Source organism: Cydia pomonella, chromosome 1 (genome assembly GCF_033807575.1).
Source record: "Cydia pomonella isolate Wapato2018A chromosome 1, ilCydPomo1, whole genome shotgun sequence".
Classification (NCBI taxonomy): domain Eukaryota; kingdom Metazoa; phylum Arthropoda; class Insecta; order Lepidoptera; family Tortricidae; genus Cydia; species Cydia pomonella.
In genome coordinates, this window is record NC_084703.1 from 15,590,796 (window position 1) to 15,711,002 (window position 120,207).

General features: G+C 35.7%; 1 protein-coding gene across 1 annotated transcript; it reads right to left on the bottom strand.

Annotated features, from left to right (window-relative positions):
- Positions 1-396: 396 nt before the first annotated feature.
- LOC133516531 (dendritic arbor reduction protein 1) lies at positions 397-96,370 on the bottom strand. Its single transcript, XM_061849523.1, has 8 exons — positions 95,047-96,370; positions 89,919-89,996; positions 15,703-16,149; positions 15,117-15,224; positions 14,481-14,649; positions 12,964-13,023; positions 11,686-11,924; positions 397-11,008 (listed from the first exon to the last, which is right to left on the bottom strand). Exons 1-7 carry the CDS (start codon positions 95,095-95,097, stop codon positions 11,734-11,736), a joined length of 1,104 nt encoding a protein of 367 aa, XP_061705507.1. The 5' UTR covers positions 95,098-96,370; the 3' UTR covers positions 397-11,008; positions 11,686-11,733.
- Between the last annotated feature and the right edge of the window lie 23,837 nt (positions 96,371-120,207).

Consider the following 120,207-nt stretch of genomic DNA (forward strand, 5'->3'; position numbering starts at 1 on the left):
CGCTTTGAATACATCCTTTCAAATCCAATAAGGTATCACACGTATATTTAGGAGTAGTATCTATCTCTATTTGTCAGCATTATAAACTTATCGAGTAAAATTGTCTTTTATCTCTGCGCCTTCAACAACACTAGGAGCAGAACACGTGTGAAGGGATCCACGTCTGATTAAATACTGGTAGTTGAATTATTTACTTTAAGCCGGACGCGGCATCGCACGCGGCGCCGCACACCGCTGGGCGGCGCCGTCGAGCGGCACCGCTAAATTTTACGGTGCGGCGGGCGGCGCCGCAAATTCCTGTGATGCCGCACTGCTTTGCGGCGGCGGCGCCGCACCGCTGACATGTGGCCGGACCCTTAGGGAAGCGATGGAAAAGGTGTCGATATAAATACAAAATTAAATGTGACTAAATTTAATTTGTTTTGAAATGTGAAAATTACAATAATATACTTATTAACATCTATTGGCTGCAATACTTTGTTTTATGTTAGTTTCGAGGGCTTTGATCGCCAATCAAATAAGCGTTTTAGGTTTGTAACGCAACGACGTTTCTGATATCTGTTAATATGTATATCTACCTAAGCAGTCATAAATGTTGTTTAGCCAAATAGTAAAGCGAGCCAATTCGTAGTATTTTCGATTCCATTTATACTCGAGGGAAGTTAATTTTATGTAGGTAATCGGATGTTAAAAAACTTTCGTAATATGTCTGCCTCATCAGTATTCAATATTTCATCAATTAAGTACTCGGTCGTTAAGTTTTCTATAAAAGGTATCGCAAATACTACAAATCTGCTTGACCATACCTCGTCTTAAGAAAAGCTCATGTTATGTACATATAGGTATACCTATGTAAAAAATTACAGCTCAACGTCATTGTGAATAAAAATAACTTTATTTAAATTATCTCAAACTTTACTTGTAATTCAACAGATTTCAGAAAACATCACAGGGTTTCACACATTCCGAGATAGAACTTAGGTACCTACCTATATCGTTTACTAAGGTGAAATATAAGTCTAGATGCTCCTTCACATGGGTCAATTTAAGACACTCTTAAAGGCAAGATTTTTGTTTTCCTATTACCTATGTATAATGGAAACGCCTGGTGTATTTATTATTATTATTAATCTTTTACTTAAGCATACTGATGATTTCTAATTCGATTAACGAAAGTGTAATACTTAACTTCATTTGATCTAAAAAAGTGTGAGGTGGAGTAGGTACATATGTTTACAATTAGTTATAAGTTATAATGTACGTAAGTATTTATGACATTTTCATTATTGGATAAGTTTTTATGACATTTTAATTCACAAATTTCTTCAGATTCTGTGCATTGGGATAAATTAGATAAAGAGTTGAATCGGAATGTGATGAACTTGTTATGAAAAATTCAAATTATTTCTTAAATTAAACTCTAATGGCGTCAGCAGCTTAAGTTTAAGAAATAGCTGGTTCATATCCAGTTAAGGCTGGCACATGATTTTGTCGTTTTTCTCTAGTATATATTAAGCACCTATTTATATATTTTTTTGAATTTATCCCTTTAAATTCCAACGCACTTAAATGGACAAAATTTATTTATTATTATTTATCATATCCGTGCTTTTAATTTAACTCATCGTACATACACAGGTACCTACGCAACGACACACGATATGTGAATACCTATCCGTCAGTATTGCTACATAGGTTTGTACATGTTTCGTAATTTACCACGGTCTAGTATGTACTTATGTAAGCACAAGAGAGAAAATGTATCTTCACCACACCTCTTTATGCTTCAAAAACTGATGAGAAAGTTGCTGATGAATCCTGTACGCATTTTAGGCAGGTAATTATATCTATTTCTAAAAGTGTTATGTTATTCCTTCGTTATGTCTCGGGCGCACTCTAGTTCTATGATAACGCAAGTAACGTAGGGTAACATCCAATAAAATAAAGTGTTATGGCACAGTGATTTAACAAGTATATGTTAGAAGATTACAATTTGTTAGACATATTTAGGTATGTTCATTTGTCATGATTATATACATCTTCGGTGGCGGTATTAAACTTGAATATAGTACTAATTATGTGTGATATAATATACGGTTTTTATTTTTATTGGTGGAGCACATCTTAGCTCATAATTAGACATATACGTAATAATTATGAAATGAGACACGCAATATTATTGAGATTTGTATGTACGTTAAACAATATATGCATCGTTAAAAAATTTTTTTATCGCGTTAGGCAATCAAACATCTGGAGACTTTATATTTATACAAAAAATACATCAAATCCATAGTTATCTCATCAAAATATATATATCAACTTTTTACACTTAACAATTAAAATAAAAAAGAGTTCAAAAACATGTCATTGGTAATAAATTATCTTGTGACTTAGTCAATATTCTTAACTAACTATTCATTACAAACGAAAATACATTTATTTATTACTGAAGTGTAATGAAACCTATATAATTAAACAAAGGCATAGAAATAAGTTAGAACGGAAAACAGTGAGGTACAATATTGGTTTAAGAGAAATAAAACTTATTCGGCTAAGGTCATAATATGTACTACCTAATGTTATTTATATATGTGTTCATATAAAATATGGCATCTATAGTCACGTGTATGGCAATAAATCAATATTATATTAGACACACAACAGCTACGTCCTAAAAAATAAAAGAATAACTTCACGTTAGGTAGATAAATTATTATAGCCACGTTGAGCCGCGACTCGCTTTTATGTTTCCCATTTTAGTACCAGCCAAATCATCGGTAATAATACTAATAAAGGTTGAGTACGAGCTTTTAGCATTTTGAACCGGCCAAAGTGCAGAACTCTAATTGTAAATATACCTATCCTTTATCAATATTTAAAGTAAATTCACAAATGTGTAATTTCAAAATATATCGTATAGTCATCAGGAGTGTGGCGAAAACAGATTATCTGACAGAAATCGTGAGAGTCAGAATCGCGGGTGTACCTAAATAAAATTAAATGAAAACCATACCATATTTTTGTACCTAATTTGTACTATTTAGTACCTCGTTTAAAAAAAATTGTACCTCACGGTACGTAAAGTTATCATCAAAAAACAGGTCACCCGCCATCCTGACAGTCAGAATGGCGGGTGTACTTTATTACGCTATGTTCCCGTGGTTATTGATAAATTCTATAAAAGCCAAATTTTTGTACCTTTTTTGTACCTTCATATTCAATTATAATATGAGTCATTTTATTTGTGCTTTCCCAGTTTTACTCATTTTATTTTTTGCTTGCTATTACAATTTTGCAGGCGTTATAATTTTTCAAGTTATCGATTTAATTTTTAAGAAAAAACGCTAAGGTACAATTATTTTTATTACACCAGGATTTAGTACCTTTAATGTTTAATCTGTTAAGTTCAAATAACTCAGTAAATCATGTCTTAAAAAAGGCTAGGCGCCAATTCAAAGAAATCTTCCTAAGAAAAATCATTTTTAATACATGATTTTCTGATCTATTAGAACTTAACAGATTAAACATTAAAGGTACTAAATCCTGGCGTAATAAAAATAATTGTACCTTAGCGTTAAAAAAGGCTAGGCGCCAATTCAAAGATATCTTCCTAAGAATAATCATTTTTAAGACATGATTTTCTGAGTTATTTGAACTTAACAGATTAAACATTAAAGGTACTAAATCCTGGCGTAATAAAAATAATTGTACCTTAGCGTTTTTTCTTAAAAATTAAATCAATAACTTGAAAAATTATAACGCCTGCAAAATTGTAATAGCAAGCAAAATATAAAATGAGTAAAACTTGGAAACCACAAATAAAATGACTCATATTATAATTGAATGTGAAGGTACAAAAAAGGTACAAAAATTTGGCTTTTATAGAATTTATCAATAACCACGGGAACATAGCGTAATAAAGTACACCCGCCATTCTGACTGTCAGGATGGCGGGTGACCTGTTTTTTTATGATAACTTTACGTACCGTGAGGTACAAATTTTTTTAAACGAGGTACTAAATAGTACAAATTAGGTACAAAAATATGGTATGCTTTTCATTTGATTTTATTTAGGTAACCCGCCATTCTGACTCTCACCAGAAATCAATGATAAGTAAGTTAGGAGTGCACCTACTCTTAAATTATGCTTAAAATTGTTTGACCCAGGAATGAATATGTTGGTCTCTGTTAAAATCGGTTTATCTTAGTCACTTTTGTTGTTAAGAATATAAATAAACTAACGGTTAAAATTAGTGACCGTTGAATGCACGTATAATTTTTACAACTTTACTTTTATTGATAACAATTTGAAAATACGTTCTGCAAATATTTGCAATATAATTTGTAGATACAACTGGTAGTAAATTATCTTGTGATTAAAAACAAAGTTTTTATTTGTAACTTAACATATTAAATATAATTTAGATTAATCAATCGAAGATCTGGCGTTAACCGTCATTTAAACTATTGAAAGTCTAAAAATGCTGTAGGTATCTTCTATTGTTTAGAGATTTAATAAACAAATAAGAAAACTTCTTTTGACTATCAGTGCCCGCACAACATATTTTTGAGATCATATCAATCTGTATTATTCTGCGTGTAAAGACTATTCTACAAATAAGTGCATCTTTTCGTTTTCATAATGCATGTAGGTATATTAGCTTATTCTTTTTAGTCAGTACTCAACAAAACAAGATCGAGTAGGTATTTAAATTAGATTAATCTACCTACTCTATGTTTATTTCTAAGGTCTTTAATAAATATTGAAAGAGTATTTTAGTGATAAAAAATTCCTAATATATTTATAAGATTTGTATCAGAGACTAGTAGTGTTATTGCGAATTAAGTTTCAGTTTCGGTTTTGGCAATAAAATCATGTTTTGACCGAAAGATCGGTTTCAGTCAAAAGACTGCCGAACTTTACCTGCCACTATACTTTCGGATCAGGTTCGGTTAGTTTTTTAATAACGATAAGTGAATTTTATTATGTCGTTCTTAATTAGAATAGACGAGGCGACACGCACTTGGCCGGTTATTTATACCACTTGCACGAGTTATAGGTGTTTCATTGTTCATATGTCAAAAAATTTAGCTAACTACATTTTTAGCAACGATTTTAATACGTTTAGAATAGTCAGCCGAGACTGAATTAAAGCCGAGCCTGTGGTTTCAATTTCGGCAAAAATTTCGGTATCGATCGGACACTAGAGACTAGTGAATATTTAATACGGACAACCTCCATACAACACCACGTTCGTCGTGTGCCTTTTTACTATTTTTCCATGTTAGACACGTATAATCTGTCTCTTACTACTATATCTATATTTTTTCGTGAAATTCGATTTACGCTGTCATATGTCAAAATACAATTAAAGCATAATAAAAGCATCTTAGGTATTTTATTATTTAAAGACGCCATCTCGCCATCGCCAGCAAGTTTTAATATTATTAATCTTTTTCTAAGGGATTGAAATATTATTGAAATGCTTTATTTATCGTTTGATACTACTTTTGTGACTATTTGACTATAACTGCGATCAGTCAAGTCTATTGAAATTATAAAGAGCAATAGGGTGGCATAGTATTCATACGCAAATAACTGAAATATAAAAATGATATTTAATGCCGACTACAACATTGATGATTCTCGCGGCGATGTATGGGGGTGGTTAGTCTTATTTAATTACTAGACTCTGTATGTATAGATATTTGTATAGAATCTTAAAAAAATTGCTCGTCACGAGCTTAGTAATATGTTTTCATTTGTTTGTAATTCTGTATATGGAAACGAATCATGTAATAATAGTGATGGAACGAATAGTACTTTTACGAATACGAATAGCAGTTTCTGAATTTAATGAATATGAATTACATAGTGGCTGTGAATAAGGTACAAACTTGTAGTTGTCACCATACGCCGACATGGCTACCAACTATAAAATAAGTGACCAACCGTACTTCTCTAATTTAATATTTTTAAGTCAACGGGAAGCTCGCAATAGATTTTTAAATGTTGTTTTTGTATGAAAGTTTGTGTCTTTGTCTAAGAAATTTAAATTGTTACCAGCTTCAAGGGGTTTAACTTGATAGGTATGTTCATGCGTAGGTACTAGACAAGTATATTCACCACTAGCACGAAAAGGCTGTCTTTATTGTGAATTTATTTAATTTCACACTCAGTGGCACTGGCAGTTACATACCACGCAAATCTAGAGTTGTTTCCACTTTAGCCGGTAGATTCATTTTGAATTAAATAATTAAAATATGCCACGGGAGATAGGTATATCGCTTGGATTATTAAAGGTTTTCTTAAGAGGGGGCTTTGGATTGACAAATGCAATACAAAAAAATAACATGGAAACTAGACTATACTTCCGTGGGCAGACTTCACGAAATACCTTAAAATGTTGAAGTTAGCTTGATAGAAATAAATCACGAAAACGTGTAATTGTCAATTATTACCAATTGTATAGCGTTGTCTTGCATGTGATAACAGAATAATTTTAGCATAAAGTAGCTAATGATATAGCCGACGGATTTGACCAACAATTTTTTAAACAAAATTATACTTTCAGAGATAGTGTGGAAAAATGTTAAAACCTGCGCGATCGCCAAATCTTTCTTCGCAAGTTTGACGCGGCGCGCCTGATCTTTTATTTCTTTCTGATTTCCTGGCTTTAAGTCCTCTCTGAAATATTTTACTTAATTTTCTTTAATATATTATTTACGTTAAATTTTTTCACAGTGGCGTCGCTCGGTATCTGGTGTTGTGGTACAGGGTAACGATATACAACAGAAATTTAGAGAAAATTAGACACGTGTTGATGATTTTTTACATTTTAAACCATTAAAACTCGGAACTATACGATTTTCCGTGTTTAACTAAATGAAACATATTAATGGAATTAAAATGGGTAAGAAATAAGAATACCTATTTAATATTCGGTGACTAAAAATATTCGTAAAAATGTTGATATACGGCGAATACGAATACCTATTCTTATTCGTTGCATCACTACTAATAAGTAAATATAAATGATAATTGCTACTCGGTAACACACACGGCCCGATTCGAAGAATGATTAAGACACGTTTAAGATCTTTGAAAGATCTGCAAAAGATCGATAACAAAACGACATGTCAAAAATGACGTTTATTTCGATTCCGCTGTGATCCCAATAAGATCTATCTACGATATTTCTATAGTCAAAGTGACATTGGTTGCCCGAATCGAGCTGCTTCTGTCAATTATACGACATACAAACGATATCTAAATGATAACTTGTCTAAACCAGAACTTATCGTTATCGTATCTTATTTTTCGAATCGGGCCGTCCATCTTAGAACAGTGCATATCTAGACGAGAAAAAGTGTAAATAATGACAATTTGACAGGTGGCAGCGGGATATTACAGAGTAGCACAAAAATACGTTAACAATTATTTTACAGCGCTATATTGTTGATCATTTTAACAAAACTTGGGGTTTGTTCATCAAAGCTAATATTTGAGGATAATACGCGTTGTTATAGTTTAATGATTCTAGTTTTTATTTTTAACTACACTGTAAAAGATGTGTAGGCAAGTAACAAGAAAAGGTTCCTATTATTTTTTGTCAACGTATTTTTGGGCTACCTTGTATGATTATGATTAAATTAAATGGGTAGGAATAATATAGCAATCGTGATTGCATCGACCGATGGTTGAACAAGAACAGAGCTTTCTTCTATACAAAGTAGTAAACATATATATTTTAATATAGGTATTACTAATCGAACCTAGTTATATGTATTATTAAGAGTTAGAAAGAAATAAGTTCTACTTCGTATTGTACATTATAGGCAAGATATTAAGGAACGACTTTTTATATAAATGTCACTGTGTATGTATAAATATGTCATTCCATCGTAGGTTTCTACTTTTAAGTTTTAAATGCTCATTGTGAAGTTTTCGCCAAATACCTGGTATTTTGTTTTAAATATATTGGCTACCTAATTTGAAAGTGCGCCTGGGCTAAAATATAGGTACAGAGATATTGTTAACAATAGTAAGTATTTCTTAGATTAGATGATACAAATTCTAGTGACTATTAATTATGGCATTTTGAGTTTTTGGGCTATAACTGCTAGTTACAACCTTGTCGCTAAATTATTCCAAAACTGAGAGCCACAGAGAACTGTCTTACATACGAAAGATTAAATTTCTAATACCTATTAGGTACTTAGGTAAGTGTTGCATCATTTTTCTCATCGAGTATCTTATTCGAATATGCACAGATCACTTATTGATATGTTATTTGGGTTATCTTTCGAGTTACGAGGTTTATGAGATAGGTACCTGAATAACTTAAGGAAGATGTTGGAGTCGCTTACTTTTGAAACTTAAAAATCGAAATCTGGCTCTCCATAATTGATAGTTTCTATATTCCCTAAAGAATCCTTATGGTTTCGCCATGTCCATGTGTCCGTCTGCTCGTCTGTCTGTCTGCGATTTAACACAGTGCCCTACTAGAAAGCTGTAATTTAGCAATAACAAAGTGATACAGTTTTAGAATAGTTAGGTATCACTCCTCACCTACTCACACGTAAAATGTGGATGAAAGTCTTTGTGTTTATACCTATACTGTATTAGAAGCGGCTACGGAATCCTACACTAAGCGTAGCCCAATATGGTCTTGACTGGTTTTTATCAAGAAAAAAAATACTGTTTTAACTTTAGGTAAAAAAATCCGTGGAGTAACTACTTTAAAAATGGCCTGAGTTTAATAGTAGAAACTTAGGGCGGTCAGTAAAGTAGTCTCGCGGTGGTTTTCTTGGACAGGTATGGCTTAACGCATATTTCAGAACATTATTTAATGTTTAGATATTTAATTGGACGGAAGCAATAAGGCTCATAATTTACATTGTTATCTACATTATTGGACCTTAAGTTATTTCGCTCCATATAATTATAATTAGGTACATACAAAAGTGCATCATTATGACTTCATGTGCATTTTTGTGTCTGTAATTGTGTGTGTAAAACATGTTAGTTGTACGGATAAGACGTGATATGTTACGTCAGACGTACCGAGATGTATACTTTTGATAAAATTGTCTTTAATAAATCGAGACTAGAAAGTGTAAAACTGCGTGTACGAATGTAACGACCTGGACGTAGGCAATAAATAACGTTTTTTGGGGCAGTATTTTGTGGCATGACTTTGTCGACTGTCGTCCATCTTTGGATGAAAAAAGGAAAGTCAGAGTCCGTCCGCGTTATCTTGTACAGAATGCTGCTGTTACTATAGTTTCGGGCAAATACATACATGGTTAGTCTAGTCAAAAGAGTATTAAGAGCTCGTATATTTTAACATTGGCATTATGCTTAGATGTACATGTATAATACAAGTTATTTTGCTTGGGTTTCAAATGCTAATATTTAGTATTTTTTGACTTTTGAATGTATACTAATAAAGAACTGAAACTTGAGTTACATAGAAACACGCCTCAAGTTTTTTTAACGGTATGTGTGTATGGTGATCAGGTTTAGGCAGCAAAGTTTGTTCACATCTCGTGCCTTGAACCCTCGCAATGCTCAAAATTCCATATTAACACGAGAGGTAAATAACAAATAACTATTATTACATTTTAACATTTTTAAGTCAAAAAACATCAAACAGGAAGTGTGGACTCACAGATATATTTATTACTAACAATAATAAGAGCTACACTGCAGTAATAAACTTGTAGTTTATTTTTATTAAGAAGCCATGTTTACTTAATGCTTTTGGCATACCCGATCGGCGGCTTGGTACGAGTGTCAGACGACTTAATATTACGTGACGTCTCTCTTAATCTAATGGTAATGCATGTCCTCACTATTTACATAAGCTTGGAGTGAAGTAAGATTTTTTTAAAGACGTATTAAAGCCCAATGCACTATCTCAGGTCGTTACATTCAGATACGCGACTATGTATTCTACGCTTATAACTATTACCTACGAACTATACGACCTCTGATAATAATATAAAGATAACTGTAATATCTTGGATATTCCTTGCTCTCTTAGTCAATAACTTATTATAATTTAACTAATCAATAATCATAATAATATCTAAAGAATACTTAGAGCTTTTACGTTTCGAAGCTTCAACAGCGACTTCATTGCTATTGCAGTGAGCAACATTTCTATACAAACAAGTACACCCTACTCGTAGGCGCATCCAAGTAGGTACATAAATTAATGGTAAATTAAATTCATATACAATTCAAATCTAGCAATTAGCTTCGTTCAACATGGTTTCGGTGTTGCTTTTTAAAATAAATCCTTCAATTACCTTCTCGACTCGATCAAATCAGAAGGCCTAAATGAAAGGTAATTTAATATGAATCCTCGATTACATTGAACGAGCAGTTTTCATATTATAAAATAGTAAGAAATATTTAGGAGTATTACCTATTTACTATTCTCTTTCATTAAAAACGACACGCTTAATGTAAAGTATAAACCCCAATTGGAAAATTAGATGCTTATTTTCACTTAAGTAACTATTTATGTAGTACTTAAAATTCAGCTACCTATACAATATTCGCTTTTTAAATAATGTTTGAAAAATATGTCTTTATAAAATCATAATGATAATTAACATTTTTTTTAATAAATTATGATTGTGATTGCATTTCATTATCTCTTGTCTAGGTAACTATCATACATTTGATTAATGCATGACTTTGTGTTTAAAGCAGTTTTCTTGGTAATTATGTTGAATAAAGATTTTTTTGTATATTTACAAGAATATTAGAATTCCCAAGTGGCGTCTAGTAATTACTTTAAGGTATCGATACAGCAGCGTACGTATTTAGTCAATTTATTATTGAAATCCTAGTTTTCAGCAGGGCAGTCGCGTTTGAATCCGCGGCTGTTCAGCTGCGCGCGCACTCAGCGCGTCACAGCGCACCGTAGAACGTCTCCATCAGGCTTGTGTCGAGGTCGCACTCCAAGAAGATGGTGTCACTGCATTCCTCCTGCAACAATATTATTCCACTTAGGTATTTTTATGAACAAACAGATAAAACAACGTTTAAGCTTTTATGATTTGTACGGAATGTGGCCGGCTTTCCAGTCGGTATTTATTTGAACGCGTACGATTTGATTTGTACCGTTTCCCTTTCTTACTTCCAGTAGCATTACTACTACCTACTGCCTTAGCAGTGCCAAACGGATATATTTGCTAACGCCTGCGTTACTTTCTCGCTCGTACTCGCATATTAGTGCGAGCGAGATGTATAGAAATAAGTTACGCACACACTAAACGCTAGCGAACATGTCAGTGTCAAACTGGTGGTAGCCGTACAGTTCCATTAGCCGTACAGTAAAAAAGTTCAAATTCGGTTAGGACGTTCAATGGTAAATATTAAATATAAAAAAAAAAACAAATAAGACTCAAACTAAGGGGCATGGTTAATATATAATGAATTGTGTAAAAATATTTTCCATAATGTCCAATATCCAGGAGGGAGGAAAAGGGGACTACGTTTGTATGAAGAACGGTCTACTATGGGTGTCTACTATCCTTGAGAAAATGATGCATATTAGCGCCACTTTTAAAATGGTGGTTAACGACGCTCCCTCAACAAACGATTATTTACAAATTTAAAAAAGGTGTAGGTATAGCAGGATTATGATTGTTAGAACTGTTTACCGCTGTAGATTGGGGCGCGGGAGGTTGATCCCCGCCCCTTCGCGCGTGTCATTTGGAGGTCTTGGGCAGGTGGCGCTTCATATGCAGCGCGAGGTGGTCGGACCTGGCGAACGAGCGCTCGCAGACCGCGCATTTGAAGGGCTTTGCGCCCGTGTGCTTGCGGTAGTGCCGCGTCAGCTCGTCTGACCGCGCGAACCTCCACTCGCACTCCGGCCATTGGCAAGTGTAAGGTTTCTCTCCTAAGTCAACACAATAAAAATATCACATTAAACTCTACTACCCCCTATCACTGTTTTAGTAACCCTACTTAAAACTAAAACAGTGATAGCGTAATTTCAGGGCTAATATGCTAATACCTCGCGGGGTTAAGCAAGCGCATGTTAGATACCAGCCCGCGTAGCCAACGTGCCTATCGTTCACGCTCCGTGGCGAATGAAACGCAACTGTTACAATCGCACTAATATGGAAGAGTGATAGAGAGAGATGACTACGATACGCGACGGAACGTTAACGCTTCTAACATTGGCTACGCGGCCAGTACCCCTAGTGTAAATAAATTCGATTTCCAAACGTGACGTACGCGTTTGCGTTTAGTCTCATTTTGTATTGGATTTCGAAAGAGCGCGCCAAGCGGGACGTTTTGGAAACTCAAAATCCTATACAAAATGAGACTTAACGCAAACGCGTTCGTCACGTTATGATGTCGATCAAAGTTACACTAGGGGTACAGTTCTCTTGCTGAAGGATACGAAACGAATTTGTGTATTATCAGTTTAAAGGTACAAATAGCTAATAAAAGGTGATCGAAGTATAGATGCCTATACCAACTTTGAACTTTAAGCGGCAACTCGCTTTGCTACAATAAGTATGTAATAGCTGAATATTATCTGGAAGAATATTTTCATGTCTATCTAGATATACATTCTGGTACATAATATATTATATTGTCTGCTATTTAGAACTTATAGTAGTATCTAAAGTTTAAGCACTTGCGAATACTTTTATATATATATTGAAAATTAAATTAGAATTATATATATATATATAATTCTAATTTAATTTTCATTAGACCTCCTTCATATGATATAAATAACTTTCGTTGTCTACGTAGCTACTACGAGTATAGCCACCCACATTTAACTAAAATGCTTTGCCTGCTTACATCCCCGTGATTTGTTTTATTTTAAATTACAATATTATAGCAAATTATACTTTCGCATGACGCTTTGTTCGCAGACGCAAATTATAAAATGTAGCTAGTATTTAGGAAAAACATACCTGTATGTATCCTCTGATGTGCTTTCAGGTGAGAGCTTTTCGTGTATACCTTCGTGCAACCTGAAATAATACATTTACAAATGGGAAAAAAAAAACATAACGGCTAAATACATTTTAAGTATTGGTATTATTTTTCTGTTACTTTTACCATACTCGTATATAGGGAGTGTGATTTTGTTAAAATATACAACCAACTAATGGTCTCTCAACTGCCACGTAGTCTATAATTCTAAGTTTAGTTACAAGAGTGAAGGCAGACATTATTAAAGGTCTAGTGAGTTCATGTTCTTCTCCGAGCGCAGCTCGCTAAGGACTGAGTTTGGATATCATCGTTAATTAATTATATTTTTAGTCAGTTTAAAAAAAAAATTAAGTGATCAATGAGTTAGATCAAAAATAAAAAAAATTAAGATGCAATTTTCAAGCCTTTGTGCGTGTTGATAGTTAAACATTTTTTATGGTGCGTTTGAGACCTATGTTCGCTCTTTTTTTCTATTGAGCGAAAGTTGTTTACCTAATTCGAATCGATGAAGGTACTAAATAAAGCCTTCAAAATTGCTATTAATATTTTTGGCAACCGTATTGTGATCTAAATAACGGTCATAAATATTTTTGACACACACTTTTATTGCCGACTGCACTTTCTCTTTTTATTACACACTTTTTTACACACTTTTATTTAGCTTCACCGCGTATCTTCTTTGTATACATCTACATACGAGTATATATATTCAAATCTTGTAACTTAAATTTGAACCACTTCCTGGTGTCTGTTTGAGCTGAAATTTGGTATACTTCTGTATTTCCGATGACAATGCAATAGTATACTAAAATGGAACTGATCTGATGATGCAGTCGGAAGGTAGCCAAAGGAACTCTACGATGGGAAAACATAAACACATTGAGTTTAGGCTCATTTGAAAGGTCTCGAGAAGTACTTGATAGACATACAAAAAAGAGAAAGTCCAGTCGGCAATAAAAGTGTGTGACAAAAATATTTTTGACAGTTATTTAGAACACAATATGGTTGCCAAAAATATTAATAGCAATTTTGAAGGCTTTATCTAGTACTTTCATCGATTCGAATCAATCTACACATACACATATGTAATTTCACTTAATATACGATATTTATTGCCACAAATCTTTTTTTGATTTACCTACTTTTGTAGATGAACGCTACGCAACCTACGCATAATTAGTTCAAAGCAGTCCCCGAAGAAATTTACCAAGGAGGAGTGAAATTTTTATCCGCTTTGTTTACTTACACTTTTATCTGGTATTTTATTGCTTATATTTGTTAATGCCGATGACCTACCTACCTGTGTGATGTACCTACATTTTGCGGTCTTATTTTTGAATTTTAGACTTATTTTTTAAGACGCTACACGTTTTGCTGGCTGATATTCCGTTTAATAACATTATCCTTTTGGAAACTATCGAGCTTGTTTCAACAGACCCTTGTCACCTCTAACATTTCGCAACAGTTGAGGTGTTGTATGTGTCAACCAACTCACCCATGAAGTCGCAGTGGTGTACTCTTCTTTTTTCTAATTCAGGGTTGTTCCGCCGGTTGTACTTGACAGAGGCGGGGCCCAGCCTCGAGTGCAGCATCGGAGCGTGGTGCGGCGCGTGGTGCTGCTGCGCCGGCGCTGGCAGCTGTGCGCCCATTGGCGGCATTGCTTGCTGTCCAACACAATGCTCAACGTTTAGCTCCATATTATAATATTACGCAAGCAGATCCATACCTACTTCAAACAACTAATAAAGAAATTAGGATACCGTTTTGTTGACCATCCGATGATCATTTATAAATGTATTTTTTGTCTAAACGATAGAAATGCGAGTATTTAGATATATATTAGCCCATTGGTTTCCAAGCATTTCTACATTCCTTTTCAGGCTTCCGTGCGCGACAATAATTATGACATAAGGGGCGTAATGTTTTAATTTAAGTGATACAAGTTATACATACGAGACGATACTCATTACTGTGAGCAATCTATATCTAAATACTCCCATTTCTATCGTTTAACAAAAATACGTTATTAAATGATAATCGAATGGTCAAACGGTACGGTACAAAACGGTTTCCTGATTAATTTATTACTTCTTTGAAGTATGTTTAGAAAATATTATAGTGTGAGGTTTACCTGTTGGTGATGGTGTTGGGGATGGTGCGGGAGGGGCGGAGGCGGGTGCGGCGCGCGCAACAGAGGCGGCGGGTGGTACGGCGGCGGCGGCGTCCGGCGTCCCGCGGCCTGCAACAATAACGTTTCTTGCTTCTACTCTTTACTTCAATATTTGTTCTATTTTCTCTTTGTGAATAGAAAGAATACTTTAACATATCCAGGTAGTGTCATATGAATTAAATGACAACAACTTTGACTGTGGGTATTAGGTAGATACGATACGATTTCTTTGTGAAGCGTTCAAGTAATCGATCACTATAATTGCCTATATTTATGTCTATAGTTGCAGAGGCCAGATAAAACAATACGATCGCAATGGCACAAGCAGACACGGTACCATTATCCGTCGCATGGCAAGCTATCGCAAAGCATTATACGAAATTGATAAGATGATATGTAAAGCAGTTTCATCTCGAAAAGCCAGCTAAATATCGACCCCAGTCACCATTACCAAAATTCTGAATCGGTTGTAACGGGTATTAGGTGGTGGTGAATGGTTGTTCTGTCCCTGGCGTTCTAAGATGAAAAGATTATATGAGAGTTTTACCTGCATCGAATTGCCTGGACTGCCCTGGTCAGAACCGGGCGGGGTCAGCGGAGACATGTACACCAGGCGTGCTGGCGGATACTTTGCAAACGAGCTGACCGGTTGCGGCAGCGGCTGCGGCATGTGCTGCGGCGGCTGCGGCTGCGCATACGTCGGCGGTCCGCACAGTCTTTCCGTCTTGATCTCGAGAGGACTGAGTAGCGGCGTAGCGCATTCTTCAAGCAGTGGATCATCCGCTTCCAATTTAACGTGGGTCGCTCCGAGTGGAGCGAGCATATTTGCATTTTCGGGATCGATGTTCCTGATCGAGGAGGCGATGTCCTCCCAGAGAGCGGGCCGCAGGAACGCATCGTCGCGAGAAGAAGTGCCGCCATCAAAAAGGTCCATGTGGGCGGGCGCTAGCGAGGCGCCCTCCTGCTTGCAAAGCAGCGACTCGAAGTCAGATGTCTGAAATGATTATCACATTACAAATTAAAATGCATGGTGTTTGAGTGCTTGTGATGCCGGTTTTAAGCCGGCCGCGTGAACGATATTTATATTTATGGGTTTTGTCTTTCTCTTTTTTTAATGAGATATCCCCTTTCCTCTTAAAACCAATCTTACATTGCATCTCGCCGTATAGTTATCGCTCTCCGGACATAAAAACAGGACCTCTTTACACTTAAATTTCAGGATTATTCTCGAGATTAGAAAGTGTGACTGAAAATACCTAACTCGTTATTTTTTATATGTTAATAATGATCAGATTGATATTTCAATGTATGATTATATTACTAGTTTTTTGACATTAGATTTTTGATCTAGCAACTTTCTAGACTAATATTATTAATATTTTTTTATTTTCTATAATTAAGTTTGACATATCTATACCTAAATATCTATATGACATTCAATATTTTTAAGAACACGAATAATTGCATCAGCAAATTGCTCTGACAATTAGACTATGATGATATTTGTATAATACGATATTCAAAGTACTTGTTACTAGGCTTAATTGAATAAATAATATTCTGACTTTGACTTTGGTTTTCAACCCTTGTCCTAGTTCAATTGTATTATTATTATTTATTAATTTTTAAACGATTTTATTCAATTGATATATGCAAGGTAAGTATTTTTTATAATTTCTTCTCTTGCAGCACGCGCAGGTAATATTTTGCTTAGTATCCCATTAGTCCAGGACGCATACAATAAGGCGTATGTGTAATAAAGCTACAGTTACACTGAAGTCGTTTTTGCCAGTAAATCGGATTAGCATACAATAGCGCCCACGCGCCACGCCGCGCAGGTGACAGCGCGAGTACTCTCCACTCGATAGATGTACTTATGTAAAAATCGCTCCAGGAATGGATTTAGCCAGCTTTAAAATTAGACTGATAACCAATCCCTATCAATAAAAAATAGCCATAGCTTTTCCTTTAAAATCAAATATACATGGTGAGCAATTCAAATCGGGCTGTGAGGGTCAAATCTAAGTATTGATCTATTAGCTTGATAACGGGTGTAAGCAAACTGACTTTTTTGAAATTCGAATCCGGTCAAATCTGTTTCAAAAACCTGCAAATAAAATTAAGTGATGTGTCGTGCTTTCGAAGTGTTATTTACCTATCTCATAGTTTATGTTTTTTCTTACCCCATTCCATTAGAATCTGACAAATTATACCTATGCTTAACACTTTATATCCATATGCCCATCCATATAGTCCTTGTATACACATACTTACAAGTGTAGACCTAAAATCGGCAAGTAAAGAAATACATAAAAAACTTATTGAACAATTAAATATTTTATAACTAAGTACTACATATTCTGATGGACATCCTACAGTGGTAAACCAGCCGGGCATAGCGAGTTACTAGTTTTATCTCTCATAAAAAACATACTTTTTATTACCTAGTGTAAAAATTGTTGATCAATGCTACCCCAGAAATCTAATTAACCCCAGCCTATGGTACCTACTATAAAAAGATTTTGTCACATTTCTTTTAGCGTTGTTTACATGAAACGCTTACATTGCTACCCAACTACTATAACTACTTATAGTGCATACGTAGATAACGTAATTTTTTAATATATAATATAATTAGGTAGGTACTATCAAGTGATAAGGATTTCGCTGCTAGGTGTCAATGTTGAATAATTGTATGTAAATAAATGTAGATAAAGATATGTATTACTAATCTTTTAGTACCAAGCTTAATCGCTGTTTACTTTTCTATTGTTTATCAGAGGTAAGTGGGTGGGACCGTAACACACTTTTCTTATCGAGTGCTTTAGTTATCATAGGTAGGTACATATGTGCATAATCAGTGCTCACTTAAGTAGGTAGAGTTAGACCAAGCTAAGTTGGCAGCGATTTTGATAGCCCAGACTGTGCAAGTGTTATTTTAACGTCATAATTTCATAGACGTTTGACGTGAGATAACACTTTCCTGTGCAAGTCTGGGCTATCAAAATCGCTGCCAACTAAGCTTGGTCTAACTCTACCTACCAATTGGTCCTGGAAAAAAGCTGTACGTTGATTTATGATTTCTAAACGTCATCGGTATTTTTCAAATAAGTATGTTATTTCATGTAATCTAGTAGGTATAATGAGATCTAGCTGAAAGCATCTGATGTAGTTATGAAAAAGTCAATTTAACTAAGTGCTAGTGCTTACATTCATAAAATACTACTTATTATGTATTCTCTTTAGAAAATATATGACCATTGTTATAATAATGGCTGTTGACAGAAATATGCTAAAATGTAGGCAGTTTCCGGTTTATCACTATAATAAAGTTTTTTTTATATATATACCTGGGTTGGAAATGTTCAGGAATACGTTTTCCTGAAAGTTGATTCCATATGAAACTTAAAATATTGTACCTAAACAAAACACCACCTGACTCAGTCTTTCGGCGAACTACATAATTCCATAGATACAAAACATGTGTTTTGTATCTATGGAATTATGTAGTTGTTTAAAAAACTCTACAATACCTATGTATATGGGGATTATGGGGTACCGGATTAAAATGAACTATTGTAAATTATGCCTAAGCAACACGATTCCCGTTATCAAACGCTTCATTCGAGGAAGGTTGTCGCTAGCTATTCTTAACGGGTCCAAATAAGTAGATTATTAAAAGGTATTCAAAATCAGACACAACCGATTCCGTAGTCGAGCAGAGTCAGCGCCGCGACCCTTCATGAAATCGTTTCGCCATTATATGCCCTGGTCGCTGCACTGAGTGGAAACTGTGGAACAGTGTGCCGTGTCGCAAGAACGCCGGACCGCGAGAATTCCTTCCATGACCTTTGCGGATCGAACGATTGCGCAAGCGGCTCCTCCAGCGCGGCTAGACGAGCTTAAGCAACTAGCGCACAGATTAACTGCCGTAGATCGGCCACACTTCAGGCTACTCAGAATATCTACATGATAATTATTCATCATTGATGAAATGTTTACAAATTGCGTGATAAATTAATATGCAAACTTATAATACTCATGTCATAAAATACATAGGGAACTAGAAGATAGTGATTAAGAGACTGAAAATATCTAAATTTATTGTATTGTAATCGAGCGGAAGCTGCTCAATAACAGTTAAGTAGGTATACTTTACGGCTACCAACAGTTTGACACTGACATATACTGACTATTTGTGGATCTCGCTCGTATACGCATATTAGTGCGAGCAAGATGTATAGAAAGTAAGTTTCGCAGACTTTAGCGAATATGTCAGTTTCACACAGCAAAGGCGGTCGTAGTAAGGCTACTAATAACTAAATGGTTTATGTACGTCACGGTTCAACTGTTCGCTCAGTGCAAGTACATTAAGATACATTCGGGACTCCTGATATCCAACCGCTATGTGGCATGAGGTACTTAAGCGTTACGGAGTGTGTTAGTAGTCTATGCCAAAGGCGACTTGTTAGGTGCTTTATTTCGCTTCAGTTCGACTCATTCACGAGCCAGCTAAATCAGTCGGCTTATGCCGACCGACAGCTATTGTGAAATGTAGAACCTCCCGCAGATTTGTACCTGCGAGTGAAGAAAGACGGACTTACACTTATAGATTTTATCTTAAATTTAAAGTAGGTAACTTATTACACCGCTCCAACCAAAGGTAAGTCGGTTAGTCGTTGTTGCTATATTTTATTTTTATCTAGTAGAGAATAAAACGAATGCCATACCAACCATCGATCTGATTTGGGTATTGTATTGCAACGTTTTGTTTATAATGTAGGTAAGTAAATACATTTTTGGAACTTTAAAATTGAATAAAGTAAGTTATGAGTAAGTAACTCGTGAGTATAGTCAGTAATGTTGAGTTAGATTACGATGTGATCTTAAATGGTAAAATGGTAGTATGTACTCGTATTCCTCACTCCGATTTAATACTTCTTAGTCGAGATTCCTTAGTTGTTTTATCGTGATTTTTAGGGTTCTGTAGCCAAATGGCAAAAAACGGAACCCTTATAGATTCGTCATGTCCGTCTGTCTGTCCGATTATGTCACAGCCACTTTTTTCCGAAACTATAAGAGCTATACTGTTCAAACTTGGTAAGTAGATATATTCTATGAACCGCATTAAGATTTTTACACAAAAATAGAACAAAAAAAACAATCAATTTTGGGGGTTCCCCATACTTAGAACTGAAACTCAAAAAATCTTTTTTCATCAAACCCATACGTGTGGGGTATCTATGGATAGGTCTTCAAAAATGATATTTAGGTTTTTAATATCATTTTTTTCTAAACTGAATAGTTTGCGCGAGAGACACTTCCAAAGTGAAAAAATGTGTCCCCCCCCCCTGTAACTTCTAAAATAACAGAATGAAAAATCTAAAATAAATATATGATATACATTACCATGCAAACTTCCACCAAAAATTGGTTTGAACGAGATCTAGTAAGTAGTTTTTTTAATACGTCATAATTGGTACGGAACCCTTCATGGGCGAGTCCGACTCGCACTTGGCCGCTTTTTTTGTAACTAAAGTTGTCATAATTATATACCGGTCAAAAGTTTAAAGTTCTCCCTTTGTTTTCGGTACAAATGAGTACTTATAAAATCAGTCGGACACAATTTACGTACATTTCTAAACAGCTGATTTCATAAAATCTTATAGATATGACGGCAAATTCTGACCATCTGGCCATCACTTTAAACGTACAATCCTAAGATTTTTTCCTTTGTTGGTTATCTTCTGAAACACAACTTTAGATAATATAAAGTCATACTTACTCACGTCGGACATGTTGGGTGTCCCTACCGATGCAATTCGATGTGATTCTAATTCTAACCTGGCAGGCCTATAAGATTTTAACGATGTTTGTGTATAAGATTTTAACGAATGAGAAATGTACGTAAATAGTTTCTGACTGATTTAATTTCGGCAAACTTCCTAGCTGCAAAAATTTGGTTCGAAATTGGCACAGTTGCAACAATTATATCGGCACACACTTGAAATTGAAATGTCAAAATACTATAAATACAGTAAGTATTTAGGTAATAACAAATATCCTATAGCAGGCATTACTAAACTCCAAGAAAATAATATATTTTGAAAACTGTCGAGATTCGTAAACTATAATTGGTGACCACACCTAGCTAGCTTTATAAGCTAGCTAAAGTCAAACGGGGTCACAGTTCATGTTTGTACTTACACCGCCCGAGGGACTGTGTACTAATTAGGTTTTAGGGGGGTGCTTCAATTTAATATATCATATGCAAAATATTACCCGTACTAATGTTTAATTATTTTTAGGCTCAAATACCGAAAATATATATGTGAAACCAATGAAGTTCTTTGAATAACTACTTAAAACGTATTTGAAATGATACCCGTTCGAAAATTACTGGGAATGTAGGGATGGCTTGGAAAATCTCTGCCGATGATGCATTTCCACAAAAAGTGTTTTTAGATTAATGAGAGGTTATTATTTTTATTAGAGCTTTGTAAATATTTGTATGGATTTTTAGTAATAATAATAATAATAAATAATAATTCAGCCTATATACGTCCCACTGCTGAGCACAGGCCTCCTTTCATGTGCAAGAGGGCTCGGGCTATAGTCTCTACGTTAGCCCAATGCGGATTGGGGACTTCACATACACCTTTGAGTTCGCAGATGTGTGCAGGTTTCCTCACGATGTTTTCCTCCACCGAAAAGCTAGTGGTAAATATCAAATGACATTTCGAACATAAGTTCCGAAAAACTCATTGGTACGAGCCAGGATTTGAACCCGCGACCCCCGGATTGAAAGTCGGACGTCACATCCACTCGGCTAACACCGCTTATGTATGGATTTTTACTTTTACTATAATCAAAAACATATTTATCATAATGTCAATATCCGGGGAGGAAAATGGGGACTACATTTTTATGGAGATGTGGTCGTCCACTATCGTCTTAAGATACTGCAATATGATCGAGGAAATGTATCTTCTACAATATGATATTGACAAACACGCATGTTTACGTATACGAGTATCTACTTTAAATGATAGTGATATTTATTAGGTATGCCATTTTTTTTATTTCTTGTACCCATGGGTTTGTACCTAATAGTAGCAATAGTGTCGCTAGTTTCAAATAGTGGCAATAATAACCAATAGCAATAACATTTTATAGGCAGTGAACACACATTGGAATCGATGTGTTAGATATGACAAGTGCGGGGGGCGGCGCTGGGCGGGCGGGCGGCGGGTCGATAATAGAACGCCGCCCACGACCGGGGGCGGGGGTCATTCGTGCCTGATGATAATATGTTTTTTAATTCAAACCAACAGATTATTTATAGTTGAGTACATGTATGCAATTAAACTGTAAGATTTAAAGTGTCTCCTATCGACCTACCTAGGATAGAAACAAATAAAAAAGAAACGTAGGTTAAGTAGATAAGACTATATAATTGTTTCTATAATGTTTAGGTTTAGTTACATACAAATGACAATGAGACATTAAATTTGAATGTAAGCGAAGAATATTTATATTACGAGTTTGTGAATATACAAACATTATAGCCAACGTTCCAAAAGGCGAGGGCTGCTACTTATGTATGTATGGACCCAAAAAATAACAAACAGCTATAGCTATTTATACATGGTTTTATTGCCTTTATATTTGATGAGCAAGATAAATGATGCACTTTTGCATATGTTAAAAACCACTTTTCATAGCACTTATTCCATTCAGATCTTTGTACCTATACAAAACGTGCGTTATGTACGCAGAAACGGCTTTTTCGCGAGTTTTTTTTTTCTTAACCAAATGTTCATGTAATCTTGCAAGTCCTCGTCATGCTATTGCCAAGAGACGCCTTTATTTTGCAACATGTACTATGACCATCTTGAATTATGAGTTCGCGCACAGCATCTATATTTTGTGGGATAACAGCCAATATTTTATTTTATTTCGTCCGTAAGCATACGACGACCACAATTTAACTCACTAAAACATTGATACACATTCACCTTCGATAAGACTTACTCTCCAAAAGTAAAAAAATCCATGCACTATTCTTGAGTTTACCCACGTCGAAAATCGTAAAAAAATTATCGCACGAAAATTTTCACAAGTAAATCCGTTGAAGGTGAAACAAGGAATTATTTTAATAATGCTACAATGTAATACCAATTGATAGACATAATTATGAAACAAACTTATTCTGCTTCCAAAGAGTTCATATATATATATATACATCATTGGCAGCCCTCGTAGTACATTACTACTATACAAGTGCAAAAAATAGGAAATTCGAACGAAACGAGTGGCGATAAATTAAAACACGCGAGTTGCGAATTCCTATTCGCACATGTTATCGTATAATGTTTTACAATACTTAGACCCTATTTAAAATTTTCGATATAGTTATGTCATGCGCTAGTTATCGCACTAGTGCGGTAACTATCACTATACGTGCGTATGTTGAAAATTTAAAGGGCCATATGTACTGTAAAACTTTTTTATAATACACACGATATTTGGGGGATTAGGTAAATCGCAACTGTCGTTAATTTATTGCCACTTGTTGCGGCTTTCCTGCTTTTGTATCGTAATGTACTGTACAAAATTTTTAACCATAATTATGCATAACTTCCAATACATTTGTTACGTCTACTGTTCGCTGACATTTATTGTTCAAAATCGGTTATATGTGAATCTGAAAAGTTATTTTTACTTCAATTTCTTAAAGATCAAATTAAAATCTTAGGGGCACGTGGTATAACTACTTGGATGCTGAGATGTTATTTCTAGTCTGACCACCTGGATGAACGTACGCAAATATTCCGTGAACTTATAATTCCAAGTTCCCCATGGCTGGAAGTGTGTGTACACATTGAGGTCATTACGGCGCCATCACTAGTCCCATGGCGGGTAAAATGAAAAAATAAAGACATTGTAATTCGAGTTCTGTTTGCGTTTCCCATAATTTTCCGTAAACGACGAACCGATGCTGAGGGGTGGGGTGTGGAGTGTGGAGGAACCGCGAGTTAGCGTGAACAATTTATGGATGAAAACACAATTAATAAAGTGACGTGTGTCAATTTATTTATCAGCGACATTTCTTCATCTAAATATTCTAAAAGGTACACGTATAAAAATCTAACCTTAAACAGTTTTCCTATAAAAAAATCTGTTAACGTTAAAAGCAATCCCAAATTGTATAACCGTTTTAATTATAGGCGGTAATGGCCTATAGGTATATTATTTATAAATTGATGGCAACGCTATCTTTTTAGCAATCGTTTCCCGTATTGAAGTAGGTAGGAATGGAGCCGCGATAGCAGCTAAAGATAACTCAACGCATTAGATCCACCATAGAGTTGACATTACTAGTGGCGGACGTCTTTTCCTCTACATTACTCACGTTAGGAGCTTTCAAGAAATTACGTGATACGCGAAGGCTCACTAACATATAAAGAAACGGAAGTAATGTGCACTTAGTCACATCACAGCACCGCGCCGCGCCGTAACGTGTTCGTGACTTGTGACATACTTTTCGTTCAGTTTGCGGTTAGGTTCTTTTCTTATAATCTGGGGGATGGGTACTACATTTTTATATATAAAAAAATGGTACGAGTGTGCCATTAAGCCATTATAAAGCATTATGTTTGGCTTAAAGTCCTGAAAAGGCCACCTATTGGGAACTAGATTTACCTGCCACAATTATAAATAGGGAGTGTGAATTGTAGGCAGTGTTGTCACATCTACCAACTTTTGGGTAGATCTACCTATTTTGCCTGCGTTCTACCTATCTACCTCCCTCGGCCTGAAATCTACCTATTTTTTAAAATAGTACAATTGTAAGTAATTCTCAATACATGTGACGGAACATTACTTAATTTCTACCGAATTTAGATTCAATGTAATGAATACTTGCCAAAGAAACAGATTATACAAGCAGATTCATTACCTACAAACAATGGAAATCCTTATTTTTCTTTCAATTTCTTTAATAAATACGTGTACTAACATCACAATATTAAAGACTAATAAATAATTTGAAAAATATTATACACAATTTTAATCATAAAAACGTACTTGCTATTGAGTGGTAGGTACATCTACCTGTTTTTCATTTTAAAACCACCCATTTCTACCTATTTTTGCACCCTGTTCTACCACTTCGGCAAAATTGTATGTGACAACACTGATTGTAGGTACTTACTGTACCTTTTTGAATAGAATTGTAAATAACAAGTTTACGTTTCCGGTGTAGGCCATAAGATGGTAGACCCTACTACGCTAAGGGTGAATTGTAAACTACTACACGAGCGTCTTGGCGTGAAATATCACCAAAAAAAGGTAATGAGCGGAAACTAAGGCAACGGACTGAACTGACCGGAGTAAAATGGTGGTGCATGTCAACCAATAAAGAGTTGGGAAATGAGAGTGTGAAGTCAGCTCAAAATTTGCGTGAGAAGTCATGACACAGCGGTCTCATTTTTACTCGCTCCGTCCGCTCCGCTGCTGACTCGACCGCGGTGCAAGTCTTCGTATTAAAATCAGCGACCAAATTTGAAACTCTTTTAACTCATTTAATTCGCGTAACTCACTCTTATTACGTGGAAGCACTTCTATCCATTTCACCATCGCGAGTTAGCGTTCTCCGAATGTCGACCGTTTTACTAGCGGTTTGGCATAAGTTTTTTATATTTTGGCCGCGTACATAGTACCTGGTATGCAAATTTATTTCCGACAGATGGTGACTCGTCCTCACAAGATAATCCTTCACAAAAAGCGATAGATATCTGGGATGACTTAAGGGCAACACCGGTGTGAGGGCTGAGGGTAGATGTCACTTTAAACATATAGCCAACTCGCCTGTAAACATATAGCCTGATGTAATTGTTACCATATTAGGTATTATTTCTGTTATCATGTTCTGGCAATAAATTACTTTAAAGAAGTTTGAACCATGAATGTACAGTCGGAGCCTTTTCTTAAGCAAAAACGTTCCTTGTAATCTTGATGTACTATTTTTTTAATTTTCGCATCATATTCGCAAATTCGGACCGAAAGAATTATTAGAAAGTACTTTCCGCCCTACAATTTTTTTTCAAGCTCCTTGTTGGCAAGGTATTTAGACAGTTGCCTTCCCTGGCTATTACATTTTTACAATAATAAATAAAAATTGCCACATATATCCTATAGATCTCTGGGCTACAATGTTTAGAGCTATAAACAAATCACCGCATACATATTCATGGGTCATCCCCCTGACACGAGGGGATGAGCGATACGTACAGTTTTAATAATAAAAACATATTAGCCGCATCGCATGTCTGTCTTTCCGTGACCGGGCAGTTTTACACCTGGCAGATGGGGAGATAGGGGGCAGGAGGATGAGGGGGAGGCCAAGGGGCTTTATAGGGATAACGGGGCAAAGAGGAGCCGCGGGGGGCAAAGACACCGTTTGTCAGCGGTCAGCTATTTATTAATGAATGCGCCCATAATGTTTATTGTGCCCGCTGAGCACTTTTTAGGTAATGCTTCTAACTCATCATTATATAAATTAACCGCCTGTTAGTTTATCAGTTTTACGATTTTGGGTTTCCTGTTATTACACAAGCATAGAACTTACAGTTTGACTTTATTTTAATCCAATACCTGTCCATGTTACATTACCTATTTTATTTTACGAACCAACGAACGGCTCGCGCAAACCAAAAAATTACAAACAAATAATAGGTAAGTACTATTTTAAGTTGTACACCCGCTCAACTAAATGAAAGATGAATAAGCACCTCGTCACTCTTTTGTTAATAAGGCTAAATGTTGTCTGATAGGGGTCGAATTGACACGACACGAGCTGGGGCCATCGTTTACACGTTTGACTCCATTTTATTATAATGAAATTACCGCATAGGTGCACAGCCGTGTGGCGCGCGTGCGGCGCACGCGACGCTATTATCCCATTAGACGACCATCGGCTCGAGGGGAGAGTTTAACTTTTTAATTTGACAGTCGCGACGAAAAGCAGGGGTGTGATTTGACATTGTTTAAATGAGGATTGCGTATTTATCGTAGGGTGCTATTGCATAATCATGCATAATTACGACATTATTATGATAGGTTTTTTCCTTGGTTATATTATGTATGGCCTACGGCACGACAAACACTTCAACACGCCATTTTCACAATTTTATTCAGTTTTGCGTTAAGTTACTGTTGATAGAATAAGACTTCTCGGCTTACTTATACCAAGCTAATCTAGCTAATCTTTCTTACTCCAGAAGGTAACTAAATAAAACTATTTAATAAACAAATAGTCATTCAATAGAATTGGTCCTAAATAAATATACACCGTGGGCTGGTAAAACCCGACAAATTTTAAAGGTGTATTCTTGACCGCATTTAGATACTAAAATGAAGTAAAATGTGATACAAAGTTTTTGGCTTCGACTTTCCCACTATATGACTTCGTTTAGATATATCTACTGACAAATATTAAAGTTTTAAAGGCAAACTCTCAAATTTTATCTGCAATTAAAACTTTACTTATATAGGTACCTTATATACCTTAATAATACCTAATATTTTGTTATTCGTTTACAAAATAGTTGTAGATAAAGGATTGTTTTAAAAGGTTTCTCAATTGACGCCTTAATGTTTCGTCACATAGCTTATTTCTTAAATGGCTAGGAAGGCGCTTGAAATATGTGTTAAGTTCCGATGATTCCTTCTTCAAAGTGCCATGCGACGTAAAACTGTTCTAAGTCGTCCCGTTTACATGTAAAAAGTGGAACATATTGTATAATAAATACAGCTATTGGAAAAAGTTATTAGCCATTTTACAGTGCGAAAAACCAAGTAATTATTAGTATTAAGGTATACATGACTAGAGGTGGGTAGTGAGTAAATACTCAGTTGTCCAGTTTTTACACGTTTATACCCAAATTGGTGGGCCGAAATAATGTTTAGGTATACCTTTTTAACTTCCAAACCAAAGTTTAAAAAATATCGGGAGATTAGCCGTAGAATATAGTACTAAAAAAATACTTTGAACATGATCGGTTAAGACATTTTTGAGTTTCCTTTAAAAATTCCCTTAATAAAAGGTCGTAAGTGTAGCGTAAACACGCACTTTTTCGCGACATGCAGTATCTAGAACATCGATAGAACTTAAGTCCCATGTTTTTTAAATAAATACCTTCTTATTAAAAATAAAATTGTTAACTTGGCATTATCACAAATTACCTCTTATTGATGCTTACCCTTCTTTTTGTAAACAAGGGGGGGGGGGGGGGGGTGTGTATTTGGACATAAATTGTCAATACATGCATGCTCCCGTTGCTGCTGGACAACGTTTATTAAACCCAACGCGAAAAAATAAGCGCGGTGAAGATACCTGTCCTAAATTATCATCAAAATCAATTAGCAAGCAAAGACAGCTCGGCAACAATCTGGCCAAGAAAGGGGTCGTGGCGACTGGTAGGTAATTAGCTAATGGAAGCACCCCCGCCGCCGGCGCCGCCGGGTTGGTAATGGATTGTGGCACGCTCGTCGACCACATCTCGGATTTCGCTGCCCTTCCAACCATCAAAATAAGGTGCTTGTGAATTAGCACTCTTTAATTCCTTTTACCTGTAACCGCATTGCCAAATGACATACTTACTTTTAAATGTTATCCTCGTAGGTACAAACGTAAGAAATGTACAAATACGTTTCCTTCTAGCCCGGTAATAAAAGTGATTAGTTGGCTATAAGGCGAACAATAATCGTCAATTTTACTGCGGTAATGCCATCATTCACTCGTATTGTCGCCGCCGAGATGGAATATGGTCAATTAAATGAATTGCCTTGCTCTGTTAATTGGTTTACTGGTTAATCTTTGGAAAATATGATAAGCAAAAGTAGGTAAGTAATTATTTAGCAACAACCAAACAATCAGGTAAAAGTAAACCGAAAAACATTTTCATTTCTACCATCATCAGTGCTTCCCTCTCCAATCCTTAAGACGACAAATGTTGAGGAATGCTAATTTTCACCTCAGCAGCTCGAACAAGGGTACTTTGCTACTTAAAAACAGTAAGCATGATTGCATTTTGCTCACTGAGTAAGACAATATGATATTCGAGTGACCTTTATAGTCTAATGTCATTTCAACGTGCGGGGTTTAATACAAGTTTTAAATACTTAGATTCCCTATGTTATACAGTCAGCATCAAAAGTACCGAATCAAATAACGCTTCATAAGTATCAACCATTCTATAACCGCTTAATAAAAACTGATGTCCTTAATATAGAACAACTGAGACTGTAAAAGATATACTTTGGAACATTATCTATATTTGGAAAAGTTATCTGAGATGTCAGATACTTTTGGCGCGTTGTTTCATCCGCTACTATTGATGCTGACTGTACTATATACCCTCTGTCCCTTTCACGTCATCAGTAAACAGAGAGAGACAAAAAAGTTCAAACGATATTCAACGATATATTGATGGTTTATATTATAATAGACCCCCGAAAAACGCAAGAACGCATCGTTCCAAAACACCTACGAGTATGAATTCGTAATATGTAATTAATTAACGAAAAAAAGTTTAAAATTGTATAAAAACACTATATTTTACTTATTTTATTGTACAATTAAAATAATGAACTTAAAAAAATGCAAAGATTATCACGCGAAACAAATAATTCTACTTTTAACAATGTTTACTACAGTTGAAAAATACGAGTAGTAGGTATCCGCAATTCGAACTGTATTCCTATTACAATATTTTATTATAAAAAAAAAGTTATCTTGTCGATTGAACTGTCAATTTATTACACACACACACACACATTTGTGATGAAGAAGGATTACATTATTCAGGTTGTACTTTTCCTTTTGATATGTTCTCACTGATGAGACGAAAAGTTGTATGTACTACACGAGTTGAAGTTATTTACATCTCGTGCGCTTTTCCATTCGCGTGCGAGTCCCTTGCTATGCTCAAGTTTCTAAATCAGACTTAATATAAAATCATTCGCTTGCATGGGACTCAGAATAAGGCACTTAAATAAATATCAATCTTTGCTCTCTTGTTGTACAAATAACTGTTGTGCTGGCCTTAAATAATTTGTCATTAATAATTAATAATTAGTTTTTAAGATTAACTAACAAGATTGTATGGGCTCTGTCTGAAATAAATGTTTTTATTGTTATTATAACGAACGAGATTTAAAAAAAAGAATTATAATAAGTAAGGAATAAAGCTTTCAATTTTCTAAGGTAATTAATTCTTTATTTGTGAATTCTGATTAATGTTTGTGTGCTCAATAGCTACCGGTATCTGAAATAAATGGCTAATCGTGTACATTTAATATTATTATGACTTTTTTATATCTCCTGAAGTAATAAGGTATTCTTTAAACATCGAGTATTATTCAAGATAATTGTCCATCGCGACCCAGCCGTCACTTTTATAGTTGAGGACAATAAAAAACGCATAACTTCTCACCCGCCGCAAATTGAATGAAGTCGGGAAGGTAAAAGTTGGACACAACATATAGTGGCATTAATAAACCCTAGGCAAACTACTGAAGGTTCAAAATCGCTCTCACGGTGGACTGTTCCACTTGTAGTGTTCCACGGGGTAGTGGAATAACTGTAGCTAGCAAATGGAGGCGAACGTTACGCTGCCGTAATGGTTCCAACCTACTGTTGATATCCTGGTTTTGTATACTAACGAAAATAAATTACGGAGGTGTATTTTACTTTATATGACTGTGAAGTAAAGTAAGCCAAATAATTAATTCGGTAGTTGTAGCAACTTATGATCTACATCTACATACCAACCCAATACATATTTTATATTTTATTCTGATAAATACAATACAATTCCTTTTCGATTGATAATAATGTGTAACTCTTTGTGAAGGGAGCGAGGGTGCAGATAACGATTAAATTAACATTATTAAATTTCGAAAATATTTTAGCGATTGCTAGATTTAACCCCACTTGGGTTTAATGAGCTCTAACAATCTCATGACATATTATAAATATGTATCGAATTTATTATAATCTGGGCTTCCTCCGCCCATCCATATCAACTGCAGCACTGTATCCAGTCTTTTTCATAGTCTAAACATAATACGGGCTGCTTCAACCAATGGTTGCTGTTTTTCCTATTTTATTATCTTCGCTTTTCACTTGTTTATTTAGTTTCCTCACAACTTCACCCTTTTCTTAACTTTTTATATCGTTAGCTTGCTTTTCTTTCTATATCAGATTTTCAATTCTTTCACACCCTCTTTTCCGAACTTTTTTTTCTTCTCTACCATTTTTCCTTGCTTCTTGAGACACATCGTAAGTACAAATAAATACATTAGAAGAAAAAAACCTTCACTGTCAAATAGTTATTGTGTACTTTTTCAATTACGTAAAAAATCTTTTGTAGGCTACTAAATTTCAGAGATTAGTGAGTTTATTAAAAATAAGACCGAAAGTGATCTGAAGCAGCGCCATCCCTTAAAAACACTAAAAAAACGCTCCCACAGCCGCTGCGCGCGTCACAAGCAATGCGCATCCCGTTTCTCGACATTGGTACGTCCCTCTGCGCCACTTTTACTTATCCTTGAATTTCTCGCGTTGCTAGTTGCCCAGATAGTAGGTGTGTCTGGCACTATGTGCCGTCCGTGGTTACGGGACTTCCCCCTATATTAATTAATTCAAATTACTTAAACTCAGAAATTATATTCAACATTATCTTATAAAATAAAATAAAAATACAAACATTTCAAATATAGAAAAAAGCGTAATAATAAATGATTTCTATTCTATTGTACATTACAATAATATTTAAAATAACTATTATATACTGGTCCAGGCCGTGTAGAGCCTACCTACCGGTTACCGCCCAACTCTGAAAACAGATTCTCGTCCGCTGATGGCTCTCAAGAACATGGTAATTCCAATCAACTACCACCTTATTTGCCTGACCTCTGCTACTAAATTGCAACCCTGCACTCAGCTCAGCACCTTTCTTTAGAATATTTAAGAAATTGGCCAATTATTCACTTACATCTGTCAAATTATACGTTTCATTTATCCATCCCTCGCATTCGTAATTTTCATGTTCCATTTTCTACTTAAACATAACATAGCATATTTATTTATTGGATCAAAGTTAATTACGTGTTCCCTACAGCACATACTTTCTCTACGGTAATACAGTAGCGTTGCGGGGGAATTGAGCACGGGCTACCAATCCTATGTTGCTTTTAACTATAATTGGAAAAATATCTGACCATAATTCAATTCAATTCATTTTAATAATTCAAACTGTTATAGATTTAATTGTTGCCCATCCCGCTATCGTTACTAAACCAGATCTATTTACCGGAATCTAGATTGCCGCTACAGTATGCCTAGGCTACCATAGGGTCGTCCGGGAAGAATACCTAGCGACTTGTCCACCGAAGTCTGCAATTCAATCGAAGTCCTTATTTGTGCTTCAGTAAAATACAAAACTCTTTTATATTCTGTAACGAACGTTTAACGGATTTACAATTAGGCTGTTCACCTGACGCTTTAGGGTTCCGTAGTCAGCTAGAAAATATACCCTTATCGTTGCGCCATATCCGTCTGTCGGTCCGCAGCTTAGCTCTCTGAGTGAGAGATGGTGTCGTTTGACAGGTCTTTTAAAATTAATAGGGGTTTCAAAATCCTAATTTATAAATAAGTGTTTTTATTTTCTGAAAATAACCACTTGATAGACAAACTTTTCTAACTTTTGAACCACGAGTCCAAAAATATGAAACAACCATGAAAGCAAAGCCTAATAAAGACTTTCAAATAAAACTAAAAAATAAAATAATATCCCTAGCAACTAATCTCTTCGAAGTAGGTGCCAAGCCAAATCTTAATTTTTTTTTTTATAGAAATTTTATGTTATCCCACGTTGATATTGCAAATGATATGTAGAGTTAGCTTGGTCCGTCTCAATAACCACTCCAACAGTTTCATATTTTGAGTATGTAGTCTTGAAATTTTACCGCTAAGTGGTATTTAATGTATTGTTTTTGTTTCTACACTACTACTATATTTGAAGATTTGATAGATACCATTACAATATCGTACGCGTTTAAATTTGATTCGTGTCGTTTCGTGTAATACCGTTCTAATGAATTCACAGCCACTGAGCGAATGCTCATTACCCATTTACATTTTTTACAGATGCACCGAGCTATTCAGGTGGCAAATGAAAAAATGCTATTATTAGTTTTTCATTATTGTTAGGATGTCATCATCCCATTGCCCGAACGATTGCCCGTAGATATATTGATGGTCTCTGGAGGTGCATAAATGCAATTATTGTTATCCTTCCGCTCGTTCCGTATTGGTTTGTGTCTATTGGCTGTTGGGAAATTGAAAATAAATCGTTACCTACGTTAGTCGACCGTAAGAGTATCTTCAACGTTTATAATAATATTTGGGGACATTCTTACACACATCAACCTAGCCCCAAACTAAACAAAGCTTGTACTATGGGTACTAGGCGATGATATACATATTTATATGTATAGACAGATACATACATACTTACGAGATACATAGATAACATCCATAACTCGGGAACAACTATTCGTGATGGACACACTAATACATTGCCCTTATGGATTCTAACCCGGAACCTCCCGCTTCGAAGACTAGGGCTACTAAGTCGTCACAATTTCCACTGCTTCTGAGGACTGGCAAGATATGACGAAACAAGAAAAACATTTCAATCTAATGATTTTTAGCTATAGTAGTTATTGCATTTTTGTTTGATTTTTCTGGGTTTTTAGGGTTCCGTAGCCAAATGGCATAAAACGGAACCCTTATAGTTTCGCCATGTCCGTCTGTGTCTGTCTGTCTGTCTGTCTGTCCGAGGCTTTGCTCCGTGGTCGTTAGTGCTAGAAAGCTGAAATTTGTCATGGATATATAAACCAATAAAGCCGACAAAGTCGTACAATAAAATCTAAAAATTTAATTTTTTTTAGGGTACCTCCCCCTACACGTAAAGTGGGGGTGAATTTTTTTTTTCGCTTCAACCCTAGAGTGTGGGGTATCGTTGGAAAGGTCTTTCAAAACTAATAGGGGTTTTCAAAAAACATTTTTTGATAAAGTGAATATATTCGGAGATAATCGCTCCGAAAGAAAAAAAAAATGTGTCCCCCCCTCTCTAACTTTTGAACCATAGGTCCAAAAAATATGAAAAAAATCGTGGAAGTAGAGCTTAAGAAAGACATTAAATGAAAACTATAGCGGACATGACCAGTTTAGCTGTTTTTGAGTTATCGCAAAAAGTTTTCCCTTCATAGTAAAAAGACTTACTTTAATTAGGTACTGATTATGCAAATTTGCCTATTTGTTTAACTCGGGTGAAAGGTACCGTGTCATCCCTTGGTTAACAATTTACTATACTTTAAGCTCCAGTTTAGCTTATTGTGACGGAAGAGTAACTACGGAACCCTACACTGAGCGTGGCCCGACATGCTCTTGGCCGGTTATTAAGTTTATTAATGCCTACAGGCAAGATATATCAAAAACAGTTATCGTGTACATTATTTTTAAGGCCCCATGGGTAGATCTTCTTCACTCTAACTGAGCGTAAGCATGAGCGGGTCGCGGAAATCGTGTTTTAAATTTAAATTTTTTGTAAGTATCTACAAATAAAAGTTATCTATGAGTTCGATCAAAAATTAAATTGCGCATTTATACTTACAAGCAATTTTCATATTTTTCCTTCTTATGCAAAAAATATTTCAATTTTTTAAGTTGCGTTTTAGAGCTATGTTCGTGATTTTTTTCTATAGAGCGAAAGTCAAGAAATAAGGTTTTGAATCCTTCAAGTTAGTAGAGAAACGCCTCAAGATTGCTAATTATTTTTTTGGTAGCCGTACTGTGATCGAAAAAATATTATATTACAATTCTTATGTTCATTTACCGAATTGTTATATTTTTGTACCTAATCTTTAAAGAGGGAAGCATACCATGTGATAGTACATACAAAAAGAAAAGACGTTTTTTCACTTCTAAATAATTCCATGATGTTTGAGTATGTTATTGGCACAATGAAAAAGTAGGTTTATACGTTTTCCTTTCTATTCAAATATTTAAAAAAATATATTTTTTTAAATAAAAATAAAGCGAAACCTATATACCTATATTATATTATGTTGAAGCGATCGACATTAAAATCAAAGTGATTTGTTAAGATTAAGTTAGTGGAAAACGTTTTCTCCCGAAATGGAATTTCATAGGAAAAATACCGTTATTTCGCTAGGATCGCAAAGATATTCTTCCCTCTTAAGTCAAGTGTTTCCCTTGCAGGTAGTTTAATTTGACCCACTTCCCGGTTTTCGATGAAGCTGAAAATTTCCGAATATATTTAAATTGGGTGACAATGCAATACGAGTACTATGGTACCATATAGATGATGGAGACAGGAGGTGGCCATGAAAACTTTGAGATAAAACCACGTAACGTAACCTAATTGTGTTTCGATTTTTTGGAATTGTCTCCACTAGTATTAGTTGCCTGTTGAAAGAAAAAAAATACAGTCGATGATAAAAGCTTGTATCGAAAATAATTTGTTTGACACAAAACTTTTATTATATTAAGCGGATTTATTAACAAAATAGTTTCAGAAAAAAAGGAAGTCCTTCATATGAACGGAGCCTATTTGTTCATTGGGAAAGTTTTTTTATGAAGTATACTTGTACATTTCTTTTAATTTATTTTATGACAGTAGCAATAAGTAATAGAAACAAATATGCAGTCAACCCTATGAACAGTGTCCTGCGGTCACAATGCGCGCGCAAGTATCGAGCGCGCCCGCCCCTCGCACTGATTGGGCCGGCTCGGGAAAATGGTGAAAAATGAATGCGCTCGTGAATAATTTACCCTACTATGTATTACCTAAGTTCCTCAGTTACCGCAGTCCCCCATCCGTTAACATTTCTCGAATTGGACAGATTAGATTTCTGTGTATTTCGCGTTTCTATCCATGGCGTTAATCACTGTATGATTTTCATAATAGTAATAAACCAGTTAACACACGCTTTAAGCAATGTTTTGGTGACACGTTTTGCCAAAACGTCATTGTTATTGGCGCTATTCAAATAAAGCATTTAGAGTAAACTTTATTTGTAATAACTTACTGTTTAAAAGACGCTGCCTATTTGATTACTTTTTCATGTGGATGACCCGTTTTTGAGTTTCCATGTATCATCCTTTCTTTGTAAAAAACGTATTTAAGTAGTAGCAAAGAAGTCCGTGTATGTAGAAATGACTTCGTTTAACTCCGGTTATTGTGACAAAAAGCAACTAAGGAACCTATATTTTGACGACCGGTTTGGCCTAGTCGGTAGTGACCCTGCCTACGAAGCTCATGGTCCCGGGTTCAAATCCTGGTAAGGGCATTTATTCGTGTGATGAGCATGGATATTTGTTCCTGAGTCATGGGTGTTTTCTATGTATTTAAGTATTTATAAATATAAATATATATATATATATTATATATATCGTTGTCTAAGTACCCTCAACACAAGCCTTATTGAGCTTACTGTGGGACTTAGTCAATTTGTGTAATAATGTCCTAATATTTATTTATTTATACTGAGTATGGCCCGACGTGCTTTTGGACATTTTTTATTGACGCTTATTCACTTTACAGTTTTTCTAAAATTTGTGGGTACAGCTTTATTCTTCGTAAGTAGAAAACCGAAAGGATGCAGATTAGTATAGTGCGCAAATACGACAAGTATTTATTGTAATTGGAACTTAAGAGTAAAATTACTATTTTAGCGCGACAAACCCGAGAAAGAAAAATCTTAAGACAAAAAGACCGTCGGTTATGCGGGCGTGTATATGTATGAGTATGAATGAGTACGCGCTGGAATGCGGCGCACGCGCCTCGCACACACGTGTTGTGTGTGTACGCAGATTGACACGGACATTGACAGCCAAACAAGTTATTTTGAGCACACATACAGATACATTACTACTCTATGTGGGCTCTCATACACATACACTTTTTAGTACTATCACTACCTTAAGTAGTAATGTAGGTATACACCTTAAGTTCGTTAGGTTTCTTTAGGTTTAGACGAGATTTTTTACTTGAATACTTTATGAAACTTCATTGTTTTTCCTATCTACCCAAACTCCTTTCATAATCTAAATGTTGATATTTTTTTAAACGCCTAATGGTGAAGGTAGAATAGTTAACGTTTTAACCTCCTGAGTTCCAAAACTAAATGTTCTGTTTTTGTACTCGTAGCCTTGTTTAAAAAATAATAAATAAAATGTTGAATAAGTAGGTATGTTCAATATAATGTACACAGAGCGTCATACACTTAAAATGATCACTTCACCTCCGTTTAAATACCATTACCAAGCAAAATAAGAAAATTGGCTAACAGGATTTATAAAGAGAGTAATACTTACCCAAATGTTTAATTTAATTATGCACATAATATAAATTCATATAGATTAACATATGAATAATTTATACTGCAATTTATCGTTATGAAAATAAATATCAAATCATGTTTTGTACAAGGGCGAAACGGTGTATAATTTTTTCATTTGTTACATTTTTGACTTCAGTGTTCGATTGTACTCAGCCGCTTGAACGGTGTCGTTGAGACGCGGGCATACTATTTGCCCGTTACTTCTCTCAATGAATGGTGCCTCTTTCAATTATGCCCAAAAGCCTTAAATATTGTTCTTATAGCACAAATTTATACTTACTTTTGTGAGACATTAGGTTTAAATTTAAAAGTCAGTACGAGGCGTCATGTTTATAGATTAAAGATTATGACCCCATGTCAAGAGGAAGTGAGGTGGTTGAGAGTGTGCGAAGTTATCTTTCAAACCGTTTAAGACCGGGAAACGAACTCGCGCCGCCCACGCGCTGCCGGAAATATCGTCACTCACGATCCTATCGTCGCAGAGTAGGTATACTGCTCACGATTCCGTCATTAGTAAGGATTGCGCATTTTTTGGATTTCAAGAAAGGAAGTTGAATTATGATAAGGTCTAAACTAAACAAGAAAGACATTCACCCACCTGGTAAATGTTTAAAACGGAAAAATAATTTAAACATTTTGGACGGACGCGGTGGTCTTTTAGAAAGGTTTTCGAATTTTGAAATACCTAGGTACCTAATAGTTAAAACGGGAAAATTGAAGAATGTGAACGTTAGAATTATGATTGGTATAGTTGTCCCCCAATATATATTAAATATATATACATATAAATGTATATACGAGTATATACGATTCAGGAGACGTGAGCAGGATCAAGCTTGAGCATTCAGTAAGTTATAAGCAACTGTTTCGTACCAGTATTTGTGAGATTAACGTTCTTTTATTTTTTACTGTTAAAAAAATTTTTTTTTTAATTTATTTACACCATTTATGGTCACCCTCTTTGTTTTATCCATAACAAGTGACAAATTGAATGTCTGGTTACTTTTGAAAAATCGTATCTCACTCAAGTGTGACATTTTGTTTTCTTCATAATCAAACTGCTGTCATAACGGTTAAAGAGGTTTTATCTTTCTTAATTAAGTGTTGTAGGGTGTCCATGATTGTAGATTATCAAATTTGTCCTTCCCAAAAAGTTAAATAACAGAAATAAAGCGAGATTGTTTTACTTAAATATGATGATGAACGGTTCATTAACATTTACTGATTGTGTAGGCTTAGTCCTGCTCACGAGAAATGAGATCACCCTGTATAACTCCGTACGGGTGAGGATTTTTATCGGTTACCTTCTTTATGCGATACCCTTAATAATGAAATAATCTCAATACTTAAGCGCGTTTAGTACTACCTATTTCCAAAAAATTAAGACACGTGTTTTCTCGGAAGAATTCGTATTTGTCGTGCTACTTCAGTCACTGAAAGTCAGACTCAGACTGACTGAAGTAGCATGCGTATTGTACTCGTCCGTGCGTATCCGTGAAAATACGATGGTAAAAGATTATACACTACATCTGTACCCCTAGTGTAAATTTATTCGATAGCGAAACGTGACGTTTAGTGTGTGTGTGTTTTAAGTGTTGTGTGTGTTTGTGTGTTGTAGTTTATTTTGTTTAATTGTTGACCAATTTGGATTTTTTATTTATATAAAAATATATACTTCAAAATTTTTGTCTAAATCTAGTTCTGCTGATGGGATCCACGAGGAATCAAGGGGATTTTTCAAATATTATTGGCACAAACTTATGTATAGGTATAAAGCGAGTTTTATGTTTTCAAAAACAAATCAAGCATTCGATGAAACGGAACTGCTTATGAAGACCAGAACGAAACTATTTAACGACACGTATTTCATGTTGGGCCATTTGTCACGTCATGCTCTCGTGCAACCCCACATTGCATTTTGGCATTTATTATTACGTGAGGATTTAGTACACAATAAAATTGGTATTTCATTTGTACTTAGTTGAAAAAATGTGAACCTCTTAGTTTGGAAGTACAAATCAAATGAAGCTGGGGTTGCTGTAGAGCATCTTTCCAGCAACCCCTACCGAATTCCAGGATAAGTACCTACTTTTTCAGCTAACGAGAGGCTGGAAAAAATAGTATTCAAGATATTATTCTCAAATCTATAAAATATATCTAGTTTAAGATGTCTAGTAGTTGCCACGAAACTCTAAAATTACGCCAACTCTCGAACCAGAATTAAATTGGCTGTATCTTGGTACCAAGACGCGAAATATCCATATAGTTATATGATACGAATGCTCGTGAAATGTACTTAAAATGAATACTTAAAATTATGTCCACCCTTGTAACTTTTTTTAAATTGTAAAATCATGAAAATAAAGCGTAGTAAAGACTTTCAATAAAAACTATAGCGAACATGATCGGAAAAGCCGTTTAGAAGTTTTCGCAAATGTCTTCCTTTTTTTGTAAAAAGACATACAGATGCTTCAATGGTGCTGTTGTTTGGTTATGCACACGCACTAATACCCTATAGGTTCTGTAGTTAGAACCCTAGGGGTTAAGCAAAGAACTACGGAACAGTGTATACACTGAGCATGCTCTTAGCCGGTTTTCTTTACATCGACTCACCCTTGACTAGATTTAATGTTTTTATTAGTTTTTGTTGTTAGGTATGTATGTAAATGCGTCCTTTATTATCGCACTGAGTTTGAGGTTTATATGTTTGGCTGTTATAGAAATACAGCAATACCTACATAGTATTTAATATACACGCTCATTGCATGCCTTTCTTCTCTTAAGTTTTGACATTTTTATTATTGGTTGGAATTCGTCTGTGATATGATTGAACTTAGTCAACTATATAATCTATACATAATATCAGCTTCATATTCATCTTAATCTAAACAATAGTCGACATTCTTACAACAGGGAACAGAAATATAATTAACATAAAATTAAAACGCGTCAGGAGCATGTTCGCCTGTCTGTCACTTTATAGTAAAATCGCTGTATCACGACCAGCTTTCGGTATGTTAATTCACAGTTAAATGTTGTCTGAGAATTCCATTCTTAGGTGTACCTAAAATATATGGCTTAAATGCTGTAATATAACTAATGTACTGTAATGTACCTATAGCCATGTATTTGAATGTACCTGACAAAACAATTTTTTATATTCTTAGGTATTAGGTTCTAATCTAAGTTATATTTATATGCATGTAAGTAGTACGATATTTTTATAGCTATAAATTAAATGTAAGATATTAAGTATTACCCATCGGCTCTGCATTGGGTCAAGGATCAAGATGTGTTAAATGAAGTTACACTCGTTGAATAGCTTTTCTACCTATAGGAGAGCAGAATCTATTCCATTTGAGTTTGGGAGGTGTTAACGTTGAATGTAGACGAGCGAAAAATGAAATGAAAGAATTTTTGGAATAATTCAAAAACAGCTGAACCTATCATGTTTGCTATAGTTTTCATTAAAAGTTTTTGTTTAAAGATTTGTTTATTTATTTCTGGGGCCCATGGTTCAAAAGTTACAGGATGAGGAAGGGAGGGGGGGGGGGGAATTATTTTTCTTTCGGAGCGATTATTTCCGAAAATATCAACTTCATCAAAATATGTTTTTTGGAGACTCTTATTGGTTTTGAAATACCCATCCAACGATACCCCACACTATTTGATCAAAGCAAAAAAAGCTAAACATTTTGCATGGGACCCTAAAAAGCCAAAAAAAAAAATTGTTTGTAGTTTATATTTTGCCGTTCTGGAGAAATGTCGCGGACGGATAGACGGACATGGCGAACCTACATATAAGAGATTCTACTTCAAGGTAGTCACGAAACCCTAAAAAAGAAAATAATGCAAACTGTCGCATTGCAGCTAGTTAAGTTACATATTATTTTTTCCTAATACAGAGAAGTTTAATGAATGGAGCAGAATCGATGTCAGTATGTAACGGTACCTTTCGCTATTGATACCCCATTAGCATCAGATCATAAATACGCGGCCAGCATCTAAATTCGGAGGCTTTATAGCTGCCGTCCAATGCATAGCGGATTAAGATGACTACCATTGAGTTCCTAAGTATGTACTGTTTACCTATTTTTCGTCTAAAATTGAAGATTTTCGTTTCTTCTCCGTTAGGACTCGGGCAAACTGCTTTCGTATGTCCGGACGTTCTCCCCTACAGGTCGCAATTTTCAACCGATTCTCGTGAAATTTTGTGAGCAGGTTCAATAGTTACATAGAAGTCTTCTGTCGTTTTGTTTTTTGGAATATGTTGAAAATAGTGGGAATTGCCATAAAGGAGTAACATTAGGGTCTACGGCACTTCAAACCATTGTGAGTACGCTGTGATAATGACAACGAAGTAAGTTTTTTTTGCATTTTAAAAGCTAATCAAGTTATCAATCTTATCGCAAGGTCTACAGCTCACAGAGTATTTAATTAAGAAAAGCAGATAGATAAAGTTTTTATTTGCACTACTTCAAGCAGAGTTAGTGAATTTTCTTGCTCTAATTACAGTTTTACAGGACTCTACAAACCTGCATAGGTAGGTTTAAGTTTGCAATGTTGATTTTATGAGAATACATATTGTATTTTGTTAACTTATGCGTCTGGTATCGAGTTCAGAAATTAAGATGGCTTCGCGATGATGTCACCGTGTGAGTTAACGGACAATGCGGTATTTTCTATTCCACAGTCCCGCTTTTTACGGCCAAGTATTTGTCAGCTGAGCCGAATTGCCGCAGGTGTTAAATTAACCAAAAGCAAGCAACGACGCTTTCGGTAGGTACATCCTTAGTGGATTTTGAACGGCTATTTCCCTATTGCAAAGTAGTGTCCTTATTTCTCCCTGAATAATAATATCGTGAATAATATTTATATTAATTCCATTTTCATTTCTTTTTGTTTTCTTTCTATACCCTTTCGTTTTCGTTGTATTATTATGATTAAGTATTCAGAATAAAAGCTCCGAAACATGCGGTAATTAACTAATGCCACAAGCAGCATCAAAAGTAACGTGGCTGTGACCACGAACGTAATGTCACATTCGAAATGTCAGGTCAAATAATAAAAGTGCACGCGATTTCGTCCCGTTTTAGTTTTCAAATTATGAAGTAAATAGAGCCTAGTTACGATCGTAAAAATTATGGAACATTATTATTTATTGGCATCTCACATTGGTTACGGGAGTTCACAGCTCTCTCTGTTGATGTATTAATATATTAAGAGCGTTAAAAACAGTCCTGTCGCGTATTTAAATGAGGATAACATTAATATGTAAGTGGTAAGTCGCATATTGACATAACTGTCAGTTTGCGCGCGGGACATGGGAATCGGCAGCGGCAGGCCGCCCACGCGGTGCGCGGCCCTTGCGTCGGCGACACCTTGCACTTGACATCGCACCTACTGATTGGCGAGCATAAGCTAGCTACGTTCTAAGCTACAGATTATTTACTACCTTACCGTTACATCCGAAGACAATATACGTGTAAGAAGAACACTTGTAAGAAAACATATTCTTTTGTGGCGAAAACATCCTGCCTGTGAGATCAAAAATCATTGTATTCCTACAATCCTAACGTAGCCTGTTCCTAAACAGGGGAATATTTTTATGCACTTACACGTTTTCCTAATCCTGGCCTTAAAACAATAACAACACAATTATTTCACGGAACATCTTACTTGCTTACAATATTCAAAGTTTTATAGGTGTGCTAAATGCTAACTAATCTCAGATTTATACCGTCGTAATGAATTTTAAAAAAGATTTCTCAGTAATTAACAATATAAGTACTTAACAATGGTGAAATGTTTAGGGTGGTTTGTTTTGATTGCGACAATTGTTACATTCGTTATTTCTAATTTATGTAAATACTTTTTAATTAACGAAGTAGTGGTTTCGTGTGTCAAGTTATTGCAACTTGCAGCATGATAACAAGTTAATAAAACTTCTCTCGTCGTGACGACGGCAACAACACAGTAATAATGTGGAGACCAGTAGCGCAAACGTCACCTGTAGTACTTTTACCGCTGTTGGTCAAACCATTCCTTATTAAGACCCAAGTAAATCCTTTTCGGTCACATTTAATGACGTACCGACTCTGTCTTACCATATAGTCAGTTTGATGGGAGTAACTTGATGTTTTGTGCAGTAGATCGCTTGAGAACTAATCACTTGTACGAGAAAACTGGAGATCTGACTATTAGTTAATGGCTGATTTAAAGCAGTGGGACAGTAATCGCGCACCGCTGTGCAGCGGAATGTGCCCAGTGCTATTTGAACGAGTGCTTTGATTTAAGCGTTTCAAACATTCGATTACTACTATTACATTTTCCGTAATCGGCTGATTTTAATTCTAGTGACGTGTAGGTATCTAACAGTCATTTTAATTCGGATGCCTACGATAAAGAAACAAAGAGATACTTATGTACCTACATATATGCGCGTATCTATACTGATTTCCTTCTAGCTTTAGCGTGGTGTGTAGGTATGTTTTGGCGTGTGTTCTACCGCGACAAGCCGATTTTAGGTTGAAAGAATTTTCTAGGGATATCCTAGCATTTTACTGGTTTTATTAGATCATATATAGTTATACGATTTATGGTCGCTAGATTACTTTTATCTTTGATTATCTCACTGATGAAGTTGTCGGTATTATATAAATAATATAAAATAAATATTAGGGACAATCTTAAACAGATGACTTAGTCCCAAACTAAGCAAAGCTTGTACTATGGGTATACTAGGCGACGATATAGGGCGCTCGCGTTAAGCTAAGAAAATGTAAAAGTGATAAATACTGGTACTTCGTTGAGTCGTTATCGCAGTGAACTCACAATGGTCTTAAGTGCCATAGACGTTATTGGCGCATAAGTCCTTATTATATCAGCATTATGAAAAACTTTTAAAAAATTGATCGTCAAAAGAAATCTATTTGTATTAATCGAAGAATTTGGTCACAAAATTTTACGAGAATCGGTAAAGAATTGCGAGCAAATGCCCGAGTTAAAACGCTAACGCTTCGGTCAATTTTAGGACATCCTTACACAAATTGACTAAGCCCCAAAGTAAGCTCAAAGCCCCTGATCTGACTCCCCTCCCCCCTCCTCCACTGGTCTGATTTACTGCAGTTTAATATGTAGTTTATTTTAAAACTATTTGTAAATGCATATAAGTAACCCCTGTGATAAGACAAAATCCGAAATTGCCATAAACGCTTAGGTGCGCTGTCCGTCGAGCTGCGATTTGACTATATGAGTGGTCTGCGTAACAGTAAAATGATAAAAAATGGACAATAATGAAGATTTACGACTGAATTGAACAGGTGGCGAGATTGATCGGGAGATAAAGCAGTTATGTCGATAAACGGACTGGTTTACTTTGTTCAGCCAGACGGTTCAGAGGCATAGCTTTAAAATTATGATTCACTCATGCTTAACAAATTTTCAACACTGGTCAATGTTTTTACATACATATCTAGATGAATCAATTCACGTTCGTTATTTTCTTAACTTTGTTTTAATATTCAGTTTTATGTCTTAATCTCGCAAATGTCTGGTGCTTAAGTTTACTCTATTAATACAATTACATATTTATATTAAACGGTGTTTTTTATCATTAAAATAATTCGACAATTTATACCCGAACAACAGTAATCCACACAAGCGTCGTCAAAATATGTAGGTTTTATAAAAAAAAAACAGTGATTTTCTCTATTGTAAATCTAGCAACGTGCGGAGACTTTGTCCGCGTAGAAATCGTTTAACTGCCTCGCCTTCTCCCTCTCTATTCTCTCTCTCATATTGAATTGTAGGTAAACCATTGCACCCTATTATATGTCCTATGTATGTATGTAATTTACCTATCATATGTCCTTTTCCATTATTAGTGTATCAAATTTCGTTGAAAACCGTTGAGCAGTTTATGCGCGATCGAGGAACAAACAACTCATAACCAAACATACAAAATTTCACATTTAGTTAGTTAGTTAGTTAGTTAGTGCTTCTGGGCATTTTCCGCAAATCGACAACCATTGTGCCTATTTTGCGTGAAACGAGGTAGCGCTACTCTAACCACCCCAGCTCCTCCACGAAGCCTAGCAAAGTTTTCAGGTTGCTAATTGCCTCTCCTAGTGTGCACGGATTCCCTAGGTATTTGTTCCTGTATACTTCTACCTGTTTGCAGTCTAGGAGAATATGTTTTGTTGTTTCTTCTTCTTCCATGCACGCTCTGCACATGGGGCTGTCTGTTTTACCCATATTGTGTAGGTGTTTGTTAAGTGTGTTATGTCCTGTAATTAATCCTACTATTTTACTTAGTTGATGTCTAGGTGTTTTCAGTAGTATTTTGGTGAGTTTGTGGTTCAGTTCCGGTAGAAAATCCTTGGTCTGCCTGCATGTGTCCATTTCCTTCCAGTATTTATTGTGCAGTTGTCTGTGATGTAGGTCTAGCTGGTTGTGTATATAGGATATTGGTAGGGGTATGATGGGCTCGGGTCCATATGCCGGCGTTTCTGAGCCTTTCCTGGCCAGTTCGTCCGCTGCATCGTTTCCTCTTGATCCACTATGCCCCTTTATCCATTGAATTGTCACTTTGTTGCCTTCTTTGCTCACTTCCGTGAGGCTTCGATGACATTCGAGTATGAGTTCTGAATTAAGTTTGTCGCTGCATAGCGCTTGTAGTACTGATTTACTGTCTGACAGTATTAGTATATTTTCGTGTTTCGCCTGTCGTCTTGTTATAGCATTGCAAGCTTCTATTATTCCCACACATTCAGCTTGGAATAAAATTTCACATTTACATTAACGATTAGTATGTAAAATTGCTACAACAGCGCCGATTACACCGATGTATAACGTAACGGCTGGTCCGTGCTAAAATTTCCAGTCACTCTCGTGAATAAATTTTGAGCTTGGATGAGTCATACGAGCAAAGATATTTCCATTCATGTTTAGAAATACAGTGAAGCTGCTTTTCTAGTTTTGGTGGTAACGAATTCTGTTAGAGTTAATTTTTAATTCAAAAATGTAAGTTATTGTAGAGCTTTAATGAAATAGGTTCGTTCATTTTGTTTAGGAATTGTTACCCCAAGTAAAGTATTTTTTTTTTATCTTTTGTTTATATTCTTAAAGTGCTGTTTAGTATTTAGCATAGTTTAGTTAACAACACTCACATGTACTCATCTTTTAATGTTGGTAAGTTTGAACAAACTTGTAAGAAATGGTATCATTGGTTATCTTGTCTAACGGAAGAGAAGACGCGCACGAGCTCGTGCCTCCGTGCCTCCGGGCGCAGCGCGCGGCGGCTGCCCACCTGTTCACTGTGCTCTCGTTTCGTCAATAATGCGAAAACAATTTACTTATTTTTTAACGGATTATTTAAGTGTCCATATATGCATTTATTAGGTTTAAGTAAGTTAAGAGACGAAATTATAAATGTTTAATGATTACAGATTTGTAAAAATGCAGGCTACTGCTAGCCATAATTTGTTTTGTATTTGTGCCTACCCACACGTAATAGCAGGTAGTTACTAGGGTAACGTTGTTCAATTGTTGTCATTTACATACCTATAATGTTATTTAATAGACACTTTATTTATTAGGCGTACGGCAGCGTAGCGCGACGCACCGCACCGCGCGATGCTGCCCATGGCCGCAGGCGCGGGCTCGTCGCCCGCGGCGAGCCGGCGCGCTACTTTCTATGCGGTCTGACCACAATCGATGTGCCCAGATAATTTCACTTATTACACCGCGTGCGCAAAAAACCTGTGTGGTCTTTAAGAGACCCTTAGGTAGAATATACCTAAGGCTGCCTGGCACACGCGACACACGGCTGAAAGGCGAACTCGTCCCAATACCAAAAAAATATACTTACAGCTGAGGTTTCGAAACTTATATAAGAATTTAAATAAATAAGGAAGTGAATTTGTTTATTGCCACAGATCACTCACTAGGTAATAAAACTCAACCAAGGTAAAGTTCCTAACTAGCGAAAATGTACGATTGACTAGGTATCTGCCTACTTTCTTATTGTATAAATAGATTAGATATACCTAGACTTAAATCGACCGGGATATGGACCGTGATTACCTTTTATATTATTTTTGAGCTCCCGATATTTCACCGTGATATTACTTATACCGTAAATCATTTAAAACTGTTATACTCGAAGGTAAAATACATAAGGATAATACAACAAATATATAAAAATTCAACAGCTAAAATAGGAACACAGAGAGATGGTCCCCTATTTAACACGGAGAAAGGGGTAAAGCAGGGAACAAATAATAAACTCAACTAGGAATCTTTTGGTCTTTTTTATGATAGAGGAGGCAAACAAGCAGACGGATCACCGCCGGTAAGCGATTACCGCCGCCCATGTACACCTGCAAAGAGGGTCCTAACATAAATGGAGCTAAATTAACAAATCTAAGGTTTGCCGATGACATTATTCTACTGAGCGACAACCCGAGGGATCTAAACAGCCTGCAGACAGCAGTTAAGAAGTAGGGTTGATGATGAATACAGAAAAGACCAAGGTAATGACAAACTGTGTAAAAGAAGATATATATAGACCAGAACCTCATCGCTTACACAGAACGATACACATTCAAAAAGTAGACACTAGAATCGAGATCTCATGGAAAAGATACTGGTCACTAAAGGAAATCGTGAAGAACAACCAAATACCAACAAATATTAAGTCTAAAGTATTGAACACTTGTATCCTTCCCTGACTCACATACGGATGTCAAACATGGGCCCTAACTGTGAATGAAAGGAAAGCTCTCAAAGTTTGTCATAATATTTTTTTTTTTATACTACGTCGGTGGCAAACAGGCATACGGCCTGCCTGATGGTAAGCAGTATCCGTAGCCTATGTACGCCTGCAACTCCAGAGGAGTTACATGCGCGTTGCCGACCCTAACCCCCTCCCACCCTCGTTGAGCTCTGGCAACCTTACTCACCGGCAGGAACACAACACTATGAGTAGGGTCTAGTGTTATTTGGCTGCGATTTTCTGTAAGGTGGAGGTACTTCCCCAGTTGGGCTCTGCTCTAGATCTGGAATGACATCCGCTGTGCTGTGCCCTACCACACAGAGCGAGATGACATTCACAATGCCCATACCTCTCTTGTGGACGTAGTTTAAGGACATACCCGGGTCCATAATAGTATGGAAAGAAGCATGTGAATGTAAAACTTAGAGATAGAATAAAACTGGCGGACATTAGAGAGAAAACAAAAATAATCGATGTAAACCAAACTATGAAAAGACTAAAATAGAAGTGGACCAGCCACATGATCAGAGACAATAGATAAAAACCGGCCAAGAGCATGTCGGGCCACGCTCAGTGTAGGGTTCCGTAGTTACTCTTCCGTCACAATAAGCTAAACTGGAGCTTAAAGTGTAGTAAATGGTACCTTTCACCCGAGTTAAACAAATAGGCAAATTTGCATAATCAGTACGTAATTAAAGTAAGTCTTTTTACTATGAAGGGAAAACTTTTTGCGATAACTCAAAAACAGCTAAACTGATCATGTCCGCTATAGTTTTCATTTAATGTCTTTCTTAAGCTCTACTTCCACGATTTTTTTTCATATTTTTTGGACCTATGGTTCAAAAGTTAGAGGGGGGGGGGACACATTTTTTTTTCTTTCGGAGCGATTATCTCCGAATATTTTCACTTTAACAAAAAATGTTTCTCGAAAACCCTTATTAGTTTTGAAAGACCTTTCCAACGATGCACCACACTTTAGGGTTGAAGCGAAAAAAAAAATTCACCCCCACTTTACGTGTAGGGGAGGTACCCTAAAAAAAATTAAATTTTTAGATTTTATTGTACGACTTTGTCGGCTTTATTGATTTATATATCCATGCCAAATTTCAGCTTTCTAGCACTAACGACCACGGAGCAAAGCCTCGGACAGACAGACAGACAGACAGACAGACAGACAGACAGACAGACGGACATGGCGAAACTATAAGGGTTCCGTTTTATGCCATTTGGCTACGGAACCCTAAAAATGGTCAAAAGACATCGCAACATGGTACCCAAGGGATGGGAAAAGGAATGATGGTGGATAAAAATGAGATGGGAAGACGAGTTCAGGCAGGTAGCTGCCTTGCGGAGAAGACAGGCTCTAGACAGAGACATGTGGAGGAATATGGGAGAGGCCTATGCCAAGGGCAACCAGACAAAACGTCAAAGGCCAGCAGTAAGAAGTAAATAAGGTATACCTAAATACCCAAAACTGGTCGAAAGTCGTTTACGACTGAAAGTAACTTTTTCTAATAAATTTTAATGGTTAATGTACCTAATGATACAATAGGAGTGACATTATGCTAAACTCTGCGTAGGGGGCGCCACCAGCACATACTGAGGGCCTACCGCGATACACGGAAATCGAAATTTCGTTATCTGCCGCTTTCGAGCGATAAAGAGGCGGATAACGAAATTTCGATTTTTGCGTTCCGCGATAGGCCTCTGTAAACAAACCGCCTTGATGCATCAATGTTATAGTGAAATTAAACTTCTCAAAGACTGTTTAAGGCATAGTATGTATAAGTCGCCATAGGGTTTACAATATGTGCTAGTGTTGCTCTCTGGCGGCAGAATATTGCAGTAATATCCCCTATTTAAATGACTATTTACAGTGTAAAAAAAAGAAAAAGAGAAAGGTTATGCCTAATTAGTCTACTCGACAAGCTCAAAATGGTGAAAAATTGAGATACTACTCCTAAAAATACGTGTGATAGGTACCTCATTGGATTTGGAATGATGTCTAGAAAAATGTATTCGAAGCGTTCATTAGCACACAAAAATCAAAAATTGTAGACAGAAAAAGGCGGAAAAAAGAAGACATTTTTTTTCGCCGATATCTCAAAAAAGTATTAATATTAAAAAAAAATCGGAATATTAAAGAGGAGGAAATTTTCAATCAAAAAGATTGTACTTGATCCCCTGAAACTCTGAAACGTTTACGCGTCTGAAATAAGTAATTGTACATTTATATAGCTCATTTCTGTAACACAATGGAATTAATTAAGACTATTTGTTAAATAAAAATATTACTAAATTTTATAAACTCTCATGGCTGATATTTATGTATGTTTTAGAAAACATTGTTAAAAATTGATAATCGGTAACTTTTACCAAACGCTTTAAAGCTGTCAATAAAATATTGTAACTTGATAGCTTTAAAGCGATTATTATATATGATACTCAGGGATTTATTACAAACCATTTTGTAAGCAGCCAGACCAATTGGAGGGGCCCAAGGTTTCACACATATAAACTTTATGTGAAAATCAGCCATGAGAATTAAAAAAAAAGTTATTATTCAAGATCTCGTTCAAACCAATTTTCGGTGGAAGTTTGCATGGTAATGGATGTCATATATTTTTTTTTAGTTTTATCATTCTGTTATTTTAGAAGTTACAGGGGGGGGGGGGGGGGGGGGATCGGACACATTTTACCACTTTCGATTTGGTTTAGAAAAAAAAGATATTGGAAACCTCAATATGATTTTTCAAGACCTATCCATAGATATCCCACACGTATGGGTTTAATGATTTTTTTTTTTAATTTTCTGACGTGTTAATAAAAAACTACTTCCTAAATCTCGTTCAAACCAATCTTCGGTGGAAGTTTGCATGGTAATGTACATCATATATTTTTTTTAGTTTTAGCTTCATCATAAGTTACAGGGGGGGGGGGGGGGGCACACATAATTTTTTTTAAGACCTATCCATAGATACCGCACACGTATGGGTTTGATGAAAAAATATTTTTTGAGTTTCAGTTCTAAGTATGGGAAACCCCTAAAATGTATTGTTTTTTTTTTCTATTTTTGTGTGAAAATCTTAATGCGGTTCATAGAATACATCTAATTACCAAGTTTGAACAGTATAGTTCTTATAGTTTCGGAAAAAAGTGGCCGTGACATAAACGGACAGACAGACGGACATGACGAATCCATAAGGGTTCAGTGCTGCTATGCAGTTTGGCAGATAAGTGATCATAGCCGATGTAATTTCTCTTTATAAATAAATTAAAAAAAAAAAAAAAGTTTTTTGCCATTTGGCTACGGAACCCTAAAAATCATATTAACATCTATGAAACTCATTACATTCGCTTCATAAATCCACACTCGTATTTTTAAGCCTGTAATTATGAAGCAGTCGCATAAACTACAATTGTGAACTTGACTGTACACATATTAATCATAGTTCGCCGTATATCCGCAAAATTATGATGTAACATGAGTAACTTGTATTGTCATAGGTAGATTAGGCAGTTAACGTCCTCATAAATATATTTTCAAGTAAAAAATGCCTGAAACGCAAACTAGTATCAGATGTCTTAAATATATTAAAACGGGTCACTCACGTATTTTAAGTCGAAAAAAGTCATTTTTCGACTTAAAATACGTGAGTTACCCGTTTTAATATAAATAATATATCAGTGTCTCACTGAAGTTTTCTTATTAAAATTACTGTTTAAGACAGATATGTTATACCTTATTTTCATTTTTTGGAGTTTACTTCTTAAGTATCGCTTTTCACATAGAGTATGTTCGGAAAGAGAAGAGTCGTGGAATGTATTGGATCCCATACATTTCACGACTCTTCTCTTTCCGCACATACTCTATAAGCCCGGGGTATGAAAATTTATGGGGAATAAAGTCAAACGTAAATATGCTTATACATAAATAAAAAGTAAATATTTAAGTACCTAGATTTTAATTGTACTCGCATTGCTGTTACACTGTTAGTAAAATTATTTAACTTTCATAACTTTAAAATGCAATGTTTAATTAAGCCATGCGGCATTGTAAATGACCGTTTGTTTCTTAATAAAAAAAATATGCAAGGTATAAAATGTTTTTAAAATTTTTATTTTATTAGACGACCGGTCTGGCCTAGTCCGTAGTGATCCGGCCTATGAAACCCATGGTCCTGGGTTCGAATCGCGGTAAGAGCATTTATATGAGTAACTAGCCCGCGGCTTCGCCCGCGTAAAGCAAAAAAAAGGTTCTCAGTTTGATCCGTATGTTTGTATGAACGCATGTAGGTATGTATGTTTGTCCGCGATAATTAGATTTAGAATCATGTTCTGAAAAATGCATGAAGTATTCCACAACTTTATACTTGTTAAAGTACTTCCTTATTAACAACTATTTTATTTTTAGCCATGTTTGAAAGTGGTAGCAATAGAACCAAACTTTGAGGTGAACTTACATGGGAGCATGCCACATAAAACTGACCGTGGGAGAAACAGTCCTGTCGTAGTATCTATTAGGATAACGCGGGTCTCATTCCATATATCAAAAGCTAAAAAAGAACCCTTATAGGATCACGTATGGCTGTCTGTCAATCCATCTGTTACAACCGAGTTGCTCCGAAACTACTGGACTGATTGAATTGCAATTTGGCAATAATACTTTCAAAAATTTTCATGTCCACAATATTAAATTTTATTTTATTTTTATTTCATTCAATGCCATTTTCGTAAATAACGTCCCAAATAACCATAAAACAACACCCATATTGTTATTTAGTTATTTCAACCCCATCGCACCCCAACAGGGGATTTGTATTTCGCGTCCTCCTTGTTAGATTTTACAATCGTTGTTATTTTCGTAATCAGGGACCCAATAAACCATAGAAATAATAGGCACGTTGATTTTTAGACTTTGTCACCATATTTCCCCCTTTTAGGGTTTGAATTCACAAAAACCTGAAACACGTGTTTACTAATTTATCGTTAGGAATACTCTTGTGAAGTTTCGAACAAAATAGTCTAACTAATCTTTATTCCCTATACATACTTTGGATCCCCATTTCACCCCTTTAAACTTTTGAAAAATCCTTTCTTAGTGCACTCCTAGATCTTTTAAAGAACCTACGTGCCAAATTTGGAATTTATAAAACCAGCGGTTTAGGCTGTGCGTTGATATGTCAGTCAATCAGTCAGTCAGTTTCTTCTTTTATGGCAAAAATACTTTCAACATTTTTCATGTCCACAATATTATTTTAAAATCATTCTATGCCATTTTCGTAAATAACGTCCAAAAAAGTAACTTAATCTACACATAAACAATTATATATAATATCCAAAATTAGTGGGTAATTTTAGTTGCTAAGCAGGCCAGTGTGCAACGTGTTGCTCTGGCCGGTCGGAGATAACATATCGTCGAGTGTATTGATGTGTGATCGGATGGATGCGGCATATTGCGCATATGACGAAACTTGCAGCTCAAGGTAATAGAAAACTATATTAATGGGGCTAAATGGACTATATTAAAGAAACATTATTTTGGACAAATTGTTTACACTTCTTCTTGAATACGTTTAAATGTGTTAAGTTTCTTATTTCTACAGGTAACTGGTTATACAATTGGGCACCCTTCTGAGTCACATTTCGTCGCCCATAAGTGGTTCTTCATGAGGTAGTAATTTCAACCCCATCGCACCCCAACAGGGGATTTGTATTTCACGTCCACCTCGTTAGATTTTAAAATCGTTGTTAATTTCGTAATCAGCGACCCGATAAACCATACAAATAATACCCATGTTGAGTTTTAGACTTTGTCATCATATTTCCCCCTTTTAGGGGTTGAATACTCAAAAAACCTGAAACACGTGTTTACTCATTTATCGATAGGAATACTCTTGTTTCAAATAAAATAGTCTAACTAATCTTATTTCCTCATACAAACTTTGGATCCCCATCAAAGGATCAAAAAATGCTTCAACCGATCATGTTCAAAATATTTTTTTAGTACTCTATTCTACGGCTAATCTCCAGATATTTTTTCATATTTTGTTTAAACCTTGGGTTGAAAGTAAAGGAATGATAAACATTATTTCGGCCCTTATAAACCAGTTTTTTCAAAAGTATTCAATTTATTCAAAAAAGTTTTTAGAAGTTATTTTTAAAGATCCATTTAATGATGTGTAACACGTTGATGGTTTTTTTTTTTAACAATCGATCTCAGTTATCATGTATGGAGTAAAAAAATGTTTCGTACAATTTTGAGTACTAAATCCAGTAGTGGCTTACAAAATACACCCATATTTCAAATTTATGTGCCCTTTCTACACTCTTAATAGTTTATACCCAATTACCCACCAATTTGGGTATAAACGAGAAAATTCTTCTAAATTGAGTAAATACTGAGTATTTACTCACTACCAATCTCTAGGTCTGAGTAAACTCCGCACGAGCACCCGCCGACGAGCGACGTGGACGAGACCTAGGCGCGCCGAAGGACGTGGCTGAGTGGCAGCAACGCTTCCACACGACATGTCTTCCCGAACCTTGTGCGAATTTGTTGCTGTAGTTGTGGATTATTTTGTACACCTTTTGTTTGATTTTCTATGTTAGTGTTCTTGAGGCATTCTGAAGTTAAAGTTGTAGTGTAGGTATGAATTAGGTGACATAATACATCCTTCAGTAAAACTGGTCAGCAAAAGAATTATGCTTAGATGATAGAAGACAATCGAATAAAGTTTTTCAGCTGTCAACCAGCCTTTAATTCTCCCCAGTTCGTAAGGAGTCAACTCCAGTCGTGCAACGGAGTTGATACACACACATTTTTGCTTGCAATTATACTGTAGATATCATTCTAAAAGCTTGTATTAAAAGTATGTTTTATAATTTGTTGTTTTGTAATGGGTTGTTATCTCAAAGGTACTTCTGACTCCACTTTAATACCATAAATGTATGAATTATGATAAATATTTATGATAGTTATTCTCAAATAAAATTCATCGTATATAGGTATTATAAAGGCAAATAAGAACTTAGAAGACAGTAGAGGTAAGCCTAAGCCAAAAAATGGATGTATTGTGTCAAACGAACGGCTTCATCTATACTGGGTGATTTTGGGATCGGGTTCAGTAATAACAAAAAATAATATGATCGCTATGAATAGAAAAACCTTATGTTAAATTAGAGCTGCTAATAGGGGTCCGAGATGAAGGAAAGTGAAGTTAAAGAAAATATTAGGCGCGGTTTGGAATAATAGAAATCATAAACTTCGAGTCATACCCCCTTATTCATAAACGTCTACTAAAGTTACGAAGCCACTAATAATCGTTTGTCCCTTTCCATCATACCAATACGTCGGAAAGGGATAAACGATTATTAGCGGCTTCGTAACTTTAGTAGACGTTTATGAATAAGGGGGATAATGTTTTGTTCCATAGTTGTTTTTTTTATAATTGATAATAAAATAGTATATTAAAATATAAACAAGTCATATGTTTTCCATAATTCCAAATACGTTCAGAAGTTCTAAGCTATCCATGAGCCTTTATTGCAAGGCGCAAGGGAATCTGGTTCTAACTAAATTGTCACCTCGATGTTTTGATAACCCGCTCATACGTCACCTGTCAAATGACAATGCACATTGTCAGCGTAGAGATTCCATTCTTATGGAATTCTGATTGTGTGCAGTGTAGGTACCTAAACCAACACAAATTTAAATTTAGAATTAGCATCACGCGCCGTCTATCTGTTCCAATCTAAATCGGCTTACACCTATACACTGACGATGCAAGCTTGATCGAGAGGACAATGAGACAACGTACAATGCGGAGTGACTTTCATTTATAATTTCATAAAGTCTTGTAGCCACAGTAATGTATGACGATCTAGAGCAAAGTGTCGTGTGAACTGGCTGCGGCGTTGCTTAATGCTATATGCACAGAGTTTTGAGCTCATTTGTCATCGGAAAGATAATAGTCAATGTTCGTCGAATCGACAATGGGTAATATTTTCTTCTTGTTAAGTTATCCAGAATATACAACGATCTATTTATAAACATTACTGCAGAATATAAACCTTTGTGCTGTCACTGAGTATGCACTCATAGAGTCTGTGCGGAAAGAGAAGAGTCGTGGAATTTATGGGACCCAATCATTTCCATATACATATGTAAATAAATAAAACCTGTCAAGCCATTTCCGTCAATAGAACGAAGTGGCAAATTAAAAAAATGTAGGCGGTAAGGGTTATCGTCGTGTAGAAATTTTTATTTCGCGTCTTTTTCTACTGACAAAGTTGTTTGACTTTAAATACTTACTATAAAAACAATCTAATTAGGAACTTCTGGTATTGCCTGGTTTAACTATTTACCTATTTAGTACAGATGTTTGGTCATTGAATACCAAATTAAATTTAAATGGCAGAAATCGTACGGTCAATGAAATACTCGTAAAATCCATGTTCATGTTCAACCTGTGAAGTGAACCAACAACATGTGAAGTTTCGAAAATCTATGCGTTAATCTATGCGTTTCGGGGAACTATTATGGGAAAAGATGATAGCTCGTTATATTTGAGTACACAATATTTATTGTATATTTATGAAAAAAAAAAGTATTTATATGATTTTAAACTAAGTATTTTTTCTTTGGCACTGTTTAGGTACATACTTTGTTGGTTTCTTATATAAGAATTTGTTTCCTTTTGCCATACATACCAACAATGCAGTGTTGGATTTTATAAACAGCCTGTAATCTAATCTCTTACTATCTATGTCTCTTACTAATAAATATGGTTGGTAGAATGAAAGGCAAACAGAGATTATCTACCTACAGGCGAAAATGCGAAACATTTTTTAAAAGTTTACGGTGTACTTATACCGGCAACATTTATTCGATTCACACGCGGGTGATCAATGACGGTAGACAATTTGACCAGTATGGTAGACAGTTAATTCATCTGTAATACAGACAAAAAAAAAACGAATACCTTGAAAATGTATGAATTACATTCACCGCACTCTCCTGGGGTAGGAATGTTCATGGTCATGTGTTTGATTGTGTAGCGCAGTAAATGTCCGAGACGGTTAAAACAAACGAGCATCTAAACGAATAGTCCCATAAATCGGGGAAATCGTGGAAATCATCGCACATAATGCAATCTGAATGGCAGTATCGCGATTAGTTAGTTATTCGGTCTCGCTACTTTGGCTAATTAATCGACTCACAAACGACACCGACCGCATTCACTTAAATCGATTCTTTAGGTCAAAGGTTGCCAATAAGCAAGAATAGGACAGATATACATTTCACAGTTACGCTCCGTCATTCCACTCAAAATGGCGAATCACGCCTCCAACATTAGACAGAGATAGAATTATCGATAGTGAAATGCTAGTAACATTAACAATGCAAACAAGACTCTTTACGATTTCATATAAGGCTTAAAGTAGATTCTTTATGCCAACATCTCGGATCCCGATAGTTTCGCAGGCAGGAGGTATATTATGTGTATATAAATACATATTATACGGTAAAATACAAATATAATAAAATATTCAAAGAATTAGAAACTATTAACGCAGCGGTCGATTATACGACTTAATTTCGTTATGGTTAATAATATATGATATTTCATCTGGGAAGTAATTTACTTATGACGAATCTGAATCTAATTATCAATTATTAATAGATTTCGCTGACAAGCGGTCACTGTTTGTTAATAAAGCTGACGTTGAGAGGAGAACAGAAAAGCTAAAAATATTAGCATTGTTTACATAAATACTTCACATTGTATGTATGTTTTACTTTTAGCCAGGCAGTTTTTTTTGCAAAAAATACATATAAAAATAACATATAAAAGTGCAGTGAGATAGTAGATTATGCCATAGGTGATCAATGTGACATATTTTGGGCGTGGGCGTACATTGAATTCTGAGTGTAGTGAGGGATTCAAGTGTTAGGGTGTTTTCAGAAAATAGTGTACCCAATTAGCGTAAGTTGTTAAGAAAAGTTAATCGCATGAACATTTTATAGGAATCAAATTTTTGCCTATTTTTAAATTTAAATATCGCTTATAGTTTATGAAATGAAAACCACATTTTTGTTGAAACTTAATGCTTAATTCAGGGATCGGAAACCGGTATTTTTTGTATGGGAACGAAAACGGTATTTTTTCGTTCTTTGTTAATTACTTCATTTCTAATTAGGCAATCTAATTTTACGAAGTCGTTATCTGAAAACACAACTGAGTCCTACATTTAGAGTATAAAATAAACCGAAATATATGGTTATTTCGATGTTTTTGCAAAAAACCGGTTCCGATCCCTGGCTTAATTATCGTGTTACGAAACTGGCAGTTATTAACTTTTCTTAATAACAACTCCCGATAATTAGGTACACTATTTTTTTAAAACCTGTTAACGTCGTAGGTGGAAATAATTTTGTTTGCTTGCACACTGCTTTTCACATCACCTATGAGGAAATTATTATGTTTCAAAATATGATTTACACGTAATCGATTATAAAGAAATTGTAATCGAATATGTGCATACTGTTTTAATACTTCATTGTATTAATATTTTACACTGGCAATCAAATGTCCTAGAGCAGAAAAATGGCACTTTATTTCCTCCTAGCAGAGAAGAAAAGTGCTAACATGGAAGCTACAGCCCTTTTCTGAATGGGTGATGTAATAATAGTAGATTATTAACCAAGGGAAGAAAGGCACCCATTTCTATCGAGGTATTTTGAGGTAGCCTTTCACTCTACTTTTCATTTCGTATACGAGGAAAGTAAAATAGGTACATGTGTATAAAAAAATGAATGACTAAGTAGAAATATAGTACACTCCTTAGGGGTAGTTTCAATTAAACATTGAGGTAAAAATATCGTTATTTATGGAATGCGGAGTTAAATGGAACTGACTGGAAACAATTCAACAAATCCATTTAAAACCGAATTTTAAATGAGTACCGTAAAAAATATACTTGGAATGTACAATTAGTCCATTGAATGAGTCCCTCCAAGGGGGGTCTAGAGTGCGTGAGTTAGTAACGTAAGATGTTTCTTCGGAAACATGTCAAGAGTCCCTAGGTAATAAACATACTAAAACCCCGGGACACTAGGAGGAGCCCCGGAGTGGGGGGAGGGGGGGAAAGGGTCCATTTTTTCATTTTTCGCTTAAATCTCAAAAACGGTACATGTTAGAGAAAAACTTTCAAGGAAAAGTTGAAAGGCCATAAAATTATCTACAAGTTGTACCTAAATCATTTTTTTCTATTCCCAGCCGTTTTCGAGCTACATCCCATGAAAGGTGAAAAATTCGAAAACTTTTTATTTTACCAACTTAGGGTGCCCGCAGACGACCGTTTTTTTCTCCGTTTTTGTTGTGGATTGTAAGAAATGACGATAATAATGATGATGATGATGATGATGATGATGACTACTTTTTCATCCTTTTGGGTTGGGACGGTCCTGTTAAGAGTACTTCTTCTATTATTTGTTCATCCTCAGATGTAGGTGATTCGTGGTGAAGCTCTTCGTCATCACTAATAAAATTCAATTCCTCCTAAACGCCTCCATGGTGGAATCTGGTTTTTTTATCAATGATAGACCTAATTATGAGCAATCTATCGGTACCGGTCACAAGTTGCACTTTTGAGCTTTTTGGAAGAAAAAAAATAAAAAGGTCAAGTTGCGTAACTACCCTAATATAATATTTTGACAATCGATTCCTCCTAAAGGCTTCCATGGAGGAATGTGTTTTTTTTACCAATGATAGACCTAATTAAGAGCAATCTATCAGTACCGGTCACAAGTTGCACTTTTGAGCTTTTTGGAAGAAAAAAAAATAAAAAGTTCAAGTATCGTAACTACCCTAATAAAATTCAATTCCCCGTAAACGCCTCCGTGGTGGAATCTGGTATTTTTATCAATGATAGATCTAATTATGAGCAATCTATCTGTACCGGTCACAAGTTGCACTTTTGAGTTTTTTGGAAGAAAAAAATAAAAAGATCAAGTTCAGTAACTCAAACTACCCTAATATAATATTTTGACAATCGATTCCTCCTAAAGGCTTCCATGGAGGAATGTGTTTATTTTACCAATTATAGACCTAATTAAGAGCAATCTATCAGTACCGGTCACAAGTTGCACATTTGAGTTTTTTGGAAGAAAAAAATATTTTTTGATCGATTGATGTGATAAACATGGGTATGTAGTATGGGGAAATTGTTTGAGCCAAAATCATTTTTTACTGCGTGTAACTCAGAAACGGCTGGGAATAGAAAAAAATGATTTAGGTACAACTTGTAGATAATTTTATGGCCTTTCAACTTTTCCTTGAAAGTTTTTCTCTAACATGTACCGTTTTTGAGATTTAAGCGAAAAATGAAAAAATGGACCCTTTACCCCCCTCCCCCCACTCCGGGGCTCCTCCTAGTGTCCCGGGGTTTTAGTATGTTTATTACCTAGGGACTCTTGACATGTTTCCGAAGAAACATCTTACGTTACTAACTCACGCACTCTAGAACTTTTTATTCAATGGACTAAATACTCAAGTGCAGAAACGTATCACTTACTGCATGCCTTGTAGAACAACAATGACCCACTTTTAGAGCATGAAATATGAAAAACTTTATTTTCTTAGTTAGATCCATGACAGTAACACCTACCGGATTACTCAATTTAAGGCTTATAACAAGAATTAGATAGTATATTAGGTGATATTTATACTCTAATTACGTTCCCTTTTCAATCAAGTACTGTGTTAGAAGTGCTTGCAGAAAGCATAAAAAGGTTCAAATACGGCGTTGTTCGATCAAAAGATTTCCTTTGGCAGAATTAATCTTTGTGTTCCTAAGATTGACTTTACAACGAATTAATTATATGATATGATATGTATTTAAGGAGAGGGCTGGTGGCCTAGCGGTAAGAGCGTGCGACTTGCAATCCGGAGGTCGCGGGTTCATACCCCGGCTTGTACCAATGAGTTTTTCGTACATAACGAAATATCTTTTAAAAACATCGTGAGGAAACCGGGCTGATCCCAATAAGGCCTAGTTTACCCTCTGGGTTGGAAGGTCAGATGGCAGTCGCTTTCGTAAAAACTATTGCCTACGTCTATTCTGGGAATTAGTTGTCAATCGGACCCCAGGTTCCCATGACCCGTAACATAATGCCTGGACAACGCGAGGAAGATGATGATGATGATATGTATTTAAGAAGTGGAGCCACCCAGATTTTTGATGTAGGTGTGGGGGTGGGGTTTCAGCGTCGGCGGCGTCTGTGGTTAATAATTGTTTAAGTTTAGGTTCTAAGTCAAGTTCGGTATTATTTTCAACTAAATCAAAGATGTATATGATAAAGAAAAAAAGAATATAGATGTAAATGAAATCTACGTGAGATTTGATTTATATCGGTCCAGTGGTTATTGATTCCCTATACAAACTTCCACCTCAGTTTGCAGCGGTTTAAGCGGATTTATATATATATATTATATGTTTTTGCTTCCGAATATTGTCAACATGATACATGCCATAAGTAAATTCGGCCATAAAAAATAAGTAAAAGTAGAAGTTTAAAATTTCGCACGTCAAAAAAATACGAGTATCATATCCGATACAAACTTTGAACATTTTTTTTTTTATTATGGCAACAAACAGTCATTACATGAAAAGATACAATAAATGGACTACGGAGAAGACAAACAGTGCCGAAACATTTTTCAAGTTTCAAGTTCCTAGCTTAAAATAAAACTTGTAAAATTTTGCTTCTTATTTCTAGTACACATTATAAATGTAATCTGATACGCAAAATTCAACTTTGTAGCTATTGTAGTTTGAGCTGTGCACTCGCACCCGTATTTCATATGTCACCGTAAAATGGTTAAATAATTTTTTCATTTATCATGCTTTGACAGTGGGTCGTTCTTGTTCTAAAAAGTGTGCAGAAAATGATGCTTTTCTGCTCTGTACATTCTAAGTACGTTTTTTTACGATAAGCAATTAAAACTATGGTATTAAATGGATTTGCAACAATTAACTCCCATTCCATAAATAACGATAAATACTACTGAAGTTTATATTACCCGAGTTATTTTTAAATGCTCAAGTATTTTACTTTCCTTGTATTCGAAATGAATAGTAGAGTTTTGAACTCGGGTGGAAGGAACCATTTCAATCTCGAACTGCGTTAGAGCGCCAAACTACCTCGAGAGAAATGGGTGCCTTTCATCCCTTGGTCTCCTAATTATCGCTAGCTAAATTATAACCTGACGGTATGAAGATTACAAGCTAACCTAACCTACGCTAGATTGTAAACTAACAGGTGGACAATCTTACGGCATTACATACAAGGTGTACTAAACATAGTGGGGATCCGTTTAAGAGCATTTTCGGTAGCGTGTTCTGATTACAAAAGCGTAGAAGATTTTTTTTTGGGTTTTGTATGAAGGGGTGGCCGACTTTGAGTATTTGCTCCATAGAAAAAAAAATCGCTACAAAGCAATTTTTCCTTTACTTTTCTCTAATCAGAACACGATACCGAATATACTCTTGAACGGATTCACACTATTTTTGTTACACCTCGTATCTTACATTGAGGCCATTGCTATGGCTCAAGATATAATTCCTTTGCCGTGAATTGACGAGGAGTTGAGTAGTCTTCTGATTCCAGTTAGTATCTCTACCTACAGTCACTAATTCAAGAAACTTTCATGCCGTCACTTTATGTCGGTTTTTCAACCTGTACTACCCTATAAAAGGTAGCGAAGCCTCTATTACAAAGTGGCCGTACAATCTAGAAAAGCCTTTGTAAAAAAAAACTATTGAGATTATAAACAGCGAAGAGAAGAGGGAGGTGTACATTTTTTCTAGATGCCAAAATTCTGTTCAAGCTAAAGGGACTAATCATGAAATGGTTGAAAAATTTTAGTATACGCGTCAACCTACAAAATAAATCAATTAAATGTAAACGTTAATTTATTTAAATGATACCTAGGTCTAAAGTGGGTATAATCTCAAAAACAGTTAATAAGTTTTCCATTTGGACCTATTCTCATGCCCAGAACATATTATATTTATACATTTGGAAACCTTGAGGCCCGCCACTATCTTTGGAAATATCACATTCGAAGCTATTACCCTATTAATGGATAAAAATAGGATGAATTAATAAACTTGGACACAGTAAACGCGTACACCACTTTAGTGTATTTAACAATAACTGTCCTTGTTCGTATTCTTTTCCGATGTTATGAAATTCATTTTAATGTGTAGCAAAAGCTAATCTGAAATTGTAAATTGTTTATAATCTACTAAATAAAATATCGTCATACTCACGTAGGTAGTAGATAAGTGTGATAACAAACTGCATTCACAAATCGAGACAATAAACTAATAGATATACTAGTACGATACAGTAATGTAGCCATTGAATGTAACCTGTGTATTACATTTTATATTTGCTAATATTTTTATTAATGAAAAAAAAGACAAAGGCGTACGTGGATATTATCTGATTGATTCAGCAAGAGTGCAATTGACCATATTGCAACTAGTTCATGAGACGGGGCGTAAATTCAGGAAATTAGACGGCGACAAAATATATATGGTGCTCCGCGCGAAATTTGCGGACGGTTGGCGGGTGGACCTATAAAATCTTGCAATATTTCGTGCAAAATGTATGTATTTATTTTGTATAACTTTAGTGTACCTCAGTATACCTTCTATAGAAACCAGTGTACTTCTCCCTAAAGCGAGATATTTAAAAAGGTGGACCGGGCCTTATTATTGGGCGTAAATTATTTTGGGAAGAAATAGAGCTAAATTTATTAAAGGTTCACTGAAGTACACTAGAGGTACGCCATCCTGACGATCACGCAGAAATCAGTCCAAAACCATGGTAAGTATATGCTTACTATTGTGTACTAACAATTTAAATGACTGTAATAACTGTGCGTAATTTCGAAACTCACATGTATTATTTAGAGTAAAATAATGGAGACAGTACTGGTGGAAACCAGAAGAACTTGACAATTTTCATTAAATCCGGTGTTAATGTCAACGCAGTTTTGTGCCAGATGTGGATACTATCTTAAGCTTATAACATCATATATTCATTCATAAAAACTGTGTATTATAATAATATAAAGTAATATTCTAATAATATAATAATTAATTTCCTCAACCTCCCAATTTTTCCGCGCTTTCACATACATACAAATAAATTGCCCATTGCACATTGCGTGTAAGTACATCGGTAGAATTGCACCTTAAGTAAAAGAAAAACGAATATAGGTCACCAAACAAAGGTGAGGTTCGCGAAATACTATGTTTTCCAGTTTATCTTTTTTTAGTAGGTACGAGTATCTATATAGCAGAAATAGTGATAAGATACGTAGTACATTATTAGATAAAATATTTGTGCAAATATAAATTGCATACGATATGTTTCTCCGTTTCGGTTAGAGGCCTATATTTCGCCAATAAACATCGGGATACGAGTATACGATCTCTGTTCCTAGGCAGTTATTATTTAAACTAAATTAATGTTTAATTATCACGAGCATTGTCGACTATATTAGTACTTTGAATAACTTTACATAGCAGCTAACATTAGTTTTTGAATGGTGACTTACTTGAGATCGTACTTTTCTATGTTGAATTCGATAACCTTGAATTAAGTATCATTAAGAGGCTCTTTTGTAGTTAAATACTGAAATGTGGGTAAATATTACAGTTTCTGATTGATCGGATCTAAATGACAATGCAAGAACATGGTCACCTATCACCTCGACCAGTGCTTCAGAACTGTTGAGAATACGCAGAATAAGTACCTAACTTTTCAAAGGCCTTAAATAAGTAATTGCGGTTTTATGAAAAAGGTTTGTGAAACCACAACCATGGGTCTTAGATGTTTCCAGTAGGCAATAATCTGTGTGAAACATCGTATTTATTGACGAGGTATTTTCTTTTCGTCGGGATTTTCTTTAGATTATGTTACGATTACATTAGAGGCGATTATGATACAAGAAAGCCTTGTAGATAGGTATACACATTACAAGTTGAACGGGTCCCAAGCTTGTATCTGAGCATATAAAGTGAAACTGCAGTGAGCCGCTTATCAATTGCAATTTCATTATCTAGCAGACACCTGCCTAGTGGGCCTATCGGTTTATTACTGCACTTACCTACACCACGCCACGATCAGACCAGGAAAGATCCCGATCAGTTTGGGACAGGTTGTAATTTATTTCATAACTAATTATTTACACTACACCATTTAAAACTCTCATCTAATTCATCATTCGTTCCAGTTCCCTCTTTCGAAGACCATATCTGGTGCAGTACCTACATTAACAAACGTAGGTATACTAAAAGTTAATTACGTTGCTACAAACAGTGAGTGATATCGAGATTAATTTTCTGTAAAAAAACAGACAGAGAGATAGATAATAACAATGTCTAAAATGAGAGAGAATAAAACAGAAGTTTTACGGTTTACTCGTATTTTCAGTCACTCTACGCGCGACATGCTTCCATTATTTTACTTACATTTTTCTACTTTGAATGCTAGGATGACCGACATTTTTGCTCCTTGATTTTATGTGACTACCTAGTTTTGATGAAGTAAAGTTTTTTGCCAACTTTTATATCTATAAAATATATTGCCTTATTAACATATAGGTAGGTTTTTGTAGTGCCACGTGTGATGTTACAGATGAGTCACACTATATTATTGCCCGAGGCTATTAAGACAAACTAGTAATGGGCATTGCGTAATACCTGCTAGGAGTAAAATGACTCACCATCCAAAATATTATAATACGAGCACAATTGTAATGTATTGCTAATCAAATTATTAAATAATCAATAATATTAAGCCTTGTGAATCATCTCATGTTAAATTGATTGCTTCTGAAGATTGTTGTTATTTATTATTATTTAAATCTTCGATTTTCCTATCACTATACAAGTGAGGGAATTGAATTACAAACGGCATTTCCTACTGGTCAGTGATCACCCTTAGAGTCGAGTGAAGGTGAATGAAATTGGCGCATTAATATTTACTACTATTATTTGGGGATGACAAACCGTCAAACCTCTGTTGTTTTTTAAGTGACGTGTGTGATATTCTGTATCATAACAAACGTTTTAGTTACCCATTGCATCAATTGCATGACATTTCATATAATTATTTGTTTTAGTTAAACAATTTCCTTCTTGAACATTTTTTCCACAAGTTAGTTCAGTTTCCATTTTTTTATAGTGGGACAGGAATCCATTCAATCAACTTTAAAATAGAGCTAGGCAAAAATATCTGATACGCTGTTTTTTCTCTACAAATATAGGTACGACCGTATCAGATATTTTCGGCACTTCATTGTGTCATATATTGCAAGTGGTTGTACCCAATACACAACATGCATTTATCGATTTTTTTCCCTTTTTAAGAGGAAAGAGGACGGCCGAGTCTCCATGCAAACGTAGTCCTCATTTTAAGAGGAAAGAGGACGGCCGAGTCTCCATGCAAACGTAGTCCTCATTTTAAGAGGAAAGAGGACGGTCGAGTCTCCATGCAAACGAATTCCTCATTTTAAGAGGAAAGAGGACGGCCGAGTCTCCATGCAAACGTAGTCCTCATTTTAAGAGGAAAGAGGACGGCCGACTCTCCATGCAAACGTAGTCCTCATTTTAAGAGGAAAGAGGACGGCCGACTCTCCATGCAAACGTAGTCCTCATTTTAAGAGGAAAGAGGACGGCCGAGTCTCCATGCAAACGTAGTCCTCAATTTAAGAGGAAAGAGGACGGCCGAGTCTCCATGCAAACGTAGTCCTCATTTTAAGAGGAAAGAGGACGGCCGAATCTCCATGCAAACGTAGTCCTCATTTTAAGAGGAAAGAGGACGGCCGAATCTCCATGCAAACGTAGTCCTCATTTTAAGAGGAAAGAGGACGGCCGAATCTCCATGCAAACGTAGTCCTCATTTTCCTCTCTTGATTGTCATTTTGGAAAATATTTTTACATAATTTAATGTATATTAACCAAAGCTATGCCCCTACGTTTGACTTTTTTAGATTTTTGTATTATTATAAATTTTGGGAGCGAAAGCAGATTTTATACAATACTTTAAATGCTTCTATCTCCTATAATAATATTATAGATATACAATAAATGGTGTCATAATATTTTCAATAATCTTAATATCCAGAGAGGAAAACGAGGACTACGTTCGTATGAAAAGGTGATTTCGCGCGGGTCCTCCACTTTCGTCTTAAGGTACGGCTACGCCCGCTATGTTTTATGTTAAGTGTGGTGTGGTGTGATGCTGAGTCGGTGCCTTATAGTATATAATAGATTCACTCTATATCTACTTATATATAATTTAATGGAATCTACTACTTTTTTAATTGAGAGCTGGAGTTACCATTTTTATCACTTTGATGGTGATAACAAGATCCTGGAGAAATTGAGAAAACTCTATTGATTTGGATATATTTTTGAGAAGGCGGTATTACGTAAAGAAAATTTTTATTGTCACAACTATCACGGTGCAATAAAATATTCCGATGGCTTTTGAAAGCCATGAGACGGTGTAACTATATATTAATTAGTAATTAGATTGTATATGTAGTTAATTGCACGTGTATAACAAATGTAGCATATTAGATCACATCTTATTTAGTACGGACATTAGATGCTGTAAAAAAAGAAAGCGGTTTCCGCCGCAGTCCCCACCAGCTTTAACGTTCGACTTTTGTATGTTAAAAGAATTATAGTTAAAAAAAGTGGCGCGCCAAGCTGTCTGCTACCAGTGAAGTAGCCGACTACGACGTATCATCGGATATAACAACTTTTACAATGTCATGTTTACGTTAATCGCATAGAAGGAACGAACCATAAAATCGAGCACATCGATGCAGCGATGGACAGGGTTACCGGAAAAACAGCGACACATAACTGCTATACCATTCACTCCAAGGTAAACTTACTATATTTTTATACGACGATATCAATGATGTTACTTTGAGAAGGGATGAGGGAGCTAATTATTATTTAGACTATAGCATAATTACTACTTTGCTTGCTCGTTTGAATCGTAAATAGTCAGAATAGGTTTGCGTTTAAGTTATGGTTACACACTACTGCACACATGCATAGGTCGGGTGCCTGTGAGACGAGTGCAAATCCAGTTCGAGGCACATTGCGTCATACAAATGGAACATTTAGAATGTTTGACCCGGCGTCAAGACCGCCCAGTATCCGCAGTGCGCCACCGACGACTCCGCGTGAATTCCAACCATTGTCACGACATTACCTATACATATCTAAAACTCTGCCCGTGCCCGAGTTCGCAAAGCCAGAGCCTACATTTACTGACTCTTGTCTACTTGCTACGAATAAACTAATTATTTAAGGTGATAATTAAATGTACATACTTATTGTCTACGTAATTTGTTATGGTGGGCCAAATTAATTATTAATTTTAATTTTCAAAAGTTAATTTTATTCTTAATCTTATACCCTGCTAGAAAATCGAGCATTATGACATAAAAAGGAGAAATGAAAGGTTTTCTGTCATTCTGCACAAGTTTAACATTTTGGTATGATCCATGTGGTACAGTCACGTTTGAAAATATCGATACGAAAAATGTGCCAAAAATATGTATACACTACCTTAATATATGGGCAATAAAGTCGTGTATTATATTTTCAGACGTGACCGTACGTAGGTTTACAAATAGGATACATTATTAGGATAACGAATAAGAGAGAGTAAAATGCAATTTCATGTATGGGAGATTCAAATGAAATATCATGTAGGTACATATGTTTAATATACACAGTCTACGAAGCAAAACCAATAGCAGATATGTTTAACTTCGGTCCATCGTATAACAACTGGGTACGATTACCCCTAAGCCACGCGGCTACTGTCACATAATCTCGAATTAGTTGATCACAATCCGTTTTACTGACATCAGTACCCCTAGTGTAAATATTTTCGAAGAAGGGTTTCATGAAATTTAATCGTTAACATTTATATCAGAAACATTTCCTATCAATTATGTAATTTCTAACTGCTGAAATATGTCACCGTCAAGGAAATATGTGAAATGTCACAAAAATTATCCATCGCAAATTATTGCCAATAGATAGGTAGTTAAATAAAGGCTAGCCTAATAAAATAAGAAATATCTGGTCTATTGATATGCTTATACATATTGATATAGCCCATTTGGAGACAAAAAGTAAATAACTATAACCATTAAATTTCAATTAAAAAAAACCTTCTACGCTATAAGTATGCCAAAAAATCATTGAATGCCATATATGCCTTACATTATTTTGGAAATGAGATGATACTCATTAAACTGCTGGATTGTGTTCTATCAAACATGGCTAAGAATAACCGCAAGAAAACTCGCCTTTACGTAAAAGAAATCGCTTCGAAATCGGTCCATCCCTTGGAGAGCAATGATACGACGAGCCACAGAAAGACCCAGACAGACAGACATTGGCGTCAAACATAACTATACGAGTAACACCCCTTTTTGTTGCGTCGGGGGTTAAGAAAACTTTATTTGACGGCGGATTAGGAGTTGATCAACCAGCACTGTTGGTTTTGATATTGTTTTTACAGACTAGTTTAGTAAAAGATTTGTTAATTTTAGTAATTATATACATTCTCGTAGCGTCTCGTACTTATGAAATGAAATAAATGGTTTGAACCTTCGAGTACGCGTATTACCTAAATTGTTTGCATTGAAAGAGTCTCAACACGATCTATTTATATGGTGTATGATATTAGTATTTTACTAATGTGAGTTAATTGTAGTTATGTTTATAGAAGGTTTTCGCCAAAAGCACTATCTGGTGCCGTCTCGCAGTATACCTACTTTTGTTACAGTTTAAAGCTAACAACTACACATGCCCATAATCTTTGCCGAGTCAACTAAGTGACGTTCCGAAACGCATCACCTATACGAGTAAGTAAGTCTACTGCTATCTTGGCGACACCCACTCGGAACGATTATTTTGCAGTTGGGCAACTGTTTAGGTGCTTTACGAAAAAGGGCCCATATCGGACGCCTGAGTTATTGGTTGGACGGCGATTTCAAACAGGCTGTTAAGACTTGAATGGCATTACGATGCGGCATTTATCGGGCATAACCTGCCGTGTGCGGTCACAGTGACCAACATTTGGGAAGTACGAATACGCAGCCGTGCTCAGAAGCGGCAGAAGATGCTGAAAAGTCTCATAGGTATTGTCATAGTTTTGAGAATTCTATATGACATAACTCGACATATTCTGTTACATTGTAGCATCTTGATTATAGCAGAATTTTATGAAAATGGCTAGTCTAGTCATCTATCAACACAAGTTGTAGGAACCTTAAGTATTTCTTATATAGATCCCTTGATTTATGAAGTGAAAACTTCTTTAGCGGCGCTGTGCACTTTTTGTGATGGGGAAAAAATGTTAAACTCGCGTCAAGCGTCACGTGACCGTCAGATTGAAAATTCGTAAGACGAACACGTGACATCATGGTGACGTGCAAATTGAATGTCATCGAAGCCTTTGAAAAATCGTATCTCATTCAAGTGTGACATTTTATTTTCTTCATAATCAAAGTGCTGTCATAACGGTTAAAGAGGTTTAATCTTTGTTAATTGTGTTGTATTGTATCTTTGTGTTGTTGGGTGTCCATGATTGTAGATACTTCAATTTTTTCGTACCAAAAAGTTGATAACAGAAAAGAAGCATGATTGTTTTACTTAATATGATGGTGAAGGATTCATTAACATTTACTGATTGTGTAGGCTGTAGTCCTGCTCACGTCTCATGAATTACTCTGTATATGTTATACATTAACACTAAAATTCGCATTTCAAAATATATTTTCCACACTCAAATTTATTTATGTAGGTATAATAGAGAATTATCTCTTTTTATAAAACTGCTAACGGCTACTCAATTTCTTCAAAATATCAAAAATGCACAACGTTAATATTCAAGTTTTCACTCCTGCTGGCACTCCCGGAGTGCAACCCGTTGTGTTTTTTTTGCGTGAAAATACATGTTACGAATAACATTGATTGTTTATCTCGGAATATTGCCCAGAGAAGTAGCGTTTCTGCGTACCTTATGATCTGCCGCCGATCACTTTCGTCGTCGCTCGCGCAGGTGTCTCGGCGCCCCCCTTCCCCCGACGCCGGCAAGTAACGGTGTGTTTTGTTAAGAAAAGTCAACACACACATTGTACTATTCTAAATGTGCACATCGCTCAATAAATCATTCAATCAGTTAAACCTATGTATTTGGCTGGGTTTTCTGTCAACACTTAAGATGCCAATAAAAGTTTTAAAGCTCTTTTCTTACACTTCGTTTCGTAATCGACCCATTGAAGTAAAGAATAAATCGTGGGTAACGGTTATATGCTAATTCGTGTAACTTGAGCTCCAATGGCAGGATAGCGTTTTAATGTATTAAATGGCTGCCTCCTTCCAACCACATTTCAGGAAAATTTTCACTGTAACGTTATTTATTGATTAATTATATAATGGTATACAGGCAGAGAGCTGACATTAATTTATTATTTAACCTTTTTTTATGGTGTGGTGGTCTTCAAACATGGGTTCATACCCCGATCGTACCGTATAGAACAGAAAAAAAACATTCTACTGAATATATGTACAAAATAATTGGTTAAGAGCTTGTCGGGCCATGCTCAGTCTAGGTTTCCATAGTTACCATCCTGTCAGAATATGCTAAACGGGGAACGGGGGCTATTAGTAAGTATCGTATTTCGTACTATCATATCTTCGCAGCGCTTATTTTTTACTAAGAAGAGGAGCCTCTTTGAAACACTCAAAAAAGGCTGGACCGAAAATGTTTGCTATAATTGTCATTGAAAGAATTTATTAAATTTTACGATAGTTGACATATTTGTGGAACCATGGTCCTAAAGTTAGTAGAGGGGGGGGGGGGGGTTTCATTCGGAGTGGTTGTTTCCCAACATAACTCTTAATTAATTGTAGCTTTCTAGCACAAACGATCACGGAGCTAATCCGCGGATCCGGACGAACAGACAGACAGACTAGTTCCTAGTTGACCACGGAACCTTAAAAATGACTGAGAAATTCGTTCTGGATCCTTATAAAATACTTATACGAAATACGTTAATACGTGTGCGTTGATGTATTGTAGCTACATAGGTAGATATTTAATAATCATCTTCTTTAATCAATCTTGATTTAAAAAATGACAATAATATATTATATATCTAACAATATTTTAATACATTAAGTATTCTTTAAAGTTATCTCATTTATATAATACCGTAGATATAATTCTTCATAATTCTGTTCTTATTCCAGTTTGGTAAAAACTAGCAATGTGCAAGTTGCAGAACATTCTCACAGATTCAGCAACATTCTTGGATGTTTCCGTAAACTTACACGAGAATTTAAAGCAAATTTCCATTCAGAAAGATTATTGTAGTAATTTCTAAAAAAGCAAAACCTAGCAACGGATAAACACGTCAAGACCTGCAATCAATTTTAAACTTACAGCTTAGCGAAGAGTCCTGGACCCAGGCATCCCTGCCCATTCGCCACGGTCTGTTAGGGATCCGCAAAATTTCAAGTGTTTCTACCCCGGCGTTTTTATCTTCCGTTCATAGTTCAGCAATTCTCGTAGGCAAAATCCTAAGGGCCTGTCCTCCAAACTATGAGATTGCCGACTTAACCGAGGCTAAAAACGCCTGGTCCATCGCCTGCCCGGGTAAGGATTTTCCCGAAAATCTAAATTCCCAAAGGACCTGGGATGACATCCATTGTAAAATTATCTATGACTCTCTCTTAAGTCACAGCACAGGTTCCTCACGCGCCAGACTCTTAGCGGCGGGTACCAGGGAATCCGGCGCCTGGCTACACGCCTTCCCTTTATACACAGGCACATTTTTGGAACCGCACACTCTGCGCGTTGCAACCTGCCTGCGACTCGGCGTCCGGGTCTGTGCTCCACATAGGTGCCCCTGCGGCACTGATGTCGACACCCTCGGACACCACGGGCTCTCCTGCCAAAGGAGCGCTGGCCGCTTTTCTAGACACTCCGCGCTTAATGATATTCTCCGCCGGTCTCTTGCCAGCGTCAACGTGCCAGCTCTTCTCGAGCCTGCTAGTATTGTAAGAGACGATCGTAAGAGACCGGACGGAATGTCACTAATTCCGTGGAAGATGGGACGGGTGCTGGTGTGGGACGCCACATGTGTAGACACCCTAGCCCCGTCTCATATCCACGGCACAACTGCAAAATCCGGCGCGGCGGCAGAGGCGGCCGAAAAATTGAAAAAGATCAAATATAGGGGTCTCGGCCCCGAATACGATTTCGTGCCTTTTGGCGTCGAGACCCTTGGCCCGTGGGGTCCGAACGCGTCTACATTATTCAAAGATTTAGCTAAAAAAATAGCAGACGCCACCGGTGATCGTAATGCTGGCAGCTTCCTCGCACAGAGAATAAGTATTGCGGTACAACGAAGAAATGCTGCCAGCATCTACGGCACCATGCCGCAGGGGGATAGTTTTTAATTATTTATTTTAAGATTCGTTTTATTTATTTTTAGTTTTAGATTTTAATTTCTATAGTTTATATGATGTGTAAAGTGTATTTTCCGTTAATAAGTTTTTTATTCATAACAAATTATAATAACTGGAATTAAGTAATTACTTACTTAGTAATTTCTCAAAAAGTATGATTAATAATAATAATAAAAAAGCCTAATCTACGAGACAAGATAAATAAAGAGATAAGTATAATAATGTTACATATCACATATTAATTAGACAGGCAGAAGGAATATCTAACAAAGCCTGTGTTTATTTTATATACTAATTTTAAATTTCTGATAACTTTTCCGGTAGAAAATTGGCAACTTGGGAAACTTCTACAATGCTGGTCAAAACCAGCTTTAAGCGTAGGTATTTTCAGTTAAACTTGAAAGAAGCCTAAATACAAGCATGAACAATCATTTAAAAATAAGTTTTTTTTTTTATTTGGACCTCGAGCGCCGTGCATAAGCATATCCAGACCGAAGCGACCGATAAGTCGTTCGGACGTGTCAATAAGAGATAACGTATGTAAATAGTCGAGCAAGCATGGATGGACTCAATGATATACCTTTAAGGTAATTTGTGTAAGTTTAAAAACTTATTCACCTTTTTCTGTTTCCAGGGTACGTTTTTTTTTATATCAATAGGTAGTTTAAAAGTAATGTGCAGAAGTACACATACCTAATACATGGATAACTTAACGCTATAACCATATCACCAAAGCCACGTTTTACACGTTTTCTGAACCAAAACCTTAAAAGTTTAAAGTTGGCTCGAACGAAAACAAAAACAATAAAAATATGCGTTACAATGTTCAATTATTTTCAATTGTATACGTATATTGTTACCCTGCATACGATAGCAGTATAAGCCAAGGAATTTTCAGACATATTGAGGAAAAATATCAAAACCTGCGCAACCACAAAATCTCCCGTCGCAAGTCTCGCGCGGCGTGCCTAATCTTATGTTCCTTTCTAATTTTTTGGCTTTATGTCCCATCTTAAGAGCTCGGTAACGATTTTAGAGCAAAAATTTATAACTGATAGATTTAGTCGTTGAAATTGTACACCTTTTGTTACATAATAAAATAACAAGTATTGATTTCTTTTAACACGTTTTTTATCTTGCCTTATAATACGAGTAATAAACTAATAAGGTGCGTCCCCGGTAATATGTGACGACAAGGGACAGTTATTAAAAATTAGTCAAATAATATGGTAGTAAATTATACAAAATGATGTATGAACAGTTTCAGCAAATGCTGTAGATTGTTTAAGTATCAAAATGAAGTCAATTTTCAGAAAAATTGACACTTGTTTTGAAGTAATTTCTGGAGAACATTGATTTCGTCTAACTTTCATTTACACTTCAAATTTATAACAACAAAAATATAAATTTAAAAGTGCAAAAGTTACTGTCTTAGGTGAGATTTGAACTCACGGCCTCTGGATCGATACTCCAGCGCTCTGCCATCTGAGCCACCAAGACCTCATCCCTAGGCAGCAAATTTTTCCACCATATGGGTCTAGGGGACCCTAGTGACATCTACCGTAAGAAAGTTACACTTCTTAGACGGCCACCGGAGTTCCAAGTCATATTGGAAATTCACCAGTAACGATGTGCTACCCATACTAAATTAATTTTTAACAAAAATTTAGTTTATTAAAGTTGAAGTACAGGATATGTGTAATACAAAATTACTATTTTTAGCAGTCCCAACTTTACCAAATATACAAATAAGCTGCGCTGCTGCACAGCTGTACGCGCGTTTACCTAAACGTCCATCAGAAAAAAAACATTACTAATTAAGTGAGTCTGTTTAAAAAAAATGATGATTAAAATTAAAGATAACAAGACGTGCTAACAGAAACCAGTACTTGTTATTTCTAATAGTTAACAAAAGGTGTACAATTTCATGCGCTAAATCTATCAATTTGACATTTTGCCGACTAAAATCGATAACGGCCTCTTAAGTTACTTTTTATTAAGAATCACGATCTAAAGCCAATGACCATGTAAAAGTTTTCCAGGTTTTTTTATGTCTCTGGAAAAGGTCTTAATATGACCTATGATCGTTTTGTTTAGTAAATCACGATATAAATTGTGCCAAGTTGATATGGTTTATTTATGATAACAGGAACATTCCTCCGTTGTTCCATGTTACATCTTAGAAATATATACACCTACATATAGTAAAATCCGCTACCCATATATATTACCTACGTTTAAAATCAAAGAACGCATCAAAAGTAGCGGATGAAATAAAGCACCAAAAGTATAAAATATACCACCCTAGATCACTAAAAGATCCCTAAATAACTAAAAGTAACAATTAATATGGCAAAAGGCTCTGGCCAACATACCTGACTAATATCCTGAACAGCTTACCCAAACAAGTAATAGAAACTCTAGAAAAACATCCAGATAAAATAAAGAGTACACTTAAGAAAGCACTGATTAAAATGAATTAATTTTGTTACAAATAGTATTATAAAATCATGTAAGCATTAACTGCCAACAGGACTAATTATAATTATATACTTAATTAATCTGATAAGTAATATTACGTAAATAGTAGGTAAGACTAGTACTGGCAGAAGTGTAGTAGTCGGCTCAGCAAATGGTTTAAGACTTGGAACGTAATGCGTCTGCAGCGTCGTCGCGATACCGCGCGGCTGCTGCTTCTCCGACTTCTCCGACTCCGTTGGCGACTCAAAGCATTAAGTAATCGTTTTTTGGTACAGATTTTCACTGCTGACTGCTACTTGCTATCCTTTGTATATCTATCAACTACTTCTTGAGACCATTTTCATGAGTCTAAACTTGACAATGAATGTGTGTATTTGCATTGGGAAGTTCCTTTGGTTTCATTCCGACATGCATCATCAGAACGCTCCATGTTTGTATTTCAATGCATTGTCATCACAATTATGAGTGTACATCAAATTTCAACCTAAATAGACACCGGGAAGTGGTTGAAATTTAAGATACAAAATTGGAATCATAATACATGAATACATTTTTATAGTTACATTTTTTCTATAGGTACCATTTATTTACTTAGTTACTTTTGTCATGTTTTTATACCTATATTATTTGATTGATAGATTCAGTTTATTCAATACTACTTTGTAATATCATACCTTGTGTAATCGGTTGGCCGGTGGGTTAAAGAGAACCTTGTTGGCTTATTTTAGCTACATGTGCTTTCTGGCACGGAAATATAATGTTTATTTTATTTATTTTTTTATTATTATTTTATATCTGCTTTTTATATATTTGTGTACCTACCTTTGGAATATTATGTCCCATGATAATGATGATGGATCTTTTTATTCTGCTTGCAACATGTCTGTTTCTTTTCATTCACTAAATAGCACAATATCAGAGCTTGATACACTTCGTAACTGCTTATTTAACACTTTTCAAAACTATCACAAGAACTTCAATGTGTGTCATATAAATGCACAAAGTATATTCTTGGCCACTATAATGATTTTCTCGAGCCTTTCTCCTCATGTAATGTCCACGCCATACTTGTGTCTGAAACATGGCTTAATCTCGCGTCTACTTCCTTCGGCCTCCCTGGCTATGTCTTGCTGCGGAACGATCGTATTGGCAGGAGGGGTGGCGGTGTTGCCATATATTTCCACAGTAACGTTCCTTTTAAAATTATTGATACATCCTCACCACAATGTTCTGGGTCTATGAAATATTTGTTTGTCGAGGTTAACATTGGTGGAATAAAGTACCAGCGGACCTCGAAACTTTACTGGCCCCTTTAAGCACTGAGTATGCCCATCAGAATCACGGGGGATTTTTAATACGGACCTTGTCAAGGACAATCTTAGAACTCGCAAATTGTATGCAACTGTAGAGTCAGTTGACTTAGCTGTTCTCCCACTTAGACTTAGACCCACTCACCACAATTTAGATACGTCAGACTCCTGGTTAGATCTTATTATTGTCTCGTCTATTGATCTTTCGGATGCGGTCGGGCAGTTTCCAGCCCCAGGTTTTTCACATTATGATCTAATTTACATAAGCTACCGAGTCCGGCCTCCCAAACCACAACGTGTCACTGTCCAAATTCACAGCTTCGCTAAGCTAGATATTGAAGCTTTAAAACGAGACGCGTGCGTGCTGGACTGGTCTACGACGTATTCGGCACCATCCGTTGACGAGGCTGTGGACACTTTTAACTCGACTGTGTTAAAATTGTTCAACACACATACTCCCATCCATACGGTTAAGTTAAAACGTCCGCCTGCTCCGTGGATTACCCAGGTTGTCAGAATCGCTATAGCGAGATGCTATCGGGCATTTAGGAGGTGTAAGCGAGATTGTTGCGAAGATAAATGGAACATCTTTAAGACAGCCAGGAATAAATGCAATCAGATGGTGAGAGCTACCAAACGGAAATATATCCATGTCAATATTTCATGTTCATCACCAGCTGAAACATGGAAATTCTTAAAACAATCGGCATCGTTAAACCTACTGGTACAACTTCATCCTCTATCTCTCTGAATGATTTAAATTTACACTTCGCTAAAACTTTGCCTTTAGATTCCGCTACGACTTCAACAAAAAGTTTAGCCTACATTAGAGCCTTGCCCTATCTTTTTAATATAACTTTTTTACTCATTCAAGCCACCGACGATGACATACTTAAGGTGATAAAATCGATTATATCGAATGCTGTAGACCATGACGAGGTGAGCAGATTAATGATCGTAAGTATCTTGGAATGTGTTCTCCCAGTTCTAACATACATAGTTAATTTTTCACTCACTACTGGAGTTTTCCTTTGGCATGGTGGAAAGCCTATGTCATACCGCTTCCCAATGTTTCGAACCCTATTTCATTAAAATACTTTCGTCCTATTTCCGTTCTTCCGTTTCTATCAAAGATTTTAGAAGCAATCGTTCTTAAGCAACTTTCGTCTCATGTTATTCCAATCAAATTCTTTCTCCCTTTCAATCTGGTTTTCGCCCAGGGTATAGTACTTGTACAGCTCTGCTAAAAAGTAGTCGAAGATGTTAGACAAGGCATGGAGGCTGTCTCAGTTAAGGTTGTTGGTACTGGTCGATTTCTCAAATGCATTTAATGCGGTTAACCATGACCTTTTACTAGCCTGCCTTCGTTACTTGAATATGTCATCGTCGTTGATTCAGTGGTTTTCATCTTATCTTCAAGATCGCCGCCAATCAGTTCGTGCCGACCTTCTCTAACTGGTGTGATCTCTCTGCTGGAGTTCCACAGGTCGGTATTCTCTTACCTCTTCTTTTTTAAATTTTAATCAATATGATCACTCCTAACATTGGCTGCTGACGATCTGCATCTTTATACACAGGCGAACGTTAAGGACATGGATTATGCAGTCTCTATCATGAATAGCAATTTAAACCGTCTTTCTGCTTGGTCACGTTGTCTTGGGATCGTAGTTAATCCAACCACATGTCAAGCGATCGTACTTGGGAGCCCACGGATGCTCGTGTTGATGGATTTACATAGTTTAGCACCGATCAGGTTTGAGGATGTCGTGATACCGGTATCATCTAAAGTGAAAAACCTAGGTCTGATTATAGACATTAGCCTTACATTAGCTTTCCTTCCCCCTCATCACACCGATTTCCTGACCAACTCCTAGGTATACTGTTCAGGCGATACGCCTGTGGACCGACTTTCCACTCATTAGGAAAGGCTCAAAGTAAATTCACTTTCAAGCGCATGTTACGCAAGCATTTATTTGACAGATGTAAATAATGTTTCACAGTAGGTACATGTATAATGTGTATATGTAGATATTTAGGTAACGGATATTTATATGACGGTTTTAAATGGGTAAAATATTTCAAAAATGTATATATTATATATATGTGTATGTATGTATGTATGTATATATGGTATATGTTTTTATTTATTATAATACTATGTATTTATGCATGTTTATTTGTAGTGACTTTTATCTCTCTGTACTGATTTTCTTTCGCGCACCAATTGTAAGTTTCTGTTTGGCCCAATGGTTGACTGGTAGAGAATGCCTTAAGGCATTAAGTCCACTTTCTTCTTCCTCGCGTTGTCCCAGCATTTTGCCACGGCTCATGGGAGCCTGGGGTCCGCTTGACAACTAATCCCAAGAATTGGCGTAGGCACTACTTTTTACGAAAGCGACTGCCATCTGACCTTCCAACCCAGAGGGTAAACTAGGCCTTGTTGGGATGAGTCCGGTTTCCTCACGATGTTTTCCTTTACCAAAAAGCGACTGGTAAATATCAAACGATATTTCGTACATAAGTTCCGAAAAACTCATGGGTACGAGCCGGGGTTTGAACTCGCGACCTCCGGATTGAAAGTCTCATGCTCTTACCGCTAGGCCACCAGCCCTAAATTAAGTTCACCATTTGTACTTAATATTTTATGTGCAATAAAGTATAAATAAATAAATGAATAAGTAATGTATATAAGTAGGTAGACAAAATACTCGGAGTGAAGCTAAATAAAAGTGTGTAGAAACAAAAACACTTCTCCCGGATTTCTGACTTTACAAAGCAAAACATTCATTATAATCACGCAAACGGAAAAATGTTTTACTATAAAAACGTATTCTTTCTTTTTATCTACTACTTATGTTACGATGTATACAATATACCTACTTCATAACTGCTTTATAATAAGTTCGATTACAGATAGACAGCTGTGTATTTTTCTGATGTTTATTTTATTGCTTTGGCTGATATTGTCAGAGTTAAATTAAATGATATTTGGGACCTCTATAGATTTAGGAATTTGCCCCGAGGAAAATGCTCCAGAGTGTAAATCAAAATAATTTTGTCAAACATGCAATGAGATATTGATGTTATGCTCCTTATAATAGGCTGCGAAGTATGACTTTTCAGGTGCGGCTAGGACAAGACGCCGGTAAAGTCCTCTTTTTTTTCTTTTTTGTGTTTTTTTTTCTTTGTTGTGTTTTATTATTATTATGCAGGGTATTCTAGACGAAAACGAAAATTTGATTATTTTTGCGCTACGACGCACGGTTTAGGAGATACAGCCCTATAAAGATTTCTACATGACTGAAAAAAAAACTTATATAAACAGTGCGTCGTAGCGCAAAAATAATCAAATTTTTATCCCCTTTAGGAAACCCCAAAGTAATAATATTAAAACACAAAAAAGAAAAAAAAAAAAAGCGTAATGGCGTGCGTCGTAGCGCCAAAATATTCTAATTTTTGTTACCCTGCAATACCCCACGCACTTGACGGACTGCATAACCTATCACATTAGGACATGAAACAATCATCATCATCATCATCCTATTTTTATTATTATTTCATTGCATGTTTGAGAAAAGCACTATACATACCTCGGCGGGAAATATGGGGTTGCCCGCCTCAGACCTATCCTAGTCTATATGTCTTCGGCCGGCAACTCCTTTTGTCCCGGCCTCTGTAGTAATGTACTATTAATCAACTTAATCCAGACGCTAAGTATGTGAAACAAAGTCATTACCTAATAAGTTAGATGACATTTTTTTTATTAATTGTATCAATCGATCAGGTTTGTTTTTAGGGTCAAATGTCTATATGGGACCCATCGTATTAAAGCAATAAATAAGTCAGAAATGACAAAACGATAAGTGAACGTGACGTTACGATCACGGAGAGCCCATCTTGAAGTATGGAAAACAAGGAAATTGCGATATTGTCGGTGAAATTTTACGTTTATGTATATAGTTACTATACAATTTAGTTTTATACAAAATTTAAGAAATCGAATGGTGCCTTTACTACTAAACTTCCTTCTTGGAAGTTTAAAATACTTATTTGAAATTTTCAGGCTCCGTATATATATTTTTTTCATTTCCCTATATTACTTTAATATCAACATTATTGTGATAATTTGTTATATATTTTACTAGATTTTGTATTCAGGACAAAATGGGTGCTACTTGTGTTTACTGTTTTTTTTAATAGTGTAGCCTGCTTCAAATAATGGTAGTGCAAAAGTGCAAATACGATGGGCAGAGGCAGCGTGCGCGAGCGCGGAATGCGCGAGGCGGCGGCACTGCGCAGCGTGGCCGCGGGGTAGAAAGCCGCGCAGCGTCGCGCTGACACGCCAGTAATTGGGCCACATGCCCTTTGAAATTTGTTGCACTTCGAGATGGCGAATGCGTCGTTCCGACAACGGGCTTAACCTTTAGGTACTCTGGCCAGAAGCTGGTATACTTTAAAGCCTCCCCGTGCCGTTTCTTTGACGCTAAATAGAAAATAACTTATATGGAACTAGAGAGAACTAGCGGACATTAAACATTTTGACGAAAAGGTGATGAAGCTGCGCTGCGTTATTCTACATGTATTTAATCTAAGCTTACTTTATCTAAGATGCGATCAAGTTAGCAATACGTAATTAATAAAATACTTACTTAGGTAGTTAGGCATTTTCGTATGGTAGTAGGTAATACTAGTAATAGATTTATTCTTAAGTAAAGTCAAAACATACAATAAAACAAAGCATGATAATATTAATTACTAAAACAACAATAAAAAAAAATATGTGTAAAGCAAAACAAATAGGAAAACAAACAGATAGAAGAGTTTGAAATAGAAGGTTTGGTAGATATGTACATTTCAGCAAAAATCTTGGTTTAATAATAAAATGATTATTAAGTTATCGCTACTTTCTTGATATTGATCATATTTCTATCACACATTCTAGGGAGGGGAACTATTTACAATAACATAAATAATTGATTTGAAAGACGCCAAAACATGAATACCTACAAGCATATCATTGCATTATACCCGACCGGTACTTACATTTCATCTCTCGAGCGACGCCAGCAACAACAATAAAACATAGGGCTCTATGTTTAGGTAGATACCTAATCTACTAGTTAGTATACTACTATTCGAAAACGAAACCTGTGGATTCCGTGGCTAGCTCCAGGGAGTGCGCTGAGGGGCAAAGCATTAGGTATGGTGGCATGGGGGCAAGCGGGGCTTCGTCCCAAAGATGGTTCAAAAAAGGGATCTTTAGATTGATGACTTAGGTACAGTTCAATATTGGACTAAATCAGCGTCTCTACATCGACGGTCCGATTGATTTGAAGTATTTGAACTGTACCAGTAATCAAAGTAACTTAGAAAAAAGCACTTACATGTAAAAGACAAGTATCTACCTTTTAAAGACGTGCCGGTTTCAATGGCTATTGGATTGGCATAATGCATGAAGGCGCACCAAGCCTTCAACTCTCAAAACTAATTACATAAATGAAGGGAGACGTTACAAACAAGAGTGATTCTGTGAAACATTTGACAAGTGATGGCAGCATACTTAGACAAGCCGGCGCCGGGCTCTGCATGAACCACGAACGAACAGCGGCGACGACGGCGACGTAGGCGATCGAATCACAAACACTATTATGAAAATATGTAGGTAAGATTGCAGCTAATTACAGCAACTACCATTTTCGTTTGGCATTGAAATCCGTATTGGTTCGTTGGAGTTTGAGGACTTGCCAAATGTCATGACAAATGTTGCAACTAGCAATTTGACATAAATTAGTAGCTTTTTTGGGTAGCCAATAAATACAATAAATAGTTTATACTACCTATTTTCAAAAGGAAAAAGTAAATTATTAACTAGTTTGCAGGTCGGGTTTTACCAGGCCACGGTGTATCATGTCAAGTACGAGTATGTATCTGAATATGTAGTCGTTCAAAGAAAATAAACATCTGACTTTCTTTTTATATTAGTAAACTTTTTTGTAATTGATGCGAATGTTAAACCAATGAGTAGTACCGATTAATATCTATAAATAAAGCATACAGAAAATCTTTCATTATGAAAAATTATAATAACAAAGAGTAGGTAACTCGAAAATTCCTTAGGGCTCATCGTTGCGAACTCTAAGCGCGCTTTCCATTGAATGGAAAAATGCACTGCGGAGCCGGTTCCTTCATACCTTCCGGATTCCCAACCTGCTACTCTAGGTCAGCCTCGCGTCGCCCTGTCTCGCTCCCTCGTACACCGTCAGACGGAGATTACAAGTTCGATTTAGGGTCGCGTCGCCCTAACCCAGATTGTCTGCGCTCGGCTCGTGTTTTAGCTCTAAGATCGCCTGGAATCGATTTTGTGCTCGCTACGTGAATGGACATGAAATCTTATTCGCATCGCATATTTTATTCGGACATGCTAGTAGGAAATGTATCTTTTAAATCGATGCTAATCTAGAGAGTGAAGTAAAAGTCAACTTATTATGAACGTTTACAATCTTACGTATGGGATAATACGATACTAAATTCTACAGTGTGAATGAACAGTCGCGGCGCATTTACTTATCGACAAGCTGATAAAGTTACGGGGCAATATTAGTTTTCAGCGCTGTTTGAACATGGTATCTAACACCACGTTCGCGGATTTTAACTTTATCAAAAGTCCTGTTTAAAACTTACATTTACTTTGTGATAGTAGTTGATACGAGGACACCTATCTGTACAAAAATGTATTGCAGCTAAATACGTCAGTAAGATTTTGCGGTTTATTTTACAGATAATCAATTGACCCATTGATTTCTTATCGTCGAAGTAATACCTAGTAATGGACAAGTAGTGCGGTGGGTAAAAGTGAATGCCAAAATATTGTAGGTAGGTAGGAAGATTTATTGTGGCGAGATAATAAAATAATTTTAATTATAAGTAAGTCACCTACAGGGTATGGTTTACCTAAGTACATTAATATTTGACTATAAGTAACTTCCGAAACATTTCCGTTTCCGTTTATGGTGATCTTGGAAATTAGTTTTTATTTTTACATCGCAGCACAGTGCAGATGTAGGTACCAACAAACTTGACTAATAGCTAATGATAGGTACTTTGTACAGATACTGTGTAGATACATATAAAGGCATAATCGATCGGTATTGAGTGCGATCATTGTGTTCGTCAGTTGGACCGTGAATCCTGTCACTATCCTCCCGCCCCTCGCCCCTCTCCCCGTTCATATTATGAATCTCATTTACGTTTGTGCTTACGCAACTGAGTAAAACCACCGAAGTGTATAATGCTAATTGAAACTAAGGGCACAAAACCAAATATGAATGCAGAAGCGTATTATTAATTTATTAGATAAATCATTATATAATCGTATAAAACTTCAATAGGTGTCTTTTTTTTTATAAATGCGAATACTGATGTCGGGTGACAAAAATGTAGGAAATATAAATCTAAATGAAAAAAATATATGCAGAAGTATACCTATTCAGTTACGATTTAAATTTCACCGTATAGTTTTAAAATTAGCTTTAAAAACTATGAAATAAGTCATATAGTTCGCGTCATTAACGATGACGCTCCGATTTGTCAAATCTAATTAAACGAGAATACGAGATACGAGTCGTGGCACCCGTCTTCCTGAATGAAACGATCTACTTTTTACATAATGTGGCAAAGCATTTATCATTTATCAACTGTAGGTATAACTATATGTTTATTTTCTTTACGCTTGCACCTACTTATATTGTAGAGATCTCGTACGAATTAATAACTCAATTAAGTACATTAGTAGCTAATAGTTTAATTCCCTTATTTATGTAGTCTCCGGTACCGGCTACCGTGACGTAACGTGGATGTGGAGGAAGCGAACAATGGCCGATGTCACAGTGCGCGCGGCTCTAATGGTGCGTTTAATATTATTTTACACGCTACACGCACGCACGGGAAAACATTCCTACGTACCTAGTTCCCGTACATTTACGAAATTCACTTTAGAAATATAATGTAATAAGCTATCAATATAATGCTTGCTGGAAAAATTAAAACTAATCATTCCGTAGGAAACGGCTACTAATCCTACATTTAGTACATCTACAGTTATTAAAGAAGTCTGTAATGTTCTAAAAATCAGATTTTAAAAGGAATCAAGTTTAAAAACAATAAAACAAATCCTTTTATAACCTATACCCGTACCATTAGTCACTGACAGTGTCAAAACTGACATATACGCTGTCGAGAACGTAATTTACTTTCTATACATCTCGCTCACACTTGTATGCGAGTACGAGCGAGATGTACAGAAAGTAAGTTACTTTCTCGATAGCGTTTATGTCAGTGCCGAACTGGTGGTAGCCACACTAAAATAAACTTCGATTTTTTAGTGTTCTATACAAATCCGCAGAAAAAGCATCGAGTTCAAGCACTAAATAATGAGTAATAGGTAATAATCATACTACTTGAGGTTATAACATTGTTTTACTACATAGGCTACTCGATACACATTTGCTTACTTCTATGGAGTTCTTTTTAACCTAAACGAACTTAAGAAAAATGTATTATTCTTAAACAAAAAAGATCCGACATCACAAAATAGTTCGCATGCACGAGTTATCAAAATATCCAAATAACTATAGTAAGTGAAAATATTTTATCGATCATGTTCCAAATAAATTTTGATTGGAAGTTTCCAATGATTCTAAAATAGCGTAAATCCATATACCTATAAAGAAGGTAAATTTATCTAAACATATTGACGTCACATGAAACGTCTCTCTTGCTAACTCTATATTGCATCCGATTAGGTAAGTAGCTTATTTGACTCTTATATTAAAATAACTTCTTACGTACTGTCTACCATAGTGTTATTAAAATTAGGAGATCAATAGTCCTTATCCTTATTTCTGATCTGCGGTGGCAGCATGGTTGTATTTTTATCACCTGTCGCTATGCCGGTCACTTTCGTACTTACATACTTGGTAGAACGTGACAGGCACGGTGTGACAGGCGTTATAATGCGACCATGCTTAGCCCGCTTGTGTAGGAATTTAATGCACGGTTCCATGATATAAAAAGATAAATTGCTGAATCGTCCTAACAGAAAGGGGCATGGCACACTGTGTCCGATTCGCACGATCCGACGTGCGAGCGGGATGTGGATATACAATAATACGCGCATAACATCGTCTCGCTCAAACTTCGGAGCGACGTGCGAATCGGACGCAGTATGCCATGCCCCAAAAACCGCGCGTGCGCTACCGGATTCTTTAGACACATTGTTTCTTATATCTCCTAAATGGCATACGTATTTTTTTAACTTTGTTTTTATAAATCTAAATAACAACAATGAGCACGATAATCAGTGAAGTGTGCGAAGGAAGCCACAATTTTTATCGTTATTAGGTTGTGTGCCATGACGCGCGACTCCTGCTGAACATATCGCATCAGATTCTAATAACCCATCACGCTATGCTCCCTTCGTTTTTAGGGTTCTGCAGTCAAAATGGCAAAAACGGTGCCCTTATAATTTATTGATGATTTCCTTTCCTTCAGATCGTATGTTACGGCCATTTTACTGGAAAACTGGAATATGTATTATAAATCTATATATTATTAACTCGTCCTATATAATATAGGTCAACTTTCATTAACAGCAATTTTTTCTGATGCTATTGTTCATGTTACTTAAGCGTGTAAAACGGGCGCGAATGGGGAACATAGATTAGTAGTTACAGTTCTTTATTTTTGTAGCTATTTGAGAGCTCTACTCTATCTAAATGTAACAAAAAAGCGTTTCGATAAAATATAAAAATTCCCACTTCTCTTGATTTAGTATGTCGGTAAAAAATAAATCTAATAAATTTCAGTAGATCGCTTAAGTGCCTAAGCTCGAAAACTATACAAGTGGCACCATCTACCTACAACAATGATGAGGCATGCGACTTGGTATGAAGATGAATATATTGTAGTTATTATTTACAGGTCTCTGCACATTAATTTCGGTGGGCCGCGTAAAAACCACCAATCCGAACTAACCGAGCAATTAAATTGACGATTAACGGTATAGCATTTATATCTGCACGCTTTAACGGGATTATTTTACTTTTATTTCTATTACTTACTCTGTTATTGACGTTAATTTACGCTTAATGTGTATCTAAAAAATATACGAGATTTTTCATTCACGGACCTATGACGATGGCGTATGCTACGCAAAAGTAAAAATACTACATAAGTACCTACCTACTTGTACATGCTAAATTGTTTAAATACATGAATTAGCAGCTGTGTTTTAATAAAGTTGCACATAAAAATTTAGTTCATAGCATTAGTAAATCGTCTAGTTATATTCTTATTGTTGTTATATTGTACAAAATAATCGGTCAGTCTAGCTTTCAATGTGTTCATTGTATTATGAACAAATTGCTAAAACAAAAACCAAGTGCGTTCTTTCATTTAAGTTTGCAGTTGTTATAAGTGCAATTAGAAATTAGTAATGCAAATAAACATACTGTTTTGTTATAGCTGTAATTGCCAAAGGAAAAGGTTTTTAATCTCAAGTTACGTGCAGTTAGAGATTATACAGGTATTGTATAAAGTTACGTAGGTACCCGACAAAACTCAAGTTTTTCGTGTACAGTGGCCATCAGATATATCGGAGCGGCCAAGGTGCTCACAGATATCTATCTGAACACGCCTTTACTGGCCTTTCAAGGCGCTAGAGTGCGTGTTCAGATATTTTTGAGCGGCCGCTCCGATATATCTGATGGCGACTGTACCTATTAGGAGTATGTTTTAAATCGGAGGTACAAGTAGATGTCTAATAGTTTAAATCACGATAGTCTTTAATAAAGTAAAGTAAATGTTAGGAATAACAAAATATGGTATATTATTTTGACACAGTCACTATAAATAAAACCGGCCAAGTGCGAGTCGCACTCGCGCACCGAGGGTTCCGTTCAAACCTGTAGGCATATATTATTATAGGATGTAAAAAATTACGGTTTTCGCATTTTTCCTTTATCTGCGCTATAAGACGTTGCTTCGTACCAAATTTTAAGATTCTGAGTTCAGGGGAAGTACCCTGTAGGTTTTGATTCCCATGCATATTTGCAGAAATTTGCGCCATAAACGGACATCTTTTGATTGCATTGGCTTAGAAGTTTGATTTTTTTCACAGCTCCAAAGGACAGTAGACCTGAGTATTTTATATAAATTCTAGCTTGATACCTCCACGCGTTCCTAAGAAAAAGGGACTTGACAGACAGACAGAGGGACGGACGGACAACAAAGTGATCCTATAAGGGTTCCGTCTTTTCTTTCGAGGTACGGAACCCTAAAAAACTATTCAAACTAATTACTATACCATGCCCGACGAAAGCGCGACCCTCCATTCTCACCCTCCGTGGGTATAGGTGAGAATTTTATGTGGTATAAAACAAATGAAGTCTAGTTACTCGTGATGCTTAGTTTCGTATTTTCGTCCTTCCAAATACATGTATTTATTCATTAAAAAATAGCCTGATACCGAGATTTGTTATTTTTAAAGCTTTACATGATTTTTGATTAAATCAATTTTAAATTAAATTATTGTAATTATTTTTCAATGTTCATTCCACTAACCAACATGTTTATTGTTTGGGTTTAGATTGTTAATATTAACTATATTCTTAGGTGATGTATATATTACAAAATAATGTAAGACTTTTTAAAAGATAATATCTATAGTTATAACACATGTAACTTCAGCCAGAGGCTTATATAACAATATTTTTTTATTAATCAGCCAAGTATTAACTTAGGTAGGTTCCTTTATAATTATATTCAATACAATATTTAGGTAGATACCAGTAAGTTGGTATAACGATACAGAACTTTTGTAATAAAGTCCAACTTAGTTAAATACGAAATTGTTCTAATTATCTTTTTTAATAATATATAAAATATATATATATATATATTTTTTTTTTAATGTTCACATGTAGTTATTAAGTTAGCCACTTTCTCTGCCGATTAAACTTGTTGAAAATACACTCCTACCAAAAACAAATTGTTCGGTCTCCAGAGACTAGAGGGAAGAAGGTTTGTTGAACTGACCTGCATCTGCATCTGAAACCATGAGTCAAGGAGCCCGGGCGCGTGCGGAGCGGCCCAGCGACTGCCGCCAGGGACAATCTGAAAAATAAATAACCCCTTCATATCTTATACCAATGTAAATCGTAGCATTCGCATTATCATCGTAAATTGTAGCATTTATATCATTATGTAATTATTATTGGCTCTTAGATTTAAAACTGGCATATACTATTATGAAAGTAAAATAGGTACCTAGTTAATGCTTTTGTAGGAGGAGGTAGGGAATATGTACTTATCCTATACGTATCTCAAACTTGTTAAATAGTTCGTATTACTTAGCGAAAACATCTGAATTATCAGTCATCGTCACGCGCGTGTCTTGTCCGAAGCTGTAACCGATTCACGTGCTTGTGCTACCATTCCATGAGTACTAATTAGTGCCTTTAATTGAGTGTAAAAAACATCCCACTATTTTCAATACACTCAGTACAGCTCTCTTTACATTATAAGTCTGTTTAAAAACTAAGCCTCGATCCGACTATGATCAAATTATTTAACAATTCAAATCTTTTATTTTATTATATTGCCTTCACATCGACATCAATTCTATCTGCTTTTGGGCTAATAATAAAAAGTTGACATCGAAGCCATTCATTCAAAAGTATCAGCTTATTATGCAAATCATAAGATTGGAAACCATTTGACACTGTGTATTGTGGACAACAAACCATTCCTATTATTCATAAGTAACCGTACAACTTCTCAATTCATATACCGTTTTCACCGCGATTGTAAACCCTCCACTAACGCTACTTGACCTATGTTAACTTGACCGTACCTGTCATCCATGTTTTTTTTAGAACCTATCTATTATAAGTAAAGTAACCGAGATTTAGAGTTAAATATGGACCTAATATACCGGGTGTTTCCTGTAATACGAGCAAATAATTAAACCATATATTGTACTCCTAAAACGATATAATTTTAATTAACAACCTTTAAATGAAATCTTCAGTTTTTAACTTTTTCATAAAAAAAAAAAAAATATTTTCAAAGTACGCTGACATCAGTGTGTTTGACGTTGCTTGTCACGCTTTAAACATAACAAAATTCGCAATACATTGCATCTTAGAACTAATTTGAAATTTCAATGTGTAATAAAAATCAAAACATTTATTATTTTTCAAGGTTGTTGAACAAATGTTGGTCAGTTTGAGGAGTACAGCCTACAGTTTAATTTATTGCTCCTGTTACAGAAAACACCCGGTATAAGTAGTTAAGTAATGGTTCGCGTACTGCGCAGCTGTGGAGGGGTTTGCAAATTCCTGAATTCGTTGTTCAGTGGTATTTGCTCAGTTAATACATATACTTATTATGTGTAGGGCAGAAGAACCTTGCCAAACAAATAGTTGATATGACAGCTTAAACACTTAAACAATATTCAGTCAGCTAGGGGGAAATACAAACAAAATGACCTGTATGGACTAAATGACACAGGGGGGCTTATTTCTAAGTTGGCGGGCTGTAGTAAGTTTATCAACACAGCTACACCTCACAGCTGTCATTTTTACAATACTGCGAGATGCCCAGCATCATTGGCTCTTTTTTGGTGGCTTAAAAGTTTATTTTATCCATGAGTTGTTTCAGTTTTCATGAGATTTATGTGTAGTATTTTCTGATTATTTTGACTAAAACTAAATAACAATGATATTACCAACTGATTTGTCTTAATTTTACTACAATGGGCAGTTATTTTAACAAATATAAATTTTAATGCAAGTGGGCAAAACGACATAATCCATGCCATACACAGAATGATGACAACTGTACCTATAATAATAGCAATGAACTTTAATCCCGTTCTAATCTCGGTGAAAGCTGATTACGATCTAAAAATTGTCCTCGTTTTGTACATGCTTCAGGTGCTCTAAATAAGACCAAACATTGTTTTTGTAAACTATGTCCTAAGAATTTTAGTCTGCCATTATGTCCATGCTTATTGTATCATTTTACCCATACTATATGGACAAAATGTTTTTTTTTTCATTGCTGTTTATTTTCTAAATATATCCTTTAATATTGTTTCTATTCATTTAAAATGCTGCATTAATGATAATTTAGTTTCATTATATATAATTACTTTAAAAAAACGAGATATGGTTCAAAAATAAAACACTCTGTCATTTTGTCCGTAGTTCCCCCATATGATATACAGCCCTTAAAACTGGTTGATAGGATATTTGAGACACTATAGTAGTAGAGAGAGTAGTCTCTGAGCATAGATATGTGGCATTAAATTATTTAATAAATTTCTCAAGCGCCTGCTAGCAGTCTTGCGGTCGCTTAACGCTCTTTGTAACACTCTGTAAAGCTTAACTTCGTTTTTGCAAGTTATGTGATCACAACGAGTAAAGAAAGGTCGCTTACTACGAGGAATTTCGTGTATTGACCAGCATGTTCCTGTCTCTATTGCATGCGCATAATAATATTGCTGTACCGCTCTCTCAATGTCATTGACCGCCGTCATCATGGGCGGGACAGCAATATAGTTATGCGCGTGCGACAAGAACAGGCGGGTCAATGTACGAAATTTCTCGTGCATAGCGTTTTTTCTTTATGAAGAGATGAAGACAAAGTCAAAACGTGGTATTAGAGGATACCTAAGAGTTAAAAAAATATCAGAAAGTCTTTTAAAACAAAAATATGTCATCATTAACAGTTCGAACCTACAAACCAGTGGTATATTTACAGATTACAAAAAGTAGATTAGTACTTACAATGTAAATATATTAACATCGCTAAGATTAAATGAAAAAAATTGGATTGCATAACATTTTATTTGGAATTCATACTGAAAAAATCACCATCACGCATATTTATTAGTGTAGGTACTATACTTAGTATTGGTAGTATAGTACCACGTTGGTTGGGTGGGGTGGATTTGAAAAAAAAATGATTTCGACCTCGTCTGTTCTCAGCTTTACTTAAAAGGGGGTGTAAAGCCAGGAAATTAAACGAAAACAAAAGACACGGCGCGTCGCGCAAAACTTAAAACTTATATGGCATTAAGTTCGCCTTTTGTACAATGTACTTTCTTTTGTGCAATAAAAATTAATTAAATAAATAAATTTGGCGATATATTTCGTGGGACCTTCTGCCCACACTAAAAATGATCATTAGTGACAAATTGATGCTATCAAAGTTATACTTAACTTGTTCAAAGTTGCTAAAACCTATCACACCCTCAGCGCCAAGAACGACTATCGATATAGCAGCTCGATTTTATAGAATAAGGGTAAAATGGAATTAAATTGGTAATGATATACATATGTATGTGACATTACAGCTGCTGAACTGTTTCACGCGACAGTGGTATCTCATTTCCTGTAAAACCATTAAGAATAGAAGAATAAACATACTAGGACACCTGTTACAATACGATGAATATTTCAAGACTGTTATAAGAAGGAAAGTGCTGTTTTTTTTTTCAGGTAGTCCTGTTTTCCAAGTGGAAGGAAAAATTAATAGAGGGAGTCCTATAAATACTTGGATACTGTCCCACTGGTAAGAGCTCAGTTATTGTTTATGGTGATGTTACCTTAAGAATGCCTATTCTTCGCACACAAACAGCTAGGCGACTGTTAGCGCCATATATGAAGGGATGTTTTAGTATTGGAATCAAAATGTAAAATTGTATTAGAAGCGGGAGAGCGGCAGCGGCGGGAGGAGTCCCGGCGCGGGCCGCGGCCCGTCGGTATCGGTCGGCGTTGATGTCTTTTCCACTGCGCCCGCTTGCAACTGTTATCCCGTGCCTTTGCATTTTTACTTACATTTATTTCATTTTCTTATTTAGTCCTTAAATTAACACTAACAGTCACGCTATACATGTTAATTGTACAGGAGGGTAATAATCCACTTAGACGTCCTGATTCATTTGACAGCGTATGGTTTAAGAGAAAAGTGGACGACCGCTTCTCCATACAATTGACATTATGGAAAATATTTTTACACAATTTATTGAATATTGACCATAGTTATACCCCTTCGTTGAACTTTTTACGATTTTTTGATTATTGTAATAATTAAATAGGAGCGAACGATAAATTCAATACAAATTTTTAAAAGCTCCTAACTCTTATAATAGTTATTAAATGAGCATATTAAAACACATCAAATTGCGTAAAAATATTTTCTACCTATAATGTTAATATCCAGGGGAAAATGGGCACTACGTTTGTATTGAGAAGCGGTCGTCCCCTTTCATCTTAATGACAATAGGTAATATGATGATTTTAGTTGTTGCCTATTTCTAAGTATGAATTTAAGATAGTTGAGTAGTATTTTGAGTAGTTGAGAACCGATTGTTAAGTTTCGTGATAGTTTAACTTGATTTTTAATGTGACTATTCATTTTAAAAATGTACCTCTTCTGTATGAAATTAAACATAAACAATTAAGGTTAAAACAATTTATTAATAAAACTAACTCACGTAAAGTGTCATCCGATGTATCAATCATATTGATCCTGAGTAACAATGACAATCATTTTCTTAGACACAAGTAGGTAATGGTATTTTTTTTTAAACTATTTGCACAAATGAACATTACAATGTTTTAAATGTCTTTTTACCAACTGATTTGTGATTACACAAAGTTTATGATAGTTAACTCTGCTACCTACAGAGGTATAGGAAGAGGTCAGACGTAGGTACAGACCTACGTCTGAAAAACCTGAAAGGTTTCAGAAACTGACAAAGGTCACCGTAAAGAAGTTATACAGACCACGGGGATACCTATTTATGATCTAGAATCACCGTATGAAGCTGATCCTGCTCAGGGCGATGTGGTAGATTTGCGCAACTAATGTGAGTTTTGATTTCGGCTTTAGCACTAAGACCAAAACACTTAACCTCGTAATAACACCTGCACTTCGAAAAACATAGAGCGTATCGACATCCTGGATCCTGCTGTTATATAGAGCTGAAGGCTGTTCCCGGAACAATTCAACTCCAAGTAGCGCCGGCGCAAGCTCGTGGCCCAATTCGGAGTCACATCGAAACGGTTCCGTCGGTCGAAACTGCACTTGAGTAAATTTGCACAAACTATATGATATGTGGATCGAAGTTCCAGAATGTGAGGGCTCCTCGTACCTGGTCGCCCACAAGGTCCTCGGCAGCTCTGATCGCGCAGCAGGCCTCCATTCCCGGCGAACCGGGCGTCGCGTCGCGGATCGGGGCGCGACTGTCACGCGAGGGCCATGCGCACGCCTGCGCGCGGCTGCTGCGCGGGACACACTGCGTGCGATAGGTGATAGCCGCCGCGACCTCCTTCGCGGGGTTGCAATGAAAGTGATTAGGTTCTTGCGCGACTGATAACGAGGGCTAGCGCTGCGAAACGCTGCTTTCCAGTTGGTTCTTTGTGTACGTGGCGTGGCAGGCCGTAGGTAATTCAGAATACCTACCATTGATACCTAGCTACACTGAAATGAATACTAAAGACACTTTTATAATAATACATTAGTGACACACAAATTATACGAATATTCGTATTCGCCGAATAGTAAAAGGTGGGTATTCGTATTTTTTGGTGCTCGTTTACAATTTCGAATGTGCGTATTAACTACACTAAGTAATTATGTTTCATGCAGTTTTATATAATAAACCACAGCATTGCAAGATTTTAAGGTTTTATATAACCCTGGAAATTTTATATGTATAACATTGGTTATCTTTTAGCCATAGCGATTCTCTGCTCAAATGTCTCTGAGTCAAATATTTATCTTAATAGGAAACTCGGAGGAATATGAATTCAACTTTTTCTCTATATATTTGTACATGATCTACCCCAATATCAACATTTTACTCGACTGCGACTTCACCAGAAAGTAGGGTTATGTGTTTAAGTACTGATGATTCAAAACAGCCTGTAACTTAGGGTACTGGCTGGATTTTTAAAAATGACATGTCGATAGATTCCTCATGCTCTTCACAACCTGTTTACACTTGTATTATTAAAGAAAAGTCAGTACAGCCGCCTTGAGAGGACGCCGAATATAGAATCATATTTTTTCTTCTTGCACCTAAATTATTGAGCGGATTTCAATAAAATAGTTTACTAAAACAAACAACAAATTTACTAAAATTAACGGAGGAAAAATGTTTAGGGCTAAATATTGTGATTGCAAAAACACATTTTAGGTCTTAAATGGGGTTCAAACAATAGTGACAGTAGTGCAGCTACATGCCCCATTATGTAAAAAAATGTTTTAATATTATGTTTGTACTAAACCTAGATTTAAGTATTAGTATTCATATTCATATCATTTATTGCATACATGTGTTTACAGTAGGTCTTTATTTATATGGTGGTTACAACATGCACCCGTTAGGGCAAGCAACATTGTTGTTACTTAAATAATACTTAATCTAATATCTTATAATTAAAATATAACATTTTGACATTATTAGTATTATATTCGATTTATTCCAAAATATCATTTAAATAATCGTTAAAGGTATTTTTGTAATAAAAATACCTTTATTGCCTTATAAAATACTTCATAATTATTGTGCGACTTGATGTTGTTTGGCAGTTTATTGTATACCCGGATTGCGGTACAGTTGTGTGCAATATAATAGCAGTACACTCTGCGACGACGAAGATCGTCTTATAGAAAAGTTTATTTTTTTCTGGATGACTTGGGTTGAGATAGCTTGGGTAAAGCTTTGATTGGAAATAATAGGAAAGATTCTAAATTACAATTATAGTACACAATTGTGTTTTTTTCGTAGGGTTTTACGTTTTTATAGGAATTTCCGCAACTTAGTAAAAGCAGCCCATTTCCATGATATATTTTTTTTACTTCCAATATGATTTAAGTAAAGGTTACAGTTAATTTTGAAACAATATCAAGTAATGCAGAATAATTATATAAAAAGATACAATATTATTGATCTAAAGTTATAGTTTTCCCTTAATTTACATTTTCTTATGTACTGCTATTATATTGCACACAACTGTATATTGTGGGCTTTTGGATAGCCTTTTTGTTTTTGAAGGGGGGATAACTAGCTGGTATTTTCTCATGGCACTATTTGTTTCCTTAAATAAATATTTATATTTCCATGCATATACAGCTAATGATAGTATATACTGGCATGGCAATGGCAGTATCCCGTGTTTTTCAAAATAGGGTCTGCTGCTTTCGGGGCATTGAATGCCAACCATTATTCGGACGCATTTTTTTTGCAAGATAAATAAATCCTCGGCATCTGTGCTGTTGCCCGACAGCATGATTCCATAACTTAACCGCTAGTGTGCTAATGCATGATAGGCCGACAGAGCAGTTTTTAAGTCTGTTGTTACTAACACACTATTATGGACCTATGTCCGAAGTAAATTATTTTGATTGACTGAATGATTGATACCTACCTACTAAGCAAAATTGTAAACAGAGCCTTCTATCGGTAAATAGGCTCACTAATTTGCGTAACCTGTGTGTATGTTGGTTTTTTTGGGTACTTTTTATCATGAAAATGAGCATAAATAGCAAATAAAATTAGTCTTTTTTTTTCACATTCTCTTTCAAAAATACATAATTATACACTTTCAATCTCTGTCTAGGTTAGCGATTTTCATAACTATTCCAAATTTCAAATCGATAACTCAAGTACTTCTCGATATATTTGGCAATGTGATAGACAGACGGACGGACAGACGGACAGTCGTACCATAAGGGTGAATGAACTCCAGTTCCCTACGAACCAGTTTTAATAAATGGTTTTCGTTGGTATATATACTGTATTTTAACTAAGGTGTAGAGTTTGTGAAGTTAGGACTTGTAGTCAGGGCAGATAGAGGTAGAAGCTTGACTCTACATGAGATCTGATAACTTTTGATAGCAGGCCAATTCGAGTTTCACTTATTCGATCTGTTTCCGATATGATACTGATCTGCCAGTGTCAAAGTGTCATTTTTTCACCCAAAAACGTTACTATTGACACTGAATCTTAGAAGCATTGTTCGAATTGGGCCGAAAATTCCTGTCTTTTACAAAATACATGATCATCGTCGTCCGAATATTTTAAATTCATACCAAATATCTACGTGCACTCAAATCTACGCTGTACAATAGAATGATCGCTAGCTGGTCTCTCAGCGTAAGTTCTGACCGGCAAGAACGAGCATCGCTTAGTGAGTATCACTGAGCGAGTTTTATCGTTGATAGCAGGGATCGGAAACCGGTATTTTTTGTATGGGAACGAAAACGGTATTTTTTCGTTCTTTGTTAATTACTTTATTTCTAATTAGGCAATCTAATAATACGAAGTCGTTATCTGAAAACACAACTGAGTCCTACATTTAGAGTATAAAATAAACCGAAATATATGGTTATTTCGATATTTTTGCAAAAAACCGGTTCCAATCCCTGGTTGATAGCTTTTATAGTGAAAAGAGAGTTATCGGTATCGTACCGCTGTGATCTCTTACGTAGAAGCATTGTTCGAATTGAGCCGATTGTCTTACACACTCAATAAAAAACTCTTCCATAGTTACTTGAAATAGACTTATTTCCGTTGAACACGTGTGTCTCCCATGCCGTACAGGTATGTATTACTCTGTATGCTCGGCCGCCCATCGCACTCGAACACTCGTTCATATCCGAGCCGCAAAACTATCAGAAAACCGCTTCCTATTTCTTGTAGGTACACATAAACATAACCTCATATGCAAAATTCAACTTTCTAGCTGTTATATTTTCGGCTCTGCGTTGGATGAGTCAATCAATCATTGGGGACCTCTGGACATACGCATTTATATATAGATAAACTGAAATAGATGTCATATATAAAAGAAAAGTTGACCAAGCCCTCCAGGGCGGAGGCTATAACCGGCGTATGACAACTATTTCAGTTTATAATGAATTGGCGTAAAATATAAAGATGAAGATATAGCGGAAACGGACAACATCACATTCTTGGGTATAGGTTAGGTTAGGTTAGAAGTTATAATTGACAGAAACTGTAGCTGCAAGCCACAAATAAATATTCTCTGTTTGTAATAATATAAATCTGGGGACACGGCAGTGCCCCCGCTAAGATGGGCAAAGCGAAGCACAAGGGCACTACCTACCTTTTCTCGAAGCGCTTCGTCGTTTTTTTGAGCTCTCATAACTTGGGTTCAGATTATACCAGATAAACAGAATTCTCGGGATATAATGTCAATAGTGGACTTATCAAGCATAAAAAAATTCAATTGCATAGTTCTCATAATGTATTTTAGATTTTATTCAAATCTAACAAAATCCCGATTTCGTCACTGACTCATTTACTCACTGATGATCATTAAAACCCTTAGGGTAGTTCCTTAAGTCTTAGGAAGCTGGAATTTAGTATGTAGGATAGTACACAAACAATGAAATAAAAAAACACGAAAAGGGGAGTGGAATTTTGTATGGGGAATCACTAACTTCTGAACCGATTTAGTTGATATTTGGTATGTAGATAGTTTTTGTTATAGGAGAAAGAGAAGGATATAGAATACTTTTAACCCCAAAATCACCAGTAAGGGTGATAAGGGGGAGAAAAAAGCGTTATGGGAAAAAGGGCTGGAAGTTTGTATGGGGAATCAGTAAAAAAAAACAGATTGTATAAAAGATGCCCCCAGATACGGATTTTCGGATTTTTATAGTAAATCACCTCCAACCCTTTAAATTAGGGAATGAAAGATTGTCATAAGCGACTTACAAAAAGAAGTGAAATCCCATCGAAAACATTTCGCTACTGTCATATGGGCTTAAGGTGAAAAAATTATTCACTATTCATTATTATTTATTATACAATACTTCTTGTAGTAACGCAACAGCCAAGCGACATATTTGACTAAGTTGTTGAGTTTGTGAAGTTAGGGCTTGTAGAGTAAGAAGCTGGGCTCTACAAGAGATCTGATAACTTTTTGAAAATGCGAGCCTTATGGTTTCGTCTTGGCAACATTTTACATAAAAATGATTTTGATGGGATCGTTCTGCCTGCGAGGATATACTTAAAAGACTCTACACTATTGTATAAAACTATAGCTTTTACAGTATATCACGGTTATGTAACCTCAGTTTTAAGGTACGGTCTGCTGCTGTGGGGGAACTCAGGTGATATCGAATATAGAAAGAGTGCGCACCTCGCACCTCATTAAACCTACTTTTAAAAACCTAAATTGCTGACTTTGCCGTCACTACACTACATTATCTTTGAGACTTGCAAGTTGCACGTATAAAATACACCCAAGCATATTTTTAAACTGAAACATTTCTGCAATTTCAATACTAGATATCCTGATAAACTTGTGTTACCGGCAGTTGCCGTTTGATGTAAAAACTGTTACCATTAACCATGACAATAAAAATTTACAATAATTTACCAAATTATTTAACACAGCTTGCTCCCGAAACCTTTACTATTTCCTTTTATTTGGTTATTAGAAAAATAATACTATTCAATTAATTAATGTTGATGTTTAATTTGTAACACTTGTAAATTAATAAATTTCACTAATTTTGGACACATTGTGATATTTGTGATCATGTGTCAAGCAACATAAAATGTATATAATATAATTATGTACATAAATGTAAGTTTCCATCCATATTGCCCGTATTGTCGGTGAGATGTGCTAAATGTATAGAAAATGTTACCACCTAATTTGTGCCACATTTAACGCAAATAAATATATTTAAATTTTTTATTGTACAGGTGTAACAAAAATAATGGGGAACCTTTAAAGGCATATTCGGTATCGTGCTCTGATTAGCAGGGCATGTCGTTGACAGAAAAATTACGTCACGCTATACATAGAGTATGATTCTAATTAGTATTTTCGTAATAATTAGTCATTTGTTAACCTCTTTGGTTAACTGATACAATATACTTGACAATCAGTACAGAAATGCCTAACTGACTTTCATCTTATTGTTACTCAACTAAATAATAGATTATTGATTTATTAAATCATACATATTTTTTGTATATGTGGTTTTGGCAAAACCAACTCCTGCTATCGATACAATATACTCACTACTTAAGAACGTCTGTGATGAAATTGTGGCAACAATTTTGCAGGCGTTTGTTTTATGGCAAAACAAAACGCTACTACCCTACTACTAATACTAGCTTAAGCTATCCGTCCACCTATCTGTTTGTCCATCTGTCGGTTTGTTTGTCAGCGGGGTCTTTCTCCTAATAACATAACTACTTAAGTACCTTTTTATTAAGTGGACAGTTGTGTTTTCAGTGTGTTGTCTGATGCCACGTTAAAAACAAATATTAAAAACAATATACCTAAAATTAAATTAAAACCTGAGTGGGAGTCACATACAAAAACCGTGATTTTCGAGGTTTTGGCGATTTGTTGGTCTGCAAGCTCTATCTTGCTATGTGAAAGCGATTTGTAAGTTCTAGACAGCAAGTTCGATTTCGAACGCGGACCTACTTTATTTTCGATGGAAATCTACAGTAAAGAAATTATACCATCTTTTGGACCGCCCGTTAGCGGAGGTCTCCGTTTCAGCTAGGGCAAAAATGCTTTCGTATGTCCGGACGTTCTCTGCAGGTCGCATTTCTAAACCGATTCTCGTGAAGTTTTGTAAGCATTTTCGGTATTTTTTTGTAGTTAAAAAAAAGTTGGTATAAAACGACTTAAGCGCCAGTAAATTTTATGGCACTTAAGACCATTGTCAATTCGCTGTGACAATTAATGACTTAAATAGATAAAAAATATATTTTTAAAGCTTATCGCGATGTCTACAGCTCACAGAGCCGCTAGTTATTCGATTTTAGAACTTGCAATTAAGTTAGTATTCCACTTATTTTCTTCGGTAAAATAAAAAATGGAAGTTGTTGACGAAATGGAAGATTTAAACAACCTTCCATTTCTAATAAAACTCATTTTGGGTCAGATCTTAACATTACTACATTTTTGTAAAAGGTATCTCTAAAGTGTAAAGTCTGCTCTTGTGCGGCTACCACCAGTTCGGCACTGACATCACACGCTATCGAGAACGTAACTTATTTTCTATGCATTTCGTACTCGCATATAAGTGCGAGCGAGATGTATAGAAAGTAAACTACGTTCTCGATAGCGTATATGTCAATTTTGACACTGTCAGTGATTCATGGTACGGGTATAGGAGTAGTATAAAGGACAGTGCTGAGTTTGGCCTAAAATTCAACGAGCATACCTACCGCGTACTGTAGGTAAATAATAATTTACACAAAATTATTCATAGAATAATCGAGTCCGACATTTTTGTTACAATTAATTATGTATTTTCAATTATTCCTTTCCACGAGACATACTTTGTAACTTAATTAAAATTAAGAATATTTATTTAAAGTTTTATAAATAAAATAATAGACTGAGTGTAGAATTATCACTAAATTCAGGCATCGCAGTTTTTTTCGCACGGTAAGACTAATAGCTAGTTATGGAGTCGACATTAGCAATAAAATTGAACTTATATTCATACTCATACTCATTAATTTATTTAATTAGTGATTTGAATTTTGTAATCAAGCACTAGAACTTTGACGAGTTATATACTATCCTTTAATTTTGTCTTTGAATATATATAATAAAATTACAAATAAGAATAATTACCATTTTTTGTAATGATTATGATACGAAATTTAATAAAAAAAAATACGTGTATTAAAAGGGGTATAAATAATATTAATATCAATTAATAAATACAAAAAATGGTCATTCTCATTATTCTTATCTGTAATATTTATGTCCTGATAGACAAAGGATCGTTTACAAATATTCTTAACTTTGTAAAATTAAAATTACCAATTAAATAAATGAATGAGTATGAGTATGAATATTAGTCGAATTTTATTGTTAATGTCGACTTCATAGCTCGCTATTAGTCTTACTGTGCGATAAAAACTCCGATGCCTGAATTTATTATTTATAGAGGAGGTATTATTTGTACGATACTACAGTTCACAGAATATTGTATTAACATTTTTTATTTTACTTTATACGTTTAAATTGCCAAAAAAGGAGTTCAGGTTAGTTCAGACCTGCCACCTCAAAGAAAAGGAACTATTGTTGCCAGAAAAGTGGGTTAGGTTAGGTTAGAACTGCGACCCCCAAAAAACGAACTGTTAGCATAAAAGTGGGTTAGGTTATGTTACAACAGCGACCCCCTGACGACTCCCAACCCGTCGTTCTAACGTCAAAGTGGCATTGGTTGCCCGAATCGAGCTACATGTGCCAATTATATGACATACAAACTACTCTAAATAAGAACTTATCTAAACCAGAACTTATCGTTATCGTATTTCATTCTTCAAATCGGGCCGTGTATTTATAAGAAGTAACTTTTCTACACATTGATGATTCTGTGAAATGAAATTATTTGAACAAATTGTCCTTAAAACTAAACTATTTATTTAATATTTTGGTGAAACATAACTGATCGGAACCAAAATTATTTGAAGTTAAAAATTCCGTTTATTCTTTTTTAATTAGCAATATGAAATATTCTTGTGAATTTATTTTATTTTAATTTATTTAAAAAAATTGATTCAGGCAACAATGCCCATATTGCAAATACCTTACCGACTGACATATAGGTACATATACATTTTGTAAAATTACAACTAAATACAATTTAGGCGACAAAACGGCGTGGCTCCGTTGAATCGGCTGCTCTTGTGTTGGATTCGGCAGTTTGCCCCTGAACCTCCGAAACACGACACCCTTCGGCCAGAAGTCGGCGTATTCGATGGTCCCCAGCGGTGGCAGCATGGTTGCATTTTTATCATTTATCACTATGCCTGTCACTTTCGCACTTACATACCTGTTAGAACGTGACAGGCATGGTGACAGGCGATAAAAATGCGACCGTGCTTAGCCCGCTGCAGCGGACGCCGCACGAAATTAAAATCTACAGAAGACTCAGCGACAAAACAAAGGTAAATCAATAATTTAGGTATAATATATTTTATGTAGATAGCTTATTTAGGAACTCTTCACACTTTGATCATAGTTCATACATTTGTTACAACTTGCGTTTAGTATAGCAAATGTATGAACGTGCACTTAACACTAACGCTTGCACCTGGCTATCAATGCTATCATATAGCTTTATCTCATTATGTGACACAGACAAGAAATAGAGTTTATTATGTACAATGTTACATAACGTTATATAAAAATAACAGTCAATGCAAAGAGTAAAGTATTTAAGGATACTAATTTCAAAGCGCTCTCTCTTTTTTGTATCCGAAACTAGCTATGTATTTCTGCGTGCACATCTACATATGCATCTGTATGTGTTGGTACTTTCGTACTACATAATATTAGGTCCACTTGGACGGTTTACACGTAAATTTTTTGTTTGATTTCTTGTAACTTTCATAGTTTTTTTGTTTACAAGATATCAAACGAAATACTAACTTGTAAGCCGCTCAAGTAGACCTAATATTATGTAGAAAAGTTTTGAAAGAATGAAGTTTTGAAAGAATACATACTTTATAGTAATGCAAGTATATATTTATTGCTTTCGGTGTTGTAAGTACTTGCAGCTTCTGATTCTGTTTAGATTTGATCTTATTTTTACCAATGTTCATCTTTGTGTACAAAGCTGCATTAGCTTCGTCTTCTGTGATTTGTGTCTCAGTCTAACTTAGAACTCTTTCATGTGCGTATAACTGTCTTGCCTAGTTCACAACGGAGCGTTTCTTCTTTGACCTTAACATCCAACTGGACTTGAATTCAAGATATTCCGGAGGTAAAGTAAGGATTGGTAAAGTGCACATTAGGAAAATTCCTGGTAATTTCGTCTCGCTGTCTTAGCTCCGTAAACACTTCTCTCCAGATATTCTTTAAAATAAACACATGAGCAATGATGTCGTGGTTCGGGTCCTTCTTGTACTAATGAATTTCAGGCATATGACGTACCTATGTCTTGTCTACGCACGTACCTCCATAGATGCACTCTATCTCGTCTAACTTAGCGGAATCAAATTGCGCAAATCTTGGCAGTGTCCGCGGACATGTTTGTCGTAAACAAAATTAAAATAATCATCGCTTGTTTTCATCGCTGTAGCGCTAAGGAGGATGTTATTTTCTTCTTTCCCGGCATTGCCACATTGAACACTGTTAATATTTTATACCTCCAGGTTTTGTAACATTGGTACTATTGGGATTTTAATTTCCCTATTTGAATTTGACTCGTGTTTAATGCTTGCTCCGATTTTACTCTGCTCTGCTATGCACTTTAAAATTAATAGAGAAATAATAAGTTCATATCAATCATGACAATCATATCTCTGTTTTGTCAGTAAACAACAGTTCCTAGGTAACAACATTATGAATAAAGATAGTTCTTGACATACGAGGTATATGCAACCTTCTTAATGTTGTATTCATGCCTTTAAATTGTACCTATTTTATAGTGACATCTGGTGATGTAGTTTGCACAATCGGCAGTAAACTTTACGCAAAAGTAGGTTATCGGATCCTATTAATAGAAATCGCTGCCATCTTTACTGATGTTAACTACATTTCTAAGTGTCGCCCCTCTGAGTCAATGTTCAGCACCATTATGCCCATAACAATTTCCAACGGAAGCTTCTTAATTCTACAACGGCGTAAACAACAAAAAAAGTACTGAAGCCAAGATTTGTGTTTGAGTAATTTATTGCACTTACGCGCAGAGCAACAATACTATGTACGTATACAGCTTCTACCTACAAGCCCAGCACGCTTTGGTGCAATTATTGGATATTAAAACTGTAAGCCGCCATTTTGAAAATTCTACTTTTACTGTTATGACAAAAAAAAACTAATTTGAAGTTTTCTTTTTTCCTCGCAAGTGTGTTGAAAAACGTCGTATGACACGCGTGGTCATTGGTCATTACATTGGCTTTCTTATTGCGCCTCGCACAATATCGCCTCGTGTGTTATGACCAACTTAGCACACTTGTATCATAATGCACTATTTTAAACGTCGATTCGAAACCCGCGTGATCGTCATATATTCCGTCGCAAGTTTTGCACGGTGCGCCGTATTTTTTGTTCCTTTGTAATTTCTTGGCTTTACCGGCCCTCCTAAGGGGTAAAATTTACGATCTTCGAAAAAAATAATTTACCTTGGTTTCAACTATGACTATGCAAAGCAGCTTGCATAGGCCACTTGTATACGTCCGTTGTTTTCACCGGACAACGGACCCGTATTACGCGACTACGAGCTACGTCTATTTTTGTATGTGGCTACCGCCAGCTACACCGAAGAAAACAAGACATCGTCGCCTAAAATGAACAATTCATAATATTATTACTGTCCGGTAAAAAAATACATAATAATCGGCCCTAAAAAGCAGCTTTTTTCATAATGAGTAGGTGCGAGTAGTTATTGAAAAGACGAAATCTCCCATCGATTGCATGTCATCGTCTGATAAACTGCTGGCTGGCCTCCTATCTTAGAGCAATACCGCCTTGGAGAGTGTAATTTCACAATAGATAAATACATTAATAACCTTCCATCAAACAATTAGGCGACACTTAGCACTAATTTTGTTACCTAGTACAGACATAAAACGGCTCTAGAATAGCTACTATTAACTATTAAGTCTTAGCCTACAGGCTGTGATGACAAGAGTTTTTAAGAGATTCAGCTGTAGTTTAATATGCAAAAATATGTAAACGTCGTTTTGAGCAAGTGTGTTTTGAAAAGAATGTAGTGCACCTGTTTTGGGTGCTATAATGGATTTTCAGCAGTTAGTGTTATAGCTCAAAGTGATTTGTACAACTTTAACATCTAAATGAGTAATAAACGGCTGCAATTTGCACTTATTGGTCCGAGAGCTGGTAAACATTTTGGAGTAGGTCCTTAAGGCAAACTGAAAATTTGTCTGATACTTCTTATCATACCCTGACTCAGAATCGCAGGCCTGGCTTCAAGGTATCGGAGCTGAATCAACCCTTATATTTATATTGTTTTTTGGGCTCATAAAAGGTTCTTAGTTTATAATTTTTTTAAGTAAAAATTAACCATCTAAATATTCATTAAACTCATTAAAAAATAAGCTAAAACATTTGGTCGGGACTTTAACCTTGCCAGGCCTTCTGGTTAGAAAGTAACATGCAAAGTTATTTTGTAGTGCAGTAAATTAATGGTACACGAGGATGTACAATGTGATTGTGACTATGAAGGTGGTTATATATCAGTAGTTCCCAAAGTCAACTGAGCTCAGCCACTTAATAAAAACTGCTAAATTCGTGACGCACTTTTTGACCTTCCTAAAAAGGGGCCATAAAATATCGCTCACGCTCAGATTCTATGGTAGTTTCAGAGCCCACTAAATATTCGCTGGCGACCAACCAATGGGTTGCGACCCATAGTTTGGGAAATGCTGGTGTATATTTATGATATCGGTATGAGGGCATTTCTATTAAAAGTTGCATTTTAAGTAGATTTCAGAATTTTTATATTATGTATTTTTACTCAGAATCACGAGCTCTTTCGATCCTAATACGAGAAATAGTGTCCCTAAATTTCATACCAATTGTATGTTTTGTTTCGGTCATACCTAGAAGGTTGCAATGCAATGCAGACGTAGGTAACCAAAGGGATCTAATAATTGTCATTTATTTTTTTCTCAGGAAAACTGGAAAAATCTCGTGGTTCGTGATTCTGAGGGGTTGGTATCGAAACCACTGATATAAAAATTACCAATTCTAATACAAAAAAAAATAGGTATTACGTACCTACCTAGCTACTAGGTTAAAAAGAGGCACGAGAATTAAACAAAATTTGCCACGGAGTGAAACATAAAATTATACACCACATCAACTCGAGGAAAATTCTACCTGTAAAATATCATAGCAAAATCAAATCTAAATGAACGTAATTAAACATTTTTCATTCAAAATCGTCATTTAAAAGTCAATTCTACCAGCCAACATAAGGAAATAACTCAAAATTTGCATCAGATTAGTTTGCCCCACGTGTGGATAAAATGCAATTTTTCTCATCAGTTTATGAACAATCAAGGGGGCTTTTACAGGGCAGATATATTATTATTATAACCACACAGGCTTTATAGGCAAAATTTAAAAAAAATCCCCGGTGTCATAATTTTTATTAATGATTCTATTAGAAGCTTGGCTCTACAAGAGATCTGATAACTTTTTGACAGTGCGAGCCTTATGGTCTCGCCTTGGCTACATTATACATGAAAATGTTTTTGATGGGATAGTACTCTTACGCATATCATAAATATACACATCTTCATAATCACAACCACATTGTGTTATACATCCTAATGTACTCGTACTTTTAATTTACTGCACAACAAAAATAACTTTGTAATGCATACAATGTGTATAGTAGACAAACATAATTTTGCGTCCAAGTAATTCAATTCAATTGAATTCAATTCTTTATTCGTTCATCACAGGTACATAAATAGGTGGTAACTAATAAGTATTCTAAGGAATAGCTATGATGTGCCTTTTGGTGTACGAAGTAACTTCTTAATATCTAACTTTATACATATACAATATTTGTATTACATTATTTACATGGGTAATGAGCTAATGAGATTGGCATATACAAACATAAATTAAAAAGTCAATTCATATAAAAAATGACAAAGGTGCATGTTATGCTATACCATAAGTAAGTGCCCAAACGTTACTTTCTAGATCACCTGGTAAGGTTTAAGACCCGACCAAATGTTTTGGCTTTTATTAACACTATTCAGATAGTTAATTTTTACATGTAAAAACTATGGATTGCCTCGAAAAAATTTGCACGCGCCAGGCAAGATCAAAGAAAGACCCGTCCAAATGTTTAGTACTTTAGCCCCGCTACCCTGCAGCCAGATCTGCTAAGTTAGGGAAGAAGTATCAGACAAATTTTCAGCTTGCCTCGAGGACCTATCTACTCCAAAATGTTAGGTATATGTAGGTTATATTTTATACCTCCAGGTTTTGTAACATTGGTACTATTGGGATTTTAATTTCCCTATTTGAATTTGACTCGTGTTTAATGCTTGCTCCGATTTTACTCTGCTCTGCTATGCACTTTAAAATTAATAGAGAAATAATAAGTTCATATCAATCATGACAATCATATCTCTGTTTTGTCAGTAAACAACAGTTCCTAGGTAACAACATTATGAATAAAGATAGTTCTTGACATACGAGGTATATGCAACCTTCTTAATGTTGTATTCATGCCTTTAAATTGTACCTATTTTATAGTGACATCTGGTGATGTAGTTTGCACAATCGGCAGTAAACTTTACGCAAAAGTAGGTTATCGGATCCTATTAATAGAAATCGCTGCCATCTTTACTGATGTTAACTACATTTCTAAGTGTCGCCCCTCTGAGTCAATGTTCAGCACCATTATGCCCATAACAATTTCCAACGGAAGCTTCTTAATTCTACAACGGCGTAAACAACAAAAAAAGTACTGAAGCCAAGATTTGTGTTTGGGTAATTTATTGCACTTACGCGCAGAGCAACAATACTATGTACGTATACAGCTTTAGAGGCGACCAAGATGGAGGGGGGAGATGACCGAAAGAGAGAGGAGTAGCAAAGAAAGCGCTATTATTGTTTGTCTACCACATTGTCATAGTTTCATTTATTTCTACCTACTTCTAATAAGTCCTAAGTGCCAAGTCAAAACTCTAGACGTATTGTTGTTACCCACCAGTGCTTGGTGGGCAACAATGACCCCGACTCAATTACACAGGTTGTTTTTGGTATAATGTCAGGAATGTTAAAATGTGTTTTACAAGCTTTTATTTAACTTGCCCTATTAGTTAGTGTGGAAGCTAAATTTGACCCACTTCCCGATGATGCTTATATATATGTAATCGGATGACACTCCAATATTAATATTTGAATTATTGTAAAAAAAAAACATTTAACGCTAAAATGAAGGACTTCACGCCATAGGGCACTCTGGCCGCTGACTTTATCCAAGGGGCATCCGACGTTCTATACTTAACACCTTATAAAGAACAACATGATGCAATAAATATATTGAATACTGTATATCGGATCCGATTATGGGAAAACGCTATGAGGCTATACACAGCAAGTAGATTGACAAAGCAAATAAAGTTTTACGGTTAACGTCTTTCCTGTGGAGATACCCACAGATAAGGGCTATAAAGCCTACTCTTTAGTTATATCCGAATAAAAGGGTACTTACTCATTTTTAGGGTTCCGTAGCCAAATGGCAAAAAACGAAACCCTTATAGATTCGTCATGTCCGTCTGTCCGTCCGATTATGTCACAGCCACTTTTTTCCGAAACTATAAGAGCTATACTGTTCAAACTTGGTAAGTAGATGTATTCTATTACCCGCATTAAGATTTTCATATAAAAATATAAAAATAAACAATAAATTTTGGGGGTTCCCCATACTTAGAACTGAAACTCAAAAAATCTTTTTTCATCAAACCCATACGTGTGGGGTATATATACCCCACACGTATCGATAGGTCTTCAAAAATGATATTGAGGTTTCTAATATCATTTTTTTCTAAACTGAATAGTTTGCGCGAGAGATACTTCCAAAGTGGTAAAATCTGTCCCCCCCCCCCTGTAACTTCTAAAATAAGAGAATGATAAACCTGAAAAAAAAAAGATGTACGAGAGGTTTGAACGAGATCTAGTAAGTAGTTTTTTTTTAATTCGTCATATAATAAAATAAATTTTTTTTTAATCAATCCCATACGTGTGGGGTATCTATGGATAGGTCTTTAAAAATGATATTTAGGTTTGTAATATCATTTTTTTCTAAACTGAATAGTTTGCGCGAGAGACACTTTCAAAGTGGTAAAATGTGGGTCCCCCCCCCCCCCAGTAACTTCTAAAATAAGAGAATGATAAACCTAAAAAAATATATATGATGACCATTACCATGCAAACTTTCACCGAAAATTGGTTTGAACGAGATCTAGTAAGTAAGATTTTTTTAATACGTCATATAATAAAATAAATTTTTTTTTTAATCAATCCCATACGTGTGGGGTATATATACCCCACACGTATCGATAGGTCTTCAAAAATGATATTGAGGTTTCTAATATCATTTTTTTCTAAACTGAATAGTTTGCGCGAGAGATACTTCCAAAGTGGTAAAATCTGTCCCCCCCCCCCCTGTAACTTCTAAAATAAGAGAATGATAAACCTGAAAAAAAAAAGATGTACGAGAGGTTTGAACGAGATCTAGTAAGTAGTTTTTTTTTAATTCGTCATATAATAAAATAAATTTTTTTTTTAATCAATCCCATACGTGTGGGGTATCTATGGATAGGTCTTTAAAAATGATATTTAGGTTTGTAATATCATTTTTTTCTAAACTGAATAGTTTGCGCGAGAGACACTTTCAAAGTGGTAAAATGTGGGTCCCCCCCCCCAGTAACTTCTAAAATAAGAGAATGATAAACCTAAAAAAATATATATGATGACCATTACCATGCAAACTTTCACCGAAAATTGGTTTGAACGAGATCTAGTAAGTAAGATTTTTTTAATACGTCATAAAAAAAAAAAAAAAATTGCATCAAACCCATACGTGTGGGGTATCTATGGATAGGTCTTCAAAAATGATATTTAGGTTTCTAATATTATTTTTTTCTAAACTGAATAGTTTTCGCGAGAGACACTTCCAAAGTGGTAAAATGTGTCCCCATCCCCCCCCCCCCCGTAACTTCTAAAATAACAGAATAAAAAAACTAAAAAAATATATATGATATACATTACCATGCAAACTTCCACCGAAAATTGGTTTGAATGAGATGGTAGATAGATAGATAGATAAATCATTTATTTGGCAGTTGCAAAAACACACAATATAAAGTTTAAATCATCATAAAGAACACAAATTATTACAGGAACAAAATAAAAATAGCACAAAAGAAAATTGAGACAACAAAATAGGCATAATTAATAAACAATAAAATAAAATTACCTACCTACATACTGTGTGCGTTGCAGCAGGACAAAGGGGTCACGGCTCAGTGATACTCTTCACTCTTTCGAGTAAAGCACTGGTTTTCTGCCGGAACCCAGGTCACAGCAGATGTATACAATGAGGGTATGTGTGTGTTACATGTTTATAATATATAAGTCGTATGTGATAATAAATAAGTCGGCAAGGGTGTGAACAGTGTGTCTGCCTGCCATCTCCACCATGTTAGATTCTGAAATCTGCGACCAAAAAGCCGTATGGAATACCAGTGGTTTGTTTATCGAGGAGAATCTTTTTAAAACTATGTTTAAATGATTTTTTGGATTTCAGCTCTCTCAAAGGCGGGGGTATATCATTCCAGCATTTGGTCGCAAGATAACGGAAACAACCGGTAAAGGCAATTGTCCTATGAGGATGTACTTCTAAAAGGTAACGTCGAGTAGATCTTGAGCCGTGTCGAGTGTGAAAAGAAGAAATTTTAATTTTCGAGTTAAGATACATGGGTGACTTGCAATTTATAACACCGAAGAGAAGACAGGCAAGGTGTAAATGTCTGCGTGATACCATATTCAAAGTCGAAGACTTGTTCAAAAACGGCGTGATATGGCTCCTTGGAGGAATTGTGTAGCAATATCGATGACACGCATTTTGAACTCGCTGTATTAGTCGACGAGTTTTCTGTTGCAGACGAGGCCCGTACACCACATCGCCGTAGTTCAACTTTGACAGTATGAGCGATTCGCATAAGGTCAAGCGAACTTTTTCGTTTAGAAGGTTTCTTACTTGATACAAAATTTTCAGTCTAAAAAAACAAGATTTGGCTAACTCTGCTACGTGTTTTTCAAACCTTAACTGGTTGTCCATTATTATACCAAGATTTCTAGCCTCTTCTACTCGTTCTATCAATGAGCCTATAATATTTAGTTGAGGGCTACCGTCTAAGATTCGAGAAATTGTAAGTAGTTTTTTTTTTAATACGTACGTCATAAATGGTACGGAACCCTTCATGGGCGAGTCCGAATCGCACTTGGCCGCTTTTATATTCATCTGTTTGATAAAATCCATGTGCACACAAGCTGTTGCTTAATAAAAGGTATTATTTACCGGGATTATTAATGTTTTACCTTCCATTATAGTATGTATGGCTGAGCGCTGCGGCCTAAGCGTTCGTCTCCCTAAAAAGGTTATGTTAATGAAAAGAATGTTTGAAACTTAACTTGACGCAAAAAGTGCTTGCTTAAAACCGACTATTGATACAATTTTTGGAAGGCCATAACTAAGGTGTATAAGAGATTCTAGCTTATTGTCTCTTAATCAGAGGTGAAAACCTTTATTCGACTGGGTTATTTCTTTTCGATTTGTTACAAAATGTAATATTATAAGTGTCCCAGGTAACCACTGGTCATTAGTTACCTAAAGTATAGATTTAGTCACTTAGCACTCGATAGATGTACGAGAATCCTCAAGATGCTAAAAAATAAACGCAGCCAGCGAAATAAATGTATTTAGCAAGAATATAGTTACGTAATTTAAATAGGCAAATAATTCATTTATTTACATAAAAATAATAACGCAGGGCAGCTTGTGGCGAGCTATTGGGAAGTAGCGACCCAAGTTCGAAGCTCGAAGGTGGGTGGTTTGGTCAGGATTTTCTGCCTCTTGCTTGCCTTAGCCGGCCGTCCAGAGTGGAATCGCGAGAACTGCGTTCTAGGTAGTGGCAGGCAGATGTGGAAAAATAAGTGGCGCGTTGGCAATATGTTAAAAGTCCAGTGACACCTTTCCATCCTCAGCCCTCATACCTATGTTGCCCTTCAGCTATCCTAGATGTCGCTTTTTGTGGGGGCCCATCTTGTGAGGACGGGTCACCGTCTGTCGGAAATAAAATTGCATACCCTTTTTAGGGTTCCGTAGCCAAATGGCAAAAAACGGAACCCTTCATGTCCGTCTGTCTGTCCGATTATGTCACCGCCACTTTTTTCCGAAACTATAAGAGCTATACTGTTCAAACTTGGTAAGTAGATGTATTCTATGAACCGCATTAGGATTTTTACACAAACATAGAAAAAAAACAATAAATTTTGGGGGTTCCCCATACTTAGAACTGAAACTCGAAAAATCTTTTTTCATCAAACCCATACATGTGAGGTATCTATGGATAGGTATTTAAAAATGATATTGAGGTTTCTAATATCATTTTTTTCTAAACTGAATAGTTTGCGCGAGAGACACTTCCAAAGTGGTAAAATGTGTCCCCCCCCGTAACTTCTAAAATAACAGAATGAAAAATCTAAAAAAAATATATGATATACATTACCATGAAAACTTCCACCGAAAATTGGTTTGAACGAGATCTAGTAAGTAGTTTTTTTAATACGTCATAAATGGTACGGAACCCTTCATGGGCGAGTCCGACTCGCACTTGGCCGCTTTTTATTATTAGGTAGGCATCCTGATTTTTATCCCATAGCCCGGGACTTAGTCCATCGCTTTCACTCAATAGCCTAGTTAATTTTAAATTCATCATCTATAGTCCCATTTCATCATCAACGTCAATATATGGGCAACCCATCATTTGAAATAGGTATGTAGGTACTTATTTACATGAAACACTTCCTGTAGTTATATTTATCTTTCTTATCAAGTCAATGCAATTAGATCGTTCTCTAGCGGATTAGTATTTACTGCCACGCTAAATCTAGTAAAGTCTTTTTTAGGATGCCGTGAACTGCCTTCAACGTGACGTGATCTTATGACGTCCAAGGTTCTAATCAATGTGGGTCATTGTATAACACGGCAATACAATAGTTAAAAGTCTGATATAAGTAAACTATGAATACAGTCTTACTCAATTTTAGTTGCTTGCTCAATTTCTTTATCGGATTAAAAACGAAATTTTATTGTACTTATTTATCTATTTTTTTTCTGGAAATATAGAGCCTCTCAGAACACAAATATGTTTGTCTTAAACCTATTTATAACAACTAAAAACGAATACAAAAATTGGGCCTCTTTAGAATGGTGCCGAATGCTGGCAGTATTTCCCTGCAGTGTTGCGAAACTAATACGTTACGCGAGGAATCTAATCAAAATATCAACATCCAGAGAGGAAAATGGGGACAGCGTTTGTATGGAGAACCGATCGTATTCACAACCGATTATCACAACTTTCTTGCAGTCAAATTGTGTCTAATGAATATAGAATAAACACTTAGCGAAGGTGATAAAAAAAAAATGTTACCCGGCCCGATTATTCTTTTTTATACCACCACGTGACAAACAAGCATACGGTCCACATGATGGTCAACGACCACCGTATTTATACCAATGTACGCCTGCAATTTTGTTAATTGGTTCGATTATGTTTGAATTACGGTTCTTTACCACTTGGATGACAGTCCTTAAGTAACTGTGCGTTTTCCCAGAATATTCCTGCCTCGCAGAGTTTATCTGTGGAATGAGTCGCCCGCGGTGTTTCCAAAACGATAGATAGATAGGTAGAATACTCTTTATTAGCACACATCAGTAAAAGATACAGCTTAAAGAAAACAATTGATTAGTGATAGAGGCAGACAACAGGCGGTCTTATCGCTAAAGAGCGATCTCTTCCAAACAACCTTTGGGTAGCGGAAACAAAAACAATTAAGGCGAACAATTTTGGCGTAGGCACTAGTTTTTACGAAAGCGACTGCCATCAGACCTTCCAATCCAGAGGATAAACTAGGCCTTGTTGGGATTAGTCCGGTTTCCTCACGATGTTTTCCTTCACCGAAAAGCGACTGGTAAATATCAATGATATTTCGTACATAAGTTCCGAAAAACTCATTGGTACGAGCCGGGGTTTGAATCCGCGACCTCCGGATTGCAAGTCGCACGCTCTTACCGCTAGGCCACCAGCGCGCATTGGAATCGTCTGTAAAAAAATAACGCGCCAGCCATTTTCCGTATTTGTCATACAATTTGAATAGTTTTGCATGTTTTTAGTTTATATATTGACGAAAGTGTCATTTTCAAGCATTGAAAATGAAGAACACATAAAATTGATGCTAACAGAGGCAAGAGCCCGATAGCCTTTTACCATCAAAATTGGGTGAAAAATAATTGACGGCTTATGAAACTTTTATTCAATGGAAAATCAGTAAAAACGCCCTGTCTTTCTGGGAAAACATGTTGGTAGCCTTACTTCAATGAACTGGCGAATAAGTGCCTACAAGCCCAGCACGCTTTGGTGCAATTATTGGATATTAAAACTGTAAGCCACCATTTTGAAAATTCTACTTTTACTGTTTTGACAAAAAATATCTAATTTTAAAGTTTTCTTTTTTTCTCGCAAGTGTGTTGAAAAACGTCGTATGACACGCGTGGTCATTGGTCATTACCCACATCGGCTTTCTTATTGCGCGCTCGCTTACAGCTCGCGCGCACAATATCGCCTCGTGTGTTATGTCCAACTTAGTACACTTGTATCATAATGTACTATTTTAAACGTCGATTCGAAACCCGCGTGATCGTCATATATTCCGTCGCAAGTTTTGCACGGTGCGCCGTATTTTTTGTTCCTTTGTAATGTCTTGGCTTTACGGGCCCTCCTAACGGGTAAAATGTATGAACTTCGAAAAAAATAAATAACCTTGGTTTCAACTATGACTATGCAAAGCAGCTTGCTTCCATCTTAGGCCACTTGTATACGTCCGTTGTTTTCACCGGACAACCGACCGTATTACGCGACTACGAGCTACGTCTATTTTTGTATGTGGCTACCGACAGCTACACCGAAGAAAACAAGACATCGTCGCCTAAAACGAACAATTAAAATATTATTACTGTCCGGTGAAAAAATACATAATAAGCGGCCCTAAAAAGCAGCTTTTTTCATAATGAGTAGGTGCGTTATTGAAAAGACGAAATCTCCCATCGATTGCATGTCATCGTCTGATAAACTGCTGGCTGGCCTTCTATCTTAGAGGAATACCGCCTTGGAGAGTGTAATTTCACAATAGATAAATACATTAATAACCTTCCATCAAACAATTAGGCGACACTTAGCACTAATTTTGTTACCTAGTACAGACATAAAACGGCTCTAGAATAGCTACTATTAAGTCTTAGCCTACAGGCTGTGATGACAAGAGTGTTTAAGAGATTCAGCTGTAGTTTAATATGCAAAAATATGTAAGCGTCGTTTTGAGCAAGTGTGTTGAAAAGAATGTAGTGCATCTGTTTTGGGTGCTATACTTAATGGATGTTCAGCAGTTAGTGTTATAGCTCAAAGTGATTTGTACAACTTTAACATCTAAATGAGTAATAAGCGGCTGCAATTTGCACTTAATGGTCCGAGAGCTGGTAGACATTTTGGAGTAGGTTCTTAAGGCAAACTGAAAATTTGTCTGATACTTCTTATTATACCCTGACTCAGCATCGCAGGCCTGGCTTCAAGGTATCGGAGCTGAATCAACCCTTATATTTATATTGTTTTTTGGGCCCAAAAATGTTCTTAGTCTATAATTTTTAAGTAAAAATTAACCATCTAAATAGTCATTAAACTCATTAAAAAATAAGCTAAAACATTTGGCCAAGCCTTCTGGTTAGAAAGTAACATGCAAAGTTATTTTGTAGTGCAGTAAATTAATGGTACACGAGGATGTACAATGTGATTGTGACTATGAAGGTGGTTATATATCAGTAGATCCCAAAGTCAACTGAGCTCAGCCACTTAATAAAAACTGCTAAATTCGTGACGCACTTCTTGAGCTTCCTAAAAAGGGGCCATAAAATATCGCTCACGCTCAGATTCTATGGTAGTTTCAGAGCCCACTAAATATTCGCTGGCGACCAACCAATGGGTTGCGGCCCATAGTTTCGGAAATGCTGGTGTATATTTATGATATCGGTATGAGGGCATTTCTATTAAAAGTTGCATTTTATGTAGATTTCAGAATTTTTATATTATGTATTTTTACTCAAAATCACGAGCTCTTTCGATCCTAATACGAGAAATAAAGTGTCCCTAAATTTCATACCAATTGTATGTTTTGTTTCGGTCATACCTAGAAGGTTGCAATGCAATGCAGACGCAGGTAACCAAAGGGATCTAATAATTGTCATTTATTTTTTTCTCAGTAAAACTGGAAAAATCTCGTGGTTCGTGATTCTGAGTAGAAAAAATAAATATAAAAATTACCAATTCTAATACAAAAAAAATAGGCATTACGTACCTAGTACCTAGCTACTAGGTTAAAAAGAGGCACGAGAATTAAACAAAATTTGTCACGGAGTGAAACATAAAATTATACACCACATCAACTCGAGGAAAATTCTACCTGTAAAATATCATAGCAAAATCAAATCTAAATGAACGTAATTAAACATTTTTCATTCAAAATCGTCATTTAAAAGTCAATTCTACCAGCCAACATAAGGAAATAACTCAAAATTTGCATCAGATTAGTTTGCCCCACGTGTGGATAAAATGCAATTTTTCTCATCAGTTTATGAACAATCAAGAGGGCTTTTACAGGGCAGATATATTATTATTATAACCACACAGGCTTTATAGGCAAAATTTAAAAAAAATCCCCGGTGTCATAATTTTTATTAATGATTCTATTAGAAGCTTGGCTCTACAAGAGATCTGATAACTTTTTAATAGTGCGAGCCTTGTGGTCTCTCCTTGGCTAGAAAATGTTTTTGATGGGATAGTACTCTTACGCATATAATAAATATACACATCTTCATAATCACAACCACATTGTGTTATACATCCTAATGTACTCGTACCTTTAATTTACTGCACAACAAAAATAACTTTGTAATGCATACAATGTGTATAGTAGACAAACATAATTTTGCGTCCAAGTAATTCAATTCAATTGAATTCAATTCTTTATTCGTTCATCACAGGTACATAAATAGGTGGTAAGGTAACTAATAAGTATTCTAAGGAATAGCTATGATGTGCCTTTTGGTGTACGAAGTAACTTCTTAATATCTAACTTTATACATATACAATATTTGTATTACATTATTTACATGGGTAATGAGCTAATGAGATTGGCATATACAAACATAAATTAAAAAGTCAATTCATATAAAAAATGACAAAGGTGCAGTGCATGTTATGATATTCCATAAGTAAGTGCCCAAACGTTACTTTCTAGATCACCTGGTAAGGTTTAAGACCCGACCAAATGTTTTGGCTTTTATTAACACTATTCAGATAGTTAATTTTTACATGTAAAAACTATGGATTGCCGCGAAAAAATTTGCACGCGCCAGGCAAGATCAAAGAAAGACCCGTCCAAATGTTTAGTACTTTAGCCCCGCTACCCTGCAGCCAGATGTGCTAAGTTAGGGAAGAAGTATCAGACAAATTTTCAGCTTGCCTCGAGGACCTATCTACTCCAAAATGGCTACCACCTCTCCGTCTAACTATAAAGTTCAAACTAAACTGGAGATAAAAAGTTATTTTATAGCTCGTTGTATCGCCAACGTTATTTAACTCCATTTTATGACTTTCAGTCGAATAGAGAAGTTATGAGTCGCTATTATAGATCTTGTAGTCGCAGACAAGCATTATTATTACCTTAGTACATCTTATATCGTTATTAGATTCCTACTTACGAGCTAAGTCGATAGCGCCATGTTAAGGTTACCGATAAATCAATAAACAAAACAATTTGTATTCTCTTTTTGTATGGACGATCACGTGGTATACTTCCATCTTAATAAAAACGAATAATTTTACTCAATATCGTCCTAATGTTAGTATTACCATATTTAAAACCGGATTTTACGTATATTGTTTATTTTTTGCACATGCAGTGGGCTCATATAAAAAAACCGGCCAAGTGCGAGTCGGACTCGCGCACGAAGGGTTCCGTACTGTTACGCAAAAAAACGGCAAAAAAGTCACGCTTGTTGTATGGGAGCCCCACTAAAATATTTATTTTATTCTGTTTTTAGTATTTGTTGTTATAGCGTCACTGTTCATGAGATACAGCCTGGTGATAGACAGGCAGAAAGACGGACAGTGGGGTTTTATTAATAGGGTTCCGTTTTTACCCTATGGGTTCGAAACCTTGTCACTTTCCGTGAAAAAACAGATTTGACCATAAAAACAACACCTTATTTGACAAACTGTTGCATTAAGAGACATTCAGATGTCAGTAATAAATAACGAATTGTCAAATTACAAAGGACCTGAAAACCTAAAAAAAAATGTTTACTTGCACTATTACCATTACTTAAAATACTGATTTGGATAAATAATAAGATATTTCCATCACATTTTTACAAAGTAGTAGCTAAAATT

Bases quoted from the DNA above. Each gene is read 5' to 3' on its own strand.
- LOC133516531 (XM_061849523.1), bottom strand. From the start codon at position 95,097: ATGGAGGCCTGCTGCGCGATCAGAGCTGCCGAGGACCTTGTGGGCGAC. The intron at 89,997-95,046 runs GTACGAGGAGCC...TTTATTTTTCAG, and splicing joins AGGACCTTGTGGGCGACCAG to ATTGTCCCTGGCGGCAGTCG. The intron at 13,024-14,480 runs GTGAGTTGGTTG...GTATTATTTCAG, and splicing joins ACACCACTGCGACTTCATGG to GTTGCACGAAGGTATACACG.